Source organism: Emydura macquarii, unplaced genomic scaffold, assembly GCF_026122565.2.
Source record: "Emydura macquarii macquarii isolate MOO-44397 ecotype Brisbane River unplaced genomic scaffold, CSIRO-AGI_Emac_v2 contig_2156, whole genome shotgun sequence".
In the NCBI taxonomy this organism is placed as follows: domain Eukaryota; kingdom Metazoa; phylum Chordata; order Testudines; family Chelidae; genus Emydura; species Emydura macquarii.
In genome coordinates, this window is record NW_027132293.1 from 243068 (window position 1) to 375347 (window position 132280).

At 44.7% G+C, this 132280-nt stretch overlaps 1 protein-coding gene across 8 annotated transcripts; it reads right to left on the bottom strand.

Moving 5' to 3' along the window:
• Positions 1-4953: 4953 nt before the first annotated feature.
• On the bottom strand, positions 4954-121691 carry LZTR1 (leucine zipper like post translational regulator 1). Of its 8 annotated transcripts, none has more exons than XM_067558610.1 (19): positions 121640-121691; positions 120682-120761; positions 119327-119435; positions 115832-115915; positions 106033-106090; positions 101174-101313; positions 98757-98958; positions 64820-64972; positions 60532-60642; positions 56517-56609; positions 44750-44845; positions 40941-41124; positions 40057-40226; positions 31291-31447; positions 24046-24172; positions 21667-21816; positions 18971-19076; positions 13575-13655; positions 4954-5939 (listed from the first exon to the last, which is right to left on the bottom strand). In XM_067558610.1, the coding sequence occupies exons 1-19, from the start codon at positions 121687-121689 to the stop codon at positions 5823-5825; spliced, it is 2268 nt and encodes a 755-aa protein (XP_067414711.1). In that variant the 5' UTR covers positions 121690-121691; the 3' UTR covers positions 4954-5822. The 8 variants fall into 8 exon arrangements, with proteins under 8 accessions (XP_067414711.1, XP_067414713.1, XP_067414714.1 ...); XM_067558613.1 differs by lacking the exon at positions 4954-5939 and adding an exon at positions 12725-13468; XM_067558612.1 differs by lacking the exon at positions 13575-13655.
• Between the last annotated feature and the right edge of the window lie 10589 nt (positions 121692-132280).

Consider the following 132280-nt stretch of genomic DNA (forward strand, 5'->3'; position numbering starts at 1 on the left):
ATATTTTTAAAAGTTTCCAAGGATGTAGAGATGGCATCTCCTCCTTAAGTTCTTACTTGGGAGAACAGAAGTAGACAAAATCACTATCTGCCCGAAGACTGATTTATATCATTAGCCTATTGTCTTTCAAAGTCTTTCCCATGTTCTTTGCTTGAATAAATAGGCTTATAATGCAATTTATATGGAATAAAAAAACCCAAATCTCATCAGTCACATATGCCCTCTTAAAAATCCTAGGCAACTGGAGATCTGGAATTACCAGATTTGTATCATTCCAAATACATCCTATGGTAAGTTAGTTCCCTTCCAGTGGCTCAGTATACATACTGGCTTTGGTTTGAGATTGAAAAAAGCTTAGCTATGCCATTTGGTTCCCTCTCTTCTTTTCTATACTTGAAGAGGCTACCCACATTCTTAAGGAAAAAATCCAGTCTTGGCATCTATGGTGGGGTATACTGCAATGTGTTAAGATGATTATAGCATCTGTCTTTCTAATTCTCCTCTCATACCACTATGGGATAACCTGTGCCTCAGGATGAAGGCCAGCTCCAGGCTTAAGACAATTTGGATAGAAAAAGGATTAACAAACACTAAAGATATAACACAAGATGATAGACAGGCCTCCTTCAATTAAATGTGTAACAGTTACCAGCTGCTGCTGTCTCAGTTTTTTCTTTCAGCAACTATGCTCAAGGATTCATGCAAAGACAGGGGACAACTGGTCTGTTTTAACTTTCTCTTCTCTAGAAGAACATGTTGAGAAATATGAAAACAACGGTCATTTTGCAGAATGACTTATAGGTATCTTAATGCTTTGCAGCACCCTCTCAATTTCAGTTTCAAAGAAAAATGGAAAAAAGAACTTAGCCTTACTATCACAACAGAAACCTGGGAGGATGTCTGGCTCAATGTGAAAGATACTTCGAGTTCTTTATCCTTGTGATATGTGCCAACTTTTTGCACAGCCTCTATCTCTGTCAAAAACGCATGTGTTCTGGAATACTATATTCAGTGCTTTCTCAAAATCTTGGTGTCACTATTTTCTTTTCTCCAAGCTTATGTATTTGAGGGGTCTGGAAGAGTCAGAATTACATTTAACATGAAGAAATGGATTGCAAACTAGTTTAGTGGCCAAAAGAGTTATTTTGAGAAAATGGAGATCTGCAATTCCTCCCTCATACACAGACTGGCTGAGTGAGTTCTCTACTACTGCAGCAATGGAAAAAATTATTCTGTCTAACACAATAGTTCTCAAACTTTTTGTGCTGGTGACCCCTTTCACACAGCAAGCCTCTGAGTGCAACCCTCTGGCCTCTGTGGGCTTCCCACTCCTCCTTTGCCCCTGGTCCTTGTGGGCGTCCCACTCCCCATTTTTCCCTAACTTTTGACTTGTGTCCTCTTTGCCCCTAACCCCTGCACTGTGCCCTCTTTGCCCCTAACTCCTGCAGAAACTGATACGCATGCATGGAGAGGCTGGTATTGCTGTTGCTCCCTGTTCCAATGCTGCTCCTCTGTGTATCCCTAGTGGGCTGTGAGAGGGGGAAGGAACAAGGAGCAAGTCAAGACTCCCTGCATCCAGGTCACTTTCCCCACCTGGACTGGCTACATAAGGGGAGGGCAGAAAGCAGCAGCTTCTGATGCTCGCCTCACAACACGGCCCAGTAAGTGACCTGGATGCAGGGAGCCCTGGCATTGCCCCTTGTTCCCCCGCTCCATCTCAGCCCCCTAGGGGTGCGTGGAGGAACTTTGGAGAGGTGTCACCGCTTATCCCCTCTCTCCCCACCCCCAAGTTCCTCCACTGGGGTCGGGGCTCACAGCCCCACGCCAGACTAGGATTCATAGCTTGCGACCCTTACATAACCTCTGAGGGGTTGTGACCCACCCCAGTTTGAGAACCAAAGGTCTAACAGAAACGCGTTGAAAAAATACAAGAATATCTGGTCACACTTGAAACTCTTGCATACCTTTGCAATTTAGTATGTATTAATCCCTGATATTTGTAAACTATGTTCTCCCTTCTTTATCTATTGAGCCATTTTTAATGCCTGATATGTCCCTTATGGGTTCTGTTTTTTGAATGTTTTTTCAGGTTTTGCAAATAAGAGGATATTCAATGGAACTGAAAACTGATCAAATGAAATACCTTTTAACACAACACATGATTAATGTGTGGAATTCACTGACAAGATATCACTGAAAACAAGAGCTCAACAGGATTTTTAAAAGGGTTGAGGATTTACATAATAAATTAGAACAACCACAGTGAGAGAAGGGGGAAAAAAAGGAGGTATCCCTGATGCTTTAGGGCCTTCACCAATCTCTGACTGGTGGGGATTAGGGAGAAGCTGCTCATCCGGCCTATTTATCCCACAACATCCACTACAGAGTTCTTGCATCTACCTCCGAGAAAGAGGCAACATACTGGATGAAATGCACAGCTGGTCTGATATGGAATGGCAATTCTTAAGTTCTGAGCACTCACATGGGGTGTTGCCAATCTTTATTAATAATGGTGCAAATATCCCCACCTTCATTTCCCCGATCAGGAGGTTCAAATCAGAGCTTGCAGCCCTAACTCACCTGGCAGGTCTAATATCTCAGTGAGACTGGCTGAAACCCAACCTGAGAATGTCACCTTTGCTGCTGTGCCTAACACACTGGGGCAGCCAATCCAGCCACAAAGTGGTTGGTCTAGTGCACACTATATAAGTCAAAAACTCCTCCCTGTGAGAGACATTTGACTGTTTCCATGTAAAGGCAGCTGGAGTCCGTGTGAGACTCCCATTCAGAACGGCTCTGCTGACTGTGATTCTGCAGACTATCTGGTTTCATTTGGCTATAAAGTAAGTTTTACTTTGCACTTGAGATAACTAGGCCATAAGATTCATTGAAAAAACAAACAAACATGGGGTTGCATGTGCCTCTGAGTTCTGAGAATGTAGACTCTATGCAATGTCGACAGCCGTGGGTGAGAACTACAGGTTCCAGTCTTAAGTTGCCCTGGGGATTCTCAGAAAATGGTGTCAATGGTTAGTGGTAGTGGCGCATAGGCACAGCAATTCAGCACCATTTACTGATCAGTTTCATTCCCAAATGAAATAGAGAGAGCACATACCAGAGGAATGGGCTGTACATATTTGGAGAAGAGGTGTAACTACTCGAATTCAGTTCCACAGAATTGGCATTCCTTCTGCATGTACTGTGCTCCAGTATAACTCTGCCTTCTCCTGTCAGATTCACCTGCAAACGTAGCTAGCACAAGCCCTTAACTGAGAGGACAATCTATCATTCCATAAAGCACATCTCTTGAATTTTTTCAGTTTTTTCAGTTCATAAAAAGCATCTAACACCCTGCTACCCAGCACCAGAGGAGCTGGTGAACAGTGACTGGACATCACAAAAACCACCACTTTTTCCAGACACACACATGAAATGGCGAAGCTAATAGTACAGCCTAGGAATGTAGCTCTGGTATTCTGCTGGAAACAGACCTTTCCTGCCCTTAATTAGAAGAGATCAAAGAATCATAGAAATGTAGAACTGGAAGAGCTCTTGAGAGGTCTAGTCCATCCCCCCATGCTAAGGTATATAAACATCAGCTGCCTGGCCACTGTGTTTCCACTGCAGGGCTGTCCACGCTCTCTGGCATGAGAGCCAAATATATTAGCCCAAAAAGCCGAGGGCTCCAAATCAGTGCTTGAGGACAGAGTCTCTGGCTTCTTTTGCTCCCTTTGCAGTGCTCAGGCAGTTGCCAATGGAGCAGAAATAATCCACAAGGCTCCTGCTGGGTGCAGCTACTTAGCTGCTCCTCCTGTTGGCCATTTGCAACATCTCAGGAAAGGGAAACTAGTTTTAGTTGCTTTGCTACTAGTATTCCCCACCAGCAGGCACAGAGCCAACTTATTCAGCTCCTATGCCTCCCTCCCCACGGTGCCCTGGGGTGCAGAAGGGTGGGCTGAGGGCAAGCAGGGATAGTGGCTGGTGTACGCAGCGCTGCAGTTGTTGTATGGTCTTTCGGGACCACAGTCAGTTGATACAAGTTAGATCATGGACTAACTACTGTGGTTGGTTCTCAGCTTTCCCTCCTCATCTGCCCTGGGTGCTGTCTGGGGTAAAGAAGCTGTCCTAAGCAAAGCCGTCTGAGCAACTTATCCTATTCACCTAGGCTTGCAGAGGTCAGTAGCAGTGTAGGCAAAGAAGCCAGACCTATTCTCTCTTCCCCTTTGATGCAGCAGATGGCTAGGGAGAGAATTGCTGAGCAGGTAAGGTAGGAATGGGACAGTGGCTGCTCACAACAAACCTACTTATGCATCTACACTGAGAGACAGTGGGAGGTGCTTTTCATAAAGTTAGAAGGGCCCACTGTGATCATCAATATAATACAAACCATGGGACTTCCCTGAATTAATTCCTGTTTGAACTACAGAAGATCTTTTAGAAGACTCATCCATCTTCCTGTAGTGACTACGACTGATGAAAACACTTCAGTTACAAAAAGAGTTACAGGACGTGTCTGGTAGGACACCTTCAATTCAGAATCAAATACGGAGTTTCCTAATACAGTCACCCTGAAAGGCCACAGGCTGGACACCCCTGTTCCAGTGCTTTCTTTTGCTTCATTTCCCTCAAGTTAAAACAAAGTGATTCCTGCCACACAAGCAGAACTTAGCTGTTTACTAAAACATTATTTCAAAAAGATTTGACTGGACAGGATTAATAGATTTTAAAGTCAGAAGGGGCCATCATGGTTATCTGAGTCTGGCCTCTGCAAAACACAGGCAGAGAATTTCACCCTGTGATTCAGGCATCCAACCCAATAACATGATTGAATAAAGACTTGTCTTTTAGAAAAAGACACCCAATATGGATTTAAAAACTCCAAGTGATGGCGATTCTAGAGCAAACCTTTGTATTCTGGTCCAATTATTAATTAAGTTCACTGTTCAAACTGTGCATTTTATTTCCAATTTAATTATTGCTGATTTCAATTTCCAGCCATTGGATCGTGTTACAATGATAAAGCCCTTTAAATAAGTTTCATGAAATGTTATGTTTCATAATATTAATGGTCCTTTTATCCATTACTGTTTATATTTTACAAAACAAAAGCAATGGGCCAGATTCAGAACTCCGTTACACCAAGGTAGAGTAGAACTTCAGAGTTACGAATACCAGAGTTACAAACTGACCGATCAACCATACATCTCATTTAGAATCAGAAGTACACAATCAGGCAGCAGCAGAGACCAAAAAAATATAATAAAAAATAAAATAAAATAAAATAAAATAAAAGCCAATACAATACAATACTGTGTTAAATGTAAACTACTAAAAAATAAAAAAAGTTTTGACAAGATAAGGAAACTCTTTCTGTGCTTTTTTAATTTAAATTAAGATGGATAAAAGCAGCATTTTTCTTCTGAATGGTAAAGTTTCAAAGCTGTATTAAGTCAATGTTCAGCTGTAAGCTTTTGAAAGAACAACCATAACGTTTTGTTCAGAAGGACAAACTTTTCTGAGTTACAAATAACCTCCATTCCTGAGGTGTTCGTAACTCTGAGGTCCTACACTAAAACTGGAATAAACTCACTGCCTCCCAGTGATTTCAATTTTACATTGGTATGACTGAGACCAGATTCTGCCCCAGATATACATATGGAAACAATGCAGATCCACAGGAGAGTAATGGTTCAGATTTTCATGCTCTTCTGAGCCTTCTGCTTTATTGTGTTGACATTCTGAGCAGCGCAGTATGGAGAGATTCAGCTGTAAAGTGCACCACTTTGAGGAACAAATGAAAAATCTAGATTACAGAGTGTGTTTTATATGTCTGAACCCAGCTCTGCACACTGCTTGTCTGATATGTGATTGGCTAATGATTCTATGATGTCAAGAAGGAGCGGCTGACTGAGGTATCGCAGGTTTGGCAACTTGGAGACCTTCAGGGAAAACAGAAACAAACAAAAAAATACACAAAAAAGAAAAAAATTAAAACCATAGTTTAAATATCACTGTTTAATCCCAACCAACCCAGACTAGACATATACATGTTAATGAAATCCAGGGATGTTCCATTGTTTCGAATATTGTAATGTTACTATTCAAATGACAAACACACAGAACTAGGCTGCAAAGCCCCTTGAAAATCACCACAACTGTTGTTTCTATAGCCCAGTAAAATAATAATTCTCCTCCCTTGTCTTCTGGTTTCAGAACGCTCTTGCTATGGGATGGAGTTAAAGCTATGTCAGGAAATCTGAACGCATCATCTCTCCACGAGAGTGACAATAATTATTCGTAATAATGATTCCACAATTAATATACAGGATGCAAACTAATGCAAGCTAAAAGATACCGTAGGCATCTAAACAGCTTTGAAATTCATGCCCTTTGAACTGGCAGCTCAAGATTATCTACTCTGTTCTGCTGTGCCCACGAGAAATAGCTCAAAGGACTGCACTATTTAGTGCATATGATATTTTTGCTGGGATCTTTCAAGCAGTTAAAGGATGACATGAGAAACAATAATCAACATGTGCCTTAAAGGTCTTAGCTAATCAATTGCGCTATAATAATGTTTGTGTTCTGACAGCATCAGACTGAATGGAGACTTTGCAGAAACACAAGTTTTCTCTGCAGAGCCATTTTTTGATTTTGAGAAACATCCCTATTTTACCTCATATTTTAGCCCAGTAAGTGGAGAATATTTGAAACATCTTTTTTTAATTGTTGAATAATATTTTCTCCTTATCTTTGTAGATCTAATGTCTGTGGTGAAGAAACAAAGGCATTTTGTGCATCTAGTATAAAAGTGAAATGAAGTAGAAGAATCAGGCCACTTCTGGAAAGAGATCAGCACACAAAGTTATATGTCCAAAATAAGGGGCAGCAGACATTGTGCAGGGGAGGGAAGGATAGATCCCATTAACATTAGTGAGAATTAGGCACCTGCATTCAGAAGCAGAGATTGCATTGAGATAGGATTAAGACCAAGAGCAAATACACAGAACTGACAGAGAATAAACAAAAAAGTAAAAGCTGGAGTTTTATTAGGCATTTGTATAAAACTGACACACACTGGGACACTAATATATAACTTTGCCCAAAAGATTACAACAATATAGATCTCTCTTCAGTTAATCTTTTTGTCTCTGGGAAATTCTAAAATTCGGAATATTGAATAGCAATCCTTAACCAGTCAACAGAGCTGAAGGAGACTGTAATGGCCACAAATTCATATAATGCTAGGCAAAAAGTTACATACCAAAACCTCCCAAACACAACATAAACATTATATCATTTGGATCTCTTGAAAGCTGCAGATATTCTCTTTCCCCTACACTCAGTCTTTCAATGACTTTCTTTGATGAGACTGTCGTAGAATCAAGCAGTTTTTAATTTACAGAACCAGAATGAAAAGGACAAAATTAGCAAAGATGACAGAAATTAAACAAAATGTCACACCTTAAACATTTTCTGAAATGTTGCACTATTGTTCATTTTTCTAGTCACACTGCAACACTGCACTCAGACATTAGTTTCAAGTTACTTGTTACTGATCAGCTCTACCACAAGGAAGTCAAGGTCACAACACTGCATTAAAATAAGACATTTTGCACAGCAGCCACTTTATGACTGCCAGAGCCTATCTGTACAATCTCATTCCAAATGGAAATGCAGAACGTGGAATGCTGAATTCATTCGGTTAATTCTAGCATGGCTTACATCCTTTCAAATTCCTAAATACTTCTGTATTCTTTTCAGAGATCAAACTTTTTAAATATTAATTGCATGCAGTGGTCCATAGTATCCCTTTGGTCTTTTGTTTTTCCCTGATATTTTTTGAATGGAAAGAATGCAAAGATTACAGAAACAAAAAGACCCCCTATTTTGGGCCTGACAGTACCTACAGCAAATATGCACCTACTTCACAAGGGCAAACAAGGTGCACTTAGTGGACAGAAAGGATAACCAAGTGTTAGGGTGCCACCGTAGCACTTGGGAAACCCAAGTTCAGTTCCCTGTTTGGCTATCAATTTCTTGTGTGACTGTGTAAGTCCCTCAGGGCCGATTTTCAAAGACATTTAGGTGCCTAAAGATGCAAATGGCAAATCCACAAAGGGATTTAGGTGCCTAACTGCCATTCTAGATGCTTAAATAAAAAATTTGAGCACCTCTGAAATCCCCTGCTCAGCTGCTGCCTATCCTCGCAGGTGCCCAAATTCTCTAGGTACCTAAGTTTTGCTAATAAAGTTCCCTAGGTGCCTGTTTCTACCAGTGGGCATTTTCAAAAGCACCTAAATAGGTTAGGTGCCATTGGTTTCAATAGCAGTTATAGGCCTAATGTGCTCAGGCAGTTTTGAAAATCCTATTAGGTGCCTATCTGCATCTTTAGGTGCTTAAATACCTTTGTACATCTGCTCCTTAGTCTCTTGGGGAAAGATCGACAAAGGGACTTTTAGGCACCCTGCCTCCCAGTGGAATCCTTAGTCCGGAGTTAGGCGCCCAGGCTCTCTATAAAATGCCTGGGGAGAGTGTGGCACCTAAGAATGGGATTCATAGAAGGCAGACAGCTGAGCGAGGAGCCTTGCTAAACCTGTCAGCAGGAAACGGCAACATAGTTAATTGCCTAGCTCCAAGCCAGAGGGGGGTGCCTAGCTGCATTTGGGATTCTCAGCTGTGAATCCTCTCTTGCAGTTAGGTGTCTTTGCCAGGCCAGCCCCTTCTCATGGAAAAGGAGCAAGAGAAACTAATCATAGCCATTAGCCCACAGACTGGGGCACACAGCCGGGATACAGGAGACCAGTTTTCAGGCTGCTGCTCTGCCTGATTCAGAGCAGGTTCATGGACTTGATTTTCCCATATGCCGAGTGCCCTAACCACTGGGTTATTCTGGGGTGAGTGTGCTACAACCTGTCCTGTTGGAGATGTTCCACTTTATATAAAGATGAATTATTCATTGGCACAGGAAATTTAGGGTCTTCTGTGTCCCAGGTCAGTGCCTTAACCACTGAGCTACTGCTCTCTCTGCTCTAATGAAGAGTTAATTATTTAATACAAAGTGGAACAACTTCAACAGGAGATACTAAGCAAGCCCCATCCCAGAGCAGCGAACAGCTCGATGATTAGGACATGCCCACAGCACGTGTGGGCCTTGAACATCAGAGTTCAAGTCCCGGATCCTAACCAGGCAGAGAAGGGATTTGAAAACAAATCTTCTCCATCCCAGCTGAGTGCTCCCAACTCTGGACATTGGAAGCCTGCACACAGAGCCACAAATATTCCTGCTCTGGTGGCACCTGGCTGTCCTCTGTGCAGCTGAGACATGCTCAGAGCATGCCTACCAGATTGGGCCCTGCAGGGGAATGCCTAGTTTGTGAATCCACCAGGGTTTAAGTGTGAGCCAGGGCTCTCAGCAGATCGGTGATTTCAGTGCTTTGGTGCATGCCTTCTGGCAGAAACTTAGGTGCCTACAGTGTAGACGAGTGGGGGTTGAGGATCTCAGTGGCACCTAAAAGATGGACTTTGCCATCTGCAGCAGGAATTAGGTGCTTAATTCCCTTTGTGGATCTAGCTCTCTGTGCTTCGTTTCCCATTTATGAACTGGAGTTTACAGTGCTTCCTTACCTCAGGGGCTGTTGTGAGGATAAACACTGAAGACTGTTAGGAACTCAGCTACTAGCCTGACAGGAGCCATATAAATATGGTAGATTAGGCATGAGCACTGCAATTTGGTATGTAGCTGAATGCATGCTTACCTAGCCTCAGGCAAGTCAAACTTACGGGGGGAGGGGTTGCATGCTTATGCTTGTTTGTATATGGATAAAATCGGTATATGTTTAATGCTTATCTAGCTGCTGAAAATCAGGCCTTTCTAGCTAATGTTATCAATCACAACATCCAGACTATCCTACCTGAGAAACCTGCATCCCCAGAACTCTTCCCTCATTCAAGGAATTTGGCTAAGGCTGTGGAAAGATCCACACCCTCCCCCAGTCTCAGATTGGAACAGGCATAGTGACGCTGAGCACCGTAGTGCCTAACTTTTGGGCACCTAGAAAATCACTGTGATTCACAAAGCCTGAGTCAGGCGCCCAGGATCCCTACATGACAAGTGGGGAGATCTAGGTGACTAAGAGCAGGATCCACCAAAGGCATCATGTTGATCAAGAAGCTGTTTAAACTAGCCAATGGGAGATAGTGAGAGATAGTGAGCCCCACCCCTCTCACAAAGTTAGGCACTTAAGTCCAGGCTGCAGGGAGGTGCTAACGATCCACAGCCAGGAACCTTCTTCTGGACTCAGGGATCTAAGCTGTTTTTTGTAAGACACAAAGGAGGAGGGGCCCACCTTGTAACTTTTAGCCCAGTGGTTAGCACACTCAGCTGGTATGTGGTTCAACTCCTGCCTCAGGCAGAAGGAGAGAAAGGATGTGAACAAGGGTCTCCCATCTTTCAGGCACAGGCTCTAACTACTAGGCTCTGGGACATTCCTCAGTTTCTCCTGATAAAGCTATTCCACTCTGGATAAACAATTAAAGAATCACTAGAGCAGGGGGACTGGACCATGGGTCACCTCCCCAATCAGTGCCCTACCTGCTAGGCAACAGAGTCATGTTCACTTTCTCCCTGCCAATGACTCTTAGATCCAGGTGACTCACAATCTTTTCAGAACTCTTGTATTGCAGCACACTCCCCTCCATGTGGTGCATCACCCATTAGCAGATGCAGCGTACTCCTTCCATTGTGTCCAGCCATCTCTGCTGCCCCTGCTCTTTTCCCTGCGTCCAGACACAAGGTCTAGGTAAGTACTGAATGACTGTGCATGGGCTGGGGCCTTAGGGTCCCCTACTCCCCCAGTCTTGCCAACTCTCAGGATTTTGTTACAAAGTCTAAGGGGATGGAGGTGTGAGGTAACAAGCAGTGTGAATGTGCACTGAAGAATAGCATGCTTGTTACTCCATGAGTTCTTTACACAGGAAATGTGACCGACCACTCCTCTGTAGGCAGGGCTAGGGTTTGTAGGCTTGTTGGAAATAGTCTGTTTTAATGGGAGGGACTTGAAGGAGACGATGGTGGAGGTCCTGCAGAGCAGGTCAGGGAGGGGGCTCTGTGTGTAGGAAGCCATGTGGAGCAAGCCATGGAGGTGGGCGTGGGAAAAGGAAATCAAGGGCTTAGTGAATCAGGCAATTTGATCACAGTGGGGAAGAGCAGAGAGATCTCTGGGCATATGTGGGAACCAGGCTGTGCACGGGGCTTGGCTTTGCTGTAGAAGTGGAGAGGAAAGCCAGTCAAAGGATGAGAAGGGGCTGGCTGCTATCAGCATGACAGGCAAGGAGAGCAGCATTTTGGATGGACATGGGAGTCAGGAAGGCCAGGCAGGAAGCTGTTGCAGAAGTTAAGATGAGAGATGACAATAGCAAGAATGGAACCCTGTAGATTTCAAGATGGGAACGAAGAGGGATGAGCAGGTTTTAGAGATGCTGTCAGGCAATCTAGCAGGATTTAATGCTAGCATCAATTTGGGGTGGAGTGGAGGGACAGAGAAGAGCAATCCAAAGTAACATGAGGGATGAGACACTGCAGCAGAAAGAGACAGCAACCTTGACAGCAAAGGGAAGAAGAGAGGAAGACTTCAGGAGGAAGGGAAGGAGCTCAGTTTTAGTTATGCAGAATTTGCTGACAGCTGGAAACTCAGCAAGGTATGGCAGAGAGGTAATCAGAAATAATGGACAGGGCAGAGCTCAGGAGTGGAGAAATGAATGTGTGAATCTTCACCAGCGAGGCAACAGCTAAAGTTGTGTAAGCAGATAACGTTGTACACAGAAAGGAAGTAAGAAGAGAAGAGGGGGCCAAGAATGTAGTCCTGAGAGATCCTGAAATAGAGACAGAGTCCACAAAATAGCCACTGAAAGAGTGGTTGGAGGAGTAAGGTGAGAAATGGAAGAGCACCAAGTCCAAAGTCATGTCTACATGGGCAAATTGCATTGGTTTAAGTTAAATTAATGCAAACCCTTATGTAGGCATCCTTGTTCCAGTTTAATAGTGTCTTATTTTGGCTGAACTAAGCCTGCTCCTACTCAGTTTATTAGAATTAAAAAAAGCCACTCAATCTGAAATAATAGTGTCCATACAGGGTAAACTATCTACTGAAATTCACACCATCATGTAGATTTTCTCATATAGACAAACCCTATGGAGCCAAGGAAGGAGAATCAAGGAGGAGGGACTGGATCAATTGAGTTAATAGTGGTGGTAAATCTGAGGAAGAGGAGAGAGTAGTGGCCTTGGGATTTGGCCAGGAAGAGGTCATTGGTGACTTTGTTGCAGGCATCCAGTGGAGGACACATGCCAGACTGCACTGGATTAAGGATGAAGATGGAGAAGAGGATGATGAGACAAGAAGTAAACCATGTGTTTCAACAGTTGGAAGGCAAAAGGAAAGAGGGAGATGGGACAGCAGTTGGAGAAGTGTAGGAGGGAATCGAGGGTGTTTTTTAACAATAAAGGAGATGGTATGTTGGAGACAGAGTGGTTGAGGGGGAAGTAGAAAGATGAGGTCAGTGAGGGAGGTCTGCCTTTGAGAAAGGAGTAGGTCAAAGGTGCTGGGTGCGGGGTTGAAGAACAAAAGCAGGAGATGTATAGCTTAGCTGAAGATTGGGATGTATGGAGAGATGGTGCAGGATGGGAACAAATGAGGGGGAAAAGTAGAAATGGAAGCTCACGCCAAATAGCATCTGGTTTCTTCTTAAAAAAAATAAAGACAAGCTCTTCAGTAGAGAAAGGCAGTGAGTGCACGGCTAGAATCAAAGGTAGAGAAGAATTAATGCAGTACAGGCATTTCCATTCTAACCCTGTTCCCATTTGCTCCTAACTTTTTAAAAACATTCACCTTTCAGGCTAGGGTCTGCTCTATCTCTGGGTGATTGGGGTTCTTTGTTTGGACAATGTACTGGGTAACAATATTCCTGTCAATAAAGGACCACATATCATGTGACACAAACTAAGTAACGACCAGGTGGATTTGAATTTCAGTTTTTTGATGTTTTTATCACTATTTTATACAATAATCCATATTTAAGTTTCACAAACATGGAGGCTGCAAAAGACCCAGCCAGACCATGATTATGCTTTATGAAATCATGAAATATTATTACCACTACCACCGAGGCAGTAATTTCTTTACTAGAAAACTGAGCATCACATTTATAACGACTGCCAAAGAGGAAGAGAAACTTGAGCATACATATCTTGTCATACATATCAGAACCCAGCACTAGTACAGCACGGAAGGGCTAACATCTGAGAAAGAAAAGGACAAGGATAGTTCTGAATATCTGCTCTGTGTTGGTGAGTCTTCATATCTCCAAAAAGCTGCTCTTTCAGATTAAAAAAAAGAGGAAGAAAGCAAGTATTGTCCCCAATATGCCTGTCAGAAACAATGCCAAGTTATAAGCATAGCAAGCTGTCCTGCAGAGGAAGAAGAATGAAATGAAGACCCAGATTAAGCTGCTCTCAGCCATGGGAGTGACAGAGGGCAGCAGATTCCCAGAACCCCAGAAAAGATCCAACCAACCTTGGTGAATTGGTGAACGATGATATGCAGGCAGTGCTTCTTCATGTCCAGAGCCTGTGTCTTGTCAGCTGCCTCTAAAATCTGGAGCAGAACAAAGTTAAGATTCTCTTCTCTTTCTCCTTTGTTCTGATAAAAGTCTAACTCACACACAAGTGCTGTTTTTATGCAAAGAAGGTAATTTCCCTAGACATGAGGTTGCCACTGGTTTTCCACTCTGAACTGGATTTTGGACCTTTTTTAAATTCCTCAAAAATAATCTTTGTATTTAAATATTGTGTGCAGTTCTTGTCAGAAGATAATTTTTAATGGAAATGTGGAGGTGATTCTGACTGTCCATGGAACCAGATTCTCTCAGGTGCAACAACCAAGGGAAGGATATACCCTAGGCTGTGGAGGCAGAGAAGTCAACATAGAAGGGGGCACTGCTAACTTTACACTAGCTGAAGATTCCCTCCACCAGGGAGATTCTCAGTTGGCTGGATTTTGGCTCTTTTGCACCACCTGAGCAGCACAAATGAGCTGGACCAGGACAGAGGATCTGGTCCTTGAGCTTTAGGAAAAAAGAGTTTACTTATGTAACTGCTGTTCATTGAAAGTTGCCTCTATGCATTCACATTTGGGGGTTTGACACCGCCAATTATGTGCTGATGGAACCTCTACCAAGCCAGTGTCCACTGTGTCTGCATGAGTACCCCCTGCTGACACTGATGTTCAACGTCTAACCCTTTGTAAGCCCTCAGTGCTTTTGGCAGGCTGATGGAGAATACTGTATTGTAAATACTTTCCTCCTGTGCAAAACTTCCTGCATTTCCTCTGTTATTACTTTATGCCTGTGAAAGCAGGTGCCCTCCAAATCAAGAGTCATGTATCAAGGCTTGTTTACATGGGCACCTAATTCACAGCAAGCTGGGGTGAAAATATACCCCACACTAGCGTGCCATGCACTAAAAGTTCCCTATTGCACTTTAATCTATTCCTGTTTTAAGTGGGGTAGTTCAAAGCGTACTAGGGAAGGGAACTTCTGCCGCCGAAACCCCGCCGCCGTCTGCTCATTTTCGGCGGCGGGGGAGTTCGGAGGCGGTCATTGGTCCACGGCACTCCGCGGACACTGTAAAACCGCGCCGCAGGATCCACAGGAATACTTAGTGAGTGGCACCCTAGTACAGGGTAGATTTTCATCCCAGCTTGCTGAGAACTAAATGTTCATGTACATAAACCTTCAGTCTCTTTGTAATAGGAAGGGGGATGATGATCCCATACTGATCATCCTCGTTTTGAAGGTTCTGATGTGTCTGATCAGTATTCTCATAGACTCATAGACTTTATGGTCACAAGGGACAATTGTGATCATCTAGTCAGACCTCCTGCACAACGCAGGCCACAGAACCTCACCCACCCACTCCTATAATAGACTCCTAATCTAAGACTGAGTTACTGAAGTCCTCAAATAATGTTTTAAAGATTTCAAGGAACAGAGAATCCATCAGAGAATCCACCAGCAAGTGACCCGTGCCTCATGCTGCAGAGGAAGGTGAAAAAACCCCAGGGCCTCTGCCAATCTGCCCTGGAGGGATAATTCCTTCCTGACCCCAAATATGATGATCAGCTAAGCCCTGAGCATGTGTGCAAGATTCAACAGCCAGACACATGGAAAGAGTTCTGTGTAGTAAGAACCCACCCCACTTACCATCCCATCACAGGCCATTAGACATATTTACTGCTAGTAGTTAAAGATCAGTTAATTGTCAAATTAGGCTGTCCCTTCATACCAACTTAAACTTATTAAAGCTCCATACACTTATTAAGCTCGGTCTTGAAGCCAGCTAGGTTTTTTGCCCCCACTGCTTCTGAGGTCTTGGATCAGGCAAAGGCCATCCACCTTCCTAGAGATCAAGGAAGACCTCAAGTAGAAACCCAGAATTCCTGAGGGACCTCTTCTATGGCTTGTTTGGTCAGGGTAGGTTGACTTCTTCCCAGAATGAACTCTTGTGCAAAGGATTTGTGAAGAGGAATTGAGAAGGCGGCTGGGAAGCAGGCTGGTGAGGAACTATATGGAGTAACCTTGATGAATGTTCCAGTCTGATGTGATTTCAGACTTAGCTTTGTATAATCTCATTAGCCAGTCTCGAAAGGATGTGGAGGTGGTAGATGAGAAGAGTGGTCAGAAAACTGGAATGGGGCTCCCAACTGAGGTGTCAAACATGGGGTCTGGAGACCAACGATACAAGGTGACTGCTAGAACTGGTATGATTCAGTTTCAGTCTCTCCTGCTTCTTAAAGGAACAGATGGGATGAAATGAGTGTTGTGGGTGACGCATGCTGAGTTTCCATAGATTCATGCAAAGGAGGAGAGTCTTGGGTTCTGGAAGGCTATGTAAGTTTCTTTCTTTCCCTAACTGCTAATAGCATAGAAAAGACCAAGGGCCATTGCCTTTCTTGATTTAAGCCTCTACAGTTTTGTTTATTTTTTCACTAAAATGGCATAATTTCTCTATTTACCTTTGTGATTCTGGGGCAAGGTCAGAGGAACTAATTCATTAATATCTCTGTGGCCATGGCTCTGCTGCAAGGGGCAGAGGTATCACAGGCTGCATGGAGGGAATGACAGGCCATACTTATGCTTCAGTGGCAAGATCATTTGCTATCTTACTCTGATCTTCAGGATTCAAATCCGGAACAATAGCATCCCAGAGGGTAAACTGTTAGGGTCCCATCACTGCCTAGTAACTGGCAATACACATGGATCAAAATGAATATGATTTCCTACTGGGTGAGGAAATTCTGTGCCCATCCTTATCTAGGGAGCAGAAGGACTAAATTTATACCCTTTGTTTTTTCTAATGCAGCAGAGACCACACAGGAGTTAGCACTTGGATGTTGCAGGAAGTAAGAAGAGTCCTGTGCTGGCATCAGATACATTCTGTCTAGGGTGACCAGATGTCCTGATTTTATAGGGGCAGTCCTGATATTCGGGGCTTTTTCTTATATCGGTGCCTATTACCGCCCACCCCTTTTCCCGATTTTTCATACTTGCCATATGGTTACCCTAATTCTGTCTGCTCTTCTGGAGACTGCTGATGAAGACTACGGAGTCAGTCCAATACTCTTAGCTGGGTCTCACAGTCCCTTACTGGTTAGAAGAGAGATCCTCTCCTTTGGTTTAGATGGAAGGATGTCAAACAGAGGATCTGTCATTTCCATAAGGACCAAAGCAGTCTCCATCTGAAGTGCACAAGCTATTCTGTTCCATAGCTGTTGAAACTGATTACATTTGTCCAGTGTAGCTACTTCTGAGGAACAAATATCATCGGTGGTAACAACACCTAGAGGTACTCCCTCATAAGATGTATCAGCATTGCCATTCCCACTGGTATCAGAGGGTGGTGGCACTAGATCACAGGTCCTCACTGGCAGGCTAGAAAGTGCAGGTGCCGGTTTTATTAAACACTGGTGTGCTGGGGCCAGAAATGACACTGACAGCATTTGAAACTGAATCAGAGAGGTCTGGTCTGATGCCAATGCTGTGGGGAGAGGACTTATTAGTCTAGTTCAAGCACCACCAAGTAGTGCCCTTAAGGCTGTGTGAAGGGAAGGCTGCAGCGACATCTGTGAACTCCTGATACCACGGAGGATGGAGTGCTCTGTGGAACTGAAGAGGTGTATGAAGGCTGGTGGTGCACGAGCTGTCTCAGAGGGCGTCCGGGTGAAGCCAAAAGGAGACCCTGGTCATCACTGAACAGGAGTTCCAGAAATAAATCAGGAGACAGTTCCAAAGCCAAACTGTGCACACGTGAAGCAAAAATCTGTGCACATGTGAAGCAAAAAAAAAATGGGGGCTAGCTGACTAGTCTTGGCAAAACTGACAGATTACAGGGAACATGAACTGGGGAAGCCTGCAGCTGTTGCAGGGCCAGTGACAGCTGAGGAGCTGAGACCTTCTCCAAAATCAGCCCTAGGGAATTTTCATGAGCTTTCTTCTTTCCTTCAAGACTTCATCAGAACCAGACCTATGCTTTCCTTCCCTTGTTTCTTATGTGCAGGCTGTTCCCAAGAGGATAGAGTAGCAGGTGCCACAGCAGGATCGTCAGTAGCTGAGGCTGTCCTCTCAATAAAAGGGGCCAGAGACTAATACCATTTGAGGAGTCGAACTTATCTGCCTCACCAGTGCCAATGCAGATGGAGCTGAGGACACCTGACAATGCTTGACAGGAGAGGTCAGTGCTGCTGAGGCACAGACCTGCCACTTGAACCCTTGTTAGAGGCCTGAATCGAGGCATTTAGTAGTAGTGGGCTTTCTGTGCCAATGAGGATCATTATGGGCCCAGATTTTATTGCTTTGACAGCCTGATACCAGGGCTGTGCTGCCAGAGTGTCACTGGTAAGAAAGGCAGATGGGCCTATAGACTCAATTGCTGATCATGGCATGCTCTGGGCATGAATGCCCAACAAACGGAGCACTGCGATGGAGTGCGAGCTTCACCTAAGCACACCCGACATGAAACATACATGTCTGATTTCAGGTAGACTGCCAGACAAGTGGTGCGTCTCTTACAGCCTTTATAGGGCTCTATTCTTGCACCTTTGTAGGGCCCAACACCAGATCAATCTCCTAGTTTAATTAAAAAATAAATAAAAAGAGATGTAAAGTGAATAAAAGAAAATTCAGGGGTCAAAGGTGGTCTACTAAATAGTTAGACAGAAAGTTAGAGACAGCGAGGATCTAAAGCTCTGCACAGCAGAGAAGAAGGAAATGAGGACACTGGGGTCTGCACTCCTTTATATAGGTTTAGTCATCGAGCACCAACATCACTGGGGGGCCTTCTACAGCCCCACTGGATACAGCTGTAGTAGAGGTTCCATGTACTTGAAGTCAGAGGATGTCAGACCTGCAAGTAGAAGCCTCTGAAGAACAACACAGGTATTAATTATTCTAAAAAAATCTTAATACGTTTTCCTCAGGTCCCATCTGTAAAAGAGCTTGGCCTAGAAACATCAAATGTTTTATATTCAAGAAACTTATTCCTAAGATCTAATGTATAGGAGATGTTTGGAGAGGACATGGCAGTGACATTGAAGAGCTTTAAATGAGAATGGTGGCAGGAAGAGATAACTGAGGTAAGGTTTTCCATAGTCCCATAACTCATCCCCATGCTTTCAAATGCTGCCCATTCTTATTTACAAATTCAATCTCAATTCCTTGGCATGCTAATGTTTTTCCACCCAAAAACTACAGTATCTCCACAATCTTAACTGCAGTTTAGCCAAGTAATTTTGTCTGGGAATGTGAGTAAATCACAGACCATTCAGGCTGGTGTTGATGGACCCTTTGAATTTCTTGAATATTTACAGTATTTAAGACTACCATTAACTAACTAAAATGAGTCAGGGACAATTACCTGGAGCACATTTTCCACTGTAACATTCATTTCCAGGTTCTGCTTGCAGTATGCTTGAAGTCTGTTGTTGTAGAAACCATAATAATAAGGGGCAGCAAAGAGGTAGCTATAAAGCTAGTCAAGGAGAACAAATTTGTGTTCCAAGTTGCAAATAATACCAAGGCACCATAAATACAAATGGAAGGGTAGTATGAATGTGATACAATATTATTTTAGGGCTGGATTGAATAGACACATCATTAAGTACACACAGGGAAAATAGAAAACTGCTGGAAATAATGGTGAAATGTAAAGGGATTTCTCCAATTCTGTACAAATCCTGGTGCATTTTATCAAAGTCTGTTGCATTTCTCAAGGCTTCTTAGTGTTTTCTATTCAACCTGCACTCTGAAAGGGCAAACAAACTTTATTTCACAAAGTTGGTTCTTTTTTCTGTTGATGAATTATTAATGAACAGCTTGATTTGAGGAACTAACCTTTATAAAGTACTTCCAACTTAACAGTGTCATTTAATAAATTCTGTATTTTTATGATACAAAGCTTAAATTTGTTTTCTGCAAACATCTGTTCCAAAAAACTCAAACTTTGCTTGTGTAAATGTTCATAAAACTGAAGAAAAAGGGTAGGAACACAGGTGAACTGAAACGCACCTTGGTCACAAAAGTGTTGCTAGATCACATGATGTTGAGGCTGAGATTGGAGCCAATCTTACGATTACATGAGAATCTCCAGCTCTCCCATGAATATCAGTTCACCCAGGGGAAAACATCCTTTGATTGGCTGCCCTCCCTACTTCTCCACCTTTTAGGGAAGAGCAGCCAATCAGGGTTGCTGCAGGAGGCAGGCAGGGCTGTTCCTCCCAGGAGCCCAAAGGAGGGTTTTTTTGGAGGGGAGGCAGGGGGGAAGAGCAACTGAAAGCATTCTCACAGGAAGGGAGAAGGGAGCAGAGAGAGCCTAGCAGCTCTGATTCCTCCTTGCCCCCTCCTTGTAGTGAGAGCAGCAGAATAAGGACAGTGGATTTCAAAAGAGTAGACTTTAACAGACTCAGAGAACTGGTGTGTACAGTCCCATGGGAAGAAAATCAAAGGGAAAAAGCAGTTCAGAACAGCTGGCAGTTTCTCAAAGAAACAATATTAAAGGCACAACTGAAAACTACCATGATGCAAAGGAAACATAGGAAGAATAATAAGCCAATATGGCTCCATCAGGATTTTTTAATGATCTGAAAATCAAAAAAGAAACCTACAAGTAGTGGAAACAGACAAATTGCTAAGAAGGAGTACAAAAGAATAACACAAACATGCAGGGACAAAATCAGATAAGCTAAGGCAAAAAATGAGTTACAATTGGCAAGGGACATAAAAGAGAATAAGAGGATACTGCCAACCAAAATTCCCTGGCTCCGGAGCCCTGGGTGTGCACACACCTAAGTGGAATGCATGGCAAAGCAGCTAGGGCTCTGAGCATCTTCTTAGCTGTGACGGCAGTGTCAGGATTTAATCAGCTTTGGGCATGCCTATCAGCAGAAATGTAGGTGCCTTTGGGGATTTAGGCACCTATCAGGTTAGGTGGCAGCTGAGCGGTGATTTTGTGAATGTCAGTGATGTCTAAGGAGACAGTTAAGTACCTGTGTCTCTGTGACTCCTACCCTCATTGCCTAAGACAGGTCAGCCCTTTCACACAAACAACCCAAGACAGAGCCTGCTCACATTACAGCCAATAGCCTAGCAGTTAGCATGTTCACCTGGACTGTAGGAGACTCAGATTCAAACCCTGCTCTGGATCAGGGACCTGAATCCCAATTTCCCACATCCCAAGTGAATACCCTAAGTGCCAACTATTGGATATTCTAGGGTGGGGATTACCCAGTCTGCCCTGTTGGATCTGTTCCGCTTTATGTAATTAAATATTCACTAGACAGGAAAAGAGGGAAATTGACTATAGATGAGTGGTTTGGGCACTCACATGGGATGTGGGAAAGCCAGATTCAAGTCCCTGCTAGTTATAATTAAGGCTATGATTTTGTCACGATGGTCACAGAAAACATGAATTTGAATAAAGTCCATCAAATGCCTCCCCAAACCAAGTGAAATGTCCCCAAACCAAGTGGTGTTGCAAACTTGTGCACAGGGTCACAGCACCACTCAGGTTTGGTCCATTCACCCCTCCATTTCCAGCAGCACAGACTCACCAAACCTGCGAAGCATCATGACCCCATCTGCTAGGTTGCAATACCTGGAGTGGGTAGCTGAGCCCAGCCCCACAGGACAGGAGCTGTTATTGTGGGGTGAGAGTAGGTTCATTCTCCAACACCTCTCCACTTCCCTCTTTCTGCGACATATTGTTTTCCAGCACCTCTCCCATGGAATGTATTTAAAAATTCCATGACAAAATCATAACCCTAGTTGTAGTTTTAACTCATCAGAACTGTTTCATGTCCAGTATAAGGGCCTGGTTCTCCACTCCCTTATAATGAAGGCATTTATGGCAATGCAAAGTGGGTGTAATATAGTACTATTCTGGTCTGGCAGATTTTTTTCCACTCACTTTGCACAGGTGTACCTGATGATACCAGGTGCAAGACATGGCAGAATTAGGCCCAACACATCAAATTAACGCATCCATAGCAAAAGAAATCTGACTTGTCTGTTTCAATTGCATTTACAGACCTAGGACTTCAGTAGATTTAAGGATACAGGGAATCTTCTGGAGGCATGTTCACTTCACCGTAGTAAATGTATCTCAGCATAGACTCAAATGCTTGTTTACTGGGAACCATTTCACCTATCGAAATATTTACTTGTCCATCTTCTGGCATGAAGGAACGGAACATGGCTTCAAAGTAACTGGAAAAAGGAAAGGTAACCAATGGAACACAGAGAGGTTATACATAACTACAAGAAAGGTTCCGCAGACAGATGTTTTTATTCAGTACTGTTCAAAGGCTATATGCAGTTTCCACATATAGTTACTTCCCAGCTACTCTGAGGAGGGAAAAACTGCCTATAAATGCCCCCTCAGCTATAGTATGCAGTGTTGTTGTAACTATATTGTCTCCCAATATTAAAGAGACAAGGTGGGTGAGGTAATATCTTTTATCGGACCAACTTCTGGTGAAAGAGACAGGCCTTCAAGGTACAGATCGGAAGAAGAGTTCTATGTAGCCTGAAAGCTCGTCTCTCTCACCAACAGAAGTTGGGCCAATAAAATATATTACCTCACTGCGACGCATTGGACCTCAAAGTAACACCCTATAATCCCCCTATTAATCATTCGTATATGGCTGTGGTATTTCACACAAAGCAGGCCATGTAAGCTACCATATGAAAGGTCATGATCTGCTGAAACTCATTGTTCTGTCAAAATACATATATTGTTAGTGTGTATGAAGTTATGAGATTTTGCCATATGGTTGTTATTGAAATATGTTGTGAGTTTGGAAGATGCCTACTAGTAGCTCTCTCGTGACTAAAAGTGTGCTGACTCACACCCAGGCGGGCATTAAATGACCACTGATCAGCAGGGGAATTGTAAACGAGATTTACAATTCCGTAAGAGATGGTTGCGCAAGCACCACACGAGGACTGTTCAACTATGTGACTCAGCAAACATTCCTGCACCAGTATCTTTCCAGGGACATGGATTGAGAGTATAAATTAAGGGACAGTGGCATCATGAGACCGCCTGGGAAGACAAAGACTTTGAACTGAGGAAACTGGCCCCAGACTGAGAAGGAAATTCAGCCTGTGTATTAAGGACTGTGACCTATGTGCAACATCCAGTGGGGTGAAAAAAGCTGTTTGATTCAAATCTTGTATAGTCTGAAAGTTTAGGATTTAGAATGTATGTTTACTTTCTGTTTTCTTAGGTAACTACCTCTGACTATTATGCTGACAATTTATAGTCACTTAAAGTCTATCTTTCTGTAGTTAATGAAGCTTATTTTAAATGTTTTATCCTTACCAGTGAGTTTGTCTAACGTGCTTGGAGAATCTGCTCAGATTACAGGTTGGGGCATATCCGCTACCCTACCATTGACAAGCAGTGAATCCCTCCAGGTGCTGTTATCACTCAGCCACCAGTATGCAGAGGCATGTGCAGCTAAATTGCATGAAGGCTCCCAAAGCCCCTCATGAACCATATATAGGGCAACGTCAGTAAATCTCCCAAGCCGCCAGTCTTGCACCCCAGGAATATACTGTCTCACACTGCTCAAGGTCTTCTCTTGAGCAATGCAAATTTATTAATTAGTTCAACACTTCATCAGAGGAAAGTGAACATGCACAGCCTTTGTAATCTGAGCAGATTTCCCAAGCACTTTAGACAAATTCACTGGTAAGGCTAAAACATAAAGTTTATTGAATATAGAAAGATAGATTTTAAGTAACTATAAGTGGTAGGCATAAAAGGACAGAGATAGTTACCAAGAAAATAAAAAGTAAGCACGCAGTTCACTATCCACTTCTCCCCACTACCTGCATCGGTCAAGGAAGCTGGTTGGCCATGCCAGGGAGCAGATGTATGATACACCCTTAAAAGCGTAAATTCTTTGCCCTTGCAATTAAATGGGAACCCAGAGAGATCTACCCCCTAATGTATTGATGTTTTTGTATGTTTGCTCAATGGTTTCTTCATTCTATTAGCATCACTTGAGCTGGATTTCCACTTTTTAGAATATCCTTTTTGCTCTTCATGAACACTCATTCTTTTCCATTTAATGACGGTAGTTTTATGCATAATTATTTGCTCCTTTTTGAAGTTGAGGTAGGATATAGATCTCCTGTCAGTCAACTAAGGTTTTGATTTGCTAACATTTCCCTGCTGGGATGGCAAACTCAATCACATTTTAGTCACTGTTGCTTAATTATGTTTAATGTCTGGAAAAAAAAGTCTTATGTTTTACTCAGATCTCAGTGAACAGAAGCCTATTCTCTTGTGTGCTTCAAAACAAGCTGACCCAAGAAGCAATCTGCAATACTGAGAAATCATGTCTACACATGACATTTGATACTGCTCTAGTAAATGACTCAAAAAGTTTTTAAGTTTCAGTAGATGGTTGATCAGAGTGCGCACACCTGGAGCGAGCTGCCAGAATCGCCTTATGTGCTGGTCTTGGGTGGCCATCTAACAGCAAGATGATATCACAAAATTCAATCCCAGCTCCTTCTAGATAAGCCTTCATATCCTGAATCAAAGATGTTCCTGACAGAAGCAACATGGTGAAATGATTAAAAAGAACATACAGTTCCAGGTGATCAGTTGCTACAAAGTTAATACAAGGTTGAGCCACATCTACATGCAAGTTTTCCCATGGGATCAAGGGAGTTATTAGCAGGCAGGCACTTCATCACATTCTCAGAGCTATAGGAGGCCCCTTTTCATATGCCATGGACAAGGCCAGGCCACGATCCCCGGCAATTTGTTCTGTGTGTAAGGCTGCTGCCCTTGGTGAGGTTCTACATCTGCATCTTTCTCCTCATGTCTGGGACATTTGCCTCAATCCTGGCCCCCCTCCACCTTCACACCCATCCCCTGCCCCTCTTGTGCCATCATTACTAACCTCACACCCATTCTCCCTCCCCTTCTCTTGCTGTCTCTGGAATGCCCACAACATATCTACAAAGATCTTAGCCACCCACCACCTCCTCCTATCTTGCTCCCTCCAGCTCCTGGCTTTCAAAAAGACATGGATCCCTCTGCGGCTGCCTTCTCTTATGGAGGCCTCTCTTTCTCTCACACCCCCTGCCTGGGATCAAAATGTGATGGGGATACTAGACTTCCTTTCGCTTTCCTGCTGTTTCCAGAACCTCCCTCCTCCCTCAAACAGCATTGTATCTGATGTCTCTCTTCTCCCACTCCATACTGCTGTCACCTAACATTCACCCAGCTCCATCAGTGATGTCTGACACTGTTGGTCTTTGGCCAAAGCCACATGTGGGATCCTCTCATTGGCACCAAATGTTAGGCTGGCTGCACATTGACCCTGGCCCATTCAATGTCACTCAGAATGCTGAGTTTGGCTACCGCAATGTTGGACTACAGTATTCTTAGGGCTAGCCTGACGGCTTGAACGGGGGAGGAAATGCAGTTCTGATTCCTGGCTATTGACTCTGGCTTAATCCTTGACTCCAGTTCCTGGCTAGTGACTCTGCCTTGACCCTTGGTCCTAGTTCTTGGCTACTGATGCCACCTTGAACCTTGGCTCAAGTTCTTGGCTATGGAGTCCAGCCTGACTCTAGACTCTGGTTCCCAGTTACTGAACTTGACATGATCCTTGGCTCTACCCTGGCTACAGACTCTGGCTTAACCCCTCAGGTCTGATGCCTTTGGCTCTAACCACTGGATCTGTCTGCCAATGTCCTGGTTTCTTACAGCTTACACAGACACTTCCGATGCTCCATAGCCAACACTCCAGCCAGGTGTTGAAAGAACCTGGCCTTCTATTGTCCAGCTGGTCCCAAGGGGCACCGGATCTACAGGCACGGGTTGCCCACCTACAAGCAGAGGTTTCGGCTCTGTGTGCCCAGGTGGTGCAACTTTTTGCGGAAAACCCTCCACAAACAACCCACGCATAAAAGGAGATGCATCACACCCAATGCAAGTGATGGTCCCACTATCAGAACCAGGTTCTGTGGTGCCCCTACCAGATTGATTTGACAGAGATCACTGAAAATTCAGGAATTTCATTAACCAGTGCCATCGTTGTTTCTGCTCCACCCCCAAACCTACCCCATCAATCAGGCCAAGGAGGGACTGGTAATTAGTTTCTGCCTGGTGAAGCACTGGTTTGGGCCTCCCACCTGCTCCAGCAGAACAGTCCAGCACTGAGCCTTCTCCATGATTTTTTTAAGACCCTCGTTGCATGTGACTGCAGAAGCTGCCCTGCAGAAGCTCTGGCAGGGACAAGGGCCAACTGCCTTGTAGGCTTCACATTTCCGATGGCTTGTGGCCAATATCAAGTGGAATGAAGCAGTCCAAATCTACCAGTCTCTGTGGAGACTCAGTGAAGAGGTCAAGGATAGGGGGAAGCCATCATGGGCCTGGACACCTTCACTGATCTAGCCATCCACATTGACAATGGGCTACAAAAGTGGAGAGAGGAAAAGAGGGGTTCTACCCAGCTACCTTGCCCACACCCTGCGCTAACACTCTTGAGCTCATCCCCCAAACACATGTAGATCAACATGGTCTGTTGACGCTTGACCACCGAGGAGAAGGAGCAACGTTGGCACATTAGCTTGCACTTCTACTGGGGTGAGCCAGGACACATACTCGCTTCATCCCCATCCTGGACCCCAGCCAGGAAACAACCAAGCTTAGGCTTCATAATGGGGCTTCGCCTGGGCACAATCACAAAAATAGACTCAGAGCTGACCCCCCACTCAAGTCTTGATGGGACCACCCAGAATGTTGCTGCATCTTGAAGTTCCAATTCACCTGTGCCTCTGCAACAAAACTTGACATCTGCTATTGCCATGGGCACTCAAAGTTTCCAGGGCTGCTGCCAATTTTATAAATTGCAAGAAAGCCTGAGCTCTGCAAATCATTGTCCGGCAAAAGTCCACGCCAGATGTTGTGGAAACCAAAGACGGGACGCTCGTGTCATTGGTGCTGGTAACCCAGAAGACAGTGCTGCTGGAAGCAGTAATTCAGAAGCACCATGTATCACTGCAGTTCAGTGTGATCCATTCTCTGCATTTCCCCCTGATCCTAGGGGTCACCTGATTGGCATGGCGTGACCCCCCAACATTCTCTGGCAAGCACAGAATAGCTTCCTCTCTGAGCATGTCAGCAGGCCTGCCTCCATAGTAACAGCAACAAGTCCCTCGGTCCAGGGTCCAGTCCCCCAGGCAATGGTGAGTCCACCCCCACGTGTGCTGGGGCTCACAGCTACTGGCCAGAGTGAGCTACTTCTGGGTCTGACCCCACACGTTCCTGATAAACACTAGGATTATGCAGACATCTTCGAAAAAAGAAATGTGGACATGTTGCCTCTGTACTGAGACCATGACTTACCTGTTGAACTACAACCTGGGAAGAAAGTTCCCTATGGCCATATTTACATGATGTCCGAACCAGAACTGGTGGCTCTCCCTGCATATATTCAATAAAACCTGGCCAAAGGGTTTATTTGCTGCTCAACATCTCCTGAAGGAACCCTGGCCCTCTTTGTAAAGAAAAAAGACAAGTCTCTGAACCGCTCTATAGACCACCAGGCACTGAACTTAGTGACAATTCGGAACCAGTACCCCCTGTACTTAATCTCTAAACTGCTGGACTGTGTAAGATCCTCATGGATATTCACCAGATAAGACCTCTGTTGGGCTTACAATCTAATACACATCTAGGCAGGGGACAAATGGATGGCTGCCTTGCGAACTTGTTGCAGACACTTTGAATAACTGGTAATGTTATTTGGACTGAACATTTGGTAATGTCCCTGTGGCCTTGCAACACTTCATCAAGGATGTATTTAGGGACATTGTGGATCAATAAGCTGTTGTCTATTTAGATGACATTTGTCTTTTCGGAGAACCAAGAGCAGCACAAACACCACATCAGGACCATCCAGGAGAGGTAGCAGCAGCATCGTGTATATAGAAAAGTGGAAAAGTGAACCTTCAGCCAATGCTCCACGGAATTTTTGAGGCACATGCTCTCTGCAGAAGGTGTTACGATGAATCCAAGATGGAAGCTGTTTATAACTGAGACACACCTTGGAGTACTTGGGAAGTGCAGTGTTTCCTAGATTTCACCAATTTCTATCGCCACCTCATCCCAGGGTTCTCATGGTGAACTGGCTGCATGACAGCCCTCCTCCGCAAGACTGCCAAATTCGTTTGATCATTTGAGGCTCCCCAAGCCTTCAAATAATTCAATCAGGTTCACCACTGCTCCTATTTCAGTGTACCATGATTCAGCTTGGGAGTTCTTCATGGAAACTGATGCATATAATGTGGCCATAGAGGCCATGCTCTCTCAGAGGCAGGGGCCTGCTACACCCCTGCACGTACCACTCACAGAAGCTCAACCGCACAGAAAAAAAACTACAAGATCCTTGATAAGGAATTGCTTGCAATTAAATCCACATTTGAAAAGTGGAGTCACTATCTGAAGAGGACTCAATACCAAGTAAAAGCATGTACTGATCACAAAATCCTTGAGAATTTGTGCAAGGCAAAGGCACTGAATCAGAGACAATTCAGGTGGGCCTCCTTATTCTCTTGCTTTGATTTGGAGATTACTTTCCAATTGGGGGCCAAGAATGGCAAGGCTGAAGCCCTGTTCCATAAGGGAGAATATTACAAGGAAGGAGAGAAAGCAAACCAAGAACAACCCTACCTCCTTAAGCCCCACAATTTCCTTAACAACTCCATACCTGAGATCTAATGATGCTAATCTGATCTGTTTCTCAGGATAACCCACTGGCCCAGACCAGGGTGGACCCCCTAGAGTAATTGGGAATCGAGAATGAGAAACAATACTCTATGTGGGATGGCATAACATATATTCATGGATGCATACATGTTCCATCAGGAGGTCCTTGGCTGGATGTATTACATCTGAGCCATGACAACTTCCTGGCAAGGCTCTTCAGATGTCTCAAAACCTACCACCTAGCCTCTCATTTCTTTTGGTGTCCCTGGATGCAGGTTGAAATTCAGGCTTATGCTAATTCATGCAATTTATGCGATCACACCATGGTGCCGCACATCAAACATCTCAGCACTCACATGTCTCTAGAGACTCTCCCTTGGCCGTGGGTAGCCATTGCCATGGATTTCATCACAGAACTCCCGAAATCAAATGGCCACATAGTAGTACCAACTGTTGTAGATCAACTGACCAAGATGGCACACTTCATTCTCTGTGCCCATGTACCTTTGGCTGAGATGACAGTTCAGCTCCTACTAACAAATGTCATCAATCTCCATGGGCTGCCTGACCGCATCACATCTGATCAAGGGCCCCAGTTCATCTCATGTTTCTGGTGTGAAACACTCTGGCTACTAAACATCCACATATATGCCGCCTCGGCATATCATCCACAGATGGATGGCCAGGCGGAGAGGGTGTATCAAGTACTGGAGCAATATTTTTGGTGCTTTCTGTTTAACCACCAGAACAACTGGTCCACCCTCCTACCGTATACCGAATTCACATTCACCACCACTGACAGATGGCTCCACAGGACAATCCACAGGACCTCTCCCCCCCCCTTTTTTTTTGGTTAACTATGTTAACTACCAGCAGCCTTCCCAGACCTGTCAGCAACCAACTTAGTTTAATGATCCACCACATTCCAGGACTAGTGGGGCATGTTGAGGACATTAAGAAGACTACAAATGGTATGCAGACTGCCGGAGACAGGAGGGGCCAGTTTCTTCTGTAGGCCAGAAGGTCTGGTCATCTGCTAAGAATCTCAACATGGGCAGGCAGTCTTTCAAGCTAGACCACCAATTCCTTGGACCCTATATATTTATCAGAAAAAAATCACCCTGTCACTTTCAAACTCCCCTTACGCAAATCCCTCAAACTGCACCCAGTCTTCCATAATTCTCTCTTGAAAGGTTCCCTTGAAAATCTCTTTACAGCCACCACCCCACCAGCTCCAGTTCAGGGCCATGAGGAGTACAAGGACCGTGCTATACTGGGCTCCAGATCATTGTGGTACTTCATTGACTGGGAAGGCTATGGCCCAGAACAGCAGTCCTGGGAGCCTGCTGGTAACATTCATGCTCCTGAACTTGTGAAAGACTATCACAAATGTCACCCACACAAGCCTGGCACAACAATGCCCCAGGGCACACCTGAAGAGGGGCAATGTGAGGATTCAGGGGACTTGAACCCACATCTGTTGGACTCTTATTTTTAAGAAAGGGGAAAAAAGCAATCCTGGTAATTACAGGCCTGTTAGTTTGACCTCAGTAGTACGCAAGGTGTTGGAAAAAAATTTGAAAGAGAAAGTAAAGGACATCGAGGTTAACGGTAATTGGAACAAAATACAACATAGCTTTACAAAAGGTAGATCATGCCAGGCCAACCTGATCTTTTTTGAGAGGATAACAGATTTTTTAGACAAAGAGAATGCAGTCGATCTAATTTATCTAGATTTCAGAAAGGCATTTGATACAGTTCCACATGGGGAATTATTAGTTAAATTGAAAAAGATGGGGATTAATATGAAAATTGGAAAGTGGATAAGGAACTTCTATCCTGAAGTCTGCAGCAGGGCATAGGCCAAACCCATGACTCTTCTTAGCCCCAAAGTGGGGTTCAACCTACCACCCTGCTTCATCAGACCTTCAGCAAGAATTACCCATCTTCCTCTGCCCTCTGACTTGCAGACTGACTTAGTTCATTTTCCCTTCCTTTCCCACTCCTGAGCAGGGCTAAGCCCTGGTCTTTCTCCACTGCCCTACTTCTCATTGTTGTCAAGGTGAGAAACATTTTCCAAGGGAAAATAAATAAACTGGATGATCTGGCCCACATCGTGGAACACGTTTCTCTACACAGCCCTCCAGGGATACTTCAGCTAATTGAGTGCAGAGGAATAATGGAAGCACTGGGGCAAACAACAGTTTAGCAGAGCACTCCCAGCTGTGGAACACCCCGTCACTAGGGATCAGGAGGAGTCTATCTAGGGACCTGAATGGCTTTCCATCATTGTAAGTGTTTAAAAATAGAAGCAACAATAGCAATCTCTCTCTCTTCCTCCCTTTCCACCCTTATGAGAAATAGCTGGACTATGTGGGTGAATTTAAATCCTACTAAGGGAAGAATGATGCAAAGAGATGAGTTTGCATTTCATTCTTAATTCAGTGAGGCCTGTGTTCATTCTTATCTCTTGGAAAAATCAGCTCCATAGCCTAGGTTTTGCTCCTGTGACAAGTTCTGCCTTCTCCATTCAGGAGCCTCCCACTATCTACTGGTTGATAATTTCACTGCTCCCATGGAACACCTTTTGCAGTAGGTTGTGGCTATGGAAGGGGAGGTGATCTCTCAGGTACCTAGGGCCAATCCAAAGGAAGACTTCCATTACTTTGAACTGACCATAAATGGCCAGCCAAGTTGTGTTGCTAAATAGGTGAGACAGTGTGTTTTACACCAGCTGGAGTTTTTTCAGGGCTCATTCCCAGATATAGTGAGTAGAAACAATTGAGCCCGAAGGCCACATATGTAAATCACTGTGATCAGGTCTGTTTCTGATAGAGTGGCCACCAGTCAAGGCTGTTCTTGAGTGTAGATCAGGCCTAGGTCATATTGGAGTCTCAAGATAACAAACTATGATTATTAGTTCAGGAAGGAAAATACATTACCAATATCAAGAGGCTGATCGGAATGTGTTCGAACAGGAGGCTGCTGTTTTCTTCGTACTATCTCCACTATCAGGGATGAGGAAAGATGCTCAAATTCCTTCATCATTATTACCTGATTAAAATGTGACTCTTTAACCACAAAGTTCAGGCAGTGTTCCTTAAAAAATGAAAAACAGTTGCATTTGAGGAAACGCTACTATTTTATACAGAATAGAAGAAAAAACATTTCAACACATCCATTCCAAAATCCCATTGAAGGTTTCTGATGGCATTAACCACGAGAAGAGAACTAGATGGTTTTTCACCAGAATCCTGACGAATCAGTGTCACTTAGAATCATAGAGTTGGAAGGGACCTCAGGAGGTCAGCTAGTCCAACCCCCTGCTCAAAGCAGGACTAACCTCAGCTAAATCATCCCAGCGAGGGTTTTGTCAAGCCGCAGCTTAAAAACCTCTAAAGATGGAGAGTCCACCACCTCCCTAGGTAACCCATTCCAGTGCTTCACCATCCTCCTAGTGAAAAACTTTTTCCTAATGTCCAACCTAGATCTCCCCCACTGCAACTTGAGACCGTTGCTCCTTGTTCTGTCATCTGCCACTACTGAGAACAGCCTAGTTCCATCCTCCCTGGAACCCCTTTCAGGTAGTTAAAGGCTGCTATCAAATCCCCCTCATTCTTCTCTTCTGTAGACTGAACAAGCCTAGTTCCTTCAGCCTCTCCTCATAAGTCTTGTGCTCCAGCCCCCTAATCATTTTTGTTGCCCTCCGCTGGACTCCAACTTCTCCACATCCTTGTTGTAGTGGGGGGCCCAAAACTGGACACAATACTCCAAATGCGGCCTCACCAATGCTGAATAGAGGGGAATGATCACTTCCCGTGATCTGCTGGAAATGCTCCTACTAATGCAGCCCAATATGCTATTAGCCTTCTTGGCAACCAGGGCACACTGCTGACTCATATCCAGCTTCTTATCCACTGTTACCCCCAGGTCCTTTTCTGCAGAACTGCTGCCTAGCTCGTCGGTCCCCAGTCTGTAGCTGTACATGGGATTCTTCCGTCCTAAGTGCAGGACTCTGCACTTGTCCTTGTTGAACCTCATCAGATTTCTTTTGGCCCAATCCTCCAGTTTGTTTAGGTCCTTCTGTATCCTATCCCTATCTTCCAGGGTATCTACCACTCCCCCCAGCTTAGTGTCATCTGCAAACTTGATAGCATGATCACTGTTATTCTTTATTCTTTCTGATATTAAATACAAAAATGCTTTGTCAATGCAACACTACTGATGCATAAAATTAAGCACTCAAAATGGAATGCCAAAGTTAAGGTTAAATGCAATACCTTGCCTTTACCCACATAAGCTTAGGTGTTATGACACACTATAATTACACAATCATGTACTCTCTCAAATAATTCTATATTTGACATTACACATTTTTTCTAAAATTTTAGATCAGATTTTGTAAATTTTGTAATATTTTCCTACATGTATAAAGAATCATATCATCTTACGGTAACTGTGGCCTGGTCTACAATGGTGGTGAAATTCGGCGGCCGTCGACGGGAGATATGCAAGCTATGTATAGTAGCATGCATATCTCCCGTCAACTTCCTAACTTCTATGTAGCGCGGCATCCCCACTACCCTGCACCGATGGGAAATGCCCCCCTGTCGATGCAGCGTTAATCTTTTTGCGGAGGTGGATTAATGCCGTCAATTACTGGATCAATTGAGCAGGTCTCCAGTGCCGCTCTCTTGATCCCAAAGAATCGATCCAGCGGTGCCGACAGTGCCTCCACGAGTGTAGATATACCCTGTAGTTCTTAAAGATGTGTTGTCCATCTAGATTTCACTTCTGGGGAGTATGCAGTGTGTGTGTGTGAAATTTGATTTGTTATGGTCAGCAGTATCTACTGGGGCCACGCTTGTGCTCTGGCAATTCTCATGCCTCACACCTGAGGACATACGGTATGTCTACAATGCAATGAGAAACCCCCAGCACAGAATCTCAGAGCCTGGATCAGCTGACTCAGGCTTGTGGGGCTCAGGCTCTGGGACTAAAGATGGCAGTGCAGACATTCAGGCTGAGCTGGAGCCCAGGCCTCCCCTCTTATAGAGTCTCAGAGCCTAGGCTCTAGACTAGGCCTGAACACGTATCCTGCAATTTTATAGCCCTACAGCCCGAGCCCAATTCAGGTGACCTGGGTCTTTTATCACAACGCAGATGTACCCATAAAGGCCAGAGCAGGACCAACAATCCCTCAGTTCCTTCGCCAATACACAATCCCAGAGGAGTAGGAAACAGTAGATGCAGGAAAGGAAGGTGTGTCGTGTATCCATGTGAATAACACACCTCAAAGACCACAGTTACTATAAGGTAAATAACTGTTTCTGCTTCCTTAAGTGACTGTCCACACGGATTCCATTTCTGGTGACTATCAAGCATTAACCTCACAGTGGGTGCTTGGAGTCCTATTTAAATAATGAGTGCAGGGCAGCTCTACTAAAGTGGGTGCCTGATCTTGAAGTTTCAACTTAAGAGCAGTGATGGTAAAAATGTGGACTGACCCCCTGACACTGCCCTACAAATTTTTGAAGTAGGGATGTTTCATAGAGAAGCTGAAGAAACGGCCTGAACTCTAGTGGAAGGGACTTTCACGAGCATGGGTGAATGTGGCTCCAGGTAAACCTGTATTCACACCCTACGCACTACTGCAATCATATTCGTGCAAAATATGCCTTGAAAACTAATATTACTATGGTCAATAATATAATTCTGAAATATAGGTAACAACGTTATATATGAATGATAAATTCTCTCTATAATGTTCCTATAGCATGTTTAAGACTGGGCAACCTAGCCTAGGTAAAGCTTATAAACCAGTTTGTCCTAGACGAAGTCATGGACTTAGCCTCAGTTTACATATTAGCAAGAAACAAAGCCATCAAGCTAAATCCAACAGGAGTTATCCTGAGGGCTGGTCTGCACTGGTGGTGGTCAACGGGAGATACGCAAGCTACATAATGTAGCTTGCACATCTCCAATCGACGTACTTAAGTTCACATAGTGCGGCGTCTTCATCATCAATGCAGCCTTAGTCTTTTTGGGGAGGTGGATTAATTGAGTTGCCCAGAGAGCACTCTCCAGTCGACTGAGCCGGTCTACACAGACCCGCTCAATCGATGCCATTGCATTGATCCTTGCTGCCGGGGCAGTGAAGACATACCCTGAGACTGAACTCGAGAGACAGAATTAACATGGTTCCTGCACCCCAGAGAGACACAGGAAACTGAATCTCCAGGAGGCCTTCCTAACTTTTAAGACAAAAACAATTCCTTTGGGAATATAAGGGACAGAGAGAGACTCCATCTTGATCCTTCACTTTGAGGATGCAAAGAAACCAAGAGATTTGATCTCTGTGATGGGTCCTGGACAAGCTGGCCAGTGAAAAGCTGGAAAGATGACGGGGGGTGAGAGAGACCTTCTTGAACAAAGACTGTATCTTGCTAAATTCAGTTTTAGACTTTCATATGCATGTTTTCACTTTTTTTTTTTTTGCCTATAACCATCTTTACCTTTGTTTCTTTTACTTGATATCACTTAATCCAGGCTCTTTTGTTAAACTCATTTTGCTTTCATTAGAAATCATCAGCACTGTGTGAGTTCAGTTAAGTGTGTGCCTCTAGTAAGCTGACAAGCTGGAATGTTATATTGTCTCTGTAGAGGCAGTGAACCTAACACTTTTTCTGAGGGTTCAGTAGCAGTGGTTCTCAACCTGCAACCCAGTCAGCACACAGCTGCAGCCCATGTGGACCATACAGGTAGTATACGTATTGTGTGGATGCAGCCCACATAACATAGAGAGAGCTGCATATGTGGCCTACAATGGTGAATAGGTTGAGAACCACTGAAAAAGAGGGACTGGACCCTGCAGGATAATGACTTTGGGGTGAATTCAGGGCTGGAAAGATCCTAAGCTTAGCCTGCAAGAAGTAACCAAGTTGGGTAAAGCCAGAGCGAGCCTTGTGGGCTGCTGGCAGGCTGTTGGGGTCACAGCTCTGGACCAAAGCTGCACAGCCTCAAGACACCCAGGATTAAAAGGCAGATATTGACTGAACCGCTTACTGGCCTGGGAGAGCCCTAAAACATCTCAGTGAAATCTACTCTATCTACTTCTTAACAGGATCTAATATACTTAGGTATCAACTTGGACGACCTTTGGGTGGAAATGGCTTGACCCGTAATGCTATCTGCAAAGGATACAGTCTGTGGGAAATCGTGAAGGATGTTGTCCTATCCAGGTAGTATGTTGCAGCCCTGACTATGTCAAAGGGTGTGCCATTTGGCTTCCCCCTGGTTTGAGAGTAGGGCTTGAGGGAAAAATCTGGGAGGTGAAGCAACTGATTTAAATGAAAATCAGAAAAAGTATTAATCACGAACTTGGGGTGAACACCATGTCAGGTGGACCAGCCATAAGACCTTGCGTTTTCCCTACCCTATGAGCTGATGTAAGAAGTGTTCACAGACAGGTGATAAAAAGTGCAGGTTGCTTGTGGCTAAAAAGTGGTCCCATTACACAATTAACACTGCGTTGAGGTCCCAGGAAGGAGGAGGCACCTGGCCGGGGGGGGAAAACCATGAATGCGACCCTACAGAATCTAGCAACTGTAGGTGAGAAAATATGGTATGACCCCGAATTGAGGATGATGTGCAACTATTACTGCAAAATGTACTCTGATGGATCAGATGGATGATCTCAAATGTTTTAGGGCTAGCAAACAGTCCCGAGTAGCAGACACAGGAACTTCCAAGGGAGACAGGAAATGTTTTGGTGCCCAAATAGAAAACCTCTTTCATTTTGCCTCATTACTCAATATAGTAGAGGTTTTTCTGCTATGTACCAAAATGTTCTGGACTTCATCTGAACAGCTTCTTTCAGTGGCAGTTAATCAATCAACAACCACACTGTCAGATGTAAGGATGCTGGATCTATGTGAACGTATCAGAACTGTCTGGGCCAAGCTGGGTCTAGCATAATAACTGAGGATGAATCTTGTCTGAGTTTCCTCAGGATCCTTGGTATTAAATGGACTGGCAGAAGGTATACATGAGCCCCTTCTCATGTATGAGACAAGGAATGTGTTCTACAGAAAACCTGGACTCAAACTCCTCTGGAGCAGAAGACACAGCATTTTTTGTTCTGGTCTGTGGCATATAGGCCTATTTCTGGACACCATATTTCCAGGGACCATTAAAGATGAAGTGTCCTGCTAACAACCCTCCAGTCATGGTGGGAGGGAGGGGTTGTGTGTGTGGCGGGGAAAGGCAACTTGTGGGAGGGGTTGTTAGTGGGTTATAGATTGTTGTAATAAGCCATAAATCTAGAGTCTCTATTTTGTCCATGATTTTTAGAATCCAGCAAAGTTATGAATTCAAGCTCCCAGGCTTGTCTTTTGAAGATGTGCAGATTTCCTGAGAGGTCAGAAAGAGTGATTGTTTTCTGAAAAGTGATCACCTACACAGTCTTCTAGTCTTTTGTGATTTTTCTGTGTTAGTTCATTCAAGAGAGTAGTGATTGTCTCTTTTCACTCGCATAGTTGTTATTGGGGCATTTAGTACACCGGATGAGGTATGCCACATGTTGCAGAACCCCGGGATCTTGAAAGGAGAGTTATGGGAGGTTTAGATCATCGTAGCCATGGAGATATATCTACAGGTTTTGCATCTGTTGTTCTGAGTAGGTCTGGTGCAGCTTTGAGTTGGTGTGTTCTGGTCTATGGGAAGCTTGCTTCTGATGATGAGCTTGGAAAAGCTGGGGGAGGCAGAGTGGTTTGAAGGTCAGAAGAGGGGGTTCAGAAAAGATTTCTTTCAGGATGTGGTCCCCACTGGGCATGGGTTGTAAATGTTTAATGATATCTCATATGGGTTCCAGTGTGGGATGGTAGGTGACAACTAGGGGTGTGCGGTCAGAGAGGGTATTTGTGTAGCCCATCTCATGATGTGATCTACTACTCTGGTGGAGTGTTCTTGTTTGGTGAAGGTGGTTTTAAGTGAGTTAAGGTTTACATCCCACTGTAGCACTTAGTGAAGAGCTTCTCCCATTGGCATAGGTATTCCACTCCCCAAGAGGCAGTGGAGAAGTTCTTGCACACAAAGGAATTATTCAGGATGTGGCTTTCTCCTAGGCAAGAGAGGCATTGGCTTGTCTGTCCTTGATAGGGATCAGTCCATCGCAGGATGGGCAGGATTTGAACGCTATCACAAGACATGGGAGCTGGCAGAAAGCACTTTACCCTGCTGCACATGGGGTGTACAGGGGGGGAGAAAGGTGTTACCAATCGATATTTCTTTTTGGAACATCTTTTAGAGAACAAATGTGATAAGAATTCTTTACTGAGCACCTGGAAAGATCTGGCTTAAAGTGTCTGCAGAGAGTAGCAGGTCATACATTTGCAAGGTTCCATCTCACTGCCAAGGCAGTAGAAGGAACTGAGGGAATTTGTGGCTGCTCCGCTCTTTATGCCATTGTGTGCGAGCCCAGGATGCATGCCCAGACCCCATGGACATAGCTATTCAAAATATACGATCTTGGGCACATAAGGCTCCTGCACACCTACAGTGGGACTACACTGGCACATAGCTGAAGAGCTATACAGAGAAAAAGAAATGAGCTTAAGAAACCAGACAAACCTCAGTAGAGAGAGCTAAATTCCTGTGATGAATGTGGGAATTTTCTGTAATATTTCTGTGAACAATATGAATCTCCCCACTACACTGGAGGCAAAAGGGTTAACATGCTTCTCCTGGAACACAGCAGGAGGCATGGGAGATTTGGGTGATGTACATCTCTGGGGTGGTAAGAATGTGCTATCAAGAGCTGGCTGGAATCAGCACAAAGCAATGAAGGATCCAGAAAAAATCGGAACCCAAGGAGCAAACACTAACACTTGCCAGGAGGAGAGAGCTCAGAGGAAGCAGGGCAGGATGAAGCCCTGGCTCCACCAACATGGACTCTATCGTAAGTCTGCTACTCTCATACTAACCCAAAGACTTTCAGAGTCTGTGCTACAGGTGACTAATAAAGGTTACCTTACTTGGGAAAGGCTGCCTGGTGTTGCTGCAGTTACTGAAGGGCATTGCACCCTGAAAGGGGTCTGGCTCAGCTGGATTCACAGAAGGGAGCCTCAGAGAAAGAGAGGGACTGCTGGTTCCTGAAGTCCAGTTTAGGAGTCGTGGAGGCCACAGTTGTGCCCCTACAAAACACTGGGGATCCTTGGGGTCTAACACACTAAAGGGGTACTCTCAGGAGACTGGTTAAAGGCTGAGACACAGATCAGACCCTGGGAATTCATGAGTCACCTGTAGAGGGATTTCAGGTAAAGAGATGTCTTTAAGGCAGTAACTGTTCCAGCTGCTGCATTAGGGCACATCTACACTACAAAATTAAGTTAACTTAAGTCAACATTGAGCCAACAGAGTAATTGAAGCGGTGTTTCACATCCACACTATGCTCCTCCTGTCAGTGGTGCACATTCTCACCAGGAGCGCTTCAACTCATTTACCTGTGTGTGGCATTGGGCGGCACTGACACCTGGAGCCCCCCACTCTGCCCGGTCCAGGGCTGACAGTGCTGGGCTCACAGCTGGAGCCCCTCTTGGCTTGGAGCTGACAGTCAACAGGCGATGTAAGTAACGCAGTGTCCTACATGACATTGCATCACCCTAACTACATCGAGCTATACCTCTCACGGAGGTGGAGTTATTACGTCGTTGTAGTGGGCGACCCACATCGGTGGGAGCTACATTTTAGCATAAACCCTTACAGAGCTAGGTCAACATACGTTGCCTTACGTCAACCAAACTCTGTAGTGTAGACCAGGCCTTGAAGGAAGAGGAAGAGGGAGGAAGGAAATCTAATGTAATGCTGCTGCTGAGCCCAAAGTGGGAGTTTAAGTTCATAGGAGCTGATTTTGTTTTTACTGGTGGGTGCTGGTGGGTGAGGGGCTGGGTGTTTCAGGGGATGGGTGGAGCGAGGGGGAGAGGACACATGACTGGTCAGGTGTCTCCTCTGCACAGTGGATCCCTCCCCCCTGCCTGTGGCCACTGTGCTCTCCCCGTCCCATTTACCTGTTGAGGGTGGAGGGGCTCTGTCCTTCCCCCGCTGTGTCCTCGCTCCAACACGTTTGGCTGCTCTCCCTTGCAGCCAGGCAGGGAGCCGCTTCCAATGCCAGCCCCTCCTGGCCACTGCTCTGCAGCGCAGCAGCTGTCTGCGAGACAGCCTTGCTGGGGGAAGCAGCATCCGCTCCCTATCCAGGCTGGCTGCTGGGGAAAGAGGTTGAGTGAGCCGGAAATGGACAGGGGGGCTCCCGCTCACTTGGCCCCTATCCCTGGCAGCCAGCCTGAGCAAGGAGTGGAAGCTGCCTCCCCCAGCCAGGTTCTCTCGCAGGAGGCAGCTGCCATACTGCACAGAGCAGTGTCCCAGCCGGAACTGGCTGGTGCCATCCCTTCTTCTCCTGGAAGCAGCTGATTGGTGGACAGCCTGGAGGGTGTTGAGCACCCACTATAGTTTTCTGAGCACCCACACAGTCAGCACCTATGTTCCTATGTTCAAGTTGCTACCTCCAATTCCAAAGTCAACTTCAAAGCCTTAAAACCCACGAAACAACATGATAATATGTTTGGTCCACGAGTTAGTGTCTATACTGCCGACACTGAGCTTTAATTCTTTAAGTTTTATCAGTGACCTTGTTAGCGAAATTCAGTGTTTACCTTTAGTTGATCTAGCTGAAGCTTGTTAGCATTTTCACACACAATGAGCACATTCTGCAGATCTACAGATGCTTCAATATACTGGAGGCAGAGCTGTTCCAGTCGAGAAAGCTTGAAATTCAGGGCTAGTTTGTACACGTCCATGATAAGTAGTACATCCTGCACATGACCTGTACATTACAAAGGGAAACAGTGTCATTCCACAGCTCTAGAAAGCTTTCTAACAGACGGTTGTTCAGAGACATCCAGGGAGGTCAGAAATACTCTCAAACTGAGTTCTGATGCTATCTTGAGTAATGAGGATAGCAGAATCAAGGAAGATCAGCATAATGATCATCTAGTTTGACCTCCTGTGTAGGTCACAGAGCTTCCCCAAAATAGTTCCTAAAGGAGCTATTTAGAAATACAACCAATCTTGATTTAAAAATGGTCAGTGATGGAGAATCCACCATGACCCTTGGTAAGTTGTTCCAATAGTTAATTACTCTCACTGTTAAAAATGTATGCCTTATTCCTGCCTGAATTTGTCTAGCTTCAGCTTCCAGCCATTGCATCATGCTATACATATCTCTGCTAGACTGAAGAGCCATTATTAAATATTTTTTCCCTATGTAGGTCTTATAGAGTGTGATCAAGTCACTCCTTAACCTTCTCTTTGTTCAGACAAATAGAATGAGTTCCTGGAGGCTATCGCAACAAAGCATGTTTTCTAATCCTTTAAATTATTCTTGTGGCTCTTCTCTGAACCCTCTCTGATTTTTCAAAATCCTTCTTGAGCTGTGGAAAACAGAATGGACATGGTATTCCAGCAGCAGTTGCACCAGAAATGTAAAGCTCTGGGGACCAGGTTTGAGTTACACACAGTCTTCCTCCCACTCTCCTACCTTTGCGTGGATATTTTATTTTATCCGTGTACAGGAACTGCGTGAGCACCTCAAATGGCTGAGCTTCAGCTTCGCGGATGGTCACCTCCAGCAGGGGCTGCAGAGAACACAGCTTGACGCTGCCACCAATCGCCTCCTTCTGGGACAGTGCTTGCCCCTCTTCGTCAATCTCTTGCTTAGATTTCTAATGGGATAGAAAAACAGTAAAACAAAGCAAGCAATGGTTGTCTGGGTGTGTTCCTGGGACTGGGCTTGAGAAGGGCTGCTTTGTGGGTGTGCGTGTGTGCGACTGTGATGTATGTAGCTCCATGGCTTTGCACTCTACTTCCCGGGGCGGTGCTGTGGATGTGGGTCCCTTCGTGCCCTGAACTGGCTTTGTAACATTTATCTTTGAATTTCCCTGCATTTTAAAATAAAGAGAGCCCCAGATCGGAAGTTCAATAATGAAGCAGCCCAGTTTGCCTCTGAGGAGGTCCCTCAGGAGCTGGAAATGCTCCTCTGTGCACAAGTGCATGTACACTGGGCAAAGTGGCTGCAAGGCCCTCAGTGAACTGCTCTGGTGCAGCAGGCCCCTATGACAGACATAGAGACAGCACCACAGCTTTGGGCCACCCTCACAGAATCCTCTGGTGCAGAGGGCACCTAGGGCAGATCAGAAGCAGGGGAAGGCATGGTTGAGACAGTTCTGCACCCTGATGATTCCCAGCTGCCACAATGTCCATCAGGGCTATGGCAGCGGTGCTGCAAGTTAGTGCAGCCCTGGGATTGCTTTAACCTGCTTGCACGGCCAATCTGTCTTTTATCAATCTTAGCATAGCAGAGGTACAAAGCCTACCCCCTCATCCCTGTGCTGACCTGGGATCCCAAAGTGATACAGACAATCCAGACATTCTCAGACTGATCATTTCACTTCCCTGCAAAGGCACTGGTCAGACTAGACATGAGCTCCTGGCTGAAACTCCTGGAAGCTTGTGGAAGCTCCTTCACTGGAGGTTTTCAGAAAGAGCCTGGATAGTCTTGGATGGTTCAGACACAACAAATCCTGCATCATGGATGCAGATGGATAAGACTCGATGACTTTTGTGCTCCCTTCTAACCCTATTGTTCCATGATTCTATGGAGGACCCCCTTGTCAAAGAGCAGGATTTTGGAAAGCAGGTGGAGACTCTGGTTGAGCTCACAGGTCTGACCAACACCATCCACGGGAGCTAGATCAGATGTTCTCTACTGTGATGCACAGATACAGAGGGACCTGTAGACATTGCCAGAGCAAAACGATGCACTAAGCCTCCTCTTCCCTCAGTCATAAACCCTGTGGTGGCAGCATCAATAGTAACCACTGTACATGTTGAGGCCAGAAGAAGTCACCTCTTAATCTTCTCTTGGATAAAATAAATAGAATGATCTTCTTAAGCCTCTTATGCAACACAGGTTTTCAAAACCACAAATCATGCCTGTAGCTCCATTCTGAACCTTTTCCCCTCAAGATCCTTTTTGAGTTGTGGACACCAGAACTGGACACTATTATTTCAGTAATGATCTCACTCACCAACACAGTACACAGAGAATATAATGCCTATAATACTCAATACTTTCCCTGTTTACACATCCAAAGATCACAACAGTTGTCAGAGCCACAGCATTACATTGGGAGTTCATGTTCAGCTGATTATCCACCATGACTCCTAAGTGATTTTCTGAGTCGTTGCTTTCCAAAATACAGTTCTCCATGAACATAAGTGTGACTGACATTCTTTGTGCCTAGCTCTATGATCTTGCATTGGAGGTATTAGAGTGCACATTGTTTGACCATACGCAGTTCACTAAGCGATCCAGGTCTCTCTGTAGAACTGACCTGTCCTATCATCATCTAACATTTCACCAGTCTCTGTGACCTGCAAACTTCACTAGCAATTATTTTATATTTTCTTACAGCTCATTGATAAAGATATTGAATACTATTTGGCCAAGAAATGATCCCTGAGGGGCCCCACTAGAAATAACCCTAACAATTAGTTTGAGATCTATCAGTCAGCCATTTTGTAATCTAGTTATGATGTGATGCACTGACTGTATCATGCTAACTCCTACATCCCTTGATATATCTCCTTTCTCCTGCCTCACATACCCTGGAGGACCTTGTCACGGGTAGAGGGAAGAGGACTGTTGCTCCTTGGCATCTCTTCTCCCATTCTCACTTCCTAGTGCAACAGGCAGCCAGCAGGCGTAGATCAGACTAGAATTTGCTGCTAGCTGCAAAGACTACACTGCAGCAAGTCAGCTCTCTGCCAGTACTGGGATTCAGAGGAAAGAACCATACTGAGTGGTAAGAGCTGGTCTGGGGAAACTGTGAGAGGGAGTTGGGCCTCCCCAGTTATCCCTAGTGAGGGCCTTACAGACAGGACTATTTTAAATGCCTGGGAGGTGCTTAGATACAAGGTGACTGAGGCTATGTAAATAGAGATGGAACCTGAATCTCTCCCTCAACCCAGACTTCCTCCTTTCTCTCTACTAGCTCCAATACTCAGTCTCACTGTCTTTCTGCTCTGCAGTCCCTGTTCTATCATCCCTCTTTGGATGTAGGTTCTCACTCTACTTCCTGCAGTCTCCCACCCTCTTCTCTTCCCTCAAGAAATCCCCATTACCATGTCCCCCTTTGTTAAATTCCCTCTGTCACTCCCCTGCAGGTCCTCCTCTTCTCTGTGTCTTCCCTGGAGTCACTCCCAACAGTTCTGGGATCCTCAGGGTCTTTCCCACCTCTCACTGGAATCCTCTCCCCAAATCACAAGGGGTTATCTCCCCTTCCTGGGGCATCCCCTCCCCATCCGGGGAACCCAGACTTTGGTCTCTCTTCCTCTTTTTTCCTTCTTCTTTCAGACCCTCTCTCCCTTTTGGACTCTCTCTAACTTTAGCCCTGTCTGGAGGCCGTTTCTCAGCTCTCATCTCCCCAGCCATAATAATCTCAGCCTTCCCCTTCCTTCTCACTGCTCCCTTATCATCCTTCTACCCCCACTCCCTGCAGGTCCTTAAGCCCCTTGAGCATCATCTCCTCTGCCCTAGCTCCTTCTGCCCCCCTCCACAATGCTCTTTGCCAGCTCCCTAGGCCACGCCTCCCCCCAACTCCTTCTGCAGTTCTGCCCCTGGTGGACCCCTGCTCTGGATCTGGTTCTTCTGGTGAGGTCTCCAGCAGACGGCAGTGGCAGAGGCTGAGAGGAGCCTACTGCCTTCCAGAGGACACAGCCTCACAGCAGCCACTGTTGGCAGGCTGGCAGAAATGCATGGATTTTCTCTCAACATCCTGTTCAGGGCTGGGCGCTCTGGCTGAGACAGCTGCAAATAGCAACTGAGAAGACAGCGCCTCTTAGTGCCTCCCCTTGGCAACAGGTCTGCTCTAAGACACCTTTACATCTTCATTAATCCTGAGTTGTCTGGAGGCCACTTAGACTCCACCCAAGTTAAAGAGGCCACAAGGATGTTCCAACTTGCACCAGCTAAAAAAGCTGGATAGGAACTACTCTGCCAGTCCAGGATCCGTGGAGTGTATCACGTCAGCTCCTCGCCCATCATGTCCCTTACCTGCCTCAACATACAACCTATGCCCTCTGTTGAGGGAATCCTGATCAGCCCATTTAAAGCCAGTCTAAAACTCCTTGCACTGCTCCATTGGCCCTACAGGTCTATATCACAGATAGGAAATCTCACTCTATTTTTAATCTTTTTTATCATTCTTTGGCTGATGACTAACTGTTTCCAAAGCTGGCCAGTTTAAGTATCAATTCACCACAAGACTATTTCTGTGAAATACTTGCCTGTTTCAATCTCTCCTTTGCTTGTATAATTTTCTTCCTTAGCCACTTACAGCGAGCTGTGACAATTGCTGCATGCCCTCGGACTCGGTCTTCCTTCTGTCAGCAGCGAGTATGAAAGCACAACATGTTATACATATACTCACAGATGGCATCATCCTGGAAGACAGGTTTGTGTCCAGAGTACAATGGTTTTATTTTATGAAAACATACCATTATAGCAAAACAGAGGGCATATTAATGTCCATTGTACACACCGTGGCCAAAAATTCTCTCTTCCTCCAAAATGCCTAAGCAAACATTGGTTGAGGAGATTCTTTCATCATAAACCCTGAGAGGAAGGATGATAACTATATTCAGTGACCATGGGATTTCTCTCCTATGGTTATATGTGATGTCCAGAGTATTTGGGTATGTCTACATCGCTGGCGACTTGGGGATCGATGCAGCGGGATTGATTGACCGGACTATGCAGACCCACTCAATTGATCCCAGACATGCTCTCTGGTTGATGCAATTAAACCACCTCCCCGAAAGGAGTAAGGTTGTGTCGATCGGAGGGCATCTTCAGACGACGCAGCACCATGGTACGGCAATATAAGTAAGTCAATGGGAGATACACAAGCTATTTGCACAAGCAAGTGTATCTCCCGTCGTCCGCTGGCAGCAGTGACCTTTTTCTTTTCAAAATAAGAGCAACATTTGTTTGCTGCTGCTCTCAATATTTGGATCATTTTAACTGCATCCTGTGAATCTTCTGCAAAAGCTTTTATAGGAATTTGTGGTCTTTTCAAGTGCTTATAGCGTTCTGACAAAGTTAATCTTGATCTCAAATTTCTCAGGCTTGTTCTCAGCCAAAAAGTGAGGATTTTTTTTTTAATGTTGGTCTTTGTTTTAATTATTGGAGAAGGAACAAAGCTGTTTTTTCCATGATTTAAAACATTTTTCAGGTTTTTTATTTGAATTAATTAAAAAATGGCTTTTAAGATACTTGAGGTATGACACTGCAAACTGTTGACCATTATCTTTCAGGGGGTATACACCACCTTGGAAGATGGAGTTCTTAAATTTCACTTTTCACAATTTAGCTACAGTTATCATATCTATCTTGGGTTTTTATGTAGGACTTACTCTCTCAAAATGGCTTGGTGGGCCTTCGATACTCGGGTCTCAATGACACAGATTCTAAGTCTTCTCCTGGCAGTCTACAAATTTACCTGGAGTACTGTAGACTTACTGAAGCAGAAACACACTATCTTCCCCAGTAATGCGCTCTTGTGCTCTAGTTCGGTGGGTTGGCTGGCATAGCCACTGTATAGTTCTTTCCTTTTCAACAAATGTGCTGTGAATATGCAAATCTCTCTTCTGTGCTGGTCAGTGGGGCTAGGTCTACACTTTCAGCAGCATGTAGTGTATGCATAGCGATATGCACAGTGAAAAGCACACCACATCTACACTGCGGTGTGTAGCTACACCCATCAGTGAAAGGGTCTGACAGAGGCAAGACAGCAGAGAAACGCTCAGCCTCTTCCCACTGCTTCCCTTCTGCCACAGCCTTCCCCTGCTACTGGTGCCTTTGTCATGGCTGGGTTGTAGGCGGTCAGACCTAGTAGTTGAAGCCAAAGTAATCATGAGACGGGAGTCAAGAGTTGGCTGGGCCAGGATACTGGAAGGTTAGAAGCAGGAGACAAACTGGAGATTCAGAATCACAAATGCCAGGAATCAAGCTGGGTCTGGATGCCAGGAAATCAAATCAGGGAAGCAGGAGTGAGTAGTGGGTAGCACAAATGGGTAGCAGAGCAGGAAGCACAAAGGACACAGTCCAGAACAGGATGGAGCCCAGTTCTTTGGACAGCTTCCTGTTCCTGCTTCTGGCTTAAAGATGGCCAATGGGCCAACCATCCACTCTGGGACTCCACCAATCAGACCTCAAGGGCGGGACCTCACACTATGGCTGGGATTCATGATTCCCCAATAAGCTATTGCAAGCAGGCTTCCAGATGCAGGGCTGGACCACGGCTACTCCCAGGAATCTTGTAGGTCTGTGTTTGAGACCTGTGGGTCATGACAGCCTTTCCTTGTGGCAGGGAAGGGTTTTGAAGCAGCAAGGAGCTGCCAGAGTTTTTCCCTGCAGTGGAGGAAGGGCTTCAGTAGTGGGGAGCTGCTGGAGCCTTTCCTGGCTGCCTCCCCACTGCTAGAGCCTTTTCCTGCGGCTGGAGTCCTGGCAATGGGACACTACGCTGCTAAAAACAGCACTGTACCTGGGGAGGCACAGATTGGGTGAGTAGAGAGCCATATAGGCATGTCTTTACTTTACTTACCAGCTACACTTCTGTTTAGACCCGTGTTAGCAGGACTACAGGGGTATGTACACTACACACCACCTAAAGAAGAATGTTGTGTGGACGCACCCTTTCAGAGACAGGTTACCAGATTACATGGACCACCGATCGGATCTAAAATGGCAATTATGTCCCCATGACCTCACCTCGTTCTGAACTAAATACAAAACTGTTCTCTTTGATTTGGCTTTCCCTCAGTAAGCTCTCTCTCTCCATTACACACACGTGCGTGCACACACACACACATTCAACAAACTATTTCTATAAAGGCTGGAAAGGAAGCCAAAAGATGGACTGGTTGTTATTTATTTTTCAACACTTGGGCATAGGCCATAAGTTACTGCTAACATAACAGAGTACATGGTACAACACTACTTTAGCTCCAATCATTCCTCTCTAGCACAACCCAGAGAGTTGTGATGAAAACTGCTCCTCTTCTCCAAAGGCCCCAGTAGGGATCCATACCATCTCCCCGGGCTCTTCAGAATCAATATAAGGCGAGGTGGAGAGAGTGAGATATCATGGGCTTGACTGTCAGCAATACGATGATCCTAACTTTAGATCCACTCTTCATTGGAAACCACTGCCACTACTGAGATGTCAGAATACCTACAAGAGATTAGCCCTTGGACAAAGAGCAGCTGGGCTGAACACAACTCAGGCAAGACTGAAACGATGCTGGTTAAAAGGGAACTGCTTTGAAGAACTAGCTGGGATAATGCTCTTTCCCCTACATTGAAAGCCTATGGGGAACAAAACTGTTACTGTAACTTGTTCTTCGAGATGTGAGTGCAGACATGTATTCCACTCAGGTGTACACTCACGCACTTCACTGAGGCTGGAGAATTTTGCCTAGCAGTATCTGGGAGGGGGAGGGGCACTCATGCCCTGTGGTTCTAGCCCTTCCCCTGGCTATTTAAGGGCAGCACCATCCTGACCTCCCTCAGTTCCTTTGCATCAAATGTCAAAAGTAGAGACTCTGACAAAGAGGAAATGGAGAGTGGTCTAGGAAATGCACATCTGCACCCACACCTTGAAGAACAAATTAAAATATAGGTAAGTAACTGTCTTTTCTTCATGTGGTTGCAGATATGTATTCCACTCAGATGACTCACAAGCAGTATTCATAGGAAGTGGGTCTTAGAGTTTATTTAATCAATGTCTGCAGGACTGCCTTCCCAAAGTTTGTGTCTGATGTAGACGCAGTGGCAATCACACAGTACCTGGTAAAAGTATGTATAAAAAACCAGGTAACAGCCCTACAAATGTCCAATGCTGAAAACCGAGGAATGCTATCAATGTTGCTTGGCCCTCATTGAAAGAGCCTGCAGTCTCAGTGGAGGCATGGTCTGAGCTATTTCATATGCTGAAGGAATGCAGGAAGTTATCCATCAGGAAATTATTTGTGCCAAAGACTGCCTGACCCTTCAATTGATCTATATGAGAGACAAACAGGTGATGTGCGAAAAGGCTTAGTTCTATCTAGATAGAATACCCAGCACTGTCTCACATCCAATATGGGAAATCACTGTTCATCCGCATTCAAGTGTATTCAGCAAATTACTGGTGAATTATCTGGTTAAGGTGAAGCTACTTTCAGGCAAAAAATTTGGATGCAGCACTTTTTGTTGTCTCTCACTGAAAACAAGTTGATAGTCAGGATGCCTCATTTCATGAAGATGAACCTCAGGGCCCTGGACTTCAGACACCACTCATGATCCTGGGAGATATTCCTGCTGAGGTGATCTGTCAAATAATTCTGGATCCCAGAATAAGTGAACTGCTGAGGGAATGATGCTCTCCCTGATGCAGAACTGCCATCATTTTATGGCCTCCTGACGCAACTGGTTGGAGCTGGCTCCTTTCTACTTGTTCACATAATACATTGCAGTCGTATTGTCAGTGAGTACTGCTGTGCCCTGATGTGATCCTATTCCAACCTCAGGCCTTGAATTTTCCAAGTCCCTACAAAAGTGCCCTATTGTAAAGGCATTGGTGATTACCATTCTGGCCAATGGAGGACAGGTAAAGGGAACACCCTGGCACACATTGTTCTGTTCTGTTCACCATTGTAGCAAGTCTAGTATCTCTGGAGACACTTGAACAAGCCTGTCCAATGAGATGGTCACAAGTGATCTGCTGCTCTGTAGCCCACAGAGCTAGCTTTAGCATTTATTTTATTTACTGGGGTGATATGCCAACCTCAACCATGACTGAAAAGGACAAAGATGCAATCTTGCATCCTGAATCGCATAAATGCATGCAGCAATATGGCCCAATAACTTCAGGTATGCATGGACTGTAGTGGAAGAATGAGATTGGAGATCCAGAAAAAGGCGTCAAATTGTCCAGAAACATTCACATGGGAGAAAGGCCCTCAAACTAGTGGGGTCCCAATGAACTTGATTTGTTTAGTTGGATTCAACATAAACATTGGTTTGTTCAAATCAATCCCAACAAACTGAAATGGTCTGGTGTGACCTGAATACGACTGAAGACCTTTTCCTTGGATCTGCCTCTAACCAGCCAATCATCTAAGTACAGTAAGACATGAACTCCAAAAGACCACTACCATTGTCATGCATTTGGTGAAGAGGTGTGGGGCTGATGATAGGTGTGACACGCTGTACCCCATCTACGTCCTTATGGTGTAATTGTGTATTGTCTAATGCAAGTATGTCATGTAAGGTGTTTTTGGAATACTCATGACATACTGAACATTATTGTTAGGGTAGTATGTGTCCTGCAATGTCACATGTACAGATATGGAACTCTGGTATGAAATATTCCCAAATGTGTGTCTCACATGGCTTGAATAGATCCAGACAGACAAACACAAAGCTGAGGATTCATGCCTTGCAGGGGCATGCATACAGGAACAATGGACTGGCCTGAGCACCTGATGAGACAACACTCATTTGACTCAAGTGGAGGAAATCATGTCCATTGCTGGACATGGCCAATCACCTGACCCAGGGGGTGATGAGGAAACTTGTAAAAGGCAGAGGCATCTTTGTCTCTGGAGCTCTCTCTTGGAATCCATCTGCAATATCAAGGACACTGACAGATTGCCCACAGTGTGAGGGGACCCTGGCTGCAGGAGTCATCTCAGCCAGCCCGTGGGATAAGCTAACATCAGAGACTGAAAGGCTACCAAAATGTAAAATTTAATTTAGTATTTATTTATTTAATTTATAATGTAATTAATTGTGATCAATCTTGATTCATATTAGTCTGACTTATAATCACTTAAAATATTGCTGTAATCAATAAACTTATTTGTTTGTTTTATCTAAAGCAGTGCATGTGAGTTGAGTATGTGTAGAGACTTTACCTGGAGTGACAGAGCTGGTGCATGTCAATTTCTTTGATAAATTGACGGACTAATGTAATGAGCTTGCAGGGTGCAGTGTGCAGCACTAAACCCTGTAAGACAGCAGTTCCTGGGATTGCATCTGGGACTGAGGGTGTTTGCTGGGGGTCAGTCCCATGAGCCGCTGGCCAGATGCGCTTCTTCACTAGGTCAGGGACCAATTACTTGCAGAAGGCTGGGGCGTGGGCCAATCCAGGAGTGGGTGGTTCACACAGCAAAGCAGAGTAAATTGGGGCCCAGGAGTGAAGGATCGGGGTGATGCAGCTACATACCAGTCCAGATTGCAGGGGGGAACGTCACAATAGGTCAAAAGAGAGAACCATGTACTGACAGTGTTGCTCAGCAAAGAGAAATCTGCTTAACTTTCTGTGGCCTTAGAAGACAGCCACTTGGAAATAGGCATCCTAGAGATCAAGAGCAGCAAATCAGCTGTCATGATTTAGTGCAGGAAGAATAGTAGCAAGGATAACCATACTGAATCTTATGTATTTTATGTATTTGGTGAGATGGTGGAGATTGAGGATAGGTTTCATCCCTCCCTTGGACCTGGGGATCAAGAAGTACCAGGAGTAGAATCTTTCCATGATGATGATGAGGAACCTCCTGTAGCACACCCAAGGCACACGGTTTGGACCTGCTGCAAAAGCAGTGACTCATGAGAGAGATCCCTGAAAAGGGATGGGGTAAAGAGGTGGGACAGAAATTGCATGGCACCACCTGATCCCACTGTTCTTAGGACCCATCTTTCCATCATTATTGCTTCCCAAACACTGCAGAAGCAAGACAGTTTGACTTTGAACTGAGATGATGGGGCTGAGATGTTCACAAGTGATCTGCTGCTCTGTAGCCCATAGAGCTAGTTTTAGCATTTATTTTATTTAGCAGTAACACAAGGAACCTACAGGCTTGTATCCTGTAAGATACCGGATTCAGCAGTTACCATAAGACTTGAGGATTGTGAACTTAGGCACATATAAATTCCCCTAAATTTTGGGGAACTGGGAATAGAAGGCATAAGGGGGAAGTTTGTACATAACGATGCCAAGCAACCACAGGAATATGAACTAACACCAGCTTTTGGATATTTTAGGATAAGAACATATGCAGATGTCTGTCCACAAGAGTGCCATGGCAGTGAATTGACATATATGAAGTTGAGATCATTCATATACTAACTCATAGGAGAAGGGCACCCCAGCATTAGTAAGGTGAGCAAATACAAATAAGGAAGATGGGAGTAACCCCTACTGAATATGCATTAGGCATAGTGGCATCACATATTATAAAGGTTGTATCCCAGCCTGTGTGCAGGAGGAGAGAGAGAGAGGTAGCCCTTGGGAGGTGCCTGGATAAGGGCCATTGGAGATGGTGATGAGGAAGATAATGGCTAACATTTCAGGTTGCTCTGCAAGGGATGGTGTGAGCATACAGATGTTCAGATGCACATTCTGTATTATCTCTACCTACCTTGCTGCGTTAGAGTGTTTGTGATTTTGCTAAATGTATTCATAAAACTATTAAAAATACAGAAAGGTTCTTAAAGTATGAGTGTTCAACCGTGCACATCAGGGTTCACAACAGAACAGTAATTTTAATAATACTGGGCCTGAACTTGGCTTTTTTTTCCCCAACAGCATTGCATTGTTGACTCATGCTGAGGTTGTGATCCATCACAACTCCCAGATCCTTCTCAGCAGTGCTGCTTCCAAGCCAGTTATCCCCCATACTGTATTTGTGCATTTGATTTTTCGTACCTAAGTGTAGCACCTTACATTGGTCTTTGTTGAGTTTCATTTTGTTGTCTAAAGCCAAGTTCTCCAATTTATCAAGATCCCTTTGAATTTTAGCTCTATCCTCCAAATTGTTCACTCCTTCCCTCAGTTTTGTATCAACTGCAAATCGGATCATTATGCTCTCTATTTTTTCCCATGATGGCTTCCTGGTTTAAATACTAGCATCAGCTAATCAGTGGGCTGTGAGGGGCCACCACTCAGGCCTTGCTGGATGGTACTTCCTGCTGAGCTTAGCTTCCCAGGGTCCTCCAGCAGAAACCCAGCCTAAGCTTCAAGTGGTGATGCAGAAGCATCAGCAGCTCAGAACCCCTATGGTCTCAAGGTCTAGTCCTGCAGAGTCTTAAACTGGCAAAGGATTCGCTGTCTGTAACTAGAACTACTACCCATGCCTGACAAATCTACTACACATAACACACGGTTGTCATCATATTTATCCAAAGAAGGTACCATATGAAAACTGCTGAAATTCTGGTCATTTATATTTTTGTGTGATGTATGTATGGTTAGCATGTAAAGAGTTATGCAGGTGTGCTGGAAATATGTTATTAAAGTATGTTTAGACCAAGCAATCCAAGTAGAGCTGATAAGCAGTTTGGTCCTAGAAAAACGAATGTATGTTGGCCGGTCTGCTGGGTGCCAACCAGAGGCAATGGATAATACATTTGCATCTGCGGTAAACACAGTGATCAAGCTAACAGGTGAAGGCAGATAGTTCTGGGGAAATTTGGGAGTGTGTTGGGGTCACTTGGCCAATAGAAATCAACGCTGATGGAGACCAGATTGTGATTATGGTATAACAAGTAGGCTGCTGGAGTCAAAGTTGCTGAAGCAGACAGTCAGTGCATGCTTGTATGCTGGCAGGGAGCGTCCAAACAAGGAGCTACAGCAGCAGAGCACTTTAAGGCATCCATGGTTACAGGGCAGGTGGTGACACAATCCCTTACCAATCTGGACTGCACTCCAGAATATGACAGTGGGTTTCCCTGAACAGATTTGATCTGATTGTGAGTCAGATTTCATGTTTCAGTTTTTCAATGATTGTGTGGGATAAAACAACAGAGGGCTGCCCCAAATCACCCAGAAACAAATGGTTTGGTTGAAAGGTTCAATGGGACACTAAAACCTATTCTGGAAATGTATGCAAACAAGAGGGCAAGTGACAGGGATGAAATGTTACGCTATCTGTTATTTGCCTATAGGGAGGTTTTGCAGGAATCCACAGGATTCACCCCCATTTGATCTCCTATATGGGAGAAAGGTAAGGGAGCCCCTGGTTCTCATCAGGGACTCCTGAGAAGGTGGCACTGAAACAGAGGGGGAATCAATGACTGAATATGTACAAAGGTTCAGAAAGAAGTGAAGGGACATGATAGAAGTGGTTCAAACTAACCTCACTGATAGCCAGGCCACACAGAAGGCATGGGATAACCAGAATGCTTGTTAACGCTCTTTTGAGGTTGGGGACCTGGTACTGGTGCTACTTTCTGTAAAGAGGCACAAAATGCAAAACTCACAGGAGGGACTTTATGAGATGGTGGGGAAAAAATGTGGTTGCATATCAGATACAGAAAGCCCACAGCAAGGCTGACCCATAGACAGTGCATATAAATAGGTGTAAAGCTTATCACAACAGAAGCGCCATTGTGAATATGGTTGCTGTGCTGAGACATCATACCTCACTGATCTGATGACAGAATGCCAGGATGATTCATCACTTGAGAGCACTCAGATATGCAAAAACTTGACACAGCCTGAGAAGGCAGAAATTCTAGCTGTGCTACAAAGACGAAAGAAGGAATTTTCCAGGATGCCAAGAATGACTCATGATCCATAAGATCAACACTGTGGGACCAATCTGCACCTAGCAGGGCATACCGAACCATTGGAAAAATGCAGGAGCAAATTCATTAAGAAATAAAGAATATCTTAGATGTGGGAATAAGTAGAATCTGACAATACCTAGGCTTTACCTTTTGTGTTGGTTCCTAAGAAAGATAAGGTTTTGTACTGACTATAGAAAATTTCAAGCTGCCACAGTTTCTGATGCCATATCCTATACCCAGAACTGATGACTTGTTAGATACTTTGGGCAACAAAAAATATCTGAGCATGACAGAGGTAGATAATGGATACTGACAGGTTCCACTGGACAGTGAAGCACAGAAAATTTCTGCTTTTGTTCTGATACTGGACTTTATGAGTTCAAAATGTTACCTTTTGGATTAATTAATGCAGGAGCCACTTTTCAGAGGCTCATCAAGCAAGTGTTAAATAGATTCACAAGACTTCACTTGAGTTTATAACGATGACATAACAATATTTAGCAACTCATGGTCTGATCTCAAGAGACACTTGGAGACTGAATTGTCAAAAAGATGCAGGTCTTATTGTAAAAGGCATCTAAATATAAAACAGGAGCAGCAAAGGTTCCTTATTTGGAACACTAGGTAGGGAGTGGGCAAACCTCTCCTAATTCCTTGAAAGTGGAAGCTATTGTTAATTGACCTATGCCCCAGACCAAAAGGAGGTCCAGTCTTTCATAGGCAGGAATCAGAAACAGACAGGAAAACAAGTCCAATACTTCCACTTCAACACACATGAAAACAGTCATGCCAATTTCACTGGTACCAGACTCAATGGGCATCCCACGGATGGTACCAGAGTTGATGGTACAGTGTCAAACTGATGCTGCCTTGGTACTGGAGAGCCAGCAGCTGGCTCTGCTCCATCTTGCATCCCTGAAGGATCACGTTGCCTGTATGCACTGCCCCTGGAAGAGGAAGATGACTCTACCCAAGCTCTGGAGGGGCTGTGTTTCATTTTGAGAGATCTTCTTCTCAGAGGACCAGAGGAAAAAGTGATCTCTCTTCCTCCTGGAGGAAATATCAGAGTCTGGCCTAGCAGCATTGGCACTGATGTTGTCTGTGGCAGCCGGACGTTCTGTGGAGGTCCCTGGTGCCAATGGCCTGTTCCATAAAGTGCTGCTTAAGTCTCAAGTCCCTTGCTCCCTGTGGTCTTTTCTTAAAAGGCTTGCAGACAGAGCACTTTTCTTTAACATGCCCTTCTCCTAGGCACAATAGTCACTATGTACATAGATCACCATTGAGAATAGCCACCCCACACGAAGGACAGTGTTTAAACCCTGGGGTGGGTATCCCACCAGGATCACTAATTAACCTAACTATTTCTAACTTATACTAACAGTACTACTAAAACAATAAACAATTTGCAACAAAATCTCTGAAGACTGAGCTAAGAAACCCATGTGAGGAAATTACCACAAGATGTGCTCCAACTCTACCTGTGGGTGGTCAGAATGAATTGGGGGGAGGGGTGGGAGGCGGACAGTACTGCCCTTAAATAGCGCAGAGTAGAGGCTAGAGCCACAGGAAGCAAGGGCCACCCCTACCTTTACCACTAGGCAAAGCTCACCAGGGCATGCACACGCTTGAAGAGAATACACTTCTGCAATCACTCAAAGAAGAGTAAGTCACCTTTATACACTTTTAACAACATTACTTGTAGCGCTTCACAACTTCATTTTCTTCACCATTTTCCCTTTGTTTTACAGGTACTTTGGTGTTGTGTGATTCAGCACGATGTCGTGAGAAGATGAGACGTTACTAGTAAACAATTTGAATAAAAGAGCCAATCAGAGTAGAGAGATTTACATATTCACCTTATGGCCACTGAGAAATAACCATACAAAAATATGCAAGTACATTAATTCTGGCAAAAACTGGGCTGACAGTTGGAGTTATAGTGTTTCACATGCTTTTTAGTTAAGAAATAACTGCGCAGTGATTATGCAAATAGACACATGAAGGGAAATTAATCACTTGGAAAAACCTGTACATTTATACATCAGTAACTATACAGAATCCTGGCATTTTGTCTGGCTGAGACAACTATGTCAGTGTAATGACTAGTACACTTAACAGAAATGAAATATTTCCTCACAGGACCCTAGAGCCTCTAAATTGCAGCTGGATTTTAAAAAGGATTGGAAAATTTTATAATCAATAACGTGTAGTGATGCGCCTTAATTCTCTGTCTCATTATCAAGCATCATAAGTGACAAACATAGCCAAAGTACAGAAGATTCCCTCAAGATTCTTGAAAATGCTACAAAAATAATTGTCGTAGCATACAGCAGTGGGAACACCTAAAGTGGAAGATGGTTCACCTTCATCTTTATGGCCAGGAATGACAGCCTGCTTCTCTCAAACTCAAGTATCATTTTCACTGGAATATGCACCCACCTCTCCCAGAACAAATTCCAGGTCGCTGAACTGCCTGTTTTCCCACAGTCTTCCATAATCTTCATGTAAAGTGCATTTTGGGTAACAAGAAAACTGAAATAAAGACAGATATAAAACCTATTATAATTTATTTCAGTTTATTATGGGGGCACACCACCAGCACCATGGCTAAGGTTGTCACTGGATTTCTACCCGGATGGCACCTTAACAACAGCTCCGAAAACAAACCACAGAATGTCCTGATCAAATACGCCAATGTACCCCCCCTGCAGGTTAGTGACTTTGTGAAAGGAAGGAGTTGGGTGGGGATCTGTTGTGGTAGGCAGGAAATACATGTCCTCAAAACGTGCAGGTTTCAAGATTTCAGGGCCAGGAGAATTACCTGTTTTCAGAAGCCCTTATGCAGGTGTCAGTGCCAGTAATCAGTGGTGGAAAGACTCAGTTTGGCACAGAACACTTCTGGAAATGTCACAACTTTAAAAATCCCAGCTATGAGGGTTTTTCCTTGCCCTTCTGCCATTCTGTCAACTTGTGCATGCAAATTCCCAGATACAGAACACGCATGCCATTGTCATGTTCTGCCATGAGGGGCCTCAATACATTAAATACATCACTCACAGAAAACAGAAGAACCATGAGGGAACTAGCTACCTTCTGGGGCTTGCTGGCATGACGGGTAATACCATGGAACACCAGGAGACAACAGGGAAATGGGGAGGGCCACACTCCAGAATGCAGAGGCTTCTCTGTAACCTCCTGCAGCTGCGGTACTTCCTGCTTTGCTGCCCTCCTCCATGCTCCCTGTTGTGGCTCTAGTTTTATGCCTACTGTAGTGAGGAGGTGTGGCCACCATTAGAGATTGACAGCCTGGAGGGCCCACAAACCATTCCTTGGTTGGCAGAGCCAGGAGGACTGCGCCATTTCCTCCAGAAGCAGAGGGGCGGACAGGAACTTGAAGTACAAAAGGCAGACCCTGCGGCTCAGTTGGGCTGGAGCTGCTGAGGGACACAGATGCCTTCTGCTTGCTGTGGGAACCCAAAGGGGACCCCGGCTGTGATGAGAACTTGCCAGAGCTGCTGGCCAATAAAGACACCAAGGAGCTGCTGGGGCTGCCACTGACCACCCACACTGGAGTAACCAAGGACCCCCATGGAACATAGGTACCACGCCAAGGGGATTTAGGAAGTAGCCCAGGGGATCTAGACTACAGTCTGGTCAGGCACTGGCCTAAATCTATGTTTTTTCACAACCCTGAGTGACAAAAGTTTTGCCGGCATAAGAGCGAGTGTAGACAAGCTCTTAGACTGTTTACTGGCCTGCCCTGCCCTGCCCTAGGGGTGGGGCCCCTAGACTCTGTATTGTTCAGGGCCCCAAGGGGGCCTGAGTTTCTTGGACAGCTAAGTCCTCCCTTGGCAGATCACCGTTCTACGGATGTGATGGCAAGGAGGTATGGCTGCCCTTGGAGACTGATAGCCCGGAGGGATGGCCACACACACTTCCAAGTGGTTGTGTGGGGCCTGGGAGCATGCTCAGTGCAGTCGGCATGTAGGAATTCTCTGGGGACGGAGCATGCTCAGCAGCAGGTCCAGAGCATACATAATGAACATGGAGGATCAGTGGGATCCGACTATGCTTAATATAGATGTAATTTTTGGAGATTTTAGCAACAAATCTCTAATGAAGAGGAGCATGTGAAAATAGTAATTTTTAGAGGCTTATAATTCAGACAAATCACCCCTTGCAAAATTTAAAGTGCCTGCTCCAAAGCATGGAGGTACTAGAGATCCTAAAAGAAACGGCTGTAAAAAATGTTTAACATTGGGAAAATATCTGAACTGCTTTTGCTGAAACTTTAAAAAAAAAAAATTCAGCCTGAGGCAGAAACTAAGCATAGAAAATTTCAGTGTGAACAGTGGAAGCTTAGGAATGATTAAGCCAGGGGTTTTGAACCTTTTTCTTCTGAGGCACCCACAACATAGACTCATATGGTCAGAAGGGACCATATTGATCATCTAGTCTGATCTCCTGCACAACACAGGCCACAGAACTTCACCCACCCACTCCTGTAATAGACCCTCTCCTAACCTAAGACTGAGTTATTGAAGTCCTCAAATAATGATTTAAAAACTTCAAGGTACAGAGAATCCACCAGCAAGTGACCCGTGCTCCATGCTGCAGAGAAAGGTAAAAAACTCTCAGGGCCTATGCCAATCTGCCCTGGGGAAAAAATTTCTTCCCGACCCCACATACTAAACCATGCGCATGTGGGCAAGACTCACCAATCAGACACCCAGAAAGAATTCTCAGTAGTAACTCAGAACCCACCCTCTCTAACATCCCATCACAGGCCACTGGGCACATTTACCACCAGTAGTCAAGATCAGTCAATTGCCAAATTAGGCTGTCCCATTATTCATCCCCTCCATAAACTTATCAAGCTCAGTCTTGAAGCCAGCTAGGTTTCTTGCCTCCACTGCTCCCCTTGGAAGGCTGTTCCAGAACTTCACTCCTCTGAGGGTTAGAAACCTTCCTCTAATTTCAAGTCTAAACTTCCTGATGGCCAGTTTATATCCATTTGTTCTTGTGTCCAAATTGGTGCTGAACTTAAATAACAACTCTCCCTCCCGGGTATTTATCCCTCTGATGTATTTTATAGAGAACAATCATATCAGCCTTCTTTTGGTTAGGCTAAACAAGCAAAGCTCTTTGAGTCTCCTCTCATAAGGCAGGTTTTCCATTCCTCAGATCATCCTAGTACCCCTTCTCTGTACCCGTTTCAGTTTGAATTCATCTTTCTTAAACATGGGACACCAGAACTGCACACAGTATTCCAGATGAGGTCTGAACAACACCTTGTATAACGGTACTAACACCTCCCAATCTCTACTGGAAATACCACGCCTGATGCATCGTAGGACCAAATTAGCTTTTTTCATGGCCACATCACATTGGCAGCTCATAGTCAGCCTGTGATCAACCAATATGCCCAGGTCCTTCTCTTCTTCTATCACTTCCAACTGATGTGTCCCCAGTTTATAGCAAAAGTTCTTGTTATTAGTGACCTTGCACTTTCCATTATTAAAGTTCATCCTATTTCTATTACTCCAGTTTATAAGGTCATACAGATCTTGTTGTGTGATTTCCTGGTCTTTCTCTGTATTAACACCTCCCAACTTTGTGTCATCCACAAACTTTGTTAGCACACTCCCACTTTTTGTGCTAAAGTCGGTAATAAAAAGATTAAATAAGATTGGTCCCAAGACTGATCCCTGAGGAACTCCACTAGTCCTTCCTCCACCCTGCCAGTTCACCTTTCAGTATGACTCGTAGTCTCCCCTTTAACCAGTTCCTTATCCACCTTCCAATTTTCATATTAATCCCCATCTTTTCCAATTTAACTAATAATTCCCTATGTAGAACTGTATCTAATGCCCTACTGAAATCTAGGTAAATTAGACCCACTGAATTCCCTTTGTTATAAAAACTCCAGACCTAGGAGGTGCCTTGGGGCTCCTGGCTTCAGCCACTGGGTGCATAGGGGGGGCCTTGGGGTTTCAGATGCAGAGAGGGGTGGGCTAGGGCTCCAGACTTCAGTCACCAGGCAGGAGCGGGGCTCAGGGTTTCTGTCCTGCAGGGCTCCGGGTGTGTGTGTGGGGCCTCGGGACTTCAACCCATGGGGACAATGGGGCTCTAGGCTTTAGACCCATGGGGGCACCAGGGCTCCAGCCCCGTGGCTCCATTCCCAGCTTTAGCCTCACTGAGGCTCGGTGCTTTAGCACCACGGGGAACACTGGGGTTCTGGATTTCAGCCCTGCGGGGGACACTGGGGCTCAGAGTGCCAGGCTTCAGCCATGGGGCACCATGGCCCACTGAAACCAGCTCGCAGCCCCTGGATTGAGAATCACTGGGTTAAGCAACTGAAAACAGGTGCTTATAATGGAAAATATTAGGCAACCTTAACTGTAGGCATTGCTGCCCATTCCATAACCCCATGTATCAGATTAACAAAAATTACCTGGAATCTGTACATTTCTCCACTTCTAATGTTATTGTCCACTGTTCCACCAAAGATGTACATGGCATCTGAGATGACAGCTGCAGCATGGAAGAGTCTCCCACTTGGCAGCTAGGAAAACAAGCACAAAAAAGCTCAGACCTATTTAAAAGGTACCTTTCAAAGAAGAATTTGTCTGTAAAAGAGCAAAAACGAGAAAGAAAACAATGTAATCTAAATGAATTATCAACAAACGGCTGGATCATCCTACTGTTAGATTCCAGAATTGCCTTGTTACATCTACAGATTCCCTTTCTGCCACTTTTAATGACACCTCTTTTGTTAAACTCCTAAATTATTTGTATTTTACATATGCAGGCTGTATGTATTCTGTAGGTAAAAATGTTCTGCAGAATACTCCTACTGCCAAGGAATTGAGCCTCAGATCTAAGATTCATTTAAAAAACAAAGTACATTGTTAGCCCATACAGATAAATCTTCCAAATGTGAACAAAATATGAACTAAGTGTTTATTCTGCAAACTGACAGCCTGAAATAAAGGTGTAAACTGTCCCATTTATGTCATGGGGGGTTTAACTCTGAACCCAAATTGGGACAATTTAAATGCAAACATTAACTGTTTCATGTTGGTCATTGTTACAGAACCATTCCACTAAAGTGCCTATACAGCAATGCTACATGCAAAGATGGATACTGTAAGTAGGAGACAGTGGAGCATCTGGTTGCTGTGGAGGGAGATGGGGGAAGAAACCTACCTTCCCCCTTCTGCAAAATGTCCAGTTATCACTGACCGTGTCCAAGAGAATGTATCTATCCATCCCCCACTGCAAAAAGCCCCCACTAAGTCTTAGTATCTATCTATCTATCCCCCACGGACTTCTGGGTGTCAACCACATTTGGCTGCCCCCCTGACTTCTATAATTCATAGACAGTAAGGCCAGACTGGACTACTGTGGTCATCTATTGAGTCTGACCTTCTGTATAACAAAGGCTACAGAATGACATCCAGTGATTCCTGTATTAAGCCCAGAACTTCTGGTTGAGCTAGAATGTAGCACTGAGAAAGAGACATCCAATTTAAAGACTTTGAGCAATGCAGTGCTTACCACATCCCTAGGTAAATTATTCCAGTGGTTAGTTCCCCTCACTGTTAAAAATTTGCTTCTTATTTCCAGTTTGAATTGATCTAACTTCAGCTTCTAGACACTGGATCCTGTTATGTCTTTGTCTGTTAGATTAAAAAGCCTTCTGCCATCAGAAATCTTCTCCTCATAGCGATACTGATAGACTATGATCAAGTCACCTCTTAACCTTCTCTTTGATGCACTAAATAAATTTAATTTCTGAAGTCTCTCACTGTAGGTAGGTTTCCCAGGCCTCAAATTGTTTTGGTAGCTTTTTTCTCATCCCTTTTCCAATTTCTCAACTTCTTTTTTTGAAGTGCAGACACCAGAACTGGATGCCGTACTCCACTAATGCCGAGTGAATGAATACCAAAGATAACAATACCTCCCTACTCCCATTTAATACTGCCCTACATATACATCGAAGAAGTGAATGAGTCCTTTTCCGCAGCATTGCACTGAGAGCTCATATTCAACTGGTTATGCATCATGACGCTTAAATCCTTTTCAGGGTAATTGCTTTCGAAGATATTGTCCCTCATCCTGTAATTGTGACTTATCTTCTTTCTTCCTAGACATAGGATCTTACATTTGGCTGAATAAAAAAGCATGTTGATTGTCTATGCCCTGCTTACCAAGTCTCCAGACCACTCTGTATACATGATCTATCCTCAACATTGTCACTCCACTAAACATTGTTTTCTGCAAACTTTGCCAGCAGTGATTTTAAATTTTCTTCCAGATCACTGATGAAGATCTATGAAACATATTGATAAAGATAATTGAATAGCACTGGTCCAGTCCAGATTCTTGTTGGATCCTTTTTGAAACACCCTCAATGAACAGATGAGGATTCTCCATTAACAATTTTGAGAGCTATCTACAAACCAGTTTTTAATCCATTTAACATCTGTTATATATATTTTGCATGGTACTCTTATTTCTCAATCAATATGTTATGTGGAATTAAGTCAAACTTCATATAGACGTCCACATGCTTACCTTGATCAATCAAACTTTTAATCTCATGAAAACATACCAAGTTCATTTCACAAGACCCATTTTCCAGGAAACCATATAAATTGGCATTATTTATATTGCCAACCTTTACCGCTATACCCTACTGCAGCTACCCTAATCATCATATGCATAATTCATGCCTCACCAATCTATTAGACTTCTTTGATGGGGGGTGGGGGGTGGGTCAATAAACATGTCGACAAAGGTGATCCACTGGTTACAGTGTACTTGGACTTTCAGAAAGTTGCTCACAATGCCATAACCAAAGGCTCTTAAGTAAAGTAGGCAGTCACAGAAAAATAGGGAAGGTCCTCTCCTGGATCAATAATTCATTAAAAGACCAGAAGGAAAGGGTGGGAATAAATGGTCAGATTTCAGAATGGAGAGAGATAAATAGCAGCATCCCCCAAGAATCTGTACTGGGCTCAGTGCTATTCAACATATTGATAAATGATCTGGACAAAGGGGTAAACAGTGAGGTGGCAAAGTTTGTAGATGATACAGATTTACTCGATGGTTAACTCGAAAGCTGACTGTGAAGAGTTACAAAGAGAAATCACAAAATGGGGTGACTGGGGAACAAAATGGCAGATGACATTCAATGTTGATAAATGCAAAGTAATATACATTGGAAAACATAATCCCAGCTATACATAGGGTCTAATTCTCTGAAAACATCTGCTCAGTGGGCACCTAACTTCCTATGTTCCTTTGAAAATCCTAGCCAGAACTTCCACAGACAGATCCTCCTCTTCCTGCTGCTCCCACCCACCCTCTGCCTCACCCTTAGAACCAGGGAATGATGCACTACTTTGGGAGCCAGAAACCATGAGGTCTTTAGTGACTTCTTCTATCAACTGGTATTAATAACTTTGTGCCCTTCACAACCTTATTATTGAAAAAGGCCCCACAGTCTACACAAGCTGGGAACAGAACTCAGCTGTCCATTCTCCACCATTTAGCCAATCCCTCTCAGAAAGAATCTGCCAGATACTACCATGAGAACTGGGCTCACAAACCACAGTGATGAGCAGCAGCATGACACTGGCAGACCAGGTGCCAGCTCTTGCTAAAACTGTAGGTATTAGCTAAGAACAGACAAACTCATAGCTGGAGACCAGACTAGTTCACCTGTATGTTAGTTTTGCTCAAAACAGGTATTAGTCTTACAAGAATGTATTTAATGTTTAGACTCAATGAAATGAGTGTAAGTTGCTGTCTTCATTGATCTCATTTGCAATGTCTGTATTCCATGCTACAAGAAAATAAGTAAGTTTTGCTTTATAACTTTGAAAATGTTTGCTCTGAATTTGTGAGTCCAGGACCAAGATGACATCGACACCCCAACTGGCTCCAGATGAATCACAAACACTTCCTGGGATGACAATGACCATCTTTTATACCATCTAAGAGACTGTCAAATGGGGTGGGGGAGGGGTATTCCTTCTAAAACCATCGCCAGCTAAAGGGAACAGGGGATGTTAAAAAGAGAGCCTTACTTAATACCTTACATTCAAATGCTTTAACTGTTTTTTCCTTTTCTTCTGTATCTTTAATACAAGGTTAAAAGGATGTTTAATAGTGTGTTTGCCATGGTGCTAACCAGGCTGAAGTCTGTGTGTGCCAAACCCCAGACTTTGTTTATACTACTTAATGTTAGACAGTAACTGGGTTCTGTTAACACTTTGGCCCATTTTTTTATCTAAATTAATACAGCATTCCCCACAGCTGAACTCAATGGGTTGAAAAGCAGAGCATCCATGGTGTTAAAATCAACATAGATAAACCTCTGCAAATTTCCATGGGGAGGCACCTAATTTGATTTAAACCCAGTTTGTATCATTTAGCTGAAGTGAATGCCTTGAGTATTTAAACTCAACCAATACAAACCAGGGTTAAATTCAACTGAGAGCATCCATGCAGGGGTCTGCACGGGTTTCACTAAACTGATTTAAAATGTGTGCAGAGAAAAGCCCTTTTAAGTGCCTAAATTCATGGTCTAGAACTGAGAAGCAAAATGGATCAAGTTAGTTTTTAAGGAAAGAAGCTGAAAAGAGAAAACGGAAAGGACTAGATTCTGAGTTCTCTCTACTGGAGTAGAATTTAGTTTTCAGTATTTTGTTTTTCACGTGCACTTTAGTTACCTCAGAGTCTGCTGTGGGCTGTTGCTTAACTGTTGTGATGCCGAAATCTAAACCAAATACATCTCGAGATTTTTTAAAACCACGTTCTTCTGAGGAGAAGGAAGGAGCTTCTTCTGGGGCAGCTACTCTCTCAGCAACTTCCGGATGGGACACCTGGTTACAAGATTTAAAAATAACAATGTGTAAAAGTATAGATGGGACGCATCAGAAACTGGACGAAGACCAGGATTCCTTCTTTAGCTGAGGGTCTGAAACATCAGGGCTATACATACACAACTTTTAAAATCAGCACATTGACAATAATATAGTCCTGTTCCAGGCCTGTTAGCTTTTTATCCACAAATATTTATTCTGCATTTACTCTCTGCGATGACAGAGCTACAATGTGAATAGAATTTCAAACATTTAAGGCCAGATCCACAGAGGTATTTAGGCCCCCTTCTTTCTCTTTAGGTGCCTAAGGCCACCATTTAGACACCACTGACGTTCTCAAAACCACTGCTCAATTGCTGCCAAATGCCAAGGAGTCTAAGTTTCTGCCGGTCAGCACTCACAAAGCCACTTAAGAATTGACACCACCCCATAGCTAACAAGCAGCTTGGAGTCCTAGCTCAAGCTAAAGCCATCCAGACCCCATAGTAGGACTCTCAAACAAGGCAGGAGAACGCCTCGCTCACCAGAGGGTCCATTCCTGTTGGCATGCTCAGAGCACACCAAAGACCTAATACACAAGACAGCTAGAAGTGAGAAGGTCAAGAATTTTTCAACAGCAGTATGTTTGTATGTGTCCCTGGTGATTAGGGAGCTTGTGTAGGATCTGGGAGACCTGAGTTCAAATCCTGCTTTGCCTCATTTGGAGCAAGAATTTGAACCCACCTCTCCCACATCACTGCCTAACAACCATGCTGCTGGATATCCTGGGATAGGTTTCTCTCTAGTTGGAACTGCTACACTTTCTATACGTAATTAAATGTTCATTGGGTCACAGAGAGAAAAAGAGACTGATCCTTGAGGCAGGAATCTTTTTTGTTCTGTTTATACAGTGCCTGATCCAAGATCAGGGCTCCTGAGGCACTACAGTAATGCTACTAGGAACACAGCCAAATGAGTAGGGCACTCACCTAGCATCCCAGTGAGCCAGGTTCACATCCCAACTCTATACAAGTGGAATAGCTTCAATAGGAAAGATTGAGAGAAACCTGCTCAGACTCTCCAACAGCCTGGTGGTTATGACACTCATCATTGACGTAGGTTTAAGCCCTTGATGTATATAAGCCAGATCAAGGATTTGAACTTCGGTCTCTCACATCCCATGTGAGTGCCCTAACAACAGGCTAGTGGCTGGTCAGGGTACACCTGTGTATGCACCTTCTGTCTTCTCCCACTCGCTGGGAGAAAGATCTGGGTTTTGGATGTCAAGTTGTGGGCTGGCTTACAGTGGACGGAAGGCCCAGAACCTCAAAGGTATTTAGAAGCCTAACTCCCACTGAAATCACTGAGAGTTAAGCACCGAAACACCTCTGAGGATTTGGCCTAAAGTGCTTCCCTCTGGCCTGTCAGTAAGGGGCCTAAATATCCTTGAGGAAATGGGCCTAAGCCCTGCCTTCCTCCTCCTCATTTTACTTGTGGTTAGCTTAAATGGCTGTCCGCCCAGCATGCTGGCTTTTGAGGCTCCCTTCCTTAGGTGCATAATTCTTCCCATGTGTTGGATGTGGAGCCTGGGCATCTAACTTGGGGCTGAGGATTACCTAGGGGATAGGTATTGTAACTCCTAATTACCTCTGTGGATCTGAGCCTTAGGTTATGTTGTCTTACTTCCTCCTCCCATTGTTCTTCATGATCAAACTGAGGGCTTCATTTAAAGTATGCAGCAGTAAATTGGAGAATAAACAGAGTGGGTAGGGAGGTTGATACTTGTCTGACATTTTGATTGTTTGGGCCAGATTCTCCCCTGCACCATGATATGGAGGAGAGTGGAGAGCAGGCCATCAAGGAGTTGGTAGTGGCTTCTTGGTTCTACACCCTGATATACAGTGGCTCCAGGGTGGCTTGGAGCAGCTGGGACTGCTCTAACTTTAGTCAAGTTGGCTATAATCCCCAAGGGACCATACTGTAATTGAAAACTGGTGAAGAGCAGCAATCTCCCACCCGATATGCCCCCAAACCACACCTTATGCCATATGTGGTGGGGTAGTTTTCCACCAAATGAGAGCAAAAGATCTGATTCCTGGAGGAGTATTGAGCTATGTGACTGTCTTCTCGCTTCTCTTTTTCGGCCACCTCTTAGAGTGAGATTACATTTTCTTAGCTATGAAGAACTGGTATTAGTTATATTATCAGCTCATGCTTTGCCTCGTTATTATGTTGTTTTCAATATTTTTATATTGTACATATATTTTAAAATACCTCTATTGCTTGTCTTTTGTCATTCTATTTAATTTACTCCAGGCATTTCTAATGCACTGTTGGTCTCTTTACAACCACCTGCAGAACTGTATCTCAGTGCTAAATGTATTATTAAGAACTGCATAAAATTAATTCCAAGTACATTCTGCTCATGTCAATTTTTCAGCTGTTAATTATTTAGAAGCTTTTCTCCTCCACTCCTTTCTTTCTCTCAACTTCTGTAACTGTGAGAAGGATTCTGAAGCCAGATGGATTCTGTTCTGTATAGGTGCTTGCATTGGTCTCATCATCATAGTATCTGAGCATCTTCTAACATCTGGCACACGTGATTCATTTTCTCTCATTCTCTCCCCAGCAGGGAAACAGACGGTTACTTACCTTTCGTAACTGTTGTTCTTTGAGATGTGTTGCTCATGTCCATTCCAATTAGGTGTGTGTGTGCTGCGTGCAGTCACCAGAAGGCTTTTTTCCCCTCAGAGGTACCCATAGTTTTGGCTCTGAAGCCCCCTGGAGTCGCACCTCCATAGTGCCCTATACAGGGCTCCGCCAACCGTCCATCTCCTCAGTTCCTTCTTGCCAGCAGACTCCGACAGTGGGGCAGGAGGGTAGGTCTTGGAATGGACACGAACAACACACCTCGAAGAACAACAGTTACAAAAGGTAAGTAACTGTCTTTTCTTCTTCGAGTGCTTTCTCATGTCAATTCCAATTAGGTGACTCAAAGCAACCCCCCCAGGTGGCGGGGTCGGAGTTCAACGTGATACTGATTGCAGAACTGCCCTCCCGACCACTACATCTTTCCTGGCCTGATGAGTGAGGGAGTAGTGTGCCACAAAGGTGTGGATGGAGGACCATGTCATTGCCCTACAGATGTCCTGGACCGGGACTTGGGCCAAGAAGGCAATTGAGGTTGCCTGGGCCTTTGTGGAGTGAACCGTCAATGGTGGAGCCGACACCTTCGTCATGTCATAACGTGCCTTGATTCATGATGTGATCCATGACGGGATCCTCTGTGAGGAGACCAGGAGATCCTCCATTCTATCCGCCATTGCAATGAAGAGCTGAGAAGTCTTCCTAAATGGTCTTGTTCATTCAATGAAGAAGGCCAACGCCCTTCTAACGAGTGAAGACTCTGCGCACAGCTGTCAGCATGCGGCTTGGGGTAGAAAACCGGAAGAAAAATGTTGTGGTTTGAATGAAACTGTGAAATTACCTTCAGAAAGAAGGCTGGGTGCAGCCACAGATGAACCTTGTGCTTAAAAATATTGTATAAGCAGGCTCCGATGTCAAGGTCCTTAGTTCCGAAACCTTTCTGGCCAAAGTGATGGCCACTAGGAAGGCTACCTTCCACAACAGGTACAGGCAAGAACATGTCGCCAACAATTCAAATAGTGGCCTCATCAACATGGACAGCACCAGATTAAGGTCCCATTGGGGGACCGGTTGCTGTGTTTGGGGGAACATCCTGTCGAGGCCCTTGAGGAAGCGACCTACCAAGAGGTTCCCAGGCTGTGGCTCTGGAAAGAGCAGAATTGAATGCATTTTCTGTTGGATTTCGTCTCAAACAGATGTATCTAGGGAGTCTCCCATCTTCGGAAGATATTGACTACGTCTAGACAGAGAGACCACTCATGTATAGATATCGACTTGCTGAGGTGGTCTGCGATATGTTCTGTGATCCCGGTAGATATGGGGCTTCTATGTGTATTACGTTTGCTATACAGAAATGCCAGAGGTCGAGGGCTTCCTGGCACAGGAGAGAGGAGCAAGCACTACCCTGTCTGTTTATATAGAACATCGCTGTCGTGTTGTCCATTTTGACAATGACACACTTACCCTCCAGATGAGGCCTGAAGGCTTGACAGGCAAGTCTTACCACTCTTAGATCTCTCACACTCATGGGAGTTAACAGGTCTTCCTGCAACCAGAGCCCCCGGGTCCTTAGGAAGCCCAAATGGGCCCTCCAACCAGTGTCCGATGTGTCGGTTGCTAGGGTGAGGGTGGTGGATGGACCTCTAAATGGGATTCCCGTGCAAACCACACCCTGGTTTAACCACAATCAGAGTGAGTCCGATACCAGTGTTGGGATCAACACTACCTTCTCTAAGCTGTCCCTGGATCGCTGGTATAATGAGGCCAACCATGCCGGCAAATGCCTCATGTGCAGTCTGGGATGCTGGACTATGTAAGTACAGGCTGCCAAGTGACCCAATAGTTTTAGGCAATTCCTGACGGTAGTCACAGGGTGATGTTTCTATTCCTCTACGATGGAGAAGACAAGAAACGAGCTTCCGGAAGAGAAGCCCTGGCCAGGTTTGAGTATATGACATTCCCTATAAACTCTATCGTTTGAGTGGGTGCGAGGGTTCACTTTTGCTTGTTGATCAGGAGGCCTAAGTTGGCAAATGTCTGGCTTACTAGTTCTATGTCTGATTGCACTTGCTGTCAGGAGTGAACTTTGACCAACCGGTCATCTAGATAGGAGAATACAAGTCTACCCCTTCATCTGAGGAACGCGGCCACCACCGCCATGCACTTTGTGAAGTCTCTGGGGGCCGCCGAGAGGCCAAATGGTAGCACCGTAAACTGGTAGTGGGACAGTCCGACCACGAAACTGAAAAATCTCCTGTGCCTCGAGATGACTGATACATGGAAGTATGCATCCTTTAGGTCGAGAGCGGCATACCAATCTCCTGGATCCAGATAGGGGACGACTGACGCCAGGGGGACTGTGCAGAACTTCAAATTTTTAAAGTATTTCTTGAGGTTTCTACGGTCTAAAAATCGGTCTGAGGCTGCCCTTGGCTTTCGGGATTAGGAAGTATCGGGAATAGAACCCTTTGCTCCTCAGAATTGGTGGGACCTCTTCCACCGCTCCTACTTGCAGAACCTGCTGCACTTCTTGAATGAGAAGTTGCTCATAAGAGGGATCCCTGAAAAGGGACATTGAGGATGGGGAACGTGAGGGAGGGAGTTAAATTGGACAGAGTATCCCCATTCTACCCTCCATAGGACCCATTCGTCTGATGTGATCTGGGCACACGCATGGTAGAAGCGGTATAAGCGGCTGGAAAATAAACGAGATGCAGGATCCAAGGTCCATATTGGTATGCTGTACCCAGGCACACCCTCAAAAGTTGTGCTTCTGGCCTGGGGGCTGCTTCGTCGATCCATTGCCGCAGCTTGATGACGTTTGATAAGGCCTCCTCCTATTGTTCTTGCCTCTTCTTCGATTAAAGTCCCGCCTTTGTTGAGGCTGATAGAAGTGAGGCGGTGGCTGAGATCTAAGTGATGGCTCTGTGGTGCCGGTGTATGCAAGCCTAGAGATTTGAGGGTGACCCTAGAGTCCTTAAGGCTGTGCAGCTGTGAATTAGTCTGGTCCGAAAATAAGGACCGACCCTCAAAGGGGAGGTCTTGTATAGTCTGCTGGACCTCAGGTGGGAGACCAGAGGCCTGCAGCCACAAACTGCGGCACATTGCAACCCCAAAGCCATGACATAGGCCACTGTATCTGTGGCCTCCAATGGCCCCTGGAGCGAGACTCTGGCTGTTGTTCTGCCTTTATCTACCAGGGCCATGAACTCTTTCTTCGCGTCCGGGAGAACCGAGTCTGCGAATTTCAGTATGGCCCCCCATGTATTAAAAGAGTATCTACTCAATAAGGCCTGCTGATTTGCCACCCTGTGTTACAGGCCCCCAATGGAATAAGGTTTTCCTGCCAGAGGTCCATCCATTCCACATCTTTGGCCTTTGGTGTGGGCCCTTGGTGTCCTTGCCTCTCCCTTTCATTCACTGCTGCGATGACCAAAGGCCCTGGGAGTTGGCGAGTATAAAGATACTTGTAGTCCTTAGCTGGTACAAAGTATGTTCTTTCAACTCTTCTGGCAGTCGGGGGAATTGAGACAGGAGTTTGCCACAGAGCCTTCATGTTTTCGTTGATGGTCTTAATCAAGGGGAAGGCAACCTTAGCAGGACCTGACAGTGTTCATGTCCTTATTTATAGTGCTCCAACAGAAAGTGAGGGGTCTTAGGCTATATATGGGAATGTCATAGATTTGTTGGCCATGAGTCACTATCTCATTTTCAGCTGATACAATCACCACCACTACTGAGATCTCAAAGCCAAATTTACAGTATTTGGACACCTAAAGATGGAGACAGGCATTCTTGTAAATCCTATTTGTTGCCTAAGTGAGTTAGGTGCCTAACTGCAATTGACTTCAATGGAATATAAGCACCTAACCTGCTTACGTACTTTTGCAAATCCCACTAGGCTCCCAGCTCTATCTCTAGCAACTAAATTCCTTTGTAAATCTGGCCCAAAATGCCTACAAGAGATCCTGGCTGAAGACCCCTTGGCTCAAATGGAACCCAGCCACAACGGAAGTGATGCTGGTTGGAAGGGGGAAATGCTTCTGAGATTCAGTTCTTTCCCCCTACAAACACACACTTTCTGTTGGTGGCAGATAGCCCCCGTTCAGCAAAGTGGATGTCAAGCTTGGATGACCAGGTGACATCACCGTTTAAAATCTATTTCTTCCACCTCCAGCTTGCTAGGACACCGGACCATCCTTGCTCCCTACCAAGGACCTGGCCTCTTTCATCATTTGTCACCTCCAGACTGAATTACTGCAATCTACTCTACCTGAACTGAATGTAAAAACAATACAGAGGTCCCAGCTAGCACAAAATGTGACTGCCCATCTGCTCCATGCTCTATGGTGACATATACACACTAAACCTGAACTTCACCCATCCACTGGCTCCTTGTTAATTTCCAGTTTAAGGCTTCAGTCCTAATCTTCAGAGAAGTAAATAGATGAAAGCTATATTAAACATGAAATTTTATCTATGAACCACTGAGACATCTGTGCTCCTTTGGGACAAGGTACAGCACAAAGCCCAGGACAAAGCACATGGGAGCTGGGAACAAGCCATTCTCAGCTGATGGGAGCTGGCGATAGGATGAACTTTCAGAGATCAGGCAAATCCAAAGTATGATCATCTTTAAGAAATGTTGCAAAACACTCCTTTTAAATAAATCCTTTCCACAGCGCAAAAGACACAACACTGATACACCCTTCGATCCCTCCAACCCCCCCCACACACACACACACAAAAAGAAAAAGCCAAAAAGAGACCTGAACCTGTCGAACAAATCAGACAAACCCAGTTCGGGTTTTACCTTGACAATGGAGGCGAATCCAAAACTCTCTGAAGTCCTTTGTGGACTGCACTGTTGGTAACTGATTTTATATGGAAGGTGCTCAGATACCATGGTGATGGGTAGCATATAAAATCCTAAGATAGACAGACAGTAGTGTAGTGCTGCACATTTATTAAAAAAGAGCCATTTTTATTTCCTGTACAAAGGATCTCAGTATTTTTTATAAGCTTTTCAGACTAACCATGGAGCGGATCCCACTTCAAATGAGCTTGGATGTAGTGGTATTCCTGGAGTTTATAGCGACTCAGAGTGAATCTGTCGCCGACAGTATTTGATGATTGCCTGGTGTAAAGGGGGTGGTATTAAGGAGCCATAAAGCTTGCCCCAGCTTTGGCTGTCAAGCTTAGCCCGAGAAGTGTATTGATGAAATGATATTGACCTCCTTTATAAAGTACTTCGAGCTTTACTGGTGAAACAGCTATATAAGAACTACATATTATCATTATACTGACGTCTTTATGGAGGGAATGGGGGACGGTACAAGAAAAGGACATCACTTTATGTTCCACTATATATTAAAATTAATTCATGTAGCAGTGAAACTGCCCTCAGGTGGACTGTAGCAACTACACACAGCAACAAACATAAGAGTTTAGGGACGGGAAGTGAAAAATACTACATCTCAAATGAAGCTGCCAGAGGCAGTTCTGCCAAAGGCAGAAGAGAGTTAGTACTCCTGCCTCATTCACTATAGATCTTACACTAAGAAAGAGTAAGAATGGCAGACTGCATTTTTTTAATATAAACTGGTTCTAAGGACGGTAGCCCAGATTCTCTTGCCCTGAAGCAGATCCCTCAAAGCTGTTATCTGGTTAATGCTGACCATTTGGGAATTCCCTTGCTGACAATACCAGCATACCCAGCTCTCACTCCAACAGCCCACCCTAGTGCAGCAGGCCTGGTGAGAGCAGGAGAAAGTGTGTCAGAGGCAGTGGTGGAGTATGGACATGCGCCACCAATTCTTAGCTGGCAGTTTCTTGGGGACCAATAAGGTGTGGCAAAAGCAGGCACTAAATGTTCTAATTATGCCAGGCCACCAATGATCAGCCCACAGAATTGGGGAGCTGTAATTGGTTACTGATGCCCCATTGATACTCTTCTACACTGACCTGAGTTCAACCCATAAGAGAATCTGATCAGCTTTGTCTGGCATACCAATGCTTTGTATTAATAGACGACAAACGTGTATCTAACTTTCTTTAAAACTGTGTGATATATTGTATTTGAGACACAGTATGCGATCCTGTAATCAGTGTATAAGTGCATGTCTAACATAGGTCGACTTACAGCCATCGCAGTAATTACTGCAGTGGTTCATGTCCACACTGCTGTTCTCTGGTCAGTGGCGCATGTCCTCACCAGGAGCACTTCCCACGACTGAAGAGGGGCAGTGGTGGTGGCTGAGAGCCCTTCGTGCAGCTCCCTGCAGGGAGCCCGGCTGCCTCAGGCTTCTCGGATCCCCGCTTCCCTGCCTGGAGCAAGGGGCAACCAAACGGGCTTCTCAGCTCCCTGCTCCTCACAGGGAGCCTGGGCAGCAGTTCAACTGGGACCACAGAACAGGAAGCTGGGGCAGCAGGCAGCCAGCGCAGCAGACAGGCTCAGAGTGGGACACTGCATCTCTGTAACTACAGTGAAATAAGCCTTACACCTCTCGTGAAGGTGGTGTTATGATGTCGGTATAGTGGGGAACTTACATGGGTGGGAACAAGGCTGTAGTCTGTACCCTGACATAATTAGGTCAACATAAGACATCTTATGTCAACCTAATGCTGTAGCATAGGCCAAGCCTGATATTGCATATGCACAAGGACACAGAGCTATACCTGGCCCCCAGCAGAAGTCAGAGTAGCCCTTATGCTCTGGAACACTCTCCTTTCCCCAGAGGCATTCCTCAGGAGATGTTTCTGCATGCTTTAAACCACCATACTAGTGTGAAGTGGTCATAATGTAAGAGAGAATTAGCCCTAATGACATCTCTGGAAGTTTTAATTTCTCTGTTTGGCATAATTCAATAGAGTGTAGTGTATGGAGGAAAAAAATATGTCAGGTTAGTGCTTTAAAACAAAGGCCAAGGATTCACAGCTATCACTACAAAGATCTGAATCAATTTTGATATTATCTACTGATGAGTAATTTAAATAGGGTGCATTAAGAACAGCGTGCTCTCTTAAAATTCTTCATTCAAGTGGCTGCAAGAACAAATTAAGGAAAAATATCTATGCACATAACATAAAAGTACAATATTTTTTCTACCCAAAGTGCATGCTTAGGTGTATCGTATGTTGCCACCCAAAAGTAGAATTTAAAACCAGGTGGCCAATTCCCCACTCCTTGGAACTACAGTGCATTTTCAAAGATTATAAAGCCACAAGTGACCATAATGATCTTTCCAGCCTGACCTTCTGTTTAACACAAGCCATAGGAATTCTTTGAATTAATTCCTACTTGAACTAGAGAATATCTTTAAGACAACCCTCCCATCTTGATTTAAACATTCAGTGATGGACAATCCACCATGAACCCTGGTAAATTGTTCCAACGGTTAATTATGCTCAGTGTTTTAAAAAAAAAAAAAAAAGTGCCCCTTATTACCATTCTGAACTTGTCTAGTTTCAACTTTCAGCCATTGGATCTTGTGCTAGGCTGAAGAGCCCATTATCATCAATTTTTGTCCCACCTGGAGATACTTACAGACTGTGATCCAGTCACCCCTTAACCTTCTCTTTTGTTGAACTAAACAGATTAAGCTCCTTGCATTTCTCGCTATAAGTCATGTTTAATCATTCTTGTGGCTCTTTTTTGACCTCTCTCCAATTTACCAACATTCTTCTTGAGCTGTGGACACCAGAACTTGACACAGTATTTCAGCAGCATTTGCACCAGTGCCAAATACAGAGGGAATAGAACCTCCCTACTCCTACTCAATATTCTCTTGGGTTTTTTTATATTACCTGTGTTTGGCACTGGTGCAAACAGGAATTAATGCAATGTTTATTCACATTAGTTTTCTTCACCACAGAGTCACATTGGGAGCTCATGTTCAGTTGATTACCCACTGAGCTAGCTTGTGTTAACTGAACCCCACCTAAACCTAGATAAGCCCTCTGCTACTCTTTTGCACTTTCCCTACTGTCCTCCACATATACAATCCTACGATCTCTCATCGTTGTTTCAGGGCACGGTATGGGAGGCATGGCCATAACTCCGTATTTCCTTGTTTTCAAAGAACAGTTGAGCCAGTCTGTGTGTTCTGAAAGAGCACAAAGGCAACGCTAGGCAGTTTTTAATCTGCATTAACCGAGGTTTCTGGCAGTGAATTTCACTTATTTATTGAGAAAGTGGTAGAAGCAAGGGGGCCACATTGACAGGTACCTGGGGGAGTGAGCCCCAAGGGAGCTTTCTGAGCACAGCTCACCACCATTCAGCTACCAACTCTGACTTTCTCCTGAGTCCTCCTTGCTAGTGGTAAGCCATCAGAAGGAGACAGAGCATCCACCAGCAGCAGATGGCAAATGAGAGGCCAAAATCTGGGCCTAGCATATGAGGAAGGTGCTCTGTACAGCTATCTGCAGTATAGAAGTCCCATAGAAGTACAAAGAGGCCCATTCATCACCATGAGACTCTCTCAGTTGAGACCACCCCAAGGAGATGCATATAGCCTGACAAAATAGTTCTGAAGGTGAGCACTGGTCCTTTCATCTCAATGGGTATTTGTCTTCCTGTTCTCAATCTCAGCACGGTGCGCCTGGGTATGCATGAAGTGGCTTATTCTCCCTTTATGTGGAGTCTGGGCATCTATATTGATAACCAGTCTTTCTAAATCCCCAAATCAGGTAGCTACTGAATAATCTCGAGGACAAACTTGCCAAGAGATTTTAGAACTGGCACCAAACTATATCTCTCTACACTGATATACTTGTTGGGACGGTGCTGAATCACTATATAGCATCACAATGGACAAGTTTGGTGAGTCTGAGTGCTAGAGGATGCTGGGAGCAGGGCCTCATAGCACTGGACTGTGGATAACCACTGAAAAGGCCAAACTTGCAGTTGGCATCAATGTGTGTCACAAATGTTTATCCAGACCCTATGTAAGCAGTTATGATGATGTGGAAGACCAATGGTCATGGTCAGCCCATGGGCGGTTCGCCACATGTAGGCGTGTAATGGCTGGGTCAACTGACCCTACAGAATGACGTGACAGCAGGTGCCTGGAGGGGAGTAGTCCACGATAAGTGAATATCAGCCAATCCCTGCAGCCCCCTCCCAAATTATGAATTAATTGGAATATGCCACATAATTCATTGGCAAAGCACAGTTTGGGGACATGTGACTTCTTTGGGAAGAGAATATAAGTACTGGGAAGATCACATGATATCTAGCTTTGTCTATCTATATCTCATATACCCAAGAGGGCCGGTGATACTGTCAGACAGAAGGATTAAGACCAGAGCGCCTTGGGGTAAACTAGATCCTGCTCCGAGAGATCATAGATCAGAGGGCCTCAGGGTAGCCAAGATCCCACTGCTAGGGACTCAAAAAATAGACCAAGGACCTGGGGGAACATGAAGGAGGAAGTGACAGTCTTCACCTAGGAGTGGTAGCTATCCCGCTTTGCTTACCAATCAGGATACTATGTGGGGCCAGCATAGTTACTGAGGGTTTATGCTTTGGAAATTGAGGCTAACTAAGGAGAGGCATTGTATAGTCTTTTCTATTTGTCTGTGATACCTGCTTTTCAATAAAACAATAGGTCTGCACTGAAGATACTGACTTTTGGCCTTCACTGGTATGGTTATTGGGTGCGCAGCTATGGGCATGAATTGATCTGAATTAATCCCTGATTCAACAATACTATAATTACAGGCTGGAAGCAAAGCAGGAATTGTGCAAGATATTCAAGCAGGAGCTCAACAAAATCAGGAGATGAGTCAGGGATTTTAGATTATCAGAGGTTTGCCAATGTTTGACTAATCAGAGTGTGACATTCCAGGGTGCAATCTAGACCAGTGAGGGGTTGTGTCACCACCTGCCCTGCAAATTAGGGAGCCTCATAATGCTTTGCTGCTGTAGCACTCAACATGGGCTTCTCACAAACAGTGAAACAACATGTAGGTCACATCCTAAGTGTCTCAGCAAACAACCAGCCACATTCTGGCTTCCAGCAATCTTGATTACTACTTGCAGGGTGCCCCCAACACACACACACTCAGTCCCAGATCTCCCCAAAAAACATGTTCTGCACTGTCTAGCCCTCTCCTGGACAGTCCAGATATATTAGGGCCATTGCCCCCCTAAAGAGATCAATTTAACGCAGTCTGCTACCTTAAATAGAGTTACCCAAACAATTCACAACACTGGATTAGTTTTGATTAAAGAATAAAGCAAGTTTAATTACCTACAAAGAGATATTTGTACTCACATAAAAGCTATACGTTATTAAAGTCAGAAATGGTTACAAAATAAATATAAAACACTTTCTAAACTTAACTAACTAGACTTAGTTCAAGGTGAAATCCTAAACCACGTTTCTAGTAACATTGCTGACCAAACTCTCAGGCCAGGGTCTACTCCCACACTCTAACAGCAGTTTCTTTTGTCTTCTTAGTGAAAAGAGAGAGATAGATAGGAAGAGAAGTTGGGGTGTTTCTTCCCCTTAGTTTTATAGTTCAGTCACCCTTTGAAATGCATTTTCCTGAGGGTTAACCCCAGAGCAAGTTCCTTCCAGCTGTGAGGATGGAGATACGAGGTCTTGTTGTGAAAGAGGTTTCATGCTGTTTGCTAAAATGCAGATTTTCCCTGCCTCCCTCTTGCTATTTCAAGGACCTTGTTTACTACTTATAGGTAAATTGAGGTAAATACATTCCTTTGTCTAAGACCTGCTTTACCAGTTTTGCCTAATCAGGGCTGCATGGGTTTGAACATGTGACAATGTGATGGGATCTGCCAGGGTTCAACCTGGAACTGTGAGGAACACTATGCCCCCTTAACTCTATAGCCTGGGCTGTCTCATACAAAGCCTCGTTAGTGACAAGCAGCAGACCCCTCGGGGCACTGTTATCACCTAGTGCAACAGCAGGTGGCGCTTCAAACCTAGCTAGATTGCATGAGTACTTGCTCATGAACCAACAATAGAGAGGCCCCAGCCAACTCTCCTCAGCTCCCCAATTTTGCACCACAGAACTGTTCGTCTTGCACTGGTCAGAAACCTGGCAAAATCCCCTACATCCTTACCTCACCAGACACTGGAGCCCTGTGGAGCTGTCTCCCAGCCCCAGGATTATGTCCATGCAAAAAATCCATTTCTCCTCTTGCAGTCACCCTGTGATCCCCACTACTAGCACTGGGATCTCCCCCACTCGCTTTTCCTATTGGGTTGTGATCTGTGCTCTCCAGGCTAAGCAATGCACCGTTTCCTAGCAGCTTTCCGGGTTGTACCAGCCTGGGGAATTCCCTCTTCCCCTCTGCTGGATGAGTCATTTGCATTTTCTTAGACAACCATCTCTTCAGTAGGATTTGCATCCCGACACAGAGTTAATTTCCACAAGCATATCAGTACCGGTGTCTTGAAAAACTGAGACCTGGATTGGGGTACCTGCCATCACTCCTTTCTCTGTCCCTGTGAAGTCAGTTGTGAGACTGCCCTCTAAGACATCTCTCTATGCCAGTGGTTCCCAACCCGTGGGGGCTTTTGAAGTGGCCCACCGCTTCCCTCCCAGTGGCTGCAGAAAGAAGCTGCTGCCTGAGGAACCAGGTGGAGTGCATTGCCGCGGGGCTAAAAGACGGTGCAGGCTCCTTGCTGCAGCCAAGGGAACGAGAGAGCAGTGCTCCCCTGCCCCTGACTGTAGCAGGGAGCACGGCACAGCGCTCCGCCTGGGTCCCTAGGCACTGGGGTCACCGCTGGAGCCAGAGGAAGGGGAACACAACTCCCATCCCCCAGGCTGTAGAAGGGAGCTGCTGCCTAATGACCTTCCATCTGGCTGAGGTAGTGGGGCGTGGGGGCTGCTGATGGAGCAGCAAGGATCCACCATGCTTGAGGGGTGGGTCTCTAAAAATCAGTGGCTTCCGGTTTGGCCTGCACTTAGCAGACCAACCACTGTGACTAGCTAGCTGCCAGGCCATGTGCTTCACTGTGCAGTGACAGTCACTCATCTACACTAGTGCTTTGTAAGTGTGTGACACACTGTTTGTAGGTGTAAAGTAGTCAATGTAAAAATGAGCACAGTAGCACCAAAAGACTCAAAAAAGCAGAAGTCAGAGGACATTGCAGTTGGAAATGTATCTTGCCATGAGTTTAACAGAGCGTGGAAAGGAAGATACATATTTACAATGGGAGGTGGCAGAAAACCAGTCTGTTCGGTTTGTGGGTTTTGTGTTTCTGTGTTGAAAAAATACAACTTGGAACGACACTACAAATCTAATCACACAGACCTTGATGCGAAATATCCAATCAGCTCTGATGTATGATGGGAGTATGAGGCCAGGAAAGAGTGCACTGAGCAGTCAGCAGTCATTATTTGTGAATAAATATGAGCAAAGCAGAAGTGCAGTTGTTGCTTCCTGAGGTGGTGGTAACTTCAGCTGCAGTGCAGGAGTTGGTTTCAACCACCCCCACATACCTGAAGGCATGCTGCTTTCCCCTACTGCATAGGAATCAAAAGAGATTTTTTCCGTTCCCCTCAGCAGCTCCTCGGGCCTCAACCCCTCCCTCCTGGGTCCCAGCCTGATACTCCTTGCTGTGGGCAAATACTTCAACAACCTGAGCTACATGGAAAAAATCATTTCCAAGAATCACATCAAATGAGGTCTTCCATCACACCACAATCAAAACACTTTCCAAATCTTCCCACACCACATGAATTTTAGCTAGTGGCACAGGGTATCTGATCCTGCCCACATCTACAATTTCTACCATTTGAGCAGGTCATATGCTGGCATCTGGGGCCACACTCTGCTTAACCAGGGAAATTGGAGCCCCTGTATATCTCCATCCTAAGCATTCCCTGCCATTAATTTTGGAAATCCTAACGTGCTCCATATCTGGTTCTGCAGAGGCTAATCTTGCAAAACCAATATGGTAAAACTCGAGCACCTAAGGGGCTTCCATGCTTAGGAAAGCAACATTCACATGGGCTGTTGGCTGCCTGTTTGCTTCCAGCACAGACCACCTATTCCTCAGGTGATCAGTGGAATTATAGTGATAGAACTTTTTGGGTTCTTCTGTTTTCAGAGGAGATTTGGGACAGGGATAAGAGGAATGGGTTTGGGGAGGTGAATGCCCAGCTTTGCAGCCAACCTTTTACTTCCCAGGAGTAAAACAGAAGCCCTGCTTCCCACCAGGTTGAAAGCAAACCACAGAAAGGGGGGTTTAAATAGATGCCTGGGTCTGCTCAAAGGCATCAACTAGAGAAGCCATCTCATCCACAGTTTTTACATTTGTGTCCCATAGACAGTTTCACATCATCTTTACATATGCTGAGGAAATGCTCCTGAGCAAAAAGGTCTAACATTCCTTCAAAAACTTGTAATCCCTTTGCCCCTCATCCACTTTGCCATCAAATCTTTCATTTTGTTTGTATATTCCCCATTACTCATGTTAACATTCCTCTTAAGATTTCTAAATTTCACTGTTTCAGAGGGAATTCTAAATTGTTTCAAAACCACTTCTTTGAATTTACCATAATCTAAAGTAACCTCCAATGGCATCTCATTGAAGATATCCAGATCTTTACTAGTTAACTTTGAAACTAAAGTGGGGATTTTCTTGTCCTTAGGGATTTGATGAATTACACACAGCCTCTCAAAGGGAGTGAAATATTCTACAATATCACCTCTCTTTGTATGCTGAACACAATTGTTCCCATTTGTGGATTTTTGGAGAGGTGGGAATAAGTGGTGGGGAAGGATTCTGGTTCTGCTTTTCCAGCAGGTCCAGTTGGTGTTTCTGCTCTCTTTCCTTCTCTTCCATGACTAATTTTCTACACTCTCTCTCTCTCTCTCCCCTCAGTTTCTTGTTGTTTCAGTTCCCTAGCCCTCTGATGTGCTTCCTCTTTTTTTTCTCTCCAATTGTTTCAGCTCCAAGATTCTTTGGTGTTTTTTCTTTTTTTGCCACCTGCACTCTGTACAGTTCCAACTTCACAGTTGCATCACTCACTCATCTTTCCTGTCCCTACTTCCCTCTCCTGAAATAAGCAAACAGAAAATAAACTTTCTCTTTGACTGTTCTCAGCCACCACACTTAAAATCTCACTTAAAATCTTTACACCAGTGTATGAAGTGCAAATCTCACCAAGAGCAACAAGCTGTGCATTTCATCCTGCTCATGACACAACTGTGACTGGATCCCCCAGTGTGCAGCCTGGAAACTGTGGAACCACTCTGCCACCTTAACCTTCCAGCCTGGGCTGTCCCTCTAAATGCATTGCGAGTGACAAGCAGCAAACCTCTCCAGGAAGAAGTTTTCACTTAGCACAACAGCAGGTGGAGCTCCACACCCAGCTAGATTGCATATGTGCTTTCCAGCCACTCATGAACCAACAACAGAAAGGCCTCAGCCAACTCATCCTAGCTCCCCCGTTTTGCACTCCAGAACTGTTCTATCTTGCACTGGTCAGAAACCCAGCCAACGTAAGATCCTTATTCAGTTCACCACTCCCTCAATGTGGAGAGGTCATGCAACAGCTTTTGTAATCTGAGGTTTCCCAATCACTTCAACCAACCACACTGTTTTAGATAAAACAGATTTTTTATCTACAGAAAGATAGATTTTAAGTACTTAAAAGTGATAGGCATAAAAGATCAGAGTTGGTTACTTGAGAAACGAAAGTTAAATCGCAGCAGGATTTAAATCAAGCAAGGTCTCACTCGGACAGATGATACCAGCAGGTTACAGATTCTTAATACCTCTCCAGCTGGGGACTCCCTCCCCAGTTCTTTTTTCTCCAGACTTATTTCCAGGTGTTGATTTTGTGGGGGGAGTGAAACAGAGATGATGTCACTTCCCCTCTTTTATAGCTTCTTCCTCTATGCTATGACACAGGGATCGATCCTCATTGGTCAAGCAGTGTTCCATTGTGTATGTACTCTTAGTCAAGTCTTCTTTGTAAACAGTCTCTGATATTCCTTATTGGGTGATGGTGAGCCATTAACACTGTCTGGCTACCCTACTGCTATACCTGAAAGGCTAGCTGTAGGTGTTTCCCACCTCACAACACATTTTAGTAACATATATAGCAATATATATATATATAACATATATAGAGCAATATCTCATAGCTTCACATACAACGATAGCACAGACAATCCAACAGGATATTAATATTTTAAGAGATCAAGACTTTTAAAATGATACCTCAAGGCATATTTTGTACAAAACATACCATAATTACATGACAGTGGTGAATATGGGGTTCCAGGGTGCTGTTTTTGAGCACAGAGTGTCACAACCACCAACACCATTCAGTGGGAATCATAAATTTACATATAATGTTGCTACCCACATTTTACCATGATATTATTGACCAGCAAGTTATGAATTTTCAAATGACACCTCTCAAGGCATATTTTGTACAAAGATTATTGCAACAGTGTGCAGCATGTGAACACAGGGGTGCATTCCATCACACAGACAAAATATTCTTATGTCTTGTCTCAAATAAAGACTCTCCAGGACAGTAATTAAAACAATCTGTTGATGCCGTAGTTCCATGAGAACTGTAACTGGTCCTTCCCCTTGTTCAATCAAAGCTGGAGGCATGTAGTGGCAGCTGTGAGGACCTGATGAGAAGGTCATCTAGACAACAGTATGTTATTGCTGCTAATGCTGCTGTTCTTGGAGCTCCTGTGTCTAGCTGCACCAGCATAGCTTGCAGCTCGCTGATTCAGCAGTCCTTGATATTATTCATTAAGAAAAACCACAGGCTCAGTTCGGTGGCAAAGGCTCAGTCAGGTTTATTATCAACAAGGCATGGTCCTAGTGTTTTGGCTCAATGGTTACAGATACACCAATATGTATGCCTATGACACGGAATTAGCTCAATCAATAGAATGTCTTCCCCTAGGCCAATATAAAGATGCCTCTCATTCATCCTCATCCATTATCCCGTCATTCCATTCTTATCACACAAGGGGGTCTGTGTGTTCCTGTACCACCTCTTAGGAAAGTGCTTATGTAGTTAGTTGAGAAATCTGGGTGTTCTTGTACCATCCTCTCAGGGTAGGAATGTGTGTACTTGGTTAGCGTATACCTAACTATCCTAACAAGGCCTACTTTGGTTCATACTTTGAGCTATGCGTAGGGCTCCAGCAAGGCCTACAGGTCATTGCTGCGTTTTCTCTTATTATCTTTTCCTCCTTATTGAGTAATGGACCCACTCTGTTCCTACTCTTCCTCTGCTTCTAACGGATTTGTAAAATGTTTTCTTGTTATCTTTTATGTCTCTGCTTGTTTAATCTCATTTTGTGCCTTGCCTTTCTAATTCTGTCCCTACACAACTGTGTTTGTTTTTTATATTTATCCTTCATAATTTGACTGAGTTTTCACTTTCTGTAGCACTCTTTTTTGAAGAGTTAAGTTCGCTCTTGTGCCCTTAATAATGTCTAAAAGAAATAAAATAGTTGTAGTAATAGAAAAGGAATTCATGGTTCCAATATTAGGAAATTAGTTTAGACCCAACAAAGAAAAATAATGGGTAAACCCTCTGCTAAAGAAAGGGAGTCTGTCTTTCTTTCTAGTGACACCATCTGATAAAGAAAGAAATAAAATAGTTGTAGTAATAGAAAAGGAATTTTTCTCTGCACCCTCTGCTGAAGGAAGAAGCACTTATCTAGGCACCAGACAGGGGTAAAAGGGAGGGAAAGTTTTCTTATCTGATAAGTGAAAGAATGTCAGCTTGAAGAAAACCATTAGACAGAGGGCAAGAGGTAAATTTAAAAGGCGCATGCGTAATAAGGTAATAGAATATTATCGCACACCCTGCATAGAAAATTAGTTCATTAGCATGAACATGGATCTATATATGTTGTATGTGGAAGAAAATGTATGTAATAGGCGGTCGCGAAAGTTGTAAACCTTTTATTACCCAGCCAATGGGGAACGAAGGGAGGGATTTTCTCGGCCGGGATAGGGAATATAAACTGTTAAACAAAGAAAGGGGGGTGCGCTCCTTACAGAATAGATTTTTGTTCTGGAGTTGTGCCCAGCTTTGCAAACCTGTTATAAAAATAAAACGTAGTTTTTTTGTTACTCTTTACCTGTATCCGATGTTCTTTATTAAACCCTTTTAGTCAAAGTTATTATTTACAGTTTTGGGGGCTCGTCCGGGATTCAAACCAGCCTTCAGAGACGGTTGCCCGACTATAGTCTTGGATGACGCGTCCTGTTGAGTTTAACAGTCCTAGGCTTATCTCGGGGACGACGCCTCTGACACGGCTCCAAGAATCCGACGAGAACCGGATTGGGTAAAGACTAATTGTAGAGGATACAAGGCCGTAGAGGGCCTAAAGGTTAATTGTAGAGGATGAAAGGCCGTAGAGGGCCATAGGAAAAAGGAGCGCGCTAAGACCAGGCAACTCTGTGCACGGATCAAGGTAAGAAAGACAAAAAAGGGTTTGTCGTTTGAGTATTACCTTGTTGGTCGAGTGGGTAGATGGTCTAAGGAGGTGTTGTGTGAGACGTCCATAAGGGGACGAAGTGAGTGTGGAGACCTGAACCGCAGTTCCATACCTCCGCGAGGAGATTGGTCGGTGACGGTCGAAGCGTGTGATAAATACTTACACATACGAAAATAAGACTCCTAAAGAGACCTCTACCATGGGAAGGGAGAGAAATACTGAGTGGCAGGTTTCTCTAAAGAAGTACTGAGTGGCAGTCAGACTTCTCTTATGTGGTATAATAAGTGTGTTAAAAGAATCTTGAAGACTGTTTGTAATTAGGTGCTACAGTGTTTCAGGAAGCAGCTTGAGGTGCTACCTTAAATATTTCAGGAGAGAGAGAGGAGATTTTTTTTCTCTGTTTCTCTCTCCTTCTCTCTCTCTCTCTCTCCATTTCTCTTAAAAACCTTTGAGAAAGGGGGAGGGAGTGGGTAAACATAATGGGGAGGAAGTAAGGGTGGTAAAAAAAAAAAAAAAAAAAAAAAAAAAAAAAGAGAGAAAAGAAAAATTGAAAAAATTATTAGGACAGCCTGGGGAATAGTAACTTCATTAATGCATGTTAATAGATTAATCAGGTCTTTATGTGTCTTGTCTTATTGATGGGAAACCAGTAAAATGTTTTATAGACACTTCCCAGACACTGGAGCCAGCAGATCCACCTTAAAAGTTTAGGAGTTTTCTCTATTCCTTTATCAAGGAAGAATGTAAACCAATTAATGCCGCATCTGGTGTCTAAATCACTATCTGTTTATTTGAGAAAGATTTATTCTGTAAAATTTGATTGTACTATTTATTGTTTACCAGATGGGATTAATTTGTTGTTTACCTTGTGAAAATGAAAATTCTGTTTTGGCTGTATTTCTTGAACAAGGACAGGATCTTGAAATATCCAGCATACAAAAGGAATACGTCCTGTGATTATATCTCTCCTTGAACAAGAAATTATTGTGCCTACTCGAATTCTCTGTGACACCCCAATTTTTCCTGTTAGGAAACCTGGAAAAATATTTATTGCTTTGTGTAAGATTGTGTGGGGATAACAGTAAGCATGCCATTGTTGTTGTGAATACCGGGGGTGCACACCCAAGGAAACTTTGTCAGTTTCCACAGTGCAAGAAGTCTGTGGGGGGGGCTGTTGAAATCCCTGTTTGTCAGTTTCAGCAGCGCAAGCAGAAGTGCTTGCCTGTTGAATCCCCTGCTTGTAAATTTCAACAATGCAGGAGCCTGCCTCCCTAGTGTAAAACTTAAAATCAGGCTTGGTGGCTGTCTCAGCCAAAAGCAGGTTAGAAATCCACTGTGCAATTAACAAAGTATTCTTGCAGCCTTAAAAATAGGCTGCACCACTATAGTTGTCACATTTAAATGAGTTTGGGAAGCCGGGTGACAAAGTAAAGGTTCAGGAACCTATGGTAAAAGATAAATGGACGGGTATGAGTAAAGGACAGTTTGTTGTGGTGGTCTAATAAAATAAAAGAAAAGCTTAAAAAGAGGCAATTTTGAACTATAAATTTAAATTGAAAAAACTCCAAATTGAGAACAGTGCTTTAAGGGTTAAACTAAAAGAGTGTAACTCCTCTGCACATCACAGTACTGCTATCATGCAATGGGAGGAATACACTGACTTTAAATGGAAAACAGCCCAGCATGTTCATAAATATACTCCTCTCAGTACAGAGGAAATAAGGGGCTTATTAAAAATCTCCCAAATATAAAGCCCAAAGACCCAAACTTAATGTTTTGAAAATAAATGTGTGTGTAAAACAAGATAAGCCTGCAGCCAAAAATTGTAAGTGAAAGTAGAAGAAAAAAAAAAGTAAAAGATTAACCCTATAAAAAGTTGAAGGAGATGAAACAGTTAAAAGTTATAAAATTGATATAAGAAAGTAAATTCTTGGTTTTATTGCAGCCATTCTGAGGGAAAAAGGGCCCTTCTCCTAAAGGAATGGTCTGTAAATAAACCTGACTAAAGTGACTTAAATATAAATGATTTAGTTTAAATCAAAGTATGAAGGGGTGATGGATATTGGGAGTGAGGTGGAATTGCAAATAAATAAATAAATAAATAAATAAATAGAGGATTGGAATGGAAAAGGATTGAAAGAATTATTGAGAGAGGCACAGAAGGTATATGTTAGGAGAGATGAGGAGAAACAGAAGCAAAAAGCTAAACTCATGATACAGACGGTCCAGAGAATTAGCCAAGCTCCTGCTCTGGAGAGAGGGAGAGGGATGAGAGGAAGGGGGGTATGAGAACCGAGGAAGAGGGAGAGGTCAGGTAGTTAACCGGGACAGGTTCAGACTTGGACCAAATCAATGTGCCTGGTGCAAGGAGGAAGGACACTGGAAAAGGGAATGTCCAAAACAAAAGGGGGAGGAAGAAATAGGAAACCTGATGCTGTTTGAAGAATAGGGAAGTCAGGGGTTTTTGTTTTCTGGACCAGCTTTCCAGGAACCCTTGATAATCCTGAAGGTTGGTCCGTATGGAGAGGAGGTGGATTTTTTGGTTGATTCTGGGGCTACACGGTCTACTCTAAATTATTTACCCCGGGGAGTAAAAATTGGAAAGGAAACTATACAGGCGCAGGGAATTGGAGGTCATGTAATACAATCCCCAATTTGTGAACCTATTTTAGTGCAAATGAAAGAGGAAGGAGACCCTAAGGTTTGGTGTGACTTTGTGTATATAAAAGGAAATGTAAATTTGTTGGGCAGGGATTTAATTGGATCCCTGGGATTAACCATTAAAGGAGTCCAGGGATGGGTGGAAGTAAAACTGATGCAATTGATCAAAGAAAAAAGTAAAGCAGTCTCGAAAAATAACGAACACTGTGGGTGGAAGGGAATTGGCAGTGAGACCGTTTCAATTTGTTCAAGTGGATTTTACAGAATTTCCCTGGTCAGGAAGGATGAAGTATTGCATGGTATTGGTAGATCATCTAACTGGGTGGATCGAGGCCTATACTACCGTGTCTGCCACTGCGGGAACGGTGTCTAAAATCTTGTTGGAACAAATAATACCCCGTTTTGGGATGGTTCAAGCAGTGGACAGTGACCGCGGAACACATTTCACTGGCCAAGTACTCCAGAGAGTAAGTCAAGCCTTGGGAATAGAATGGAAGTTACATACTCCCTGGTATCCCCAAAGTTCAGGTAAAGTTGAAAGAGCAAACAGGAAACTTAAAATTGCTCTAAAAAAAAACCTAATTTTGGAAACCCATTTACCATGGATCAAGGTCCTTCCCTTGGCCTTACTGAGACTCAGGACAGCACCCAGGCAGGACATTGGGCTGTCTCCTTTTGAGTTGTTATATGGAATGCCTATGTATAAATTTTTAGAAAGTAAAGGAACTCAGTTAATCAAAGACCAGGCTGCAAAAAGTTTTGTTATACAGATACTGTCGCAGTTGTCTTCTCTCCGACAGGAAGCCTTGATACCACAAACTCCTCCCTTGGAATTTCCAGTCCATAAACTCACACCCGGACAGTGGGTATTGGTGAAGGTGTGGAAGGAAGAGTCCCTGAAACCAGCTTGGGAGGGGCCTTATCTAGTATTACTAACCACTGAAAGCTCCATCCGGACAGCTGAAAGAGGGTGGACTCACCACACCAGAGTTAAAAGTGTTCCAGCACCTGAGGAACCTGAAAAAGAGTGGACTGTCAAACCAAAGGGAGATCTGAAAATAATTTTGCAAAAGAAGAAGCCTCATGTGTAAATTCTGCGACTGTTTGTGTGGATGCTGTAGTTGTTCTTATTGTTGTGATTGTGGGGCCATACATAGTGACTGTCACTATGCAAATGGCAATTGTCAGGGTACACAGGAGGTGGACCTGGCTAGTGTTAAAGTGGATTCTTCTTTTGACCTTACTGAAGGGGGTGAGTGGGAAAAATCAGAACCAGGGAAATCAAAATTGTGAATCATGTATTGTCATTACTAAGCAAGGAGCACGAATAAGTCACACACTGATCTATCATACATTCTATTAATGTACAGGAGTAATAACTAGTTGTACAAATAATGGTGCCATATATTCCTATTGTGAGAAAGAAAAGAAATGTTTTAACCCCAAGACAACACCTAGAATGGAATATACAGTAACATTGTGGAGGTCACCTGATAACAAACAAATAGTCCAAAATACAACAACCCTAGACACGACAAAAGTGGTTCTTTTAAAGTTTGATATGTGCAAGGCACTTCAAAATTGTGGCTCACTCGAAAAAGGAGCGGCAATATGGGTTGTATCACAAGGTTCTGTGCTTAAGTGAAACCCGTTGTTGGGATGAACAGTCTATTACCTCTGCTACTTGGCAGAATCAGTCTCCCAGTGGAAAAATAACCATACATAGAAAAAGAGGATTGTCAACCTGCCAGAGTGGTAGCTGTAACTCCATGGAACTACGAATTAAGGTTGATACAGAAACAGCATTCCCTCATTCTTATTCTATTGGAATGCGGATTTTAAACCCTGGGTTGCAGACCTCAGGGATAGTGACTGTGGGGAATACATTTCGTATACATATAACTGCTCAACCCCTGAAACAGAAGTCAGATCTGTTTTTCATTCCTACTATAGGGAAATGGAAAAAGACATCCCAATCCCAATAGTAGTTAAGAATATGTTTGTAAATCTTGCTGAAAAAGTGGCACAAACCTTAGAAGTTAAAAATTGTTATGTATGTGGAGGAACTAATATGGGGGAGCAATGGCCTTGGGAAGCTAAAGAAATAAATTATTCTATAGCCAATGTAACTTGGACTACCAGAACCGAGGGAAAATGGGTATTGTCCACTAATTTAGTAGCAAAACTCTGTTGGTCTAGAGAGGGGAAAACTTTTACAGAAAACGTAGGACACCTAAGATGTGAATCTGCCTATCAGTATAATGAAACTATCCGTAGCACTAAATGGTGGACAAATGGGCTAAGTCAGCAGATTAATCTTACTGGGACTGAGTTTGAAAAATGGATTTCTCAATTAGGTACCCAAACCATTTCCCCTTGGGAGGCCCCCCAAAAAAAAAAATATGTATTGGTTATGTGGAACTTTTGCTTATGCAAAATTACCTCCAAAATGGAAGGGGTCTTGTGCATTAGGATATATAAAACCAAGTTTTTTCTTGTTACCTATAGAAACAGGTAACCGTCTAGGTGTTCCAGTATATAAAGACCTAAATTCACGAGTAAAAAGGGCCTTAATAGGTACTGCAAACCTTAAAATAGGAGATTGGAAAGATGATGAGTGGCCTCCAAGTCGAATAATCCAATATTATGGGCCTGCCACTTGGGCCGAAGATGGTATGTATGGATATAGAACCCCAATATATTTGTTAAACAGGCTCATTCGATTGCAAGCTGTAATAGAATTATTAACAAATGACACGGCTATTGCTTTAAACTTGATGGCCAAACAAAACACTCAGATGCGAACGGCAATTTATCAAAATCGCCTAGCATTAGACTATTTGTTGGCCCAAGAAGGAGGGGTATGTGGAAAGTTTAATCTAACCAACTGCTGCATTCAAATTGATGATCAAGGGAAAGCAATTGAGGAAATTACAAATAAAATGGTCAAACTTGCTCATGTCCCAGTACAAAAATGGACTGGGGCTTTTAAAGAAAAAGGTTGGTTTAGATCCATTTTTGGGGATTGGAAGAAAATATTGTTTGTAATAACTTTGGCACTGGGGGGATTATTATTCATTCCTTACTTAATACCTCTCATACAAAGATTGGTAGTATCAAGTATAAAAGGAATGACTTTGATAACTATTTCTACTACTAAAAAAAGTAATACCACTGATTTATTAGTAATGTCAGTAAAACCCACCACCCCAGTGGTATTTTCAAATGAAATTGATAAGAAGCTAGAGCAAATGATCAGTAAATTCAAAAATTGAAAAACAACATATTTTATTTTAGGATAAAAAGAAAAAGGGAGGACTGAAAGAGTTAAGAGTCTAAAAGAAATAAAATAGTTGTAGTAATAGAAAAGGAATTCATGGTTCCAATATTAGGAAATTAGTTTAGGAAAACAATGGGTAAACCCTCTGCTAAAGAAAGGGAGTCTGTCTTTCTTTCGCCCTCTGATAAAGAAAGGGAGTTTTTCTCTCACCCTCTGCTGAAGGAAGAAGCACTTATCTAGGCACCAGACAGGGGTAAAAGGGAGGGAAAGTTTTCTTATCTGATAAGTGAAAGAATGTCAGCTTGAAGAAAACCATTAGACAGAGGGCAAGAGGTAAATTTAAAAGGCGCATGCGTAATAAGGTAATAGAATATTAGCACACACCTTGCATAGAAAATTAGTTATTAGCATGAACATGGATCTATATATGTTGTATGTGGAAGAAAATGTATGTAATAGGCGGTCGCGAAAGTTGTAAACCTTTTATTACCCAGCCAATGGGGAACGAAGGGAGGGATTTTCTCGGCCGGGATAGGGAATATAAACTGTTAAACAAAGAAAGGGGGTGCGCTCCTTACAGAATAGATTTTTGTTCTGGAGTTGTGCCCAGCTTTGCAAACCTGTTATAAAAATAAAACGTAGTACTTTTTGTTACTTTTAGTCTTTACCTGTATCCGATGTTCTTTATTAAACCCTTTTAAACTGCCAACCCTCCTGAACTTTTTTTTCCCTTAGTCTTCCTTCCCACAGGATCCTACCTACTAATTCTCTGAGTTTGCTAAAGTCTGCCTTCTTGAAGTCCTCTGTCTTTATTCTGCTGTTTTCCCTCCTATCATTCCTTAGAATCATGAACTCTGTTATTTTATGATCACTTTGCTCCAAGCTGCCTTCCTCCTTCAAATTCTCAACCAGTTTCTCCCTTTTGTTGAACAGATCTAGAATAGCCTCTCCCCTAGTTGCTTTCTCCACCTTATGTTATCAAAAGTAGTCTCTAATGATTCCAAGAAAGAACAGTTACTTACCTTGTAACTGTTGCTCTTTGAGATGTGTTGCTCATGTCCATTCCCAGTTTAGATGTGTGCACACGCCTCATGCACTGGTGCCGGAAAACTTTCTCCTAATGGTACTCATAGGAGCTGGCTCTAGCGCCCCCTGCAACTGCATGCACATGCGCCTGCAAATAGGCATCACCGGCTCCCCGCTCCCTCTCAGTTCCTTCTTGCTGCAACTCCGACTGAGGGGAAGGAGGGCGGGTGGAATGGACATGAACAACACATCTCAAAGAACAATTACAAGGTAAGTAACCGTTCTTTCTTCGAGTGCTTACTCATGTCCATTCCCAATATAGGTGACTCACCAGCAAAGTCTTCGGAGGCGAGCAGGAGTTCATGTATGTGACACTTGAAGCACTGCTCTACCGAAGCCAGCATCGTCCCGAGCTTGCTGCATGAACTGTCCCTCCGTTCCTTCTCTACTGTGGAGCACAATTTGTATCTATATACTCCAAAGTAGAGGGGAGGATGGAGGGTAGTGGAGCACCCACAGGGACAACCATCTCGAAGAACCTCAGTTACTGCACAAGGTGAGTAACCTTCTCTTCTTCTTCAAGGAGTGTCCCTGTGGGTGCTTCACTTTAGGGGACTGTTGAGCAGTGCCCCTCAATGGACGGAAGGCGCTTCGGAGCTGTGTTATGTATCATTGGAGAATAGCGGCAGCCCGAATAGGGGACCCAAGGCTGATTGTTTTCCTATTGCATAATGTTTTGAGAAATTACGTGTTGATGCCCAAGTAGCTGCTTTGCAAATGTCTATACTGGATACATTATTAAGGAAGGCCACTGATGTTGAGAGTGCTCTTGTAGAATGTATGCGAATGCCAATTGAGGCCTGTTGGTGCATTTTTTGGTAACAGATGAATACACCCAGAAATCCACTTGGAGTCTTTGTTTAGAGATAAACTGTCCTTTCGATCATTCTGTGGTAGAAAGGAATAGTCTTGGTGATTTTCTAAAACTTTGTGTCTTTTCTTGGTAGAAGACCAGTGCTCTTCAGACATCAAGAATGTGGAATGCTGCCTCTCTTTCGTCCGCATGCAGCTTTGGAAAGAATACAGGTAAGTAAATAGGTTTATTTATATGAAAAGAAAAAATGACTTAGGTAAGAATTTTGGATGTTGTCTCAAGGTGAGCTTGTCTTTAAAGGAAGATCGTATATGAAGGATCGGCCATTACTGCACCTAGCTTACCTACTCATCTTGCCGACGTGATGGCAATAAGAAAGGCAACCTTCATGGTGCAATAGGGGGCACGTGGCAAGTGGTTCGAAAACATTGTCCATGCATGTCATATTGTCCATTAGGATCCTGATTGATTGGTTCTTGATCAGTGGGAGGAAGTATTTGCATGCATTCCGTACCGCTCTTAGTTCTAGCAGATTTATATGGAGGTTGGTCTCTGATTTGGACCACTGGCCTTGGATCTTGTTGTCAAGTAGGTGCACTCCCCAACCTATTAAGGAAGCATTTGTGGTGAATGTTAGTGTCAGTGTCCTTTGGGAGAAGGACTCTTGCGCAGAGATTTTTGGAAAGAGTCCACCATTTTAGAGGTTCTTTTATTTTGGATGGTACTGTAAGGAGTCTGTTGAGACTGTGCTTCTGAGGAATGTAAACCATTCAAAGCCATGCTTGTAGGCTTCTCATATGAAGTCTGGCATGTTTGACCATGAAAGTTGTTGCGGACATATGGCCTAACAGCTGCAGGCACATTCAGGTGGATATCTGCAGGCTGTCTATCACCATTGTTATGAGATTGGTTAAAGTGATAAATCGTTGTTGAGGAAGTATGACTCTGGCCTCTAGGGTATTGAGGTAGGTGTGACCCATCCATGCCTAAGGTAGCCACCTGAAAATGCCAAGGTCAGGGCAGGCTGAAAAAGGAGAGCAGATTCTCCCAGCACTGGTGGGTGACAATGAAGTCAGACTTCCCAACCAGCCACAAACAGTGCTTCTGGTTCCCCACACTGGTTATCAAGAAGCTCAAAATAAAAATATACCCAGTCCCCTTTACTGCATTTCAGTCTCTAGCTCCCAATCAGCCACTAGGTCCAGTAAAGAGACCAGTTATTTAAAACTCTATGCTCTTTACCAAAAAGGTTTCTTCTAACCCCAAAGGGTCAGCCACAGTACCAGATCAATATAATTTTGTATCTTACCCAAAATACCATGCTGCCAGCCAATCCTTTAGTAATTAAAACTAAAGGTTTATTATACAAGGAAACAAACAAACCATAACTGAAATGTTAAATTAAAGCAATCAGACACGCAATTGATTTGAAGGTCCATATATATCAAGTTTCTATCAGAACTGTAGAGTTTGCAGGCTTGTATAGTCTCTCTGGTATACATCCAGTACCTGGATGGGTCTCAATCCTTTGTTTCACAGTTTAAGTTCAGTTGTAGATGAGTTGATCCAGAGGTAGGCTGAAAACCGGTGTCCGAAGACAAAAGGCAGCTGCACCACATCCATTTTATGTCCTTTAGCCTTTGCCATTCTGCTTGTGGAAATTTACAGGAATAAGATGGAGTCCAGGGTCACATGAGTAAGTCCTGGTGACTCATCAGGTATATCCCTGGCTTCTCCCCTTTGGCCCATTGTACCGGAGAGTTTCCTTAATGGGCCATTAAGTAGGCCAGTGCTGCAGCCATCCTGTCTGGGGTGTCGCCCAGAAACACAGTACAATATGAGATACAGATATCCATAACTTCCATTACACACAAACACATGAACATAATCATCTTACATTATAGCCTTTATATATATACTTTTATATATATAATATATATTTTTATATATATATATATATACACACACATATATATATATACACACATATACACACACTATAACTCACATGAATTATTAGGATTCTGACATATTGATTGAATTTGTTGAGTTTTCTTAGAACTAAGATAGAAGAAAATGGGTGGATGGAGACCTGTGTCAGAAAACAGCACGAGTAGAAACCCTTCCTTCTGAACCATGATGGTACCGGTTCTACTGCGCCCAGTTGTATGAGGCACTGTACTTCCTGTTGTAACAGGTTCTCATGAGGGGGGTCCATGAAGAGGGATAGGGAAGGAGGGCAGGCAGATGGGATAGACAAAGGGGATGGAATAAACCATTCTCTGTGATTTCTAGAACCCATTTGTCTGATGTGATGTTTCTCCAGATGTTCCAAAATGGTGACAGGCGGTCTCCAAATGGTGTGTAGCTGGTAAGTATTTCTTGCGTTGGTATGTTGGGCAGTCTCGTGCTGTCGACCGGACCTTCAAAATTGTTGTCTGGATGTGGGTTCCTGGCTTGCTGAAGGTTGATTTGATGTTGGGCGCCTTCTGGGTCTGACGGCGTTTATGCCTCTAGTCGAATTGTCTGAGGTGGGGCATAAGATGGTCGGAATCTGAGTGTAAAACCTGTCCTGTTTCTTTTTGTTTGCAGGTTTGTAGATTCCCAAGGATTTGAGAATTGCCCAGTAATCTTTGATAGAGTGAAGAGACATCTGTTCTTTCTGCAAATAGCTTCAGGCCTTCGAATGGCAGGTCTTCTACTGTTGACTGCATTTCTTTTGGGAACCCCGAAAGATGAAGCCATAACGCCTGGCACATGACTACTGATGTGACCATGAAGCTAGCCGTTGTATTGGCCGAATCAAGTGAGGCCTGTAATGCTGTGTGCACGATGAGGTGGCCCTGCTCTCTTTTTCTCTGATAAATTATCAATAAAAGTTGCCAGTTTGGAAAAAATTGTGTGGGTGTATTTTGACAATAACGCCTCATAATTGGCTATGAGGAATTGAAGTGTAGTGGACAAGTACGCCTTGTGTCCGAAGATGTCTAGTCTCTTCCAGTCTTTACTGTAAAGTGTTGTTCTGCTGTGGTGCTGTTTACCTCTCTGATTCACAGCCTGTACTACACCAAAGAGTTTAGTACAGAGTGGGAAAACAGGAACTTGTTATCCTTGGAAGGGACATAGTATTTTTTTATCTGAGCATTTACATGAAGGTGGTGCAGTGGCGAGTGTCTGCCACATGGTTTTTGCAGATTCCATAATTGCGTCATTGCATTACTCATTAATGTTAGAGGATGCAGCAGTTTGTATTATGTCACACAACTTGTGGTGTGCTTCAGGGACCTTTTCCAGGGATATTTTGAGAGCTTCCAAAACCCTTTTGAAGAGGTCCTGGAATGGTTTGAAATCATCTCCAGTAGTGGGTGGTGGAGGCATTATAGTTTCGTCTGGAGAAGATAACTCCAGAGCAGCCCTGTCCTCCTGATCAGATAAGTGATGAGGTACTACCTTCTTGTGTGGTTCAGAGAGAGATGGAGCCATTGTTGTCATGGAAGAGTGTGGTGCTCTTGGCCTTGGTGGGCTTAAAGTCCTTGAGTGTGTTGGGTCCTGTACATGGCCCAAGGGTCCCAATACTGCCACTGTCGTGGGAATGGCACAGGAGGCAGTACCCAGGGGTGTCCGTACCAACTGGGTGCTTGAGATGTTGGGTGGTGGGATGGTCCTGGTTTGGGAGAATGCACAGGAGAGGAGTGGCGAGGTGAATATTTTGACCTTCCTCCTCCTCATCAGACAGTAACTGGTCTGCCGTGGGTGTTGTAATAATGTGTTGGTGTAGCATTGGTACCGAAGGGGGAGGATTCTGGTGTTGCTGAGACTACCAGGTCACCCTGCCTGCGAAACTGCTGCAGTGCTGGGAAGATTGATACTGGCATTGGTGCAGCTGGTGTCAAAGGTTTCACTGGCACAGTAGGCAGCAGCATAGACTTGCGTGCCATTGAAGCAGTCGGTGCCAGCTGTCTTTTTGGCTCCGTAGGAACCAGGGCTGTGTGCTTTTCCTTGCTCTTAATACTTTTGTCAGAGCTTGCCCTCTTAGGGGCTGTAGCTCGATGGGTACTTGCGGTACCTGACGGTATTGAAGTCCCGGAGTCTGAGGCACTCAATACCAAAATGATTTCAGTGGCTGAGGAATGCTCTTTTTTTAAATGATTCTCCCTCAGGTGAGCTTGTAGAGAGCTTTTTGATGGTCTTTTTTTGACCAGACTCCTTGGCAGTTGTTTTTGTGACTAGCCCTGTGTCAGAGGCTGCAGAGGGTGAGCATTGGCTCAGAGAAGACCCTGGTTCAGGCTCCGATGTGGGTCGCAGTGATTTCTCCATTAGGAAGAGTTTCACTGCGAGAGACTGTCTGAAAGCGGAATGGAAACCCTGTAGGACAGGCACCACTTAAATCCTGGGGAACCAGGCATGCCAGGGTTTTTGTCCATCGTGTATATTCCTATTCTTCTATTTTCTAACTATAACTATAGACGGAAAAAAATACCTTTTTTTTAAATAGAGGGAGAAACAAGGGAAAAATTAGAATTTACTAGGTTTCTAACAAGAACAATTAACTACTAAGTATCAACTATCTCAGAAGAAGGGCACTCCTAGGGCTCTGACTCAAGCCAAAGACGGTAGAGAAGGAACTGAGGGACGGTTGGTTGCAAAGCGCTATGTAACTGCTGAGAACAGCGCAAGATGGCGACAGCGCATGTGCAACCCAACCGGGCACTGCTACCATAAATCTCCGATCTCACGCACAGGGCGCTCAGATACCTAGAGTGGAGCATCCACAGAGACATTCCTCGAAGAAGTAACGTAACATGCTGGGAGATCACTGAACTTTTCTGTATTCTGAGCACAAAAAGATCAAGGGGTCATTGAAGCCTCAGCTAAAAAAAGTCATGTCAGAGCCAATTCCTTTAAATTATGCAATACAAGATTATCACAGACATGTACCTGTAAGGTTGTATTATATAATGAGAAAGAGCATGTGATCATAACTACTGTACTAGAATACCTACGAACAAGAGGTAAGTGTTTTCAATCTTTACTTTTACATTTTCTGACTTTGTATTTAATTGGGTACCTTTAAATATTCCACTGACATTGTTTTTTGCATTTATATTCACAACTCATAATATCTTCACACTATAGCTTAAAGAATCCAAATATCTTCAACAGTAGCTAGTCTTTCCAATCTCCCCTATTATTAGGACGATTCATGGATATAACATTTAGATCCGCATCTGAGCCACAAAAATGATCTGCAGATTTGCAGGGCTATACCTATTATTCTCAAATTCATAACCAGTTCTTCTTTATTAGTAAGTATTGCACATTGGAACATATAAACAGAGGAAACTGCATTCCAACAAGGAGTTTATAGGACTTCTTACAGTGGATCAAACTAATGGGTCCATCTAGTCCAGTATTTTGTCTAAGAGGGGCCAGCACCAGATGCTTCAGAGGAACGTGCAAGAAACCCCATTTGCTAATCATGGAATAACATGCCCACAAGGGAAGTTTCTTCCTAACTCTTGTCAGTTAGTGGCTGGCTCATGCCGTGGCACATGAGGGTTTATGATTTTCTATGGAAAGCCTTAAGCTCCTATAAACTCCTTTTTTGGGATCTTTAAAGAATAGTCCCAATGAAGGAAGTGTACGTTTTACAAGTATCAATGATGACAATGCCTTTTAAGGAAATTTTGTTCACTTTGTATTGACAGTATAACAGTTTGTTGGAGAAGAAGATGCAAACATATAATTAAATACTATTGTTATTAATTTAAATAAAGATTCTCTGTTCTGTATCATGGAAGCAAACGGTAGATTAAAAAAAGAAAGCAGCAGCCAAACAATGCCTTTTTACCTCACTATCTGGACTGGGCTGGATAACTTCCCAGGTCTGAGAGTCCACATCATAGCAGTGAAGTTCATTTGGCAATGTGTTATCTGCAGCACCACCAAACACATAGAGGTGGCGATCAAAGGCAACCATGGTATGACCATATCTTCGCTGTGGAGGAGGAGGGGAGCCCCGAAGTAAGTGTTCGGTAGGAATTCGTGTCCAACTGAGACACAAGACATGAAACAAAGAATAAATCTTTTACAACTCTTCTTCAAAATGAGTTTTGAAAATTACCTGTCCCAAAATCCCCAAAAGGATCTTATCAATTAGAGATGGAAAACACTTATTACAATATAGCCTAACCAAACCAGGCCACCATGTTTTAAGTAAACATCAATGTTTTGGTAAGGGAATCACAATTTCTTAACGTAATATGGTGAATATTATTTGGAGCCACCAGTTCAGCATTTTTATTATACTCGCAGTCAGCCAGAGCCTAGCTGTGGCAGATTTTAGGACAAGATACAAGACTTGCACACTTCATTTAATGTTTGGCTGACTGTTTGGTTTATGCTGTATTGTGTTTCATTACTGTGGTGGTTTTTCATAGGTTGTATGTCCCATTATGATCATGTAGTCTGACCTCCTGTATAATGTATGCCTGAGAACCTCACCCAGTAATTTCTGCATAAAATCCATAACTTCTATTTGAGAGACAGCATATTCAGTTGATGTATCTTCCTCACATGCTCAGGCTCAAACTGGTCATCATATTTGGGGCTGGGAAGGAATTGTCCCCCAGATCAGATTGGTAGGGACCTTGGGAGAGTTTTTGGCTTCCTCTGCAGCTTGGCATGTGGATTGTCTGCTGGGATCATTTGGGCATCTCTGACCTAATCAATTCCCAGCCATTGCTGAGGCTTTGAGAACTGGTGACACATTGGTATCTCTTGCTCTTTGTCTTTGACTATGGAGGACTGAAATGCTTAAGCCTAATTAAAGTCATTGGGCTTAAGAGGTGAAACTGAACAGCCTGTGATATTCAGAAGGTCACACTAGATGATTTAATGATCCTTTCTGGCCTTAAAACTCTCTGAAACTATTAAATTAAAAAGATATCCAGTCCTTCCCCCCCCCCCCACCAGCATAAAGGCCATCAGTATCTGTAGCAAGAGTCGTAATAGCAGTAATTAAGCTACAGTGACTGCTTTTTTGTTCCCCACTTTTATCTCTTTCAGAATTGTAGACCAAAGTTTTCAAAATTGATAGTGGTTTTGGGTGCCTCAGTTTTTGGGGACCAAACATGACCCTCCCAAAAGGGGCCAAGTTTTCAGAGGGCAGGTGCTCAGCACTACCTAATAATCAGAACCCTCAAAGATGTCTCAAGTTGGGAATCCAAAAACTGGGGCAACTCAATCACTAGTTAGATTTCAAAATCTTGGCTGTGGCCTACTGTCTCTGTATTGTGGTATAATTGACGGTTCCACAGTCTCTTCCACACCAGTGATTTTAAAACTTCTTTCATTATACAACTCAGATTTTTAATATTTGATAATTATCCAACTACCAACCTAATTAACTGGACTGGAAGATGATATGTTTAAAATAAAAATCTTCCTACACGATGCTCCACTGTTTGAAAGTGCATGTGTGCGCAAGGGTGGAGAGATTCAGGGTCCAACTTCTTCCCACTCAGAATTGTCTATACAGTTGTTTTTCATAGTTCTCATTTCCTTGAAATGTAGGTTCATGATATGTTACTCCTATGAGACATATATGGTATGACATTCCTGAGAGCTCCACATGGTGATAATGTCTAAGAAGGCTGGACTTTTTAAGTGCTGAATGAGGAAACCATGATTCATAACAATGTATTGATTGTGTACTCTTGATATTTCCCTGCTGTTTTGGGTCAAATGTAACTCAGAGTACCTGAAAAGGCATTAGCCAAGATTTTTAAAATTGGAAGCTTAAGGTTACGCTCCTAAATCCTTAAGTTATCTGATTTTCAAAGATGCTGAGCATCTATAACTCCCATTAACTTCAATGGGAACAGAGGTTGCTTAGCACCCCTGAAAAATCAGCCCACTTCTACTTAGGCTCTTAAATCCATACCTAGATACCTATCATTAGGCATCCAGATCTGAAAATTGTGCCCACTGGCTATTATTTCAAATGAATCTATGAGAGTGTTCTTCTGTAGAAAATGGTCTATATCTAGCCAAAGCATATTGTCACACTATTATATTATTGCTAAAAAATTATCCAAATGCCAGCCCAATTAGTCCCCAACTAAAAATCAAAGAAATTAGAAAGAACTGCCTTTCTTATTTATGAAATACAAACTGTTCTTTCAGTATCTTTCACTATGTACTTTTTTCACCCTGAGCAGCTGAATTACTATGTGTATTTTACTTGAAACAAATGTTGGCACTTACATTTTTTCCTTGAATTCAAATTGAAAGAGATTATTGGTGATCTTTGCTCCACTCTGGCCAGAAAAAACAAACATCTTGTCTTTGCAAACAGCCACAGGAAAATTACAGCAGGAAGGAGGGATCTCACCACTCTGTTCAATCTAAAAAGTAGCAAAATCCACACTAAATTATTATAGTTTTCAAACTCTACTGTAAGACTCTATGTACACATGCAAACTGCAGTATTAACTGCTGATCTCGGTTAGGTAAAGAGTAACCACGTAGTGTGTGAACACAAAATCATGTTTCCAGCCAACGATGACACCAGTTTGGTTGAAGTATGTAGATAGAGCCTTAGTTTATTCACTTAAAAGTGTAGTATTGACTTAAATAAAGCATCTTGCAAAATAATAGTTAAAGTTGGTTAAAGTAATTCAAGAGACGATCATAGAATCATAGGGTTAGAAGGACCGCAAGGGTCATCTAAACACCTGCCAAGATGCAGGATTTGTTGTGTCTAAAGACGTACCATGAACATGCTTTGCATCTCACTGAATAGGTTACATGACCTTCAGAAACTCATCAAGTCATGACAGATTTGTATGCAAATCCACTTAAATCTGAGTGCCTCTGCTCTGGGTTTGCCTACATATACTACAATAAACCTAGGGGACTTACATATGGGTTTAGTTATATTTTAATAATAACTATTCCGGCTTATTTAAGATTGAAAGCTCTTTGGGACAAGACTGAAAAATGTGGGAGACTGGAAATATCCCCATTTTACAGATAGGAAATCCAGGCACAGAGGTTTGCTCAAGGGTAACACAAAGTCTGTAGGAAAGCTGAGAACTGAACCCACATCTAAGCTCTAGTCCAGTACCTTAACCCTAAAAGCCTCCTTCCTCTCTCATGTAACATGGTAGAGTTTCCTTTGGTAAAGTGCAGATTAGGAAAAATACTAATTGGGTGATGGTGGTTGTAAGAGTAAACGTTTTTGAATAAGACATGATTAAAAAAATTAAGATTTCTTGGTTTCCGTGAGTATATCAGGACAACTGGATAGGAAGCGCTCTAGTTTTTTTTTTTGTTGTTTTTTTTTAAATTAAGTCTATTTTCACACCAGCACAAAAGGTGGAGTTCACAGCAGCTCTTTTCCAAGCCTGTGAAAGACTAATAATGACTCAAAGCCAGATTTCAAGCAAATCAGAAGTTCATACTTTCTGAAAGATTTGAGTCTCATGCAATGACAATTATACTTGTGACACCATTTGCCAAACTTCAGTTGGGACCATTACAGGGATGACTTAAAAAAAAAAAAAAAAGTTTGAGCGACAATTGATTAGTACTGAAATATAATAACTCCACCTCCAGACAGTCAAGATTCCTTAAAATAAAGTGAAGGTGAAAATGCTTGACATTCATTCCTCCTCTCCTCTGTGATAGCTCGTTACATTAAAAATTGAATTTCTCATTTAATTAAATTTGAAAATTAATACAGTCAGTGCAGTGGTCTATGTTATTTATTTTGATACTAATGTCAATTTATCTTATGTTGTCTCCATATTCACCATTTTTCAGTGTGCTGCAGATTTTGTACTGGCAACACAACATTACAGAAATTGACAGTGAAGAGGTGGAAGTCCTGGCAACTGAGCAAGAGGGAACTGGGGCTTTTAGCATCTGAAGAAATATGTGAAGCTGTTTGGAATTATGGGATCAAATTCACATGTGCCACAGTGACAGACACATTTGTGATCTACAGCTTGGTTACGTTATGTTAACATATCATACCTTGGAATGAAACGATCAATTTTGAAAAAACAACAGATTCAGAACACAACTATCCACAAACTCAGCAACACAAGCTGTGAAGAGCGTATCACCCAAGTTTTCTGCTCTCTTTGCAGACTTTCCATTAAATACCCCACCAAAACAACATGCAGGATGGGGGGAAGAAGAAAGATACTGAGACCTTGTGTTATTTCTGAGTGCCCAAAAATGTGGAGGGCACCTCAGAGAAACAAGTGCAGATACAGGCTCTGCCCTGAAAAATTAAATACAAATAACGTAAGAATGGCCATACAGGGTCAGATAAATAGTCCATCTAGCACAGTATCTGGGCTTCCAACAGTGGCCAATGCCAGGTACTTCAGAGGGAATGAACAGAACAGACCATCATTGAGTGATCCAACCCCCGTCAATTTTTTACCGTTCCCAATTTTTGGTAAACAGGCTAGGGACACTCAGAGTATGGGGTTGCATCAAGCTTCAACCTGATACAAGTGAGAGTCAAAAACAGGCAAAAAGGGAGAGGGAAGACAAGACAAAGGACAGGGGAGTCAATGGCAAGATCATTCAGGTCACAGTCCGAGGCACAATAATAGAAATAATACATCGTCATCATCAGGAATGTACGCAAATTGATAATTATAGGATTTGGGTTGTTTTCACTTTTCCTCATAGGCTTCACAACAGAAGTGACATTTCAGCAGGAATTCCAGTAAGGAGAGGGAGGTTGCCTCACAAAACTGGCTTGGGGAAGGCATGCCAAAAGGAGCAAGGAGAGACTGGGGCACAGATACAGGCGTGATGTAGGACAGTTTCTCAACCTGGGGTACCCGAGACACAGGCAGGGGGTACACAGTGAAAAACCCAGTGAAGGGAGGTGAGCAGCAGCCGCTGACTTCTAGGGAAGCCAAGTGGCAGTCACCTGCTTCCCACCCAGTCCCAGCTGGGAGGCAAGTAGCCCATACCATGTGATTTGCCCCAGGCCCACACCCCCCTAGGGACAGCCATGGGAAGCGCTGCTATCCACTCTGGTGGGCCACTTGTGAGGTATGAGCAGGCACAAGTTCCCGCCTGTGTGAGGAAAACACAACATGACCCCACCATCAGGCCATAGTAATTGGCTGGCATTGACCTTTGCTCCTATGCGGAGGAAGGAGAGGAGGAAGGAAGGGAGAAACAGGAGGGGGTTTTGTGATCTGCCACAGCCACACAACATTGCAGAACTTAGAACTCTCCTGCTTTACGAGAAATAGTCGTCCAGTGATAAAGGGGAAAAAAGTTGTATTTCTCACAGTGGAAAATTGAGTGTTGGGGTACTTATTAAAATTTTCAGAAGTTAGGGGATACTTGTTACTTAAAAGGTTGAGAAACACTGATGTAGGAAGCAAGGATGAGAAATTTAAACTTGATACTCACCGCAGCAATGGGGGCTGTTGATGTGACTTTAGAGGGGGATCACATGATCAAAGCAATTGGTGAGAAGGGTGATTTTGGCAGCAGCATTTTGGATGGAGAAGAGGGTATGACAAGTTTAGTGGCTGCTATGCCCCATTGTTCTGAGTGGAAACGAAGCCACACTCCCCTCGGTTAAAACTCCCACTTCCTAAACGGCCATTGCCTTCCAATACTTCCAATGGAAGTGAAGCTAAAAGGGTGATCATTATTGGGACCTTCCATTTAGCTGTATTAAAAATACATGTTGTTCAAATGAGTCCAGCTTAACGATACAAACCAGATCACTAAGTAGAACTGACCTGCCAATTCTTCTTTACCAGCAAGATTTTATTTTCTTCTGGATCATTGATAAAGATATTGAGTAGCATTGGGCCAAGAAGAGATTCTTAGAGAATGCCACTAGAAGTGCCACTACAGAATAGTGATTCACCATTTAGAGTTACTTTCTGTGGTCTACCAGTCAGCTCGTACTTAACCCATTTAGTGTGCTTTCTTCATTTTGCATATAATTTTTGTAGTCAGAATATGGTGTGGTACAAAGTCAAAGTCTAAATATATTATGTCAACAGAATTACCATTGCCAACCAAACCTGTAATCTCATCAAAAATATCAAGTTTGACAACTTAATTTCTATCAAACCATATTGATTGGCACTAATTATACTGCCATCCTTTAAATCTTTAGTGACTGCATCTCCTATCAGCTTTTCCATTATTTGGCCCAGGATCAATGTCAAGTTAAGTGGCCTATAGTTACATAGGTCATCCTCTTTACAGTTTTAAATATCTGTCCTCTTAAACTTTCCCAGCGGTTCATTGATTTATTGTCCAGTTTTGGTGTCCTCATATTTTTTTTTAAAAAGGTTGACAAGTTTAACGGGGGTCAGAAAATACTACAAAAATGGCTAGAGGTCTGGAAAATCGCCTTGGAGTTAGGGATTGCAGAAACTCAGTTTATTTATCCAAGGAGAGATTAAAAGGTGACCTAATCACAGTCTATAAATATCCACCTAGAAAGAAGATTTTTGATAGTAAAGGACTGTAATCTAGCCGAAAAAGGCATAACAAGACCCAAGATCCAAGCTGGAAGATGAAGCGGGACAGATTCAGGCTAGAAATAAGACATTTTTCCTAGTGATAGTAATTAACCATTGGAACAATATACTCACTGATATCAAGGATTCTTCATCACCTGAAGTTTTAAAATTAGGACAGGACTGGGTGTCTCATAGCACATGCCAGAGAATTTCACCACGTGATTCCTGCATATCTTTGAGATCCGCCCTAGGCTCCACCAGAAGTTATGAGCTTGATGCAGGAATCACTTGTGAAATTCTCTGGTCTGTGCTATGCAGGTGATCGGACTAGATGATCATAAAGGTCCTTTCTGGCCTTCAAATATCTACTAAATGTATACAAAGGTTCAAATTATGCTTGGTTTCTCCAACTGAAAGGAAAAACTGAAGCTGAAATCAAATCTGCACGCAGCGGAAACAAAAATATTCGGTTTCCTGCTAAATATGTATGAAATAATATTCTGACGAAATAGTAATTCAATCTGAAATACAAAATGTAAAATAAATTATGTACACACACTAGGAGGAAGTGCTGTACAGTTGCGATTCAGGGCTTACCTCTTCCCAGCATGTTAGCTCTCTGTCCTGTAGGCCAATCGTCCACATATCATTTAACCTAGATTATATAAAAACAATATCAGATTTAAAAGTTTCTTCAGGTTGGTTATTTTTATCTTGTGAAGTTGTAATGAGCAAAGACATCGGTCATCAGTGACAGAAGTCCAAACCTCAGAAGCATTCCCCCTTCTTACATGCAGCAGGAATCCACTTGTCTAGAGACTGACTGGTGCACTAGCCATGCCACAAAAGCTACCAACAGGCTCAAGATTTTATTATTTTACAGGATCATCCCATGTAAACCCAGAACAGTTTTACAGCACCAGTCTGGTTGCTTTTGTACTACAGTGAACAACTCTACACTTAGAGCTTGAGGATTTGGGCTGCTAACCCATGAGATTTCAGCAGAAATCTTCCTTTTTACTGTTCTGCTCCCTCCTTCCTTTCCATCACCCACTGGCAACTTCAGACACTGACCACAGTGATTAGTGATGTGGCCAAAGCCCACTTCAAGGGCATTTTAGATGAGGAACCCATTATTCACATCAGTCTATTGGCGAGCCCAAATTTGACTATGCCACTCTCAATACCAGTAAACCCCAACGCCTCAGGAATGTTCCCTTCCCTGATGTTTGTCTGCCTAGGGACTCATGCTCATCAATGAGATGCTGCTAACATGGTCACAATAAGCTGGGAGGGAACCCTCATTCCTGGTTCTTCTACCCAGCTTATCTTCTTCCAGTCATCCTGAAGACTCCTGGGAATAAGCCCCCTACCTAGGAACTGAATAACTCCTCAAAATGATCTGTTCTTCTCACCTAACCACCCAGAAAAAATGCTTCCATTAGACTTAAGAATGACTCCAGAGACGACCTTCTTTTCCTGACTCCTCTCCCAGGGACTCAGACTCAGTACCTCTCTCCAGGTTTTCAACACAGAGGATATAAATGAGTTCATTAGTAAGGTAAATAAAGGCTGGAGTTTCAAATGGGAAAACCTGAGGGCTCTGACCCCTCTGCTAAGGCTCTCACTAAGAAAAATAAAAACAGAGTATTTACTTTTCCAATCCTAAAATCCTTACAAGAGATAGTGGATGCTGAATAGCTTAGTGGCAAGAAAAAAAAAAATCTGTACTAAAAAGAGTTCGGTGCTTAGTCTGAGCTGTACAAAATCCCTAAGGAAAAGCACAGTAAATTGGGTTGGGTCCTTAAGGGCACATCTACACTGCGGTTAAACACCTGTGGCTTGCCTGTGTCAGCTCACTTGGGCTCAGAGAGATGTAAAATTGCAGTGTAGATTTTTAGGCTCGGGCTGGAGCCCCTGCCTCCTGGGGGGGGTCCCTGAACTTGGGGGAACCCGAGTCAGGTAACACAGGCAAGCCAAGATGTTCAACTGCAGTATGTCTACATTGCAATGTAAGCCTAGGGTTAGTGGGACTTGAGTCAGCTGATCCTGGTTTAGCAAATCCTAGGCATGAACATCTACACTGATTATTAGCCCTATGGTAAGACTTTTCAAACCTGGGCTCAAACCTAGGGCTCCAGTGTCCACGTGACAGCATTCAGACAAGTCAAACCAACCATATCCCAGACTCCTTAGCACGCTCCCAAAAATGTGGCTGCTCTAGCCTTTTGACTGTGGTGCACTGTGGGAAAAACTTGACCGCCCACCCTGCACTTTACAGGAACTTCGAACAGCTTGCCAAAATATCCTGATGAGCTGTCACTTTGGTCTGTGCGCTACCAGCTACCAGAGCCAGCAACATGGAGGAGGTACCTTTTGAAGAACTTCCCTTGTTTGCACTTTCACATCTGTGTCAGGAAAAAAGCAGAGCTGCCATGAGACACCGGAGGACATTTTGATGGCATTTTCTGACCCACCAGAGGCACCAGACAGAGCTTACCCTGGAGCAGGTGGAGGAGGACACAGAAATGGATTGATGCTGCTCATGACACTTGGTACAGCCACTGATGCTCCCTATGTAAACCAGCACTTCTGGAGCAGGGCTACAAGCACAGACTGCTAGGCTGACACTGTCATGCAGACCTGGAATGACCAGCAACAGGTCCAGAACTTTTGCATGAAGAAAGCTACATTTCTGGAACTTTGTAAGCAGCTTGCCCCAACCCTCCAGCAGAAAGATACACCAGGCTGGTCATCCCAGTCCAGAAGCAGGCTGCTAATGCCATCTGGAAGCTGGCTACCCCAGACTGATACAGGTCCATTGCCAACCAGCTTTGATGTTCGAAAGTCAACTGTGGTTAAAGTGGTTGCAGAGGTTTCCGAGGCAAACAGGTGTAGAACGGTTGTTGAATGTATTTTCAGCAGACTGAAATCCCATCCGAGATATTTACAGACCCATTTGGATGCCAGTATCATCAAAGCTGTCCACATCACCGTAGCTTGCTGTGCTCATCACAATCTTTGTGAAGGCATAGGTGAGCCATTTCCCCCTGAATGGACCTATGACAGCAAGGGGTCGCTGAATTGATACATGCAGCCAGAAAGTGCATTCACCACAGCTGGAGCCAGGCAACAAACGTCAGAGATGCTTTGTGCTCCCCACATTACAGACGTGCAGGGGCCATTGGAAAAGGGGGAATAGTACTTTTATGAATGTGCCTGTGGGGTGGTAGGGATGGGGCTCATTGATTGTGAGTGGGTTTCAGAGCTTGGGGAGGAGTAAGGGATTGACTGCCATGCAATGTACTTATGCATGACATGACCACTTATGAAACGGCGGGGAGGGTGATTCACAATATGAATTGATGTAAGGAAGTGACTGAAGTATGGACTAATATAGATAATTGTATTGAGGAATAAAATAGCATTTGCGTACTAATTCCTAATTATCCCTGATCACATGTTTACCTTTAATTGTTTTACTTGCCCATTGTATGGTGTGATGCAGTGATAGCAAGAAACGTTCTTGATTAAATAAAAAGCTTTATTTATAAACATATATTACAAAAGTACAACACTGTATCCTGCGCAGATACAAATGTGGATCTGCATCCAATCCACATCCACAAGAACAAACTTCTACCCAACCCACAATCCGCCCTCCCTCTTTTAGATGTATCCACATCCCTACCACCAATCAGCTGTTTGCAGCCAGCCGCCCTCTATCAGCTGTTGAGCCCTACCACTCCAAACAGAAGATCACCTGTTCAGCCCAGCTGCCGCCTATTGGCTGATCAGCTGCTCCAGCCCTGCCCCAAAAGTTACAGAGGTCCTGGAAAGTCTAACCATGACCTCCGAAACCACCCGATCTGCAAGCTGCAAAAAATGGTTCGTGGATTTGCAGGGCTCTAGCCATTACCACACCTAAACACCTTAAAGAAAAAAAAAACCAATGCATGAACAACGAAACCATGTACAAGATAGAAACTCCCTATAGTGCATATCCCTTGGCTCCCCATTCTCCTTTCTTCCCTTGGTGGTGGGGGAGGGGGAGGAAGAGGGTTGAGGTAACCACAGGGGAAGGGCTCAAAATGGATGGCTGCATGGGGCAGCCCAATTACCTGGGCCACCCAGCCACGGAGTTTTCAAAGCGGTTTCTGGACTGCATCACAGGCTACCATGCAGGGGACTCAGTCCATGGTTGGGTGATGCAGCAGGAGCCACTACTCTTGTGGCCATTAGTGATGTCAGCCTCTCAAAGAGCTTTTTCTGCTCAGCTCTGTCCGCCTCCCTTAGCTACCGTTCCTGTTCCAGGAACTGCAAAGCGAGTGCCTGCTCCCATGGTGAAATCTTGTCCTCAAGCTGTGCAGCCAGCCTGAGCCTTTCCCCTTGCCTCTCCTCTCGCCGTAAGTCCCTCTGTCTATGGTACTGGACCTGCTCATTGGCCCTCTTCAGAACTTCAACCATAAGTTCATCACAGAAATGCTTCCTCTTGGTACAGTCTGTGAAGGCACATTAGCTGCAGTTTGGGCAAGCTGTGGAGCCTGCAGCCAGTACAGGTTGAGGAGCCTGGAATAGGACAAGATACAGGATTACTGTCTCAAATAGCTCAGTGCAGGAGCACAGAAAGATATCTTTGTGGAATTTCAAGGACATAAAATGTTTACTTTTGCAAACTGAACTTCAATATATTGTGTGAGGGAAGCCCCAGACCACTGACGCTCCATGGACACAGCCTCATTAGTTGCAGCAAAAGATGCACAGACACAACAGTAAGTTCAAAATTCAAAGCTGTTTTTTGTTTTCTAAAAGTTGTAGAACTACTTGGGTTTGAGGGGGTGACACCAGCGGCTGCGCTACAAAAACATTTTCTATCATTTCAGGCTGTCCATATGTTGGAGGACAAATTCTTGTGGTGCCCAACTGGCAAAGGGAGATGTTATTCCAAGCTGCTGGTGGGAATCCTGCAGCGTATGCAGCTGAAGCATTCAAATACAGTGACTGAACAGCACATCTATGAGTGGAGCGGGCTGATCAGCTACCAAAGTGGCCCTCGAAAATATTCCTGCTTCAGGAAAAGTTTACTGGTATCAGCACCCAGGATTAGGTCAGAATTCAAGAAAAAAATCAACAGGATGCTCTGTTAGCTTCCAGATGGCTTAGCCTGTTATGGCCGGTTGCATGCCACAGCACAGAATTCCACAACCATCCTCCTTACCCTCCATTTCTGCACAAAATTTTAAACCCCACTTCAACCTGGCACAAATGATTTTGTCACCTATAGACTACATGCACCACCATTAACTGAAATGGACTAGATATGTAAATGGAACACATTTCCACCACAGATCACTGTTTCCAGAAGGCTCATTACACCATTGAGTGGTTAGAGTAGCATACTTACAGGCATGGCAATTTCAGGTTATTTTTATGCAACAGGAACGCCCTAGCAAAAATCTGCCTTCTGAAATAAGAGTTCACTATCAAGGAGTTTTTATTGTTTGCATTTCCTGGTGGCCAATTTGAATTCCATGTGGTGAAGGAGAGCGAGTCAAGTTGCTGGTGGCATACAATCAGGCATTAGCAGATACACGCTACTAGTGAGGGCTTCTAATAACTTTTGCATTGGTTCACAGAACAAAAATCCCTCCCATTACTGTATTAATAAACATTAAAATGGAGTTAGAAACTTACTGGACTCAGGGGCAGTTTCTGTCCTTTCCACGTCTATTGCAGACTCTGCAGCTGGCTGCTCCTTGGGGAGGGGTGTATCAAGCAGCTCCTCTGACTACAGCCCCAGGATGTGCTGCTCCTGCAGCAGTTGCTTCAACTTCGGAGCAGCAGTCACTCAACTGTACTCACTTGGCGCCTGTTGCTGGCTCCCATCAGTCCCCAAACTGGATCCCGTGCCCAGGAGGGCACAGTCCCAGCTGACCAGGTCATCAGGCACCACCACTTCCTTTGCTGTGCACAGCACCCAATGAAACTCATCATAAAACATGCATGATGTCAGCAAGTTGCCCAAGGTGCAGTTCTAGTCCCTGGTTTTCTTGTACTCAGTCCTGAGTCGCTTAATCTGCTCCTTGCGCTGGTCACCGGTCCAGTAAATTTGCAATGTTGACAGATTCTTCACTATTTGCTGGTATGTGGAGTCATTCCTAGTACTTTTAATAAAGTCCACTGTTTTCTGGTCTCGCACCAGAGATTTACCAAAATCCATTTGTGCTCCCAAGACCATGAAGCAGCATGCTCTGCAAAAGATTTCTGTTCAGTCTTCACTGCAAACACAGAACGTTCTCTGATGGTGTGTTTGCAGCTCCGTGTTCAGAAGACAATGGAAGGGTTAAACACTGACTCACCAAGCTGCTGCACTACACCAATGGGGCTGCTTCCATCTCTCTGGAGTTGAATGGAAATTCTTGGGGATAGAGAGGACAAAGGAAGTTGGCCCACGGGATTGTGGGATATTTTTGGCAGCACCCACAACCAGAGTGAAAAGGTCTCAATATATCCCACAAAGCAACAGGGCTTGAACCCTAGGTCTTGGCTTGATTCAGACCCAAACCCTCCAGCCCCACAGGGTCCTAAGAACCTAGGTCTAGGCCCAAGTCTGAGAGTAGACGGAAGTGGGAGTTTAAGCCTAAATCTGGGCCTGGGCTTACATTGCAATGTAGATATACCCTATGTGGTTCTGTTCGTTACTTTGTAAATAAAGCTAAACTATGGGAAAATAGTGGCGTATGAAGGCAGTGTTTGCAGAGAAAGGCAGGCAAAGGCATCTATTCACATGTGCTTTCTGAACTTTTGCATTCAGGTGAAGTAGGCATTCAGGACCCTAGGAGCATCAAAGGAGTGCTAGAGGGTTTTTTCGCATCCCTTGGAGTCAGGGCAGAATGTGAGGAAGGAACTTGGATTCCAAGCCAGAAAGGACTAATGTGGATATCTAGTCTGACCTCCTGTATAACACAGGCCACAGAACTTCCCCATAATAATTCTTAAGCCTGGTCTTCACTACACAGTACAGTCAACGTAAGGCAACTTACATCGACTAATTATGTCAGCGTCTATACTACAGCCTTGTCCCACTGATGTAAGTTGGCTATTACACTGGCACAATAACCCCACTTCCATGAAAAGCACATATAGTTAGGGTGACAGCCTCTGTGTAGACACTGCATTACTTACATCAGCTGTTTGCTGCCTTGTCAATTTCCCAGCTCAATGCTGAAGCTGTGAAACTGACAAGAAAACCAGGCAGCTAGAGCCCAGCTGCCCCTAGATCCATGCTCCCAAGCTAGTCTGCTGCCCAGACTCCCACACCCAACTCTGGCTCCCACTCAGGGAGCAGAGAAGCTCAGGCAAGAAGGCAAGAAAGGTGAGAAGCCTGGGCAGCTGTCCTCCACCCCCAGCAGGGAGTGGGAAGGTGTAAGCTCGGGGGCAGCTGGACTCCCAAAGGGGAGCTGTGCGGAGCCGAGACCCCCACATTGCCCCTCTTTAGTCAGTGGAAGCACTCCTGGTGAGCAGTGCACCACCAACAGAAGGATGGTAGTGTAGACACTGACCTAACAGATCTACTTAAGACTCTAGTATAGACATGCCCCTAGAGCAGATGTTCAGACACACATATAATCTTGATTTTAAAATTGTCAGTGATGTAGAATCCACCACTACCCTTGATAAACTGTTCCAGTGATTAATTACTAGCACTTTAAAAAAAAAAAAAAAACTGCATCTCATTTTTAGTTTGAATTTGTCTAGATTCAACTTCCAGCCATTGGATCTTGTTATACCTTTGTCTGCTAGAATAAAGAGCCCCTCTATTATCAAACTTTGTTCCCTGTGTAAGTAAATATCAACTGTGATCAAGTCATCCCTTAACCTTTTCCTTTGCTAAGCTAAACATATTGAGCTCTCAGTGTAAGGCATGTTTTCTAATTCTTTAACAATTCTCTTTTCACTGAACCATCTCCAATTTATCAACATCCTTCTTGAACTGTGAATACTAGGGCTGGGCACAGTATTCCAGCAGCAGTTACATATAAAGTTGTTATAATCTCTCTACTCCTATTCAATATTCCAATGTTTATACATCCAAGGGTTACTTGTGGCCAGAAGAGCTAATGTGTCCACAGGAAGCTCATGTTCAGCTGATTATCCTCACGAACCCTAAGTCTCTTTAGAGTCACTGATTCCCAGGGTACATTTCCCCCATCCTGTAAACTATGGTCTACATTCTTTGTTCCTAGATGCATGCCTTCACAGTTGGCTGTATTAAAACAAGTACTGTTTACCTGAGCACAGTAATTTGGATTTCTTGGTGAACTATCAGTGATCTGCCTTGTTCATTATTTGACACAGACTGGAGAAATGGTATCTGCAAAATTTATCCATAAAGGATTTTATTTTTTCTTCCAGATCACATAGGGTCAAGAACTGATCCCTGTAGAAGCCTACTAAAAACATATCCACTCAATGATGATTTCCAATTTGTAATAACAGTTTGAGACATGTCAGTTAACCAGTCTTTAATCCGTTTAATATCTGCCATGTTAAATTTATATTGTTCTAGTTTCTTAATCAAAATGTCATGTGGTACCAAGTCAAATGCATTACTGAAGTCTAAGTTATCTGGACATCCAATTTAAAACTGTTTAACTTTGAGGACTACTATTAAACATCCTCAGTTATTGTTCAAAAGGAAAGTATTTCTTCAACATCAGCCTGTTCCCCAAATACAGAACAGAAATGTACTGAACATGTCAGCCTCTTCTGCATTATTACAAATAAACTAATTGCTGTCAAAATCATATACAAAAATTAATTCTACTAATTATTGACAATTCGGCCATTTCCATCTAGTAATGAACCAATACAACTATGAGGGTTCCTTTTGTTCCTAATATACTTTACAATTTATTGTCCTTAACTTTGCTGGCCAAAGACTGCTCCTTGTGTCCTTCTGCTTTCCTTATCAATTTTCTACAATTCCTAGCATCTAATTTGTATTTACTGTTATCAATTTCCCCTTGTTTGTGCATCTGCTTTGACTTCCCCTCTAAACCAGGCTGGATTTTTAACCAGGGTAGCTGGTGGTGTTGAGGGGATCTAGTAAAATGTTCTGAAACTATTCCCAATTATCATTCACATTTTTCTGTTTAAAATTCTCTCCCCAGCTAATCTGGCTCATGATTGTTTTCATCTTTGTGAAATTGGCCCTTTTAAAGCACCAACTGTTTATATTACTGGTTTGGTCTTTATTTTATTTGCATTTAACAAATATAAACAGTACTAACTTTCTCCCACCCTTTGTATGTTTTATTTGTTTAGAATGCAAACTCTTTGTGGCAAGAAATAGCTCTTACTACGTTTATGTATAGCACCTAGCACAATGGGGTCTCAAACTCCACTGAACATGTAGGAGCTTGCTATAGTACAAATAAACGAGTAGTCCCATTCACTTCACTAACTGAAATCAAATGGACTCCTCACGTGCTTTTGTTGGGCCACAACCTAAGAATGCTACTTTCCAAGAAACAAAATGAGGGCTGCTAAAGCCATGATTTAGAGGGCTTTGTTGATTTCACAGAAGGCAGACCTGACAAGTGAGCAGGGTTCATCAGTAATCTCCCTGTGGAAACCAAGGGAATCGGGAAGCTGAGTAGCAGATACCACCTCCTCAGCCACCCGGGAATCTGCATGGCACAGAAGTAGTAAGTAAAAACTTCTGGAGGGGTAGCCATGTTAGTCTGTATATAGCAAAAACAATGAGAGTCTTGTAGCACTTTAAAGACTAACACATTTAATTTCTGCAGGCATAAGCTTTCATGGGCTGTAACCCACTTCGTCAGATGTGAGGAATAGACGTCACATAGGAGGTGTATGTGTACGTACACACACACACACACACACACACACACACACACACACACACACACACACACACACACACACACACACACACACACACACACACACACACACACACACACACACACACACACTCCTTACATCTGACGAAGTGGGTTACAGCCCACAAAAACTTATGCCTGAAGAAATTAAATTTGTTAGTCTTTAAAGTGCTACAGGATTTTTTTGCTGTTTTTGCTAAACACTTCTGGTGGAAGCCCAATCAGACCTCAGCCATCCCTTTCTAGGGGTGGCCATTGACTGTTCTGCCCTGGTGCCCAGAATTGCGGTCAGTGGGCTTGCTATTTGAACAAGGGATTGGTGAATGAAAACATATTTACTCCATTTGAAATAAAAGACCAAACCTAGGGAAGCTCCCATTACTGTTTAAATCCCTCAGAGTGAGAAAGGATTTATAAAGAAGTATGAACTGAATGATTGGAAAGACATTACAAAGCAAGAGATTTAGGAAAGCGATTTTGCTACATACCGTGCATTTCCATCATATCCTGCGAAGATCCACAGTTTGTCACTATACACTGTTGCACCATGAGCTGACCTTGCAACTGGCAATCTGCAACAGGAAGATAAAATTTAGCATCTAGCCTGCACAACAAGTGCTATTACAGAGTCTGGTTAGCACAGATCTGCACTGCAGACCAACTACTACACTCATAACATGGATGAATGCCCCACAAGGACTTCCTGAAAGGTCAATTTCAGAATACAGTGAACTGTTATAACAGAACCTCAGAGTTATGAACACTTTGAGAATAAAGGTTGTTCATAACTCTGAAATGTTCATAACTCTGAACAAAATGTTATGGTTGTTCTTTGAAAAGTTTACAATTGAACATTGACTTAATACACAATTTGAAACTTTACTATGAAGAAGAAAAATGCTGCTTAACCACCTTAATTTAAATGAAGCAAGGGGAGAAAGTTTCCTTACCCTGTCAAATCTTTTAAAAAAAAAAAAAAAAAACACTTTTCCTTTTTCCCCCCCAGTAGTTTACGATTAATATAGTTCTGTCCTATTGCTGTATTTTCTCTCTCTCTCTCTCTTTTTTTTTTTGTCTTTCTTTTTGTCTCTAATGCTGCCTGATTGCATACTTCTGGTTCCAAATGAGGTGTGTGGTCAATGCTACTGTAGTTTCTTTCAATAGCAACTAATTTTCCCACAGCACATTTTTTGTGATAGATGGTTATATAAAAATATGTACTGCAACAGGGCATGCAAAAGAAAAATTAATTTCCATATTCCAAATTCTGGAGTATTTTATAGACTGACTTATTTATGAAGGTGTTCTAGTGAGTCCATAGTTAAGATTGAGCAGAACTTTCTGTTTCAGCCAATTTTTCAAAGTGCTGTAAAACCCATGTACATATTCAGATTATCTCAAAAATTGCTATGTCTCATTGGGACCCAAGGTAGTGTTGGTGATGCAAATTTGAGGACATTTTGTCAAGGAGTCCCTGAGATCAAGCTTGCCTGCAAAGAGTTCTCCAACTGTTTACGAAAGACCAACAATCCTTGCTAGGAATTCACTGTTCAGAAGAATCGAAAGAACACTCTGCAAAGGACAGGCAGACAACAGGATGGTGTGCTGCCTTCCCAGAGCCAAGAACAAGACATCACTCTAAGATTGGATAGACTTCTGAAGCTGATGGGCAAGAATCCACTGGTGATGGTTCATATCAGCATTAACGACATTCTGTTGTGGGATATCTTGCAGATAATAGATAATAGATAATAGATGAGTTTGGGTAACTCGGAAGTGTACTCAAGTATGTCTAAATAAACTTCTCGGAGATCCTTCCTGCCCCACAAGTGAAGGAAGACAGAAGGCAAAACATTCCAAAAGTGAACTGCAGGCTAGTTGAGGGGTGGAGGATTTTGGTTTGTGGAACACTAGTCACTTCCTTTACGGAGAAGGGGCTGTATTGTTCTGGGTGGCCTCCACCTCAGCAGAGGATGAACCAATCTCCTTGGGGACAGGTTGGCTAGAGTAATCAGGAGGCCATTAAACGTACAGCAAAAGGGGAGGGTAAAAAGAAGGGAGATATGAGCACTCATTTAGCACAGAATCAAGATGTTGAGAACAAAATTAATCAACGAACCATTCACAATTGAATGGTGCAATGTATGAAGAAATACTTCCTTTTGTTTGTTTTAAACCAGCTGCCTATTAATTTAATTGGGTTCTCGTGTTTATGTGAAGGAGTAAATAACATTTCCTTATTGACTTTCTCCACACCAGTCAAGATTTTATAGACCGCTATCATATCCCCCCCTAGTTGCCTCTTTTCCACGCTGAAAAATCCCAGTCTTTTTAATCTCTCCTCATATGGAAGCTGTTCCACACCGCCTAATCATTTTTGTTGCCCTTCTCTGTATCTTTTCCAATTCCAATATATCTTTTTTGAGATGGGGCAACCAGATCTGCACACAGCATTCAAGCGTGTACCATGGATTTATATAGAAAGAAACATTATGATATTTTCGGTCACATTATCTACCTCTTTCCTAATGGTTCCTAACACGGTTTGAATTTTTGACTGCTGCTGCATATTGAGCGGATGTTTTCAGAGAACCATCCACAATGACTCCAAGATCTCTTGCTTGAGTGGTAACAGCTAATTTAGACCCCATCATTTCATATGTATAATTGGGATTGTATTGTCCAATGTGCATTACTTTGCATTTATAAACATTGAATTTCATCTGCCATTTGTTGCCCAGTCACCTAGTTTTGTGAGATCCCTTTGTAACTCTTCGCCATCTGCTTTGGGCTTGATTATCTTGAGTAATTTTGTATCATCTCCAAATTTTGCCACCTCACTGTTTATCCCTTTTTCCACATCATTTTTGAATATTTTGAACAACAACACTGGTCCCAGTACAGACACCTGGGAACACCATTATTTACCTCTCTGAAAACTGACCATTTATTCCTACCCTTTGTTTCCTATCTTTAACCATTTACTGATCCATGAAAGGACTTCACTCATCTCATGATTGCTGACTTTGCTTAAGAGCCTTTGGTGAGGGATCTTGTCAAAGGCTTTCTGAAACTCCAAGTACACTATATCCACTTACTCACCCTTGTCCACGTGTTTGTTCACTCCCTGAAACAATTCTAAACGTTGATTCTTCCCCAACAAATCGTGTTCATCTATGTGTCTGTTGTTGTTCTTTCCTATAGTTTCAACCTATTTGCCTGGTACTAAAGTTAGCTTACCAGCCTGTTATTGACAGGATTGCCTCTGAAGGCTTTTTTAAAAATTGGCATCATAGCTGTCCTCCAGTTATATGGTACAGAAGCAGATTTAAATGATTGGTAGCTTCTAACTGTGCTATGTAACCTATTAAGGAAGTCTAAATTAGCTGTTACAAATCAAGAAAGAGTTCTGGACCAACTACAGGAGATTAGCATACATCACAGTCATCTGCTGGCTTAGACAAGCAGATAGTGCTCATGAACCAAACCCTACCTAAATATTATGAGTTGAAATCCTGCCCTTAGGAGATATGAGAATATGTGTTGCCCAAACTACAGATCTCAGCTGGGGCTACAAATGCAGTCAGTATTAGGTAGGAGTGATAACTTCCACACTTAACACTGAGCAGAGATTTCTGTTTAAGAACCACTTGTTCAAAGTGCAACATGGATTGGGATAGACTTTATGGGGCAAGTTCAGGGTTATTTGGTCAAAAGGTTTCCAAGATATAGGGAAAAATTATCTGGTCATAGAACTGAAAACAGATTAATGGATTTCGGCGAAACTTTCCAATAGCATTTACTTTGGGGCAAATGCCCTGCTTGGAAAACTTCAGCCCAAAAGATGAGTCTATAATAACAAGAGATTATACTATCTATTTTGCAAACGTAACAACAGGATTTCCTACTGTTGCCACTACAACTATTTCTTAAGTGAAGCCCGTGTTCCTTTGAAAAGCACAGATTGACATCCAGTCTCTTACCTTCCTTCAGTCTTCCACTCTGTCCACTGGCCAGTTGCAAACTTATACTCAAAAAGATCATTCTTATTCTTCAAATTGGAATTGGAATAAATATCACCAGTGTAGCCACCTGGATAACAACGATTTTGTTAGACTAGGTTTCACATTTGGCACAATGTATACTTAGTTATTATGAACATTAGCAAATAGCTGACTTGAAAATGACAACTCCACTCAACAGTTTATCATATAGAATTATAGAGCTATATTAAAGTTATCTTTTGTATCTTTACATTACAAAAAAGTCCAAGAATTTTTGTAAACACCCTAGGGCTGTTTGGATCTCAACTGCTGCATTTCCTAACAAGCCCCATCTGTCAGTGTTCAAATCCTAGATGGTCATCTCCAAACCCCTAGGCAGCCAAGTGCATGTCACACATTCTAAGGCCAGAAGGGATCATTGTGATCATCTAGTCTGACCTCCTGTACAGCACAGGCCACAAATCATTCTATCCTTTTCATCTTGGAGACTCTCTCCAGAAGGGTTAGCATTGTCAGCCACCATGTCAGGATGAACGGCAGGCTCCCCGGAGGTGATGTTGCCCAATTCCTTCTATAACAGACCGGTCTTTTGAGAATTCAAGGCATGTTATTATGGTCCTTTATTTCTAGACACCCCCTTCAGGTCTTTTGCCTTCTGTCAGCACAGGTTCTTGTGTTTGATGCCTAGTGTAGAGAGCTGCTCAGACAGCCACTGGTACACTACAGCTGATGTGATGGGACGTTTCTAGCTGGCTCTGCACATGCTGCCCACCCCACAAAAATATGAAGGTATGGATATTGGTAGTAGTTCATATGGCAACATAATGTGATATCTCTGAACAAAAAAAATTATCTTCTCTGAAAATGGCTTGCAAGTGAGCACCACTGGGCTACGTGAAGGGTGAGGAGGCTCCTGGACAACTTGATCCATGGATAGTGGAATGCAGAAATGAGATCACACAGACCATATCTGCAGTGACTGGTACTGTGCAAGACAGTGATGGAAGGAGTATTTGCACCAACTGCATCACCATAGTGGTCAGTCATGTCCACACTGGCAATCTATTGGCTAAACTAACACTAATCAGCAATTAGGGGCCTGAGGAGTTATTTGTTATTTTACACAAAACAGCAAAAGAAAAACTAAAACCTGAAGTTCTGACTATAAATCAGCCATGGAGAAGGTGAGGCACAGATACATCACCTATCAAACTGGAGATCTTTGATTCATGCCCACACACCTCCTAAAGTTAACACTCCCTTTTAAAAAAACAGCTTGATACAATCTCAGAAACATTCATCATACACAAAGCCTGAGTTTGTTACTGGCTTACCAAACACAAACATGCTGCTCCCATAGACTACTGCCGAATGGTGATACCGGGGTGCTGGAGGGGTCCCTGTGGTAAAAGCCCTGGGAGATGATACAAAAATAGGGTTGACTGCTGCTTCCTTTGTGTGTTTCAAGTACACAAAGAAATAGTTTGAGTTAGGTATGAAGATATTGTTTTGGGAAGGCAATTAACTGAAATAGTTATTTCAGTGTTAATAAATGGGCATTTTCATTTGTTCTATATTTTCTAATCATGCTGACCTTGATTTTATGGTACATTAACTGTTTTTTTAAATAATATATCATGCAAAGCTTAAATATAAACGTTGAAATAAATTCTGCAATGATATTATACAGCTACATGGTGAGAGAACCTACAACTCACAGCCAGGGTGGAGGGGTAGGACTAAGGTGGCTTTAAGCCTTCCCAATCCTGGACTGCTCTGGGAGCTGGATCAGCCACTTGGGTAATTAAGACAGCCTTGAGAGGGTGTCTAAACTAGAGCAGCCTCCCTGGGCTGCTCTATGGGCAGCAGTGCTGTCCTGACTCTCAGCAGCATCCCTGACACACCCTCCCTCCCAGGCCCTGATACACCTCCTACACCAGGAATTGGAAAGGGACTCTCAAAAGTCAGCTCTACGACTGTCTTCCATCATGCTTGCGCTGGGTAGTCCTCCCCCAAGTGGAACTGGAGCTCTTAAAGACTCTGTACCTAATTCCCATCCATTTACCTAGCATAAAGGAGCTGAAATAGGGTGAGGATCTCACTCACAGTCAATAAATATATAACAAAATGGAAACGGAAATAACATTGACTCCAGGCAAAAAAAAGTCAGAAAAATCTCCTGCTCTTTAAGAAGCTTTTACTTAAACTAATCCATTTTCAACAGCTGTCAAGTCCAGTAGACTTCTATGGCAGGAATTAAATCAGTAATAAACATGCGAAATATTCTCATACCTGCACCAAGAGCAATCCTTTACATCAAATCTCAATAGGTCATTCAACATCGTTTTTCTGCAATGGAAAAGGATGGGAAAGATATAATGAATGTTCCACATAAGTATTTGTAGAGCAAAGATGAACTACAGCAGCACTGAAACTTTGTAGGAACAGGAATTGTCACAGCAGCAATCCAGCTAGTTCAGTATGCTGTCTCTCACAGTAGCCAGTACCAGATGCTCCAGAGGAAGGTGCAAGCAACCCCATTGTTGGCACTTACAGAATATCCTGCCCATAGGGAAGTTCTCTTATCCCTGTCAGCTAACTTATGGTATCACGCTCGAGACTTTATATTATTTCTTCTGTCCTAAACCTCTATGAATGTTCTTAATATCCATATAAATGGATAATTCTTTCTAGCATCCTATTAAGTGCTTGGCATGTAGGATGCACTGTGACTGAAAGTTCCACAGTAAGTTGTGCGCCAAATTAAAAAGCGTGCCTTATCAGTTTTAAAGTCTTCCCTTTGTTATATGATGCGCCCTCTTGCTTTTGTATTTTCAGAAAGGGTAAACAGAAGTGCCTAATTTGCCTTCTCTATAGCACTTATTATTTATGCCTCTCATGTCCTTTCTTACTCATCTCCTCTTTACATGGTCCCAGTCTATTGCCTCTATTCACTGTCGTCACCTGATACCCATGTCTCGGCCCCTTCTATTTCTGCTCTCTTGTTTTTGAGACTAGACTTCTGGAGGATGGGCATGGCAAACTGTGCTCCAAGTGTCTGATTCTCTCATAAACAGAGATCTACTAAGGCGAAAAGCCATGGCTCTAGTATAATCACCTATCTGAAGAGAAGAGCAGTGGGACCACAACATTTCTAAGGTCTGGCCCTAATTTGAATGCTCAAGACTTTCATCAGCTTGTCCCTGTGGAACCCTCACTCCAGCAGCAAGACATGCAGCACAGGTAAGACAGCGGCTCTTCTAAGACCAACAGGTTGAACTCTTCTGTTATGTGGCAGCAGCCTCATTGTGTTGTCACAGAGAAGAATGAATGTCCACAGCTGCACTGAACCTCCAACCTAACAAATATACATGAGAGATAGGAGCACTATGGACCCTGCTCATCATCCTTATATTGAAAAGGATGAATCATGTATGCGTGACAATCTATATCTCTATGTTCATGGAACTATAATGGATTTTGTACAAAGTATGTCTTGTGAGCTATCATTTGAAAACTGGAACTAGAGGGAGGGGCTCCCCCAGCTCCAGCAGAAAGCAAAGAGCTCTGCCTTGTCCCTCAGTGCTGGGGTCGCTGCTGGAGGCAGAGGAAGGGGAGCACTGATCTCCCATCCCCCTGGCTGCAGAAGGGAGCCACTGCCTAGGGACCCAGGTGGAGTACACAGGGCTACAGGATGTGTGTGGTTTCCCTGCTGCAGCCAGGAAAATGAGAGATTAGCGAGAAGGTTCCTTCCATCTGGCTGCAGTTGAGGGGGGGGCAGCAGCACTGCTGGCAGAGACTAGTGGCCCTTCAGGGTTGTATAAATGATATCTCTGGCCCTCAAGTCAAAAAGGTTGGGAACCACTGCCCTAGATAAACAGAGGGATTCACTTGCAAGCATCGCACAAGCACTAAATCCACACAGTTTTTTAAAGTTACAGTTTACAATTATAAGTAAGTTAGTTGCAAACATGCAAGTTAATTCATTAAATAATTCCTATTCTTATGTGTTCCTGTGCAAGCCATCTCTGTGCTTCATTTACCCCACCTGTAAAATGGGGGAAAGTGAAGAGAATTATGGCCAATCAGGGGAAGAGGTAGGAACAGAACTCAGGACCTTCTGGTTCCCACTTCCACCTACGTTCAATACCATAGGCCAATAAGGCTAGAAAAGAAGGAAGAGGATGATGGAGATAAAAACTAATAAAAGATTCCATGACATATTTATAGAACAGCCAATTTGGAGCAATTCAGGGGCCTCGGCCGTTCATTAGGAAACTAGTTTTGTGCGCATGTGCAGCATACCCAAGTTTACCTGTGTATTTTAAAATTTCACAGTATTCCAACTACACATGCACTCAGGAAAACTTTCAATTTGCTTCCCATCCTTTTCAGAAACTTATCAAAACGCATATTGTATTCAAAAGTAGGAGCTTACCATCATTATGCCATTCCCAGCACCGCCATCCCAAAAAACACAGATAATTTTTAAAACGTGAAAACTGTTTTTCACTCAAAAATGGTTAAGGGGCTTTTGCTCTAACTTCCACCTTTGGAAGGACTCCAAGTAAAGTTCTAACCTAAAAGGTGAAGGTTTCAAAACATTGTAAGTATCTGAGAACAGGAGATTACAGTATAAAACTGTTTTGTAACTTGCAACTGCTGTTATTGGAAAATTAGTATATCATCATCAGATAATCAAGAATTGCAAGTCCTTGTATTTTGCACAAGCATAACAAGGTTACTTACCAGTAACTGTTGTTCTTCGAGATGTGTTGCTCATATCCATTCCAATGTAGGTGTGTGCGCGCCCCGTGCACAGATTCCCGGAACTTTTTCCCTAGCAAGCCCCGCATGGCCAGCTCAGGCGCCCCCTGGAGTGCCGCGCTCATATCGCGGTATAAAGGGCGCTGCTGGCACCGCGGGTCCTCAAGTCCCTTCTTTCTGCCAACTCCGATAGTGGGGACGGGGGGTGGGTTTGGAATGGATATGAGCAACACATCTCGAAGAACAACAGTTACTGGTAAGTAACCTTGTTTTCTATCTTCGAGTGATTGCTCATATGCATTCCAATGTAGGTGATTGAGTAGCCGTACCTTGGAGGAGGGTAGGAGTTATCGGTGACCTGCTCTAGACAGCACGGCCCTGCCGAACCCTGCGTCTTCCCTCGCTTGTTCCACAATGGCGTAATGCGACGTGAACGTATGGACTGACGACCAGGTCGCTGCCCTGCAGATGTCCTGCAGGGGAACCCTTTCTAGAAAGGCTGCGGAAGAGGCCTGGGCCCTAGTGGAGTGTGCTCTCACCGGCCCTGGGAGGGGTACTCTTGCCTGCTCATAGCATGCTTTAATGCAGGCAGTAATCCACTTGGAGATGCGCTGGGTGGAGACAGGCAAGCCCTTCATCCTATCCGCCACAGCTGCGAAGAGCTGTGTCGACTTCCGGAAAGGCTTGGTCCTCTCGAGATAGAAGGCCAAGGCTCGCCTGACGTCCAGCGAATGCCCCCTCCTTTCCTCCTCCGACCCATGGGGTTTTGGAAAGAACACAGGAAGGAAAATGTCCTGGTTACAGTGGAACTGAGACACCACCTTAGGCATAAAAGCCGGGTGAGGCCTCAGCCGGACCTTATCCTTATAAAAAACCGTGTAGGGGGCTCCGAGGTTAACGCCCTCAGTTCGGAGACCCTTCTGGCCGAGGTGATAGCCACTAGGAAGGCCACCTTCCATGACAAAAGTAGAAGGGAGCATGTAGCCAAGGGCTCGAATGGATGACCCATCAGCCCGTTAAGGACCAAGTTGAGGTCCCAGGGTGGCACCGGGTCCCGCACCTGAGGGAAAGTCCTCTCCATCCCCTTAAGGAACCTCACCGACATAGGGTGAGAAAACAGGGAGCGGCCCTCCATGGGTTGGTGGAAGGCCGAGATGGCTGCTAGGTGGACCTTGAGGGAGGCCAAAGCCAGGCCCTGCAGTTTAAGCTGCAGTAAGTACTCCAAGATGGCCTGTATAGGTGAGATGCTAGGGTGTAACCCTCTCGCTTCTGCCCACCCCGAAAACCTCCGCCACTTAGCTTTATATGTTACTTGCGTGGACGGCTTCCTGCTGCCCAGGAGGACCTGTTGAACCTGCATGGAACAGGCTCTCTCTCCCTCCGTCAGCCACAAAGTCTCCAGGCGGTGAGGTGGAGGGAGTCCAGGTCGGGGTGCAACAATCTCCCATGGTCCTGGGAGATCAGGTCGCACCGTCTGGGTAGCGGAATCGGTTCGGTGATGGAGAGGTCGAGCAGCATGCTGTACCAATGCTGCCTCGGCCACGCTGGGGCAATCAGGATAATGTCCGCCCTGTCCCTCTTGATTTTGAGGAGGACTTGGGGCAGGAGCGGGACAGGGGGAAAAGCATACATTAAATCCCCTGTCCAGGGAATCAAAAAGGCATCGGACAGAGAGCCCGGCTCGCGACCCCTGAGCGAGCAAAACCTCGGGCATTTCCTGTTCTCCGCTGTAGCGAACAGGTCCAGACGGGGAGTACCCCACCGTTGGAAGAGGCAAGCCACTATGTCCTGGTGTAAGGACCATTCGTGGCGGGGAGAAAAAAATCTGCTGAGGCGGTCTGCCTCGCTGTTCCGTACCCCCGGGAGGTGAGAGGCAGATAAATGAAACCCGTGCCTCACCGCGAAGTCCCAGAGGTGAATGGCTTCCTGGCAGAGTGCCGAGGAACGTGCCCCCCTTGCCTGTTCATGTAGAACATGGCTGCCGTATTGTCCGTAAGGACTCGGACCACTCTGCCCCTGAGGAAGTGGAGGAAGGCCTTGCAGGCCAATCGGACCGCTCTGAGCTCGCGCACGTTGATGTGCAGAGCTCTCTCCTCCAGTGACCAAAGCCCCTGGGTGCCCTGATCGTGAGAAATGTGGGCTCCCCATCCCCGATCGGATGCGTCTGTGATGAGCGTCACAGATGAGATGAACTCTCTGAAGGGGACGCCCATCATCACTTCCCTCGGGTCCCTCCACCAATCGAGGGATGACAGCACCTGTGGGGGAACCAGGACCATTCTAGTTAGAGAATGCCGGTGTGGTACATACACCGAAGCCAGCCACGCCTGGAGAGGTCTAAGCCTCAATCGTGCCAGTCTCACCACATATGTAGAAGCCGCCATATGTCCCAACAGCTGCAGGCAGTGCCTGGCTGTCGTCATGGGGGACAAGTGGAGATCAGATATGATGGCTGCCATCGCCTCAAATCTTGCTTGAGGGAGGAAGGCTCTGGCTTGTACCGCATCTAGCCTGGCTCCAATAAACTCAATACATTGTACCGGAGTGAGTGTGGACTTTTGCTCATTGATAAGCAGCCCCAGTCTAGTGCACAATTCGCGTGTGAGGAACAGACTATGTCTCACATGGGAACTCGACCTCCCCCTGATTAACCAGTCATCCAGGTAGGGGAAGATTTGAACACCTTTACGGCGCAGGTGGGCTACCACCACAGCCATACACTTAGTAAAGACCCTAGGTGCTGAGGAGAGCCCAAAGGGTAGGGACCGAAACTGATAATGGCATCCCGCTACCACAAACCTCAAAAACCGCCTATGGGCCGGTAATATCGAGATGTGAAAGTATGCATCCTTTAGGTCAAGGGCGGCATACCAATCCCCTGGGTCAAGGACCGGAATGATTGTGGCGAGGGAGACCATACGAAACTTAACCCGCCTAATATACCTATTTAGGCCACGGAGGTCCAGAATGGGCCTAAGGCCTCCCTTCGCCTTGGGGATTAAGAAATACTTAGAATAAAAGCCCCTGCCCTCTTCGGCCAGTGGGACTTCCTCCACTGCCCCCAACGTGAGGAGCGACCCAATCTCCTGCACAAGGAGTTGAACCGAGGCCGGATCCCCAATGGGGGACAGCCGCGGAGGGGTGTTGGGGGGAAAAGCTGTGAGCTGGAGGGAGTACCCCATAGCAATCACCTCCAGGACCCACCGGTCCGTAGTAATGGCTTCCCAATCCGCAAGGAAAGGGCGAAGCCTATCTGCGAACGGCCGGCCAAGATCCCAGAGAGAAGGAAGAGTACCACCCTCCGGTTCTGGGTCAAAAGCGTTTATTCGGATTACCCCCTTTCGAAGGCCCCTGCTTGGCGGCCTCCTCTGCTGGGACCGCGGTAGCGCTCACGACCCCTCCTCTGCTGGGCGGGGCGAGGAGCCGGCCTGGGCGGGGGTGGTGGTTGCCTCTGGGCTTGAGGCCTGGACTGCTGTTTGGAGGCCTGAGGGGTATACAACCCAAGTGACTTCAGGGTGGCCCGAGAGTCCTTGAGTGCGTGGAGTTTGTCGTCTGTCTTCTCCGAGAACAGACCCAGGCCATCAAACGGTAAGTCCTGAATGGCCTGCTGTACCTCCTGGGTGAGGCCAGAAGCCTGAAGCCATGAACAGCGGCGCATCACTATCGCCGAGGCCATAGCCCTGCTGGCTGTGTCCGCCGCGTCACTAGCCGACTGCAGCGCAGCGGTGGCCACAGCAGCCCCTTCCTGGAGGATAGTGGAAAAGTCTGCCTCCTGGTCCGGGGGCAGCTGGGAGGCAAACCTCTGCATAGAGGCCCACAAGTTTTTATTATATTTCCCAAACAGGGCCTGATGGTTCGCTACTCTAAACTGCAGCGCCGCAGTAGAGTAAACCTTCCTCCCAAATAAGTCCATCTTGCAACCCTCCTTGTCCTTGGGCGTGTTACCCTGGTTCCCCTGGCGGTCCCTCTGGTTGGCCGCATCGACCACCAGGGAGCAAGGTGCCGGGTGGTTGTAGAGGAACTCAAATGGTTCCTTGGGGACATAATACTTGCGTTCCACCCCTTGGACGTAGAGGGCAGAGAGGACGGGGTCTGCCAGAGTTTCCTGGCTATCTTCATGACATTGTCATGTACTGGCAAGGTGGCCCGTGAGGGTCCCAGAGAGCTCGAGGGCCCAAAAAGGGGGTCCTCCTCCTCGGACATGAGCTTAAACTCCATGCCTAAGTTTTCAGCCGCTCTCTTTAGGAGGTCTTGATGAGCCCTAAAGTCAAACAGGGGCCCCTTACGATCCCTGGCTGCTGCCTCATCAGGCGATGAGGAGGAAGAGAAGGGTAGGGGCGCAGTGGAGGGTCCCTCCCCTGGGTCCGAATCCTCCGACCCTTGCTCCTGAACCTTAGGTGCGGGAGGTACGGGGGGAGCCACCGCCGACTGCAGCGACACTGAGCCCTGGGGCATAGTGGCATTCCAGGGCCCCCAGTACGGCCACTGCCAAGGCCCTTGGGTCCACCCTGGGGCCTGCAGGGAAGGCTGCTGCAGCTGCACAGCCTTCCTGTCCCCAGAGCCCGCCGTGCGTCGTCTATGTCGCCGACACGTGGAGCGGTCGGGCGAGGACGACGCGGACCGGTGCCGACGTCGGCGGTGCCGGCGATACGAGGAAGTCGAGGATGACGACGACGACGTAGCCGACCGGCCTCTGCGGTGAGAGGACTTGCGGTACCGCTTCCCTCCCCGGGACCGAGAGCGGTACCGATGACGGCGACGTAGAGGAGAGTCCCATCGCCCCGATGTCGGCGTCGGGCCAACCGGTGCCGGGCCCATCATCGGTGCGGCCCCCATCGGTGCGGCCCCCATCGGTGCCGGGCCTAACGGTGCCTGGACCATCGGTGCCGGAGCCATCGGTGTCTCTGGGCCTTTCGAGACCGACGGTGACCGGGAGCGGTGCCGAGACAGGCTCCGTGCCGAAGAGCGCGAGCCCGAGTTTCGGTCCCTGCTGGCATTGGAGCTGGACACACGGCTCTGGCGACGGACTCGGGACCGCCCACGGTGCCGCGGTGCCGAGTCGCTCGACGACCTAGAGTCGGAGCTCGAAGGGGAGCCGACGCTCTCCACCCTCCGTGACCGTCTGGAAGGAGACTTGGATTGGGAACGTCTCCAACCACCGAGACCACCCAGCGCGGGTTTGCCTCGAGACGCAGGTCCCTTGTCCCTCGGCCGAGGGGGGGACGGAGGCATAGGCATGGCCATAAGGGCCCGTTCCGCGGTAAATGCCTCCGGCGTCGACGGCCCTTGCGGGTGCACTCCCCCACCCCCAGGAGTCGGGGGAGGCAACCCGCGCGGAGACCCCGGTGCTGGAGTAACCTCTACGGCCCGTGACTGGGGCGTCTCCGTGCTCCCGCCGCCCTGCGAGGGCCGGGGGGAGATCTCCGGTGCGGCCGAGGGCCGTGCCAACTTCTTGGGACCCTTGGAGGCCTTCTGCGGTGCCGAAAGCGGTGCCGGTGGGGGGGCGCTCCGCACCGACGACACACTCGGTGCCGATGGGGACCGGGACGGTTCAGAGGCTGGACGGAGCGCCGACTCCGTAAGTATTGCCTTTAGCCTCGCGTCCCTCTCCTTTTGGGTGCGAGGCTTAAAGGACTTGCAGATTCTGCACTTGTCTCGACGGTGTTCTTCCCCAAGGCACCGGAGACAACAGTCATGCGGGTCACTGATCGGAAAGGCTTTGGTGCACAAGACACAGTTCTTAAAGCCAGTGGAGCCCGGCATGACTCCTGAAGGAGGAACCCCGTCCGGGGTTCAGACTTAACACTCAACTATAAACTAACTAACTCTATAAACACTATAAACAACAACTTTGAAAACAGTCAAACAACTAGGGAATGAGCTACTTGCACGCAGCAAGAGGCGATAGTTCCAGCAACCATCACAGGCGGAAAGAAGGAACTGTGTCTTCATGACATTGTCATGTACTGGCAAGGTGGCCCGTGAGGGTCCCAGAGAGCCGAGGGCCCAAAAAGGGGGTCCTCCTCCTCGGACATGAGCTTAAACTCCATGCCTAAGTTTTCAGCCGCTCTCTTTAGGAGGTCTTGATGAGCCCTAAAGTCAAACAGGGGCCCCTTACGATCCCTGGCTGCTGCCTCATCAGGCGATGAGGAGGAAGAGAAGGGTAGGGGCGCAGTGGAGGGTCCCTCCCTGGGTCCGAATCCTCCGACCCTTGCTCCTGAACCTTGGGTGCGGGAGGTATTGGGGGGAGCCACCGCCGACTGCAGCGACACTGAGCCCTGGGGCATAGTGGCATTCCAGGGCCCCCAGTACGGCCACTGCCAAGGCTTGGCGCAGGGTGGTTATAGAGGCTTCCAGGGTTCTTTGGGGCTTGTCATATTTCCTCTCACCCCCTTGGACGTGGAAGGTAGAGAGAAAGGGTCTGCCAGAGATTTCTGGCAATCTTCATGACATTGTCATGCACCGGCAGGGTTGCCCGTGATGGCCCCACAGAGCTGAGAGGACCCAAAGAGGGGTCCTCCTCCTCGGACATGACTTGAACTCCATGCCCAAGTTCTCAGCAGCCCTTTTCCAAAGGTCCTGGTGGGCACGGAAATCAAACAGGGGGGCCCTGTGATCTCTAGCCGCCGCCTCGTCTGGTGATGAGGAGGAAAGATAGAGGGTAAAGGTCCAGTGGAGGGTCCCTCCCCTGGGTCCGAATCTTCCTCCGAACCCTGTCCTTGAGTCTTGGGAGAGGGGGCATTGGGGGGGCCACTGCAGATTGCGTGTGGAACCCTGGGGCATAGGGGCATTCCAGGGCCCCCAATATGGCCACTGCCAAGGCGCCTGGGTCCACCCAGGGGCTTACAGGAAATGAGCAGCTGCTGTCTCGCGGCCCTCTTGTCACCGAGCCTCCACATTGCTTGATAGCCGACGTGTGGATCGGTCAGAAGAGGAGATGATGTGGACCGGTGCCGGCGATAAAGAGGAGGTCGGGGATGACGACGATGTGTAAGAGGACCTGCCCGGCGGCGAGATGACTTGCGGTGCCGCTTTTCCCCCTTGGAAGCGAAGGCAGTCTCCCGATGGCGACGCTGAGGACTCCATCCGCCAGTCATCGGTGCCGGGCCCATCGGTGCCGGCAGGGGCTGCGGAAATACAGATGTCGCCGGATGGGCCTTTCGAGACCGACGGTGACCGGGATCGGTGCCGAGACGGGCTCCGTGCCCGAAGAGTGCGGCCCGAATTCGGTCCCTGCTCAGGTCATTGGAGCTGGACACACGGCTCCGGCGACGGACTCGGGACCGCCCACGGTGCCGCGGTGCCGAGTCGCTCGACGACCTAGGAGTCGGAGTCGAGGGGAGCCGACGCTCTCCACCCTCCGTGACCGTCTGGAAGGAGACTTGGATTGGGAACGTCTCCAACCACCGAGACCACCCAGCGCGGGTTTGCCTCGAGACGCAGGTCCTTGTCCCTCGGCCGAGGGGGGGGACGGAGGCATAGGCATGGCCATAAGGGCCCGTGCCGCGGTAAATGCCTCCGGCGTCGACGGCCCTTGCGGGTGCACTCCCCCACCCCCAGGAGTCGGGGAGGCAACCCCGCGGAGACCCCGGTGCCGGAGTAACCTCTACGGCCCGTGACTGGGGCGTCTCCGTGCTCCCGCCGCCCTGCGAGGGCTGGGGGGAGATCTTTCCGGTGCGGCCGAGGGCCGTGCCGTCTTCTTGGGCCCCTTGGAGGCCTTCTGCGGTGCGAAAGCGGTGCCGGTGGGGGGGCGCTCCGCACCGACGACACACTCGGTGCCGACGGAGACCGGGACGGTTCAGAGGCTGGACGGAGCGCCGACTCCATAAGTATTGCCTTTAGCCTCGCGTCCCTCTTTTTTGGGTGCGAGGCTTAAAGGACTTGCAGATTCTGCACTTGTCTCGACGGTGTTCTTCCCCAAGGCACCGGAGACAACGGTCATGCGGGTCACTGATCGGAAAGGCTTTGGTGCACAAGACACAGTTCTTAAAGCCAGTGGAGCCTGGCATGACTCCAGAAGGAGGAACCCCGTCCGGGGTTCAGACTAACACTAAACTATAAACCAAGACCAACTCTATAAACACTATAAACAACAACTTTGAAAAACAGTCAAACAACTAGGGAATGAGCTACTTGCACGCAGTGAAGAGGCGATAGTTCCAGCAA

What these genes read in the sequence shown, in the direction of transcription:
- LZTR1 (XM_067558609.1), bottom strand. Translation starts at nt 121,689, where the DNA reads ATGTTGAATGACCTATTGAGATTTGATGTAAAGGATTGCTCTTGGTGC. An exon ending in GAGCAGCATGTTTGTGTTTG is followed by an intron (nt 119,436 to 120,681) that starts GTAAGCCAGTAA and finishes GTTGTTATCCAG; the next exon opens with GTGGCTACACTGGTGATATT. An exon ending in TGGAATTTGTTCTGGGAGAG is followed by an intron (nt 44,846 to 56,516) that starts GTGGGTGCATAT and finishes CGCTGCTGACAG; the next exon opens with AAGGAAGACCGAGTCCGAGG.